The following is a 144,179-nucleotide window of genomic DNA, read 5'->3' as shown; positions in this document are numbered from 1 at the left end:
TGTTTGCAAAAATATTTGTTACCAAACTTGCATGATTGCTAACAGTTTGAAAAACTGCTTTGCAGATTGGCTTTACCCCACTCATGTCAACCTTGCATGACCTTTTGGTCACAGTCTGTGGTCAAAGTGTGGGTCACTCATCAGGCTAGTGAGTCTCCATTTGCCAGTCTAATGAGATGTATGAAGTGATGGTTCCAGTGATGGTTTGTCTGAGCTGTGAGCTTTTGGGACAGAAAATAACCTGCTCTGGGCACAGTCTGTGGGGCAGCAGAGAAAGGCTATAGCAAGGGAAGGGAGTAGGGACAAAGAGAAGGGGGAAAATACAGCAAAGTGGAGCAAGACAAAAAGCAGAGGGATATCTGGGGGAAACCACAGAAGGAGAAGGGCAGAAAGAGAAAATAGTTTGGAGGAAGCCACAGAGAGGAGACAGAGGTAGATATGAGATTTGTGCAAGGCAATTAACCAAGGACAATACTGTTAAATCTGAGTCTTCAGCGCCTTCAGTACTTCTGTGTGCTGGGCATCACTGCTGGACTCTGGGGATGATACTGGTGTTGTTTTATTGTCCCAGAGGTCATTTTACTTTCTGACTTTCTCTCTTCTCCCTCCAGATTTTTAATAGGCCATTATCACTGTTGATAAATGGGCAGGATGAAAGGTGGAGGACCTTTATAGGTTATTACCCTTAACAAGAGCAATAAATAAGTGTTAAGCTCATGCATGTTCTTTTGCAGAACAGAGAGCCTGAAAGCTGCCTGGTACTTCACATGTGGCAGAGATGAATTTGTGAGCAGAATCAACATGAAATAGCTCCAGCCAGCTGGGTCAGGAGTAAATCTGCTCACTGCAACCTCCCTTACAGCCTCACTAGCCTGAGCACTGACTGGCTGGAGGAGGAAAAATGAACCAGAGACGCTGCTAGTTACATAAGGGGAAATTGCCCCTGGTTGGTTAAAACTCTTTGCTAAAAATGCCACCCATTTGCAATTCATACAGACATCCTAGTCTGAGGTATATTATTAGCAACATCCATATCCTATTCCACGTTACTGCAAGGGCTCCTTGCTCAATGAGGGTCGAACAGTCATAGGGGTTGGCATCATTTTAATAATGTACAAAGTCGCTCTGTTTCTATTTGTTTGCATGGATTAACAGGTTTTGAAGGTCTTGCATTTGTGGCAAGTATTGGAATGTGTCATTAGTATGTAAATAAAACCCTGACAAAATCAGACCTTTTACTACATATGTGTTTCTAGGAGCCCTGCTGGATTCTTTGGCATATATAAGGGTAGTTTTTGCTTTTGTATTTACACAGTTCTTACTGCCATCAAAGAAATTACTTTTTTCTCCTATTGAAGACATAATCTAATTAACTCTGTAGGAAGCAGGAAAACATGAATATTCCCAAATTTTAACTAGGAATTTGACATGGGAAGAATCAGCAATAGTGTGGCTGGACATTAGAGCTCTTTCTCTACAAGGCACTGTTTGGTGTTGCAGCAGGTTTGTAAACCCTGACCATATAAACAACAGGGCAACCCAGGCCTTGCCAGGGAAGGGTTGTGGTCGTGCATCATATTTCTCCCTTAAGGTCCAGGGTGCATCCTGTGCCTGCACCCCAGACATCCCAGTCCCAGTGCCTTTCTCAAACCACTGAGCCCCCTTTCCAACTTCCAGACTTAAAGGGTCGGGTCTAAAGCCTGACCTCTCCCTCACAGGTACAGGTACATAGTCATTGATCTTCTCTGAAGGGCTGTGCTTCTGCAAGGAAATTTTGGATTAATTTCCAGGGTTATGTGAGATAATGAGCAGTATAATCCATGGCAGATCTGCAGATGGAGCGCTTTCTACTATATGGAGTTAAATAACCTTAATCTAAGTAATTAAATAAATAGCTTATAGCCCCTTGTGAACTTTCTTTCCAATTCACATTGTGACACTTGGAAAGCATGACATGCTTCCTATGCAGAGGTCTTCTTAAAACTGGTGAGAAATCAGAGCAGTTGTGAAAATGGCACAAAGAAAATCATCCCTGTTATACACTTGTTCATTTGGTCCCCTTGAGAGACTGTGTAATGTGGCAGACATGTCCCAGGCACAGGTTGTTCTGACCTCCCTTGTAAATCTTGTAGCCTCTGTTCTCTTCAAGGTGCTTGCACGAGCCGGATGTGCCATGTTCTGTCAGTACAGGAGCTGCTTTCCTGCACCATGGCCATCTGTTTCCTATTGATTATGTCCAGCCTGGGTTAGTCTGCTCTCTCATGACACAAAGTCTGCATGCTTCCCAAAGATCGTTTCTTGGCTCTTGTAGGTGATGGCCAGCCCCATGGAATCCAGGCTAGCTGCCTGCTGGGAGACCTTGAGAGCTGGGTTTGGAACACCTTTTACACACTGTGCTGCAGGGACCTGCACTACTTGTGTTAAGAGAGAAAAAATTGCTTTTTTCTCTGTTCTTTCTCAGTCTGCAGATCCAGACCTTACAGTGCTCTGAAACAAGACACTCCATTACTTCTGAGTTTAGGGGAAAAATTACATCTAGGTGCCAAATTTGCTTTTACTTTGAAGTCCTTATTTGCCATGCTTTTTACCACCTGTTAACAAATCATGATGGGCTGGAGACATACACTGTCAGTCCCCTGCTCAGGTGATGCCCTCTCCCCATGGGATAGATAGCATGGCTAAGAGTCAGACTTTATCCTCATGTTTTCTGGTGTGATTGCCTTTAAAACCACCCATTTTACAAGCAGAGAGAGAAGCAGCTTGTCCTCTCCCTGTGACCTGCATGGCACCAGGTGAGCAAGGTGAGCAGGGACTGCAGAGTCATGTGTTTAATTAAGATGATTTGCTTTCAATTAAAATCTCACCAAACTGGAGTGCATAAATTAGGGCAAGTTCTTTTAAGCTCCAGATATAGTTTGCGTTTGGGTAAATCTAGCGTAAGAAAAAAATGAAGGTGAACTGGCCAATCCTTGGGCAGAACCAGGTCAACATGTGCAGGTAAAGAGCAAAATAATCTTCTTTTGTTTTCTTCTTCTTCCAACCTGCAGATGAACTGCTCAGCACAGGCTCTTTCCATGGTTCAGTGAGGAGATATGGCCATTTTTGGCATGTGGTTTGTCAGATCAGTGTGGATATTTGTCCTGGGAGAGGATGAATCAGCCTCCACCTATGTGCCTGTGAAAGCACCTTTGGGTGACCAGCTCAGATGTGCACATCCCCATGGCACTGAAGGAAACCTACCCACTGTGCACCAGGCCTGTCTGGAACAGACAATTTCTGGAACTGCCTGAACTCCTAGGTTTGTTTATAATTTCATGGTAAGCTCTGTTCCTTTGACAACTATGCAAAAATGTTTGGTTTGGGGTTTTTTTACTGTTTTTTCATTATTATTTTTTAATTATCTTCATTCTCTCATAATCTGCTTGGTGAAGTGCTGAATTCAGATATTGCAAAGCCTCATGTAACTGTCTCCTTAATTGTACTCTTAACTTATGATGCTTTATTTTTCCAGATATCTTATTTTTGACACTGCAAATGCTTAAACATCTTTTTTTAGCAGAAGAAAAAATACTTTTGACATTTAGGGTTTTTATCCCCCCACCAATCCATTCTCTTCATGCTCTAAGAGTTTAAGCCTCTAAGTAAATGAAACAAACACATTATTTTATTTATTGGACTTGGTTCTTGCATTTTTGGGATCTAAAATGCCTGCTTCAGAAGTATAGTGCAATTCAAAGAAGAAGAGAAGAAAAGAAACACAGGAGCAATTCACCCTGCACTTCCTGATTGCCCTGGCATTTCAGCTACCTACCCCTGTGGATGTTGAACGCCCCTTTGCTAACTCCCATTTGCACATTTAATAAAACACTTAGGATTGCTCCAAAGAAGGCTGAGCAGAATTTGGTGTGCAGAGAGTTTTCCAAGCATGATAATCCAATCTCATTCACATCTGTGTTTTCCAATGGAGAGACCTTTTGGGCCCTACATGATGCTGCTTGCTAGGAGTGCTATTTCTTCTGGACATTTTTGCTCCTGATTTAAGGTCGTCCTTATATTACTTGTTGAGCTTTAGTCCATTCCCCCCGTTGAAAAAGAAATACAGCAGAGCATCCGAGGCAACTTTTAAGAGAGCTTTTGCTACATCTAGTGGCAGAGCCTTTGAAGTGCCAGAAAAAAGGCAGCTTAGAAAAAAAAGCCAATCTCCATTTACAACCCTTATTATTTTGTTCATCACAGAATATTCTGAGTTGGAAGGGACCCACAAGGATCATCGAGTCCCACTGTTAAGTGAATGGCCCATTGTAATGGAGCCTGATGTGCTTTCATATTGTGTTCTGTTTACCTTTGTCTTTTATAGCAAAGCTCTTATATTACTGCCTGGCATGGCTTTTCTCAGTTCTGGCTGCTGTCTGAGACAGAGCTGGTCTGCACTTTGCTGTGATTTTGTGAATTATTGTGAGTTATTGTGAATTATTATGGAATAAAAAAGATAGATTGGGAGGTGTGTGTGTGTGTGTGTGTGTGTGTGTGTGTGTGTGTGTGTGTGTAATCCCAGACCCCTGCAGCTGTCATACTCCCCAGTGCAGTGCTTGTATCACCCAGGAGCACTGTGAGTTAACCCCAATGAAGGAAGTTTTTCACCAACCCTGCCCAGCACTTGGGCCATTGCCTCCAGACCACCATGGACAGTGGTGTGTCCCTCAAGGAGAATGGGGGAAGAACAGAAGCATGTCTGCCTGCTTACATCAAGGATGCTCAGACATAAATACCTGGATTGCTGTTGTTTCAAACCTTTGTGTAAGGTGAGGTGAAGAACCCACACAAGGAGACTGAGAACCACCTGGGATTTGCTGGAGAAATGAAAATGTAGAGTCAAACCCCACAAGGCTGGGCTGTGGATAGGTCCTTGCCAAATGCTTGCAGAAGAGGAGCTCCTGCAGTAGTAACAGCAGCTATTCTTACCAACTCCAGAGTAGTCTATTTTCTGAGGGACTGTCTAACCTGCTTTGCATAATTCCAGTGGGAACTGGATGGATCCTAGGCAGAACAAGACAGCAAACCAGCTGGGAGCAGGTTAGGTTGCTATTGCCCAAGTAGCAATAAGAACTACAGACAAGGAGGTTGGGATCATGATTGTGATATTGACAAATAATTGCAAACCAGAGCTGATTGCAAACATACTAAAAAAATCAGCACTGATGTTTTAAAAGTGGCTGATCCAGGTTTAAAAATTTGGATGAAAGTCACACATGTTTTGAAGAGAAATGGTTGTGTAAAAAAAGTATTATCAAACCTTATCAACCTGCTTTATCCAGACAAGGAGTGGTGCCTTACACTGGGAACTGGGTTTTTCTGGTGGGAAAGTGAGGAGGACCTGCTTACCCAGCTTTATTCCAGAGCTTTGGCAGGACAGGGTGGGCTGGCAGCCTGGCTGCTTTTACTCTGGTATGTAGTTTGCTTCTCCTGCCTAGAACTTGCTTTGTGTGGCCTCATTAAGGTTCCTTTGCAGCATCCTCCTTTGGCTTTGCAAGCTGCAGGACCTCACCCTCCTCAGGGGAATAGCCAGGGGAGACAGATAGACTTGGAGCAAATTAGGGAGGGTGGGATTCTCATGAAAATGAGGAAGAGGCAGCATCAAACATGGAGCTGGGTTGTGCAGGTAGGTTTCCCCAGGTGTCTTGGTGGTGGGTGATCCCCATGTGCAGCAGAGCAGTGATTTCTTGGTACTGGAAAGAGGCTCCCTCCATAGTTACAGAAAGAAAGTGGCACTTTCAGAGCACAGCATCCAGCAGAAGGACAAAAAAAGGGCACCCCCTCTGAAGGAAGTTCGGAGTGACAACTTAGCCACTGTCAGAGGCTGAAGACCAGCAAGACAGCTTTCACCCCAACAGCATTGCAGTAAGGGGGAGCTCCTGTTCTGCCAGCAGCATCCAGCTTCACAAGCAAAATTACCTCATGGGCCAGTTTTAGACACATGGAGGTGAACCTGGTGGCAGAGGCTGCAATATCAGTCTGAAAGGTGTACACAGAATGAGGGAGGAAAAATCTAAGACCTTGGAGGACAGTTTAGACTAAAATATTAACAGTAAGAACTTCTACAGGAGCATATGCAAGAAATTTAGAAGGAAAATGAGTTGTGCATTATCACAGAATCACAGAATCAGAATGCTTTGAGTTGAAAGGGACCTTAAGGTCATCTAGTTCCAGCTCCCCTGCCATGGGCAGGGACACCTTTCATCCAAAGGTTCATTAGCATCCCAGCATGAGCTGGGGAATGGTACAGATGGGGAGACATTTCCATCTCAAGGTGTTACTTGCTCTCCTGAAATAACAGGAAAATGAAAAACAATTTCAATTTCAACAGTTTATTCTTGAACTTGTTCCAGTTGAAAAAAAATCCTTGATGGAAGGAATATCCATCTCTGTTATTTACCACTGTTATGAAACCACAGGAGCAGGAAAAGATCTGTAGCTTTCTTGAGCTACAGGTGATGATTTGAGAAGATAAGGTTTCTAGTATCAGGAATTATTTGTTTGTGGCAAGCTTGATCTGTTTCCATAATATATGGTGGGAATCACTCCATCACTCTTGGAGCTGTTCAATCAGCCCCACGCTGGGCAGCCTCTCTGATGCCTGGAGTTCAGTCCAATGCAGAGATTGGCCAGAGATAACATGCTGACAGAGTAATCTGAGCAGCATCACAATTTTATTTTTTTAGAAGCAGACATGAAAGAGTTCAATAGCTCTCACAAGCAAAAAGGAAAACAAACAAAACAGGGAATTAAAAAACATGAGGGTTTTTTTCCCCTCTATTTTGATTCAGCTTCTTTCAAGTACATGAAAATTGGCAGAAGCTGCATTTTTTTTAATGATAGTTTGTGTTTTATTTCTATACATGAAAGACAGGGAGCAGACAGGTCTCCTCTGGAAACAAGACCTACTTTGACTTGTCAAATACCAATCACTATTTAAAAAATGTCACTCTATTTCCTGCCTCTGCCCTGGGCTATGGCAGATGGCCACAGGTGAGAAAAGATAACTAGTTTCTGAAGCCTCCTGTTAAGTGCAGCAGAATGAATACATCTGGCTTACAAAGGGTTTCCAGCTCCTTCCCTGAGCAGCAGCAGCAGCAGCAGCAGCAGCAGCAGCAGTTTCCCCACTGCCTTGCAATTGCCACTCTCTGTGCACAGCTGCTGCCCAGGCAGGAGCTCCAGTGGAGCAGCAGGCAGCACTTCTCACCTCCGTGGGCTCCAAACCTCAAAACAAGCCTGGGCAACGAGGCTCCAAAAACACAGCTGGCTGAGCAGGAAGAAAGGAGGCATTTCATGGCAAAGATAAACCCTTTTGTTCATGCCTTCCTAAGCTCAGAATCTGCAAATTCTTGGCTGGCTGGGCACTAGGACTTCTCTGTGCTAGAGAAGGAGTTTACCAGGTATTCAAGTGGTGATTTAGAAAACACTTGTTTTTACTTAAAACTTCGTTCACTTGCTTCAGTGGCCATTTGAATGTGATAAAAAACTTTATCAGGCATCATCATAGGAAAAATAAAAATAATAGCAGCTCGTGGGGTGGCAAGAGGTGAAGTTATTCTGATTTACTTCCTAAAAGTTAGGAAGCTACAAATAGAAAATAAGAGAACACGAGGTTACATACTTGGAATACAGAGTGCATGTACTTTTCAGTTACTTTGAGTCCTGTAAAAAGCCAAACATCACTTTTTTAAGATGCAGTAGAGGGACGATGTCCGTCCATTGCATCTCTTCAGTGATTTTTTTTCATCTATTATTTAAGACATAATATAGAATATGAAGATGATGCATTTTAAGATTAAAATATACACTTTGATAATTCTTAAATTCCCTTTGGCCTTTAAAATGCCTTAAAACTCTGAAACACAAAAGGACCATATCAGACCCAGTCCTTCATACAGAGGATTACTTTTGGTCCAGAGGTGCCATCCTAGGGGCAGACTGACATCTTTTCATCAGTCCGACTTCTGGCATTTCCCAACTTCTGGGCACTTGAACATTTCAACCTTAACTGTCCTTCTGCCATAAATGTTCTTACACATAAAATGCCATAACTTTTTATGAATATGGTGACTCTCCAAAGACATCTATAAGACTTAACCACCATGTAGGCACAGAGGAGACCACAGGAACTAACTTGGCAGAAGTCCAGGGGGAGGTTGGCTCATGCTCAAGCTAAGGACAAGCATTTTCCTGTCCCTTAACACATTCAGTCACATGTGTTCTTCATGTGCTCTAGGCAATAAAACAAAACAAAGTAACCTGAAGTTACATGAGGGGAGGTTTAGATTGGGTATTAGAAAAGATTTCTGCCCTGAAAGGGTTGTCAAGTATTGGAACAGGCTGTCCAGGAAAGTTATGAAAGTCACCATCCTTGGAGGTATTTAAAAGCTGTGTATCTGTGGCACTTTTTTGGGGGGACGTGGTTTAGTGGTGTGTCGCAGACATCTTTTGTGAAAATCCTTTTCTTTAGGAATTTTTCCCTTCTGAGAAGCTGAGGCCTCAGAAACAAAATGTAAACAATGGTTATCTGCTGCTGTGGAATGCATCAGGTGTGTCTGTGATTGGGCCATCTTGAATGTTTACAATTAATGGCCAACCACAGTCCAGATGGTCCAAGCCACAGATCTTTGTTATTCATTCCTTTCTATTCTTAGCCAGCCTTCTGAGGAAACATTTCCTTCTATTTCTTTTTAGTATAGTTACAATGTAATATATATATCATAAAATAATAAATCAAGCCTTCTGAACATGGAGTCAACATTCTCGTCTCTTCCCTCATCCAAGAACCCCTGTGAACACTGTCACAATGGTGGACTTGGCAGTGCTGGGTTATTGGTTGGACTTAATGATCTTAGAGGTTTTTTCCAGCCTAAATGTCTCTCTGGTTCTATGATTCATGCCCACAAGGCAGACCATCACCTCATGTCCCAGGCAGCTGGCACTTTTCCTGTTAGTTTGCATGTAGCACTGGAGACACGTGGCCTGGTCCAGCCGTCCTCTGGGCAGTGTCATCATCTGGAGACTCTTTTCTTGAGGCTGACTGTGAATGAAGATGAATGCTGCAAGGAAATCAGAAGAAACTGGTCTCCCTAGGGAACAGGCTAAGAAAGAAATTTGCATAACTCATGTGGTTTATCTGTCTTTTTCAATATGAAGGGATTTTTTTTTAATTATGTCTGCTGATGTTTTTGCCTTATTAACAATGTTACTTAACTCAGAGCTCGGGTTATTATTAGTGATTTTATATTCTGCAGTTGGCAGCTTTCTTGACTGCTATTATTAGTATTTTAATTTCAAAATCCTTTGAGATAATCTGAGATGCAGGGAAAGGCATCTGGAATTTTCTTATATCCCTTGAGGAAGGTTCTGGATTGTTCATTTATGTTTTAATTGCTATTTTAGAGCTGTATATTTCTAGATGTCTTCTTACAGGCCTATTCCCATGTCATGAAGTCATTCTTACAGACAATCCAGACACAGTGATCCAGCACAAACCAGGTCTGCTCAAGTACTCAGTACTGTGATTAAGAGATGGAGAAATAGCACAGGCATTTATACATATGCAAAACCTTAATATCTAAACAGGCTTTTCCAGGAGCAGTGACACTAAGAAGGGCTGGTTTCCCTGGAGGAAGCTCCTTCACAGTCAATTCAGTGGAGTGACTCCTAGATGAATGACATGAATTTCCACCCAGCTCTTCCTACATGTACCTGATTGCATGTCTGGGAACACAAGGAATTGGTTTGCATGAAGAAATGTCTTACAGCATTAGTGCTTGGATCATAAAACGGGCCAGATGAATGGGATAAATATCTGACATACCAGTTTGTTACTAATTATTTCTCAAGGTATCATTTTGAATCACCACCAAAGGTTTTCAGATGGTATTTCATGCATTTTAGATCCATCTATTCCCAGTGCTCCAGGAATTTTTTCTGTCGATTAAGCCTCCATTTTTTTCATACAATTACAGATTTTTTTCCCTCTGAGGTACACCCTCTTCCTTCCCAGCTGTCTTTCTGACAGTGAAGCAAATACCAGAAGAAATACTGATGTTTTTCCCTCAATGTCCAGACCATTGAAAACAGGTCAAACACTCTCTATTAATTCAATTTCTCAATTTAATTAATTTTCACCCCTGCTCCTTAGATGATCTGTGTTGGTTCTGCTGGCTGCAAAGAATCAGTGAGAAGGGAAGCCACGTGGCAGCCCCAGTGTACTTCAGTGAAACTGTGAAATGGCTTCAGGACTGAAATAGCAGCAGCTGTTTTAGATCAGGAGCTTTATTAGCTGAGGAAGTCAAGGGATTTATTTTGTACATTCACAGCAGCTCCAGCAAGTTTGGTTTTCCAGTCTAAGACTTTTCAGAGTTGATGGAACAACTAAACCCCAACTCTGCAACATCTTTATCCAACAGCAAAGTGTCCAGACTGTGATCATGTAGAAACACTTCTTAGGCTGCTAGAAACACTGTCAGGAGAAAAATATGTCTGAGAGGTGTATTTGGCATCAATGAACTGAGCTTGATTGTTTTGATACCCAAAAGTGAAGCATTGTCCAGAAAGGTGATAGTACCTTTATTTGTCAGCTAGATATAAAAGCCCAAAGATGTGCCATTTTGTATGTATGGATATTTGTATGTATGAATGGTGGGGATGCTGAACAGGATTATTGCTTTTTGAATGACAAAGTGGAAGGTTAAATTATTGGAGTTTTTAAAAAAGAAGGCAAAAAGATTTATGAGGAAATGAATCTTTTGTAAAATAATAGCAAATGCTAGAAAAAAATTAAAGCTTAATATATCAACCACAGTAGTTTAGAATGCTTGGAAATGAGTATAAAATGGGCAGGGAACAGGACCTAAAAGATGTGATGGGATCTAAGAGCAATTTGTTGAACCTGTCCCCTAGGTGATGTTCTTGGGTGCTCTGCCAGCTGCTTCCTGCCAGGCACCTGCAAGATGACAGAACTGCTCTGGATTGAGTACCCAGAAGGATCCATCCCTTGGTCCTTGTGTAGCTGCCCCTGCAGGGAAAACAGCATGAGAGGAGATGTCTGAGGGTACATGGTAGCACTATCCTTTTGCTTCCAGAGGCTTCCAAGGCAGAGGTTTGGGACTGGCAGACACAGGACAGGACTTAGAGGGACCTCTGCTCTTGGGGAAGGGTGGCTGCAGGGCTGGTGGGCCTGCACATGCCAGCTGAGCCCTGGAGACACCCCAGACTGTCATAGGAGCTCAGAGAACAGCTCAGCTGGAGATGCTTGCCTACATGCTGAACCACCTAGCACCTGACTCCCTGTGCTGGGCTTGGCTGAAAAACAGATAATTTCCTCCACAGCAGCCCAGACAGTGCTGAGTTTTGGATTTGTGACCAGGACAGTGCTGATAACACACCAGTGTTTTGGCTGTTGCTGAGCAGCACTTGTGCAACATTGCATTTTCATTTTCCCCACTCTGCCCCACCAGCAAGTAGGCTGGATGTTGGCAAGAAGCTGGGAGGGAGCACAGCTGGGGCAACTGAGCCAGGCTGGCCAAAGGGTTATTCCCTGCCTTACAGCAACACGTGCTGCACTAACAGCTCAGGGGAAGGAGGACAAAGGGGTGGCACCGGTGGTTATGGCATGTGTCTCCTCAACTAACATGTGATGAAGCATGTGATGAAGCTTTGGTTTCCAGGAGGTGGAAAAACATCAGTTGCTGAAGGGATAAAGTGAACAAATTCCTCTTTTTGCTTTTCTTGAGTGTGCAGTTTTTGCTTAACCAACCGGACTGCCTTTATCTGGGTGCCTTTCTCCCATCTTCTTCCCATCCTGCAGCAGAGGGGAGACCCAGCAGATGTGTAGGTGTTTGGCTGCTGGTTAAGGTCAACCCACCATAACCCCACTCCCTGGCCTTGGGGACAATTTGAGTGAGGATGGTTGGGAACTGAGTCTCTTAAAAGCAAAATTTGGGCAATAGGTAATTGCTGCTTTATTTCACCAGAACTAGCAACTTTTTCTTGGAAGTTCTCCTCAAGGGAAACACAGATGATGCTGAAGTTGAACTGCTACATGATTCTGTTATTTTTTTCTTCTTTTCTTTCTAGTTGCATTTTCAGAATAAAAGATAATTGACCACCAGAACTCTTCTTGCCTTCTAAGATGGCTATTCCCAACTGCTCCAGTGCTGTAGGATGCAGGGCACTGTTGAAGGCACCTGAGGTCCACATGCTGCAGCATGGTCTGGAGACAAGATTTGTACACACCACACCATAATCTCATTTCCCAGTCATCATGCCAGCAATGTGTGAACCTGTTTGGTATGAGAACTATCTGCATGTTGTGTTCATGCCTAATGTTCAGCTCAAGAAAGGTGCTGAATAATCTGTGTATTCAAAGAAAATGCCACAAGAAGTAAGTGATCACAGCAATAAAACCCAAACAGTTATTGCCTTAGGCATGGTGGAATAGGTTAGATAGAAAACAAAAGAAGGTGGTCTGACATCCAAACAGGTATTTAAATTCTGTCCAGTGAATGATACCCCAGAGTGCCTATTTCTTGCCTTTAGTTATAAAAGTGTCAGACAAGTCCCTCAAAAACAAATGCCATGTTGCAATCCCATAAATTCAGATGAGATGTCTGACCACTGATATGAAGACTGTCACTCAAGGGGGTCCAGGAAGGTCATCAGTATCTGGAAGACTTCTTAATCTGTGTTCACCCTATGTTAGGTCACATTTTCTGAGCAGCTAGGTGTCCTCCTGAGCTCAATGGTCTGGAAAAGAATGGGCTGTTCCAGTCATTTTAACACATTCAATTACTTACGAACTTTGCTGTCAGAGGAAACATGGAAACCTAGAAGGATACAGAAAAAAAGGAGCTCATCTAAAGTTACAGAAAAGAGGCAATTTAAAGTGGAAGAAAAAAGGGAAAAAGGTAGAAAATAATAAAAGATAAATACCCTAAAATGAAACGGGGAGGGAAAAAAGATGGTTAGAAAGTTTAATTAATTCTGGTTCAAAAGTGAAGAAGAAATGAAAAATGAAACAAAGAGCAGAACTGGCACTTGAGAGAGAGAGAGAGAGAGAAGAAAGATGCTGGGGAGAAAGAAGCTCAGTAAATTAACCAATATATGCTGCAGAGAAATCCTTTCAACAGGCTCAGAGAATCTGTCTCCATTAAAGTTTCATAGTGAAGGCTCAGAGGGATTTTCAATATTTAAAAAGTGTTTTTGAAGGTAGCCAAGGGGAGATGCACTGGTAACTCTTGAAAGGCTAATGCATTAAATTTTATTGTGTCTTCAAATAGCATGGGACAGTGTCTATCTCTTGGTTACTTTAAAAGAGCACTCATGTCTCGCTCTGTTCCCACCTCTCATTAAAATGTCCCTGTTTGGGGTGTTTTGCATTCTCTGCTTTTCTCTCTGGTGATTGCAGCTGAAGATGAGACAGGTGCCAGGAGGGTTGAAGGCAGAAGCTGGGAATTGTGGGGCTGCAAAGAGGCAGCAGTGGAAGGACAAGGTCAAGACAAAGGGTTTCATCATGAGGGCCCTGACTCAAAGGAGGAACACTGGTTTGGTTTGGGCAGATAGGATTGATAGCTTGCCATCCTGGGGACTGGGAGGTGGCAGCTTCCACTGCCCTGGTAAGGGACATGAAGTCCGCAGGCAGGGGCGGTTTGTCCTTCCTTGAACTCCCGTCTAATGAAGGGGAGTAAAAGCCCAAAGGGAAAATAATTCATCGATACAGAAGCCCAGCGGGTGGCAGCACCAAACCGCGGCCAGGCGCAGCTCCCGGCAGCGCTGGATGCTGCAGGAGGTGATCCCTTCCCTGCCCTGGGCTTCCCTTGATAACGCTTGCACTTCCTTTGTGCCACCCTGAACAGCAGTACCTAAACAGCCTTCTAGAAATAACCCTGCGTGTGTCTGAACAGTGCATCTCTCTCCTGCTGCCTCACATCAGGGACTGCTGCTTTGCAAAGCATTCACTAGCAGCAGCAGGCTCCAGAAGTTTTTTTATGTTGACTATCACTTGCATGAATTATATCCTTTTTTTTTGCATGAAAGAATTTGGTCCAAGGTCAAGACAGACATGTTCGGGCATCCATTTGCACACTGAGCATGCAGCACACAAGAGATCTTGTCAGTGCAGCCTGCTGTGCTCAGGGATTCCTTGGACTGGCCAGGCAGCTTTGTGGTTGGCAGCACTGCTCCCCTGACCACAGCACTGCCTCTAAGGGGAGCCTAGAGACTTACAGCAGAGAGGCAGGCTGATAAATTTAGGGAGCTTCATTGAAAATTGAACTGCTCCTCCCATGTAGCTCCTTTGGGACAAAGTTATCTCATCCTCTCACATCCAGGAGGGCAGGGATGTAACAAAGGACATTCCCACCAAGCTGGCATCAAACCAAAAGTGGGCATTACTCAGCCACTTTCTCAATAAATTTAGGTAGTAAATGGTAATTTGTATTCAGCGCTGAACTCCACCTGTCTCCTGCTCTAGCAGACATTGTTAGTCGTAGATGAAGGGGAAAGACTAAGGACAGACAAGTGTCTGCAGTACCTTCTCAGAAAATATGATCCAGTGCTTGCCCAAATGTTTTGAAATTAAAAAAAAATCAGACAAAACTTCAACTGAGATAACAAAGTACAGTGAATGTGTTTCAAAACTTTTTTCATCATAAGCCTTCGGTGGAGTCACAGTGATCAAACCTGAAACCTGTTCTCCTCTGCACGACTTTTTTGATGTGCAATTCTTTCCTTTTGATACATGTGAAAGCAGTTTTGGGGTATTTTAGATCCCTTCCCCTACCAAAGAAAGAAGCAGTGGCAGGCACTCTTCCAAACCAAGCAACACATAGGAAGGTTCTACTGAGGGGAGACTGTCTTCCTCCGTGTTTCCTAATCCATGTGTGGATGCCAGGGATACAGACACGGAATGAAATGACCCAAGAAATTGGTCATTATGAGGGAAGGACAGACTGCCATGCTTTCTTCCAGTTCCTCTTCTTATCCAGGGCTAGTCCACCCTCTGCTGTCCCCATTGGGTTGTGGCACATTTGGCTCATAGATGGCGAAAGCAATGGGGCATTTGGGCTCTTTCCTGCAAAGCTCAGCAGAGACACAAAAAAACCTCAGCCAAAGTCTGAGAGCATCAGTTCCTAAATAACTAATGCTGTTTCAAAGTAGAAGCCAAGAAAGGACAACACAAAATTATTTATTGTCTGCCCCAACAGCAGGGCAGGGCTATCTTTTCTCTCTGATAAACTGAATGATTTTGACCCACATTGTAACCTCTGGTTTGAATTTAGAGATAAACGTCGTCATATCAGCCTTGTGCCAAGGTTCAGAAGCACCTAGCAGTGTTTCACAGGGCTGCATGGGCCAGAGGAGGCTGCAGGATCTGGGCAGTGTGGTATCAGATAGATACTCCCCTCCCTTCCATGTTTGGAGGGTCCCTGCAGCAGGGGACAGTATAAATTCTAATGAAGCTGCATTGCCAGTGGCAGAAATAGAGCTAATTCCAGGTACTCTGGAGTTTACAGCTCAAGAGTGGATATAATTATCACTTTACTGGCTTTAAGTGACCTGTAAGACTAATCTAAATTTAACAGGGTCGGCAGTTGCTTTACAAGCTTCCTCAACAGGCAAGTGTCAAATTAGGGCTATACCAATAGATAAAGGGAGAAAACTAAAGCCATTGATGGCCATAGATTTCCCAGCTGATATCTTTATACTCTGCTATAAAGGCCTATCACCCTTCATTTAAAGAAAGTGAAAATTGTTGACATCTCTTTCAAATGCTAAGCGTTAGGAAGCAACTTGAACTAAATATAACTAGAACCAAATCATGTGCATCTTTTATTGAAGAGTAGCAACACACAGTATCTTCTGCTATTTCTGTTTCCAGATAATCTGTGCCATTAGTTTGGGATCAAATGTTGGAGCCCCTCCAGCTGCTGCACCACTGTGACACTGAGCATTGACAGTGCCATTTGGCAGACCCAGGGATGCATCTGGGAGCTTGTTTAATAGCAGGTTTTGAAAAACACTATGTTTGGCTTGGGCACAAATGCTCCACCTGGAGCTAGGACAGCCCAGGCCTTGCTCTTGGGTGCAGCGGAGCCGCCCGGCTGCGGCGGCAGAACTTTGTGTGCCATAAAGGAGTGAACTTTGGCAAAACTCTGCCCTTGGACTCCTAAGCACCTGCACCTGCTGACCTGCCTAAGAGAGCTTTTCAGGTCATGGTGCCCTGGAACAAGCCAGGCATGGTGCCCTGCTGAAGGGTTTCCCCAGGCTTTGGGGGACAGCTCTGAGCAGTGAGAGGCCACCCACAGCTTGGAAAAACCCTTCTCCTGCCCTGCTGACCTGCCCCCACATGATGGCCCTTCCCACCCTGCCCAAGGGAACAGAAATCAGGGCCTCTCTTTGTGACCAAATCCCTGACAGGCAGCAGGAAGTAGTGAGCTGCCCATACCAAACCCGGGACTCGTGCACAGTCATCCTTGTATTTTGCTCACACAGGTTTCTCTTTTCTGATTAATTTCTTCGATGGACAGGACTCACTCTATGTTACCCATAGGGTCCATCAGAATCATTGAGGCCAACTCCTGGCTATATACAGGACACCCCAAGAGTCACAGCATGTGCCTGAGAGCATTGTCTAAATGGCTCTTGAGCTCTGTCAGGCTGGTGCTTGTGACAACTTCCCTGGGGAGCCTGTGCCAGTGCCCAACCATCCCCTGGGTGAAGAACCTTTTCCTAATATCCAATCTAAACCTCCCCATACTCAACTTTGGGCAGTTTTCTCAAGTCCTGTCACTGCTCATGAGAGTAAAAAAATTGGTCCCTGCCCCTTCTCTTGCCCTCAGGAGGAAGCTGCAGACTGCAATGAGATCTCCCCTCAGACTCCCCTTCTCAGGCTGAACACACCAAATGACCTCAGCAGCTCCTCATGCAGCTTCCCCTCCAGACCCTCCACCACCCTCATTGCCCTCCTTTGGACACCCTCTTCTTATATTGTGGTGTCCAGAGCTGCACACAGGACTCAAGGTGATGCTGCACCAGTTCTTTTATATAAAGCTACTGAGCTATAAAAGACTAGCTATGAGCTAGTCTTTTATAAGGCTAGCTCAACCTTAACACATATCATACCAAAAACTATCTATGATTTTATTCCCACCACTCCTTTATCCCATAGCATTGTACCCTCCTCACCTCCTTTTGCAGAACTTAGGGGTCACCCCTAAACCACCATGGCTGTTTATCTACAGGGCTGATAGAGAAGAGTGTGGTTTGCCCTAGATCTTTGCAGAGGGGCAAGCCTTGGCCACCTCAAGGGTTTGAAAGAGCTGAGATGGAATTTTTTCCTCCCAGTTATCTGAGAGCTGAAAAGGTAAGCACAGCCCAGGCTGGAGAAACAGTCTCTGGGTGAATTCCATGCTCTCTGTCTATTTGCATTACTGAGAAGTACTTCTTATCTTTTGGACTTTCAAACCAAAGAGTTTAAAGAAATACTGGAGTGAAATTATAGCTGCTGATGATTAAAGCACTATATTTAGGCTTAACTGTAACTTAAATGCCAGATTATGAACTCTGAAATATTTTTTACATAAACTCTCCCCCTCATAAACAGTGAGCTAAAGTAGTCAATTTGTTCCATTGACTTTAGCTAAGTACAGCACGATTCTGGTTTTACATTAGGCCTAAGGGACAGCCTTAAACCTTGAGTTAACCAGGAAAATACAGACAGTCAGAGAAAGCAGCCTGCTGAGACCCTAACAGCATTCAGATTGTTGGAGAGTTGCTGTTTGGTTTTTTTTTTTTCCCCAGGAGGATTCCACAAGGTTTCAGTCATGTGAAATCCACCACCTAAAGTGAAGTGCCCAAGTAGAAATCTGGCTTTGAAAGGATTTAATCCTGGGTTGCAGGTAGATATCCTGGGTAAAACAATATGGATAAAGCCCTGCTGAGCCAGCTGACCTTGGGGAAAACAGACAGTGTGGTTATCTGAACTTCACTTATCTAAAGTCTCCTCCTGTTTGAGGTGGGATTATTTTGTCCACCTCATACCAAGAGAGGGGATTCTGTGCGCCCTGATCAACTCAAGGTGCGTGACCCAGCATCCACAGTTACACCTTGGGAAGGCAAGTGTCCTTCCCCTGGAAAGAAAAGTACTTTGGAAATTAAAAGGCCATATTATTCAGGCTGTACAGCTCATATGCAATCATAAAGAGGAGATGGACACAGAGAAAAGAAAGATGGAATCATTTTGTGGAGATGTTGAGGTACAGCAGTGGGCAGAATAGACACTGTGAGAAGCAGAGGTGCCTTGGGCAGAGGTGCCTTAGTTCTGGCAGAACAAGAAGGGGGTGAGTGACATCCCCAGCAGCCACTGCACCAGGGAGGGATGTGCAAAGCCTACTGCAGGCTGAACAGCTCCAGTTACTACACTGGAATGGCTTACATGGTCTTGTTATCCTTCAGGCTCCCCATACAGGCTGTTCACCTCCTCCCCAAGCCCAGCCCTCACTAGGAAAGCAGAAGCAGAAAAAAGTCAATCTTCCCTGTCTAATAAATTGAGGGAAAATAAAACCTAATGATTTATGGTGGAGTTCCCAGGGTTTCCAAAACAGCAGTGTACCTCATTTGTAGGCCTGATGATCTTTTGTGTTGTTACAAAGACTTGCATAAAAAAAGGGCTGAAACAAAACTCTAAAGAACACTGAGGAATTATTTCTAATCTCTTTTGCTTGACAAAAAACAAAATCCTCTAAACCCCCAAAACTAATAAAGCCACTTTACAAATTCCATATAATGTACTATAATAATAATGCTATTTCACAAACCACAGAAACTATATCGTGTATCTACAATTAATTTTCAGCTTATGAAATCACCTCATGAATGAATTATGTGTCTAAGCTGTATGAGAGCCAAGAAGGGAGAAAAGATAATACTAGTGAAGAGAGCAGATTTTTATAGTGTTTGCTGGTTGCCTTTCATTCTCTGAACAGCAGGAGGAGATTAATGATATTGTCACAACAGCATTAATGATGCTGTAAAATCATAAGGACAGAGAGAGCCAGGATTTGATAAAAGTGAGATTTACAGCTGCATCAGTCAATTTTATTATCTTTTACTAGGCTTAAACTAAGCAGTAAGACTAATCTCCATTTAACATGTTTTACAGGGTCTGCAGGCGCTTTACAATCCTCCTCCATTCAAAAGTGTCAAATTATGGCAATATTGATAAAAGAGTGATGTGAATGGTTGTCTAGTCAATCCCCAAACCAGTTAATATCTTTCTTTACTGCATTGTAAAAGCCAATTACTCTGAAGTTTTGGAGTGAAATTTGTGAAGGGCAATCTGAGTTGATAATGTTTAGAAAACAAATTGGAAGAAGATAAAGATCCGTGTCCACCTGCCCGTGCTCGCTATAAAAGTCGGTGCTGCTGCCTCTGTGGTGGCTCTGCTGCCTGTCATCCTGCCCTGCTGGCAGTGATCAACATTGTCTAGAGATGAGTTGTGAGCAACATCAAATGTTTCAAACAAGATTTTCTTCTTCTTTGTAATTTTCTCAGCTCTTTTCTTAGTCACCAGCAGCTGCTCTTCCACGTTCTGTTATTTGGTGGTGTATTACTAGACCTGTAGTATAACATAGTATTTGTTCTTATCAAGTCCAGCAAAAACATGACAGATTTTATATATATTCGTTTTCCATGAATGGTTTATTTTTAAAAAAAAGTCCTTCAGGTACTTCAGGTCCCTAGGCTTGATTTTTGCTCTCCATATCTTTGTGGAGTTACTTATACTTTCACAAATAGTGGAGTAAACACAGCCATTCCCACTTGACAGGCTACCTCATGGTCAATTAGCTCTACCTTTTAAATAAGTATCTTCCTTTGAGTTCTAGAGAAGCAAGCTTCTGGCATCAGGGACAGAAGCAAAATGCTTAAACTTGCACTTTTTTTAGACTTCGTTTTCAGTGAGACTGAAGAAAATGTAGCACTCAAACCAGACAGCAGCTCCCAGCAAATTGCACGTTTCAAGCCTGGGAGAATCCCCAGTTTAGCCAACTGTTGTCAGACACAGCAGAATGAGAACATCTAAATCTTTCCTAGTGAGTTCAGATAGTGTTTCCCTGCTCTCCAGATAGAGGAACACCAGTCTGTCTCAGGCAGGGTGTGTCTGGCAGTGAAGAATCCCATTTAAGGCAGCCTCTGGCTCTGAGCAGTTGGTGATCAGAATTTCAATCCCACGTCACCTCTCTTTATTTGGTACTCTTGCCTGTATTTAAGTGCTGTGGGCAAGTAAATTCTATGACCCATCTCTTCTGCTGGTCAATGTGGCTCTGAAGGCAATTTCTGTGATACTTTAGTCTCACTAAGCCCTGTTATTGAACATTTTTAGAGTCAGTAGTCAGGCTTCCTGGAAAACAAACGTCATGGCACAGGCATGCCCTGTGTCATTCAAAGACAGTTGAGTTGTTCTGCTCCTGCATTTAAAAAAAATCAACAAACACAGAATGACTGAGCCCAGTGTTTCCACAGTATCTTATTTTTAGCTGTCTCAAAAAGTTTTTCGACTAATAATGAAATAATCTCCTGACAAGAAACTAAAAATATTTCTCTTCCCAGGCTTGGAAAAGAGACATACATTTTTTTGACAATTGCCTAGAATGTTTACAACAAAAAAATAGTAACAGCAGTCAACTCTTAGGACCTGCAGTTCTGTTTGAAACACACTGCAGTCCTGCCTTCTCACCCCCTTTATTTAGCTTGCTAGCACCTCTGACACCCTAAATCTGGGAGGTGTAATGTGCTTCTGACCATGCTGAGTAGCCCTCTCACCTTGCAGCCTTTAGGTTCTGGGGCCACAGTGCCCAGCTGGGCTGACAGTGCTCCTGGTGCAGGAGGTGCTGGCAGACATGCCTAGGAGAGACATCTTTTGTAGGACAAGCACTACTTCAACCCCTGGCTAAGATCAACCCCAGGACCTTCCCAGGGGTTTGGCTGTTGTAAAGTCAGATGTGCTAAACTCAAATGCATGAAATTCAGATGTTTTGTGTGTGACAGGCTTGGCTGGCCTCTGTCATGCAGCCCATGCTCCCAGTTGCTGCATCCACTGGTCTCAGCTGGTGGTCAGCAGATCCCATCCTGGAGGACTGCAGATGGAAGTGAGATAGAGCCCTGCCACATGTGGCAGGAGGCCTTGTGCACCAGAGCTTTCAAACAATTGGGAAATTGGCAATGCATGGTGGTTCCCATCAACCTTTCTCCATCAAGACCAATGATCCCTTTAAGGTCCCCCTATCCAGGGACTCTTGCAAGAAGGGTTTTCAGTCAAAAACCACTTTGTGGTGAGACAAGGATCTCAAACTTTACTGCTCATTTCTTGGAATTTCACTAAGCCTAGGGGAAGGGGTGTAGAAATTGGCAGGAATTTTGTCTGAACAAGGTCTTCAGCATTGAGCCTCTGTCAATAAATCCTGCAACGTGTTTGTTCATGCAGGAAATAGGAAAAAAGACAGTTCAGGATTCTTATCCATCTGATCTTATCAGGGTGGTAAATCTGGTCTTTGATCCTTTGTCAATAACTTACAAAGTTGGAGGCAGCTGCCACCACCCAGCTTAGCCATGCAGTCATCAGGGTCTCATAAAACATTTATGAAACCTGTCATAAACCAGCCTGATAAGGAACAGGACATCAGGTTTCAGGAGTCAGCAGCTTCTTGGGGAAGACCTTCCCTCTAACTCCAAAGCTCCTTTGTTCAAATAGCAAACACAAGCCACTGATTGCACCCTGCCATAAATGCTGGGAGCAGGGAATTTTCACCAGCCCTGCTGCCTGCTGAATTTTAGTGGCAGATATTGGCCTTCATCATCTGCCTTTCCCACTTGTCAATCCTAGGGGAGGGGGGAGAATATGGGAGGAGGAGAAGGACTGAATAAAATTATAAGTGAGGAAGGAAAAAATAGAAGAACATTTTAACTGAAATAATGAAACCCACATTCTGTTCCCACCTTCCCCAGTTACTGCAACTATGACTCATGTCACAGTCTCTGCCTCTTCCTTACTTCCTTTATAAGAAAATCAAATTGATCTGCCTTGTATCTTCTCTGGGCTCCTTGACATTTTTTCCCAGAAGACTAAATCCCTAACAAAAAATAGAAAATGACGCACCTCCAATGTCCTCCTGAGACACCCAAACCTCAAGAACAGGGCCATGCTCCAGGGCTGTGCAGTGATTTCTGCTTCCTTCAGCAGCATGGAGCACCTCTCAGCAGCACGGTGTCCACAGCTCCATGATCTTCCTGAGCTACAAGTTAAGGAGCTGTGCCACTCTATGGACCATTCCACCACTCATTGGGGTAATTCCTGTTCTTTGGAACAATTTTGGCCTTGGGGGGTGCAGTTGGAAAAGGAAACTGCAGCCAGGAGCAGGTATTGCAGTCTTGTTACACAGAGGATTCAAATCCTTGATTTTCTGAAAGCACAGGAAGGTCTATGTCAAAATACAGCCTATTTTTGCAACTCAAAGACCTGGTTAACAGCAAGATCAAATCCTTCTGCCATAAAGCCACAATTTTCATGCAAATTCTGCCATCTTTGATTGTAGTATTTTGTAAAGACACAAAACAGAACATGAAATACTACTTAGAACTTAGTATCACAAAATAATATCTCATAAATTACCTGTCTTATATTTTCCTTTTACTTGCTTGTGGTTTTTTGTGATGATGTATTCACAATGTTTAGATACAGACCACTGTTTTTTTCTGGTGCCTGACTTCTTAGAAAGCTTAATTATTTCTTAAAAGTATTTTAAATCATGCAAACTATACTGTAGCATAACAAGATATATTTACAGCTATATATTTATTTTATAATCTCCATGAGATAAGCAGCTGTTATGTTTAATTGGTATTACTGTATTATTTACTAATCAAACTACTTAGGAGTTTAGTGGTGCAATCACAACTTGTCTAGCTGTTAATTTAGTCCTGTTTCAGTCACTAATAATAATAATTGTTCAGTAATGACAAGAACTTGGTGTCGGAACAGTTCCAAATAGAGATAGATACAAAGATACCTTAATTGGGTAGGTGTTATCAGTTGCTTATAGTAATAAAGCACTAATTCAACACTGGTGTATAACCACAAAGCAGCCATAATAAATTTCAGATTTGGCAATAAAATACTACTATACAGCTTGATTAGGTGATAAAATAGCAGTTACATTTTAGAAATATATCAAAAATCTAAAATGCTTGTTATCCTGAGCATTTCTTTGCAGGCAGCCTCACAGCTGAAGGTTCCAGGGCTACCAGGGGGCACTTTGTATTTTCCCATCATCAGCGAGGGTGACTGAGTGAAGCAACTGATTGCCTTGGGTAGCCTGTTCCCCAGGCCATTTGGGCAACCCAGTTCTCTTTCTCGCTTCATTGCAAGCAAACACAGGACAGAGGAATCTCTCCTTGCTGCAGTCAGATGCAATTAGTCAGTTGATTGATCAACTACCCTCACGTTGTGGTACCTCTGGATTGTGTGAACTTGCTCTGCTCCTGTTTCAGGTTGTGTTATTCTACAGAAATACAAAGGTGCTTTAAGTGTTGGCATTTCATGTAGCACCACTCAGAGGAATATGGGCACTCACTCTGTTGTGTGGCAGCTCATGGAAAATGCAGCAGCTCGGGTGTCACTTTGTGCACACTACTGCCCAAACCCTGCGTGGGTGGCCTTTCAGTGAGCCTCGGCACTGAAGGTGACTGTAGGTCATGAAACTGCTGTTCCAGGGCTTGCTCTTTGAAAGGATTTGAATCAGTTAAAGTAATGAGAAGGACCAGAGCCTCCTGCTCCCAATTACACTGCTCCAACCAGGGACCTCCACGGGGGAGATAATTAGGATGTGGGAAGACAACATCATATTAAACTACCTGCATGAAAAATTCTGTGTACCTGAGTGACAACACATGCACAAAGATCTGCACACAGAGCAAGAGGTTTGGAAAACTTAATTTAAATAGGTACAAATCCTGGACTGGACACACCTGCAGTTTGTCTTCTGACCACAAGACAAAGGGTGGTGCTGACAGTGCCGGGCCTGCAGAGCTCTCCAGAGGGCTGCACCCTAGAGCAGGCACACGAGGCATCCTGCATGAGCCTGTGCAGCCACAGCATGAGTGTCTGCTGCACCATGGCTTGGGACTTCTGGAAAACCAAAGTGCTGTGTGACTGAGGGTTTATATGGGCCCTATAAATCAGACAACTGGAGACTGCTGACTGTTCTTCACTTCTCTGTTCTTTTCAGCTCTTCTCTCCATCCCAATTCTAAGAAAACTGCTACCAAAGTTAACCCTTATCCTTTCCTGTTTCTTTTACTCTCTTCCTAACTCTTCCACTTCTATACTTTTCATCTGTATTCTTCTGCACTATGCCCTCTGCTAACAAATGTCATCAGTTGCATCATTGCCTTCTCACAGATCTGTATCAAGGGAAGAGCAAACCTACTTCACCTATACCCCCAGATGTCCAGCACAGTGTAAATCATCTTCTAGCCTTCAGGAACAGCCCAAAAACACAACACAGAGAGTGTATGGCAGTCAACACCTTTGGGCACACTAACAGCCTCATCCCACTCATCAAGAAACTCTTTCTTCAAGATCTAAAGACAGCTCCAGGGACAGCTTGGGGGAAGGTTTTGTAACCTTTGTGTCCCCACTGGACACAGGCTGCTTTTTCTTAGGCACCAGAGAAGCCACAGAGCAGAGAGCTGCTGGAAGCAAGCTTTGTTCTTGCATTCATAAAACAACTCCTAATTGGCCTAAACTGTTCTTTCCTGGGCACTGCCTTTATACCTTATTGACTGCACAAAAATAGCCCTTTGCTGAACTATATATATATATATATATATATATATATATATAAAATACCTTAAAGATTACTGCCTATGATGTAGTTGGTAAAATGGAGTAGAACTACAAGTTAATTATGATCTTTATCCCTAATGAGTAAAATTTGCTCATTGCAAACTCCTGAGTAAGGCTGAAGAAGACAACAGATACATGCATCCAAAGTAATTCAGTCCCCAAAATTTCAAAGGATTTTGGGATTATACACCCAGTGAGCTGGCTGTAAGTAATGAAAAGACTTTTGTCAATAGTATGCAGCCTTCCTTGTCCCATTAGTGTCGAGTTCCAGAACTGTCATTTCTGCAAAGTGCAGGGATTTGAACTAGCAAGCCAACAGAGGAGGCTCAAAATTGTACTGGTCTTCCACACGTGCCAAAAAGAAAAATCAATACATCCCTTTCCTGCTCCTATGAAAGTCACACCTTTCCATGTTCTGAAGAAAGAAGGATTCCATCCTGATTGCAGCACACTTTTCTGCAAGGGCTTAGCCTCCTGAACCAGAGAAACTCCATTGATCTGTCTCCCACATAATGTGGCTGGTGCCATTCCTTAGAATTGCAGGAGATTTTAATGAGTTTCTGGTACTGAAAAGAAGGAACCATTTCCTTCATTTATGCCCTCTTACTTCCCTGAGTGACTGCATGATCATGCACTTACTGTAGAGTCACAGACCCATAGGATGGTTTGGTTTGGAGAGGATCTTTGAAGAGTATCTATTGTATTTTCAGTGGCAAGGTTACTGGGTTTACATTCCTAATGCCATTTCTTTATGGATTTTTTTAATGTGACACTTTCATGAGATTGGAAGCAGACACATACCCTGAGATTCACCATCAAGAAATGACATACAGGATTCAGCAGAATACTGGCTAATCAAAATGTTTGACAAAATGGTTCTGACTCCTCTTTGTTTTAAATTATCTACAATTTAGGAGAGCATGAATAGAACAACACTTGAATTCTTGAATAAATTCAAGCTTGAATGAAGTTCTTGCTGAAGTTCAAGGCTTCAGCAAGTCATAAAAACTGAGGAAGAGCTTCCAAAGACCTGAAAAAAAAATTAATTACTTAAAGACCTGTGGGAGAAATCTGTTCTGTGTGCATGAATCTTGTAAGATTTGGGGCTGTGGAGACTTCTTGTGTTTGGCACAGTTCACTCAAGGCAGGGCCTCTCCTTGCACCATCCCCAGTGACCTGACTGCTTTTCAGTCCTGAATCCACGTTCTTGCAGATACCACATCCACATGGCCTCATTATCACCCAAGGGAAATTCACCTGGCTGCTTCCTGCTCACCTGTGTCCCTGGAACTGCCCACTCCCCCTTGGCCGATGGAAGCAGGAGCTGCTCCCTTTTCCCAAGGAGTACAAATGCGCGGCCGTGCAAGGCTCTGTATCGCGGGCTCTGAACCGGGGCCAGCTGGCTGCCTGTCAGCACCCAATCCAAACACTGGCCAAGGCTGTGCTGCCTACAATAAACCCCTCCAGGGCTGCAAAACAGGTCAGAGATCTCAAAGAGTACGGCTCTGCTTGGATAATGATTAACAGCAGGGTGGCAAAAGTCCCTGAGGCTTTGGCTGGCTCTGTGTGTGTGCAGGCACACACGAGCCTGCGTCAATGGGTTTATCTGTCCTGAGCCCAGAAAACTCATTGCAGGGGCAAAGCCTCTCTCCTAGTGGGCTGTTCATCAGTCCTTACTATGGCCCAGTATTCCTGATTGTCTCTTGTGTTTTCCTCTCTGCACTGGCAGAGAATTCCCTGCTGCAGCATTTTAAACAAAGAGTGGAAATAATTACAAGGGACAGGTTTAGTCTTCCTATAACTTCTGTAACGAAAATTTTCAGACCTCCTGAGAGAAAAATCTGCAAAACTGACCTGAAGAGACAGAATATAATCAGGAATGTTTTGTTCTGTGCCAGTAAATGTCCTTCAACTCAGCAGTGCTGTTAAATTGCTACATTCCAAAGCAAAATATCTTTAAAATTATCTGTGTATCCTGTGCAAATTTTGCCCTTCTTCTTAATTTCTACTTGTTATTTTTTAGAATTATAGATTGTAGGATTTTTTTTCCCCATGGTTTACAAAGCACCTTATAATAATTTTTTGAAAAACAGCTGTTTAAAAAAAAATTCCAACTGTACTATGTAAGCAGGTCACTCCTGGTGTATAATCTGGAGTGTGTCTGCATGTATCTATATACTCATGTAATGGATCTATAGTGGTGTATAAATGTGTTTTACTGTTAGATGGACAACTGTTTGAACGAAGAAAAACACTGGTCATGCTTTGGTTGAGGGGACCAAGAGGACCCAGCAAGGACAATGCTGTCATTCATGATGAACTCTCTTCTGAAACTTTTTGCAGTAGAAATTTTCCAAGCATGGTGATGACAGCCAGTCTGCAAGTTACAGCGGACACCTGCTGCCAGCCTGAAGCACCTGGAGCAGCCAGCTAAAGGGCAGCAAGCCCTGCCAAGGGACAGGGAGCTCCATGAGGAATGCCAGGTCAGGTCCCTTGTAATCAAGGGCCCTTTCCTTCCTTTGTCAGGATCTTGACAGGCAATCTGATTTTAGCTTGAGTTTCCTCTATCCCAAGCCAGTGTCAATAGAAAAGCAAATGGATCAAATGTGAATGGAGACTACAAAGCTCACAGGTAATAGCAGATAACACTCCTTGACCTTCCCACTCATAAAGTTGCATTACTTCCTCCTCCACAATGAAGATTATTTTTTTATGTAGTATTTACATTAGTTTATATGGCTACATCCTCAAAACCTTTATTCAGCTATGTAAGGTGCTGCCAGAGGCCAGGTGTGGGTTTGCAGAAGCAGTGGGAGATGTGGCCCGCAGTTAACACAGCCAGCTCTGGTTTGTGCTCTTGCTCATGAGCTCAGGAGAGAGACTGGAAGGCTGCAAGGAAAATAAATGCCCAGGTCTTAGACAATGATTGGGGACTTGGGTGAATTCAGCTCTGGGAGAGACCACTTCATTTAGCTTAAGCACGGCGAGTGGGGGGAGCAGGAAAGCAGCTGAACCCAATTTCAGCATCAGAATATTTTATGCACATTGTTAAAGTCTTCTTTTTTGTGCATATGAAAGAGGAAGATCAGAGCTGAAGGAGCAATCACTGGAATTAGGACTCCAGCTTTCCAGGTGCTTTCACCAGCTGATGAAAAACAATGCTTCTGAAATCAAGGGCTGATGTGGGTGTAACACTGGAGGGAAAAACATGCTTTCCAAATGACTTTCCTTTTATTCTGTGCTCATCTGTTGCAGGAATATCAGAAAATTTCTTTATTCTGGAGAAATAAATTAAATAGTGTAAACATTTCCCCTTTTAGATAACCATTCTACTAGGGATCTGATTTGTTTTTTAAATTCTGCTGACTGGTTTATCTCTGAGGAAATAAATGGTTTAACATGCTTTATGCTGTTACTTAGATTAATTAGCTAGTGTTTACATGGCTCACTAAAATATGTAGAGCTCTATAAATGTTCCTACTCTTCAAATAAAAATGGCTCTGGGATCTTCCTGGAAGCCAGGTTTTATACCTTGCAGTATCTGATGAGCTATGAGTAACAGCCTCTTCCTTCCTTCCACAGCACTGCTTGTGTTTTCCTCTGCTGCCTGTATTTCACACTTTTCAGCCTCTTCTTAGCAACACATTTTCAAGGCAACAGAGCCTTCACTTTTGTCACTAAGCCTCGATATTCATCACATAGAGACACAACCACACAGTTGTGGGTTTAGCTGATCTGTGTTGTGGTGCTCCTCCTGCAGATGCATGAAGGGAAGCAGTCTCACCTGCAGTACAGCTGGGCTCTGCCTAGTGCAGATGTCTGCAACAGGTCAGAAAAGTCACTCCTATGATGCCAGAAGATTTTTATTTTCTATGTATTTTTCACATATTTGTAGCTCTGTAGACTATTATTTATATAGTTAACTATATAATTATATATAGTTAACTAATTATATAGTTAACTATATTATTTATATAGTTAACTATATAACTATGTATTAGTTATATAGTTTACATTCCTGGAATCCTATTCTAATCTTGCTTCTTCTGTGAACCAAGGCCATGTCACTTTTCTATGTGTTTAGACATAAACAGTGTGGGGCTAGAAGCAAGGTGGAAGGCTTCAGCAGGGGGCTAAACCAAGAGGGGAATGAATTCATTAAGTACTTCTAACTGGGGATTGTTGTCAATTATGATAAATTGCCAAAGCCCTTTGTCATGGGGGCACTCTGCTATAAGTGCACCTGAAGGACCTTCAATAAACGGTAACTGCTTTTTTATAATTTTAATCTTTTTTGGCTTGAGATTTTAGGGCAGAAAAGGCATCACCTAAAGAAGACTCTTTCCCCTCTAAAATGCTCAGGTGACCTAGAACTGTATTTTTCATTCTTCTCCCTTCTTATGTACACTGACTACCTGCACAGCAGGCAACACAGACCTCTTCTGGCAAGATGCAGATGTGGATTGAAACTTGTTGAGGCAGGGACTGAACTCATTTCTCCATCCTCAAGGTGTGTGCTAGCCACAGAGCTGGGCAGGAAAATTCAGGGAAATTATTAGAGGACTTTGTCTGTAGTTCATTAATTCTGGAGTCACCAGCACAAGGGGTATGCAAAACCAGCCTGAGCAGCAGATGTCCCCTCTAGCTTTAGGAAGGAAAAAAAGGGGCTATGATTTGTGTCAGTTTTCATAGCTATATGTTTCAGTGATGGATATTAAAGAAGAAGGTCACTATTCCAAGGACTGTGCTAAGAATTTAGGGGGACCTGATGTTAGGATCCAGGCTGCCACATTAAATGAACACCGGACCCCACATATCTGGAGACTTTCCCATGTAAGGACTCACCCAGTCCCTCTGTGAATTTAAGACAAACACTTAAATGTTGCATTGTCCTGTGCCTGCCAGCCCAGACTCTTTGCATTTCACTGCACACAGCTGGATACTGCAGAGTGGCTTAAGTCTTTGACTCAGGCTGTGTCCATTGCTTGGTTCAAGGGAGACCCAGAAGTGTGGTTTGTTACTCTAAGGATATGTCCAGCCTTTCCAACATTTCAGGCATCTCCCTCCCAAGGATTCAGCAGGCAGTGTCCTGTGTTCAGTACACAGAAATTTGCATTTGTTATCAGCTGTTTGAGAACGTTGTGTTTCTGTAGGTATGAGAATTTGCTCAGTCTCTGGTGCTGCAGATTTTCCACCTGCCACACTCTGGTCCCCACTTGTGTCTGTTTGCTCTGAATCCACCTCAGTGGGATACAAACACCTCCAAAGATTTCCCTTGAGCTTAATGATTGGCACATGTTGGCCTTACTTAGCATTTACACAGTGCTATTGACAGGTGACAAGGCACATTACTTTATGGCTGGAAAGATATGGAGAAAGCTGACAAAGGTGAACAAAAGTACAGAAAGTCTTCTGTGTATGGGGAAAAAAAAAACAGAGAGAACTCTTTAGCTCCCCAAAAGACAGGAAATTATTCTGGCAGGTTATAAATTACAAACAACAGGAAGAAGGTGAAGAAACCACCCATCAGCCTTTTCTAACATGGGAGCAACTCACACAAAACCAGCAGGCTGCAATTTCAAGGAAAACAAAATGAGATTAATTTTTATGCAGTGCAGAATTTATGGAGTTGCACAGTGTTTAGATCTGTGATGTTCCCTGTGAGGGGACTTCATGGATGTAAGGTAAATGTGCATGGGTTCACATATGGTTTGGACATCCTCAAGGAGATGAAATCCACTGAGGTGTCTTAGGTCCCTGAGCCATAGATCACTGTGCAATAGAACAGATATTTTTGAAATGTCTCAATATACTTGCTTGGTTCTTCTATTTTCCCTTGAACCACTTCTGTTGTTTTTTTCCACCAGCGATGGGCATCAACACAACTTCAACAAGACTAAAATAACCATCTCTCTTCAGCCACTTGCTGGGGACAGGGTGCTGGGCTGGCCTGGTAAGGCTGCTCCTATGACCTCACCATCATCCTTGTGCCATCCTAGTTTAGTGACTAGCTCTTCCCAATACTTTGAGAACTGCTCCAGAGCTGGATCAGGTAACTCCCATCATACTCCAGCTGCTGGATTTACACACAGCTAATTGCAAATAATCACACAGTTGAACAGGGGACTGAGATGCACTCTTGGAGCTGCTCTGCTGCCAAGGGTCTGGCAGTGCTCCTTGAACTCAGGGATGCTGAGGATTAGGAGGAGGAATGCAACCCCTTCAACCTGCCCTTCCACTTCTTCACCTCAGGAAAACAAAGGGTGAGTTTCTTACTATGCCATTTCATCTTTGCCACTTGACCACCTGTTTTTCCCTTTCCTTCTTTCCCATTTTCCCTGAAAGCAAGCAAGTCCTTACAACAGCACCAAAACGTCGGCAACACAGTAGCATTTTACCCTCTGAGCTCCAAACTCCTAACCATTAAAGCCTCTTGAGCCTGGCCCCTGGTCCTGGCTCCACAGTCCCACTGTTCAATGCTGACCACCCAGCAGCACTCATGTCCAGCAGAGCCAGCAGCAGCATTGCCTTGCTACAGGGTTTCTACAAGTACACTTGCTGCTTTCTGTTCCTCTGGACCAGTGTGCTGTGTTTCACCCTGTCTGAGCTGGGGTAAACCCAGCAGAGGAGGCAAAGTGGTTGTGGGACAGATTTGGAGCTGCTGTGCTCAGCCCTGTGCCTCCCACAGCCTGCTTGCCTACAGACTTGCCTTGTGACTGACTCCAGCATCAATGGCAATAAGCCTGGCTCCAGCTCTGCTTTTGTCTGGAGGGTTCACAAGAGCTCTCACTTGTGCTGGTTCCTCAGTGTCTGACAAGCCATAAGCTCAGATACAGCTTTTGCTCAGAAAAGTTGCTGAGAAGGGTCCTTGTCTCTGTCTGGCTATATGCACTTTCATGACATTTATACAGACACGATTTTCTTTGAAAGCTCTGTCCCTCTGCCAGGTCAGACTGAACTCAGCCAACATTTTACACTCAGCATGGAGGGGACATTGCCAGCTCAACCTCTCTGTGTGCTCAGACCAAAGAAGGAAATAAGTAGTTACCAACAATAAACTTCCCATCTTGGAGGGCAAGTGAAGAAAAGCCAATATGGGTCTGCTCCAATTAGATATCATCCATGGGGTCATTTATAGGACGATGGGTAACAGTTTTAAACTAAAAGAGGGAGATTCAGGCCAGATACAAGGAAGAAATTATTAACTGTGAGAGTGGTGAGGCACTGGCACAAGTGACAGGGATGGAGATGTCACAAACTCCTGTGGTTCCTGTGCAGAGGGCCCAGGCCTCACTGCTCACACCCAGCCTGGTGCACAGCGAGGCTTTGCTGCAGAGCAATTTACTTTTGAAAATAAGACACTTTCCCCAGCACAGTGATGACTGCAGGGCAATTGTAGAATCCATATGTATGTCAACTGCAGGCCATTGAAAAACAGGGGAGAGAAAGTTCTGTCAGAAGGCAGGCAAGCCATTCTGTCCAAGCAAATTACACTAATTAATCTATTTCAGCCTATTATTCTTGATCTCTGATTGATAAAAAGCAAAAATCTTCTCTTTTTTTTTTTTTTTTCCATAAAGGGACATAAAAATATCTGATGCCACCTCTTTCTATTTGACTTTGACTTCAGGAAATCATGATCATGCTGGGAACTTCTCTAGTAATTCTCTTAGTGCTTGGAAACCAAATACCCTGAGGCCTTAAAAATGCCATCATTGGGCAGGCTAAATAGGTAAACATGTATTCATGAACCAGAGAGCTGGCAGGATGCATTGGGTAGAAAACTCTTTAAGGGAGAATCTCCTTAATAAAAGACAATTATAACAATATGTGACCATAGCAACAGCAAAGCTGCATGCAGAATGGAAGAGGCAAATATTCCCTTTAGCAGATGGATGTCTCTCCTGCCTCCCATTGAAATTATGTGCTGAAAGACTAACATCAAAGATTTGTTCAGAAAATTGTTATCTTAGAATGCTCTGTGCATACACCACTCCCCTGAGCCTCGGAAAAACCTTTTTTTTTCATTTTACAGTGCAAATGCTGTTTCATGGGATGGATTTGGATTAGTTTTTAGAGAGCAAACCTGGGAAATCTACAGGACAGCAACGTTCTCTCCTGCTGGATCTCCTTTGGAAGTAATGTTGGATCTCCCCACCATCCCTGAGCTGATCCCTGCAGTTCACTCCTTCAAGTAGTTTAGCACTTCTAAGCTGGTGTAAAAAGAGGAAGGTTATGAAAACAGGGAGACAGAATTCTTTGAGAAATAAATAAACAGCTGCCTGTGTTTCTCCATGCTGCATTTGTTCTTCTTGGAGTGACAGGGGGCACAGGAGTTTCCCTTCCCTCTAAAAAGCAGAGCCACCAAGCAGAAAAAAACCCCATCCCACTGGCAAAAGGAGGTCCTGACAGCCTTTGGTTTTAGTATTTACTCTTCCCTTTCAATTCCCTGCATGAAGAATTTCCAGGTGACCCTGTGTGAGTCAATAAATAATATATCATCCCCAGGTGAAAAAAACCTGGCTATGTCACAGGCGCCTCTCAGTCTGAGGCTGGCTGTGGTTTATCTCTTACCTTCAACGGGCAGTTCAGAAACATGACGACAATCAGATAACCAGAAATGAATAAGCACTTCGATGGCTCAGTATCTCGCTCCACAAGTGACAATAAAAAGCTCATAACTTTTCCAGTGGCACATTTGTGTGTGCAGCAGGCAGGGGAGGCAGAGTGGCAGGGGCTGCTGAGGCCAGAGGTGTGGCACGCACTGCTCACCCGCAGGTCACACATCTGCTGCTTAAAGAGGAACCCACAAGCACAGGTCTCCACAAAATATTTAGGCCTCCCTGTAGAGCTGCAGACCAGGCCTCTACACAGCCTAAAGCTGTTTTTCTTCATTAGATTGCAGACAAAAAGGGCTCCCGTGCTCTTACCCTTTTGCAGGCAGAAAAAATGGGGGTGATGTAAAGGTGTGGCAGGGACAAGGTTAGAATCCACAATTTGTGAGCCCTTCCCCATGTCCTGAGCTTGTCCCTCCATTTGATCGGCCTGACTTCTAATGGGGTGTACAGCAGAAGTTTTAAAGTTTTACACAACCTCAGGGGAAATGAGGCATGTCTGTTCTACTGGAAATGGGAGGTGGTGAGGTGCAATAGGCACTGGTGTGAACAGTGGAGCAGATCTGCAGCAGCTCTGCCGGTGGGGACTTTAATTTGCCTCTGAGTGCAAATGTGCTGCATACTGACAGCAAGATGGGAAGCAGAGGGGATAGAAATCTTACGACTCTCCAAGAAGTCTTCTCCAGGACTGTGCAGGATGTGACTTCAGTCAATTTTTCTGTGGTGTGAACTTCGTTAACACCTTTTGGGTGCATTATTGCTATTTCCGTGCTAATCCTCCACCGAAGGAATCATTGTGCATGTTCTGCAAGCAAGCACAGACATTGCTTTCCAAGGTTTTTCAGGATTTCCAACCCTTTTCAGGCTTGAGGGAGTAGGAGAGGTTAATGACTGCTTGGGCAGCAATGGGGACCGGATTTTGCACATCCAGGGAGGATTGAGGAAGCAGCTGTGCAGGGCTTGGTTGCCCACCGGGGTTAATGCACGGCACCCGCAAAGCGTGTCCGGGCGGGGCTCAGCCGTGCTCCGCTGACCGGGAGGAGCCGAGGGCACCGGGAGGTGACACCGGGCAGCAGCAGCAGCAGCAGCAGGAGCCGCCCTGTCCCATCAGGTGGCGCTGCGACACCGAGCGAAACCTGCCCGGGCCAGGCGGACACCGCGCTCCCATCAAAGGTGCGGCAGCTCCCGCATCGCCTTCATCTATGGATAAACCTGCTACGGAGGGCGTACGGGACTTCTTGCTGTTGTTTGCCCAGCTGGGTGGTGGGTGGTGGGGATGGGAGTTGACTGTGGCCATGGCATGCTTGAAGGACAGCCAGAGCAGCCAAGGCGCTGGGGAAGGGCTGGGATGTCCGGGACATCATGGTTACAATTTGCCCAAAGGGAGAAGAGTGAGGAAGACAGGGAAAAAAAGGAATTAGGAAAATATGGTCATAAGGGGGGGGCATAAAATGTTTCCTGAAATCATGGGGTGGGGCGAAGGCTGGGTGGGCGTGGGAAAGATGCAGGAAGGCCAAGAGCTGGAATTATTGAAGAGGGATTTCCTAAGGCATGGGGGCGAAGCGAGTGGCTGTTGTTGGTAGTTTATCCCTCCTCTTCCACCCAAAAACTTTATGCTCTGTGGTACTTCTTAGGCAAAACAAAGTGCCAGGGCATTGGTATGGTCTGTAAGTGTTGAGATACTCTTCTCCTCCCCAGGACACAGGTCCCCATGCACCCATCTAGGCTGCACCAGCACAGAATTAGACCAACACAACTGCAAGTGGGAGTGATTGAGAGCACCCGTTTTTTAATTCTCAGGGACTGTGTGTCCTTTCCTTTAAAATTGTAAAACCTTGTTGAAGAGAAGGCACATAGATGTTATAATCTGTCTTTCTGCCAGTGCTGAATTATTCTTAGTGAACATTCTTATAGCTTTATTTAGTTACATTTTATATGGCAAATAAATTCACTAATCCATCTTCCAGAAAGCTCAGCAGATATAGACCTCTCAAATGCATTTCTTGTTTTCTTTAAGATGATTTGGGCTAAAGTTTAAGCAAAACAAGAACAAAAAGTAGTAGGCTCATAGGTCTCAGTCAGTGTGGACTTTCAATATTGGCAATAGACTGCTGCTGTTTGAGTTCAGTCTGATGCAATAACTCCAGCTGACATACAGCAATATCTCTAAAAACATTCAGTGTTACAAATGCAGCCAATAGGAGAATGACCAATCAAAGAAATACTCTGACTGTCAGGTTTGTACTTCTTTGGGGAGTTGCCTATTAGCATAGAGATTGCCCTTTCTGTCGTACATGATGTACTTTGAAAACTTTGAAAAGCCTGAGAGTAAGTGGACTTAAAATTGATACACTGAGGAATCAGAATCTGAAGAGTGATGTGAGAAGTGAGAGCCTGGGACAGAGCCTTCCTGGACGAGCAGACCCAAGCTGATGATTTGAATGACTTACAGAAAGGGTGAGGAGCTTGGCAGCTGCAGCAGGAGGGGATGTGCTGTAGGACTCTGCTCCTGGACCCACTCAGATTTGCCAGTTAAAGCATGGGGTTACTCAAATGAGGAATGAAACAAGAAAGGGTTGTTCCTTCTCTCTGAGGAATGGAGAGGAGGTTGCATGTGTGGTGGCATTTCCCAGGTGCTCTCAGTGTTCTCAGCAATGTCTACTTTGTCATAGGTCTTGTAACACAATGGTGTGTACAGCCTGCTCCTTCCTCTCTCCCTTCTTTCCCTTTCCAGAGCATCTATGAGCAGTAATTCCCCTCTGCTGAAGCCCAGGAGACTCACACAAGCTTTCCTGAGGCTGACTGTGAGGATCTGTGGCCAACAAGCTGCTGCAGGACCCACAGGGACACCCCTGTGCCAGTGTCCATGTATCCTGACTGCTGGCTGAGGGCAGAGATGTTGCTGGTTGCCCAGGAATGTGGAGAACTGCCAGTGCTGGCTCCTGTTCCAGGTTTCAGGAAAGGGGTGTGCTGTGCTGGTTACAGGCTGTTCTCCATCAGCCTATCCCCTCTAAGGTAGCGTGACCCTTTCTGCCCCTGCTGTCTCCAGTCTGTCTGTCTCCTCAGGCCCTGCTCCTCCTCCCCCCATACCTCTAATCCTTGAATGAACTTATTTCTGTTTGGCATTCGAGCAAAGATACTTCCTTTCCCTCCTTGCCTCTCTGTGCCAGTGGGAGAAGTATCAAAAGCAGAGGGCTGAGAGGCTTTCTGGCCTCTGGTCCATGGCACCCAGGAGCTGAAATAAATTATTGCTGAGAAAGCCCTGCTCTGGCATTGCCCTGTGGAGGAAGCAATGGGTCAGTGTCCCCTGGAGATGGCCAATGTGGAGGGCAGGCAGTGCACAGGGAACAGCAGGCCCAGAGCTGGTGTAAAGCATCTGCAGAGAGGCTGGATCTGCAGAAGTCTCTGGGGAGCACATGAGATCTGAGAAAGCAGAGGCTGATACATTTCAAAAGCATTCATGTCATGTGGTGGTGTTTTGAGACCAGAACCTCTGCTGTTATGTCCTGCAATGTATAAAACAGTGATCTGCAAAACATTTCCACCTAATTTAGTTCTCAGAAACAGCAGACACATCACAGTTCTGTTACTAACAGGAGCTCAAGGCAGGCTACCTGCATGGCAACACTCCATTCAATCATACCCACTTGGCAAAATTTTAAAGCCACCAAAATCACAGGGATGGCATAAATGAAAGCCTAACATACACGTGACACCACATGGAGCATGTTTTGAAGTGGCAGCTACAAGTCTGCTAGATAAGCTTGTACCATCACATTCCAGTTCCTTGATATCCACTAGCAACGAATCAGTTCTAGCAATTGTTTAAATCGAAAAAACCTAACAAATAAAGGATGTTTTATTAAGTAATCAAAAAAGCACATTTTCCTAAGTTGAGTCACTCCAGCATGACTCTGACTAACAAGGTTCTCAGGCCACAGCATCCCTGCCACAGCATCCCTGCTCCACTGATCTTTCTGCTGCCTTGCTCATCACTGCTTTGTCCCCTGCCAGCTTTCATGTGTAGTGATGACTGAAGCAAGGCCGAGGGATGGATGTGCCTGCATTGAACACCAAACGTGGTGTGCTTTGTGGAGGCTCTTACCAGTCAGAGGAGCTGCATTTTCTGGGTGTGACTGAGAAAGAAACAACAGAAAGAAAATAAACCTAGTGCAAGCCTGTGTCTGGATTCTTCTGCAAATGCAGCACAGCCAAGGAGACAGGGCAGAGTGGCATTGCTCCATCTGCATCAGTGCAGTTTACATATCTCCTACCTGTTCACTTATGGAGAGATGCTCCCCAGCTCAGGATAGTCCAAGGCTTAGGGACTTTCCCTACTGTGTAGACATTTGCTGCAACTGAGGAGTTTATTTTTTGTCTAAATTTATCAGCTTTAACTCTGTGTTGACTTTTCCAGGGTAGGTATGAGATTCAGGTGGACTTGGAACAGACTGAGCCAAAATCACTCTGCTCCACTTGCAAGCATGAAATAAGGAGAACTACAACAGTTTTGAGCATTAGTGGCTTCAGAGGACGTGCCTCTGGAGAAATGCCTGTATTCCCCAAGGCTGCTGGCTGATATTTGGAGTTCTCATGATGCTTTTGAACCCCATGAAGCTTTGCCCAGCTTCTAGGCCTTAGTTTGCTGTTGCCCCCACCTCCTCCTTCTAACCCAAACCATTCTGTGACTTCATGTGATTCCATGAAAGTGGCTCAGTGAGCACTTCTTCCAGCTTCCTCAATATCTGAGATGGGCAGTGACTATGGCAGTGCATGGTGGCTGGGGAATAGTGAAAAGGATTGAGAGGCACAGGAGGAACAGGGGTTTCCAAGAGCTGTTGGTATAGACGGCCCTCAGGACGATGGCTGCTGATCTTGTCAGGAACCTGAATGTCCTTTACCTTGAGTGGATTTGGTACATGTTGTTTTTGAGTAACAGTTTTTCCCAAATGACCTCTCAGGGTGTTTTCTTTCAGGCCTGAGTGTGGTGGGCTGAGTTCTCTTTAACAGGGCCAGCTTTTCAAGGGACAAGATGTACTTTCAACTAATTGCCTCTGTGCTCAGGTTCTCTCTTCATTTCCCAACTCCCTGAGCAGTGCCCTTATCAGGAGGGCAGAGGTACTTGTGAGAGCTTTCAAGGAAATGATACAGAGAACAGACTGACAGTTACCATCCACAGAGAACAATCTGTTTAAAGCAACATCACGAAAGGCCCAGGTTACTAATTACACTTTATTAGCTGCCTGATATGAGTTTTCTGAAGAAGCAGCTTATGTAAAGCCACTGTTTATACCAAATCCACAGTGTGAAGCATTACTACAAATACAGTGCTAGCAGATGCTACAGACTAAATGTAAAGGCTGTCAGTGGCTACTGAAAATGTGGCCTTTTCTGAAGACAGATAAACCTTATTATTTTTCACCATCTTTTTCCCCACGCAGTGGAAACATCAGTAACAGTTAAAGATGCAGGCACTGGGGACAGCCTGAACTGCTGGAAAACCTTGACTGGTGAAAAGGAGATGGCTGGTTACTGAGTGTGCTAAATAAGCCCAGCATCTCATAAATAAATCTCTTTCCTTGTATGAATTAGAAGTATTTTCCATATGAGTGAGAAGTGTACATCTTCCAATAGACTGTCATGCAATCCCAGGGACTCGTCTTTGTCTGCCTAAGGTCTGGGACTTAGGGAAAGTCTGCATGTAACACCCTTCTCAGGTCTGACTACCTGTGGAGAATCTTTGTATCTGTTTACCTGTAGGGGCTCCATTCCCTGACTCCTTGTGCATCCCTTACCTTCTCCACGGGGGCTGAGGGAGGCAGCAGCATGGCCATGAGGGTGGCTCTGACTCCCAGGACCTGTGAGACCCTAATGGGAGGTGTTCCCTTCCCCAAGGAGATGATGTAGAAGAAGGTTTGGGGTGAAAAGCCCAACCAACACCCCCTAAAAAGCCCAGCCCTTGCCCCCTGAAGGCTATTCTCCATCCTCAACCCCCTCCAATATGTGCCCCCACATGTCCCCCACACTGCCCCCTCCCTGCTGCCTGAAACAGAAATGGATTTATTTGCCTGCACAGTTTTGAGCCAGCCCTTGGATTTCCAGAGCTACTGAGAAACCATTTCTTACTGAATAGATGTGCTTATGAAAATAAAACCATCACCTGAATCCCCAAGAGTTGAGACACATGCACAGTTTGAAGTCCACTGGCTTGTGTGTGATGTGCTCTGCACCTCCACAGAATGTGACTCTGAGCTTATTTCTGAACCCAGGAAGCTCAAGGGAGTATTTTCCATGGCATCATATTCTTGCAACAGCTACATGCACTCCCATCCTGGGCTTAGCTAATTCTCTTTCATTCTGCTGGTGAAAATGATTACTTAAAACACAGTTAAAAAAACCCTCTAAACAGATGAATGGAAGAAAAAGCTACCCATGACATCAGCAAAACAGATACTAATAGACAGATATCAAAGGGCTACTGCCTTCAGCTATACACTTGAAATACTCCTGACGTCAGTCTGGGGCACATTTTAGCCTCCTATGCTTTGCATTTAGGAAGCTGAAGTACATTATATATAATTGGTTCCACCTACATAGGATTTGTTGAGGATAAAAGCAACAAGATTGCAGGTTCTCACCACGTCTGTAGGCACAAGACATATTCCTGACACCCCAGCAGCCATCCTGCACCCACGGGGGGAGTACAGGCAGGAGCTGCCACAGCTCCCAGCCACCACCTCCTGGTCCTTCCCCACCTGAGCTGCAGGCAGGGACAGATTTTGGGGAGTGCACAAGAAGGACCACAGCCCCGTACCCACATACCACACACAGCAGATGGCGACGGCAACGTAATGCTTTACAACAGCCTGCAGTGACAGGACAAGGGGATTGGTTTTAAACTGAAAGAGGAGAGGTTTAAATTGGATGTTAAGAAGAAATTCTGTACTGTGAGGGTGGTGAAGCACTGGTTCAGCTTGCCCAGAGATGCTGTGGATGCCCCATCCCTGGAAGTGTTCATGGCCAGGCTGGATATGGCTTTAATTAACTTGGTCTAGTGGGAGGTGTAGCCTGTCCTGGACTAAGTGAGCTTTCAACCAATCCATTCTATGATCCTATCTACTGTCACTCCATTTTCAGCCCAGGAGCTGAGTGGGTGCTATCCTGAACACTACAGATTGCAAAAGAAGACAGTGATACTACTGCAAAGAGCTTTACTTCATAGCTGTCCCAGAGCTGATGGCACTGACATGCTGACTCAGCTGCGTGGCAGGAAGCGTCTGCAGTGGACACAGGACCTGGGAAGGAGCAAGCCCAGGCATCTGAGCACTTGGATCCCAGGTTCCTGTGGGACCTCAGCTGGCAGCATTAGCCCCTGAAAAAAATATGTTGAGCCACTTTCTGTGTGTGACTGCTGGCTGGATTGCTCTGATTCAGAAAACAGGTTAATTGAAATAAATAGCAGTGCTATTGTATTTATGGCTGAACTAATGCAATCCCAACAGGCAGGTCAGGACCCCACAGGAGTTGGTGGGAAGAAAGACCCTGAGATCAGCTCAGTTGTTGGGAGCATGGTGTTAATAATGCCAAGGTTGCAAGTTTGATCTTCATATGGGCCATGCACTTTTACATTTAGACTCAATGATCCTCAGGGGTGCCCTCCAACTCAGAATATTCTGTGATTCTGTGAAAGGGAGCCAGACAGGAGCATGTTGCTAGTCAGGTGGACAGGAGAAGCACAGCTGCTTGGCAAAAGTCTTGCAGCAAAAAAGCTTTGTCTGTCCACGAGTCTCGGGGCTTTAGCTGGTCAGAGTGACCCCGAGAAACATCAGAGAGTCTCTTTTCCCAGCCCAGTGGTTGAAGAAGGAGTCAGAGCTCTTCATTTCTCGGTCTCAACGTTGTTTATTGTTTCTTATCTATAAAATTCTTTCTCCTGGCCTGCCGAGGTCTGCTGAGCAAGACAGTCCAGGCACTCTGCCTGCCCCCGGGGCAGTGTTATGTCTTTCTACTAAAAACTATGTATACAATGTTTACAATTGTTTTCCTATCACCTATGTTAGACAGTGAGCTTCTATTCTAAACCAATCCAAAAGTGCCAGCATCACAGCAGAAGATGGAGGCCAAGAAGAAGAAGAAGGAGAAAGGCTGGACACACCCAGATCCCGCCATCTTGCCCCTCAAACCCCCATTCTAAAAACCCCCCAAAAAATCTATTTTTTACCCCATGACAAACTAATTATTATTCTACTTATAATTTCATGGCTTGCAGATCCTCATATAAGGTTGGTAATTTGCTCCAGGGGTCATAATCAAAATCACAGGTGTCTTGGTCTCTGTGCCAGGGTCTCTGAACCCCCTGGCAGGGGTTCTGGCAATCCAGGACAGCCACAGGGATGTCCTAAATTCTCACACATGAGCTGTGTCTGGCTTGCCAGAGCCCCCACCCTCCTAGGCCAGAGCATGGATGTTTTTGCACCCCTCTGGCACCCTGTAAAATCTCCAACCCTGATCCAGCAGCAAATTTGTGTAGCAAGAATTATTGTCCCATTCTTGCTGTGCTGTCCATACTCCCCTTGTGGACAACATCAACAAAACCCTTCGTGTTTATCTCTTGACTTGGAGAAGCAAACACTCGGTTCTGAGTCAGGGCTGCTGAAGTCACTCCCCTAGAGAGGCAGGGGGTGCTGAAGGGCTCTGTAGAGAGCTAGCAAGAAGACCTCCTGTCTTCCTGCTGCTCTGCTGCTCCTCTGGATGTAGAAGGATATTCCACCTGTGAGGTCACGTTTTAATGCCCCTCTTCTCTCTTTCCTCTTGCCAGTTGCAGTTTTTTCCCAAGAAGAGCCTCTCCAATCTCCCAACAGCCTTTCATGGAAAAGACACAAGAGAGGTGATTAAGGGAGCCCAGCAAGCACGTGTACTGAGCAGACAGGCCCTAGTGCTCACATGCTGTTTCTCCAAGTTATTCTGCAATCCCCACCAGAAATAACCCCAAAGGCCCACGGCTGCCTCTCACAGCACCCACACCAGCAGAGCCAGCTGCTCCTTCCCTTCCCACTCCCATTCCAAGCAGCCGCACATGGATGAGCACTCCTACACCTTTCATACCCTTTAGTGCAGCACCACAGGCAGAGGAGGAGAACAAAGGACAGCCCTGAACCAATCACTGAACTGGATGAACCTTTGCTTCTGTGTGGATCTCACATCACAGCTGATTCCAGGCCCTTGCAGACCTGCAGGGAAAAGGCTGTGTGTGCAATGTGCTGGCACTCTGGTTCTTCACACACCCAGGAGCTCCTGAACTTTGCTGGAGGCAGCAGGTGGCACAGCTAGGTTGGGCCCTTGGAAATCAGATCTTTTACCATTAGACTGTATCTAAAAGGAAGTTGGCCTATATCCGAGGACAGCAGGCAGAGGAGGGACAGACAAAATTACATTTTTGCTCAACCTGACCTACTAAATCAAATGAAATTACATTTGTGCTCAACCTGACCTACTAAATCAAACAGCCCAGTGCGAGTGTTGCAATGTAACATCTTTGCTTCCTATAGACTTGGATTTAAAAAAATAAAAAGCCTTTCAGAAACCTTCCTGTAGGTCTTACTGAATCTTTTACTTGTCTTAAAATAAATGTGCTGTTTCAGGACCCAGGCTGGGTCTGGCTGTGTCTTTGGGGAAATTCTGGTTGACCTCCCAGAAGGGCACGTTAGCACTGCCCTGTCTGCTGGGGGCATGAACATCCTTGTCCAGATGAGAGCTTGGCTACTGAATCCTGGGTAGCTGGGGCTCTGCAGGGGGAAGATGCCAAAGAGATCCACCCATGGCTGTCCCCAGCTGCCCAGCATTGAGCTCCTCAGGGCTTCTGTGGCTGCAGGCAGCACCTCCTGCCCCCCCACAGGGGCTCACGGCTGCACTGCCAGGCCTCTCATTCTTTAATTACATACCTGAAATAAGAATGTTTCATGTGAGGTGAGAGGAATTCACTGAAAGGTCTGCTAAGTGACTGAGGCACTTGCAATGCAGACTTGCAGCATCTCTCCCTTTCTATCTCTAATCCTCCACTGGAATAAAATACTCCACATGGTAGCATAGACAGAGCAGGCAAACAACTTAAAAACCAGAGTCTTGCCATCTGAGAGAGAGCTGCATTGAGCAAGTCAGCAGAAAATGCTGCAGAGAGCAAGGGACTTGGAGATGGAGGCCTTCTTCATATCCAAACCCAGGGACTTTTAATCTCATTCCAGATCAAGCTGATCTCTGTTCAAGTTTCAGTATCACTGTTAGGACTGCTTGCAAGCAGGTTTTAGCATTTTCAGAGCAACCTGATTCTCAGAGAGGCTCTAACTAACGTGGGAAAACACGGCTGGCAGCTGCTGTGCTACCCATACACCCCCTGCTCATTGCAGCTCCATGTACACCCACTGCTCATCACAGCCCAGAGGCCTCTTCCCACCTTCCCTCTAGTATTACTACCTTGAATAATAGAATCATCTTTAGGATCTACCAGTCTCAAAAACATCCATTAATTATCCAAGAGACTGGTTAACCACATGGACCTGAGCCATCATGATGCCAGTGTGCCTCTCTGCTAGGGACGCTCTCACCTTGCTGCCCAGAGATTTTCTAGAAGCACTTGCCAGAAGAAGAGGTTATAATTTCCAGGGTTAAAGAAGAGAGGGATGGAGTGTTTTCCTGACAGCAAGCAGCATGCAACCCTCAGCTGCCTGGGGAGAGGGGAAGAGCCCCAGTCCCCACACTCTGCTCACCAGGTGCCCTCCTTGCTGCTGATAACAGCAAGATGACAGACTTGTCTTCCCTGCCTTGTCAGACACACTGGAGGGCTGACACCAGCTCTGTCCCCAACATGGCTGCAGCAGACCTTGCTGGGAGAGATCCTCAGAAACTGAGAGTGAGGATTTGTGACTGAAACTCCAAGTCGCTGCCTACTCCAGACAAGCAAACCGTGACAGAGTGGGTGAATAATTCTTATTAAGTGGAAGGATATTCACAACACAACCACAAAACCTTTTCCATGGGTGTATCATCAGCTCTAAAAATAAGCCGCTGCCTACTCAAGTTCTTTCTTGCCTTTGATGACAGCTGAAATATTTGCGGGACTTCAGTACCTGTGTCTAGCCTCAAAGCAGCAAGGGCTATTTAAGGGCTTAGACGAGCACCTACAGAAATGCAAACGCTGCCGAGGATTCGGAGGATTCGGCTGAGCCGGCTCTGGCTTTGTGCGGAGCTGGAGCAGGGCAGCACAGCCCCGGGGCGGGCAGGATGCTCCCTGCACAGCTCTCTTTAAATTTCAAGGACAGCGGCCACAGCAGAGGCACTGGCAAACTCCTGGGGTATTTTTGCTTATACCAAAAATATGCCCTAGTTTAGGATGTTTCTTAAGAGAGTTACATGCCAGGTAAGCGCTGCAAAGCACATTGACCAGAACTAAGGCACTGATACTGGGGTTAATACTTTCCTGTCATCCGTGGAATTAAAACATTCTGCCATGACTTAACCCTGCCCCACCCCTGGCCAGCCTCCTTGTGCCAAGCTTCCCTAAAGGAAACTTCAAATGTAGTGAAGGACTATAAATAGTTCGGAAAAATGAGTCCTGGTGTGTGTTTTGATAGAGATATTGGAAGAAGAATAATTTTAAAAATACAAACTAAGATGGAAAAAAAATGAGATTCAGCCTACAAAAATACATGGTCCCCTTGGTACAGGAGCAGTGCTGTTATAAAAACCTGAACTCTGAGAAGCTTGGGAGGGCAATGGTGTGAAGGAGACGCCCCTGGGATTTGGGTAAAGTCACTGACACTTGGCAGGGAGCTTATTTTTTTCCTCTTCAGCTCTCAGAGATGGTTTTCACTCCTCAAGAATGAAAATACCTCAAGAAAACCTGTTATGAAAAGTTTAAAAGAGACAACTAGTGGAAATAATTATTTGGGTCTCCTCCTTTACCCATCCAGCATCATGCATGAAGCTTGGAGAAACTTGATGATGAGAAGAATAGTGGATTTGTCTTTACAAACAAGCTGTGGGTCTGCTGGTAGATAAAACTAGCACTGGGAGGTAAAAGAAACAATGGGAAGGATTCCACTGATTGATGAATGGAAAAAGATATTTGCCTTTGCAAATAAACTTTAAGTTTGCTGATAAATTAAATTAGACATTGAAAGATGAAAGAAACAATGGGGAAGAAAAACCCCTAAATTCCATATCAATTAAAAATTAGAAGGGAGGGTTATACATTAGAGGGAAATCTTCAGTATCAGGTGTATCAGGAACCTCTCAAGTACCTCAGCCAATGGGGAAAGAGAGAAGGGAAATGCAGCTGGGAAATTGGGATAAAAAGGGAGGCTGCGTCCTCCAAAAAATTGAGAGACCCCAGGGGAATGCCCCATGGCCTCTCCCTTTATTTGAATAAAGTTAAAGGACTCCTCTGTCTCCTTTTTGGACATTATGCTCTGGTGTTTGTGCATTAACCTAACAATGACCTTTGAGACTCCTGAGTCAGGCATGGGTTTGGTTCAGAAGTTGCTGGAGAAAGAGCACAGGGGGAAGGCTGTGGGTAAGGCACAAAACTGGGGGAAGGCTTTTCCACAGCATGGGCTCTCAGATGAGGAAATCTGCCTTGCATCAAGGAGTCACTGGGTGTGGAGGATGAGGAGAGGATCCTGTGGGACCCCCTGGGGCAGCAGCTGGAGCCCAGCACATCTCTGGGGGCTGAGAGCACAAACCCACTCCTCTCTGAAGCTAAAGTGACCCATCAGCTTGTCTCACCAGACTCCAGGTTCAGCACCTCCTGCCAGCTGTATGCCACTGCTGGATTTCATTGTCACTTCTATGGAAATGTCAGGTGAAGAAGTAAACAACTTCACCTCCAGTTTCCCAGCCTTCAAAGCTTTGGGAAATGTCCTTCTGCCCCAGGGCATTGTTGGCAGCAGAAGCCACAAGGGGAGAGGGTCCTGAGCCCCTGGCAGTGCACAGGGGAACCACGAGCAAGGATGATGAACAGCCACACTCCCTTGGATGTCCCAGCTAATGCAACCTGTTACTAGGAACAGGAATGCCAACTATCAGGGTTTTTATACTAAATTCTATTTAGGGATTTTCGAAAGACAAGGGAGCGATCTAGAAAAGTGAGGATTTTCTAAAGAAAAGCAGTCACTTTCTCTTCCTGCAAGATCTGAGCAATAAATACAGCCTGCAGCCTTTGCAACATGGCCTGCCTAAAGGAGTTTACAGCGCTCACCCCTGAGATGGAAGACAGGGATGAGGAGCAGAGTGAAGCCCTCAGATTCCAAAGGGAAATGTTTAGTTATCCTCACCTGCTACACCATTTAGACACAAGTCTATGGGGCTGGAGAGGATTCATCCAAGAGTACCAAGAGACCTGGCTCAAGTGTTCATCAAGCCACTTTCCATCAGAGAATAGGTTTAAATTAAATATTAGGAAGGAATTCTTTACTGTGAGAGCGATAAGGTGTAGGGGGATAGAATATAAGAAAATAAAGATAGTGTAGAAAGTAATCTTACCCCTAAGGAGTTGCAGCTGGGCCAATTATCAAAGATTAGGAACAGGCCTGACTTTACCAGGCCACAGCTGTAACCAATGAGAAGATGCTATAAAAGAATGGGGTGGCTGGTTGAGAAGGGAACTGGAGTCAGTTGGCTGCTTTGTGAAGGAGAAAGAGTCAGTGCTCTGTGGAGCTGCCCATGAGAAACACCAAGAAGGTATGGAACTTTTGTGATAAGGAGTCAACAGTATGGAACCCCTGCAATAAGATGGCAACAATAAGGCTCTGGAACAGGTTGCCCCAGAAAAACTGTGGATGCTCCACCCTCAAAAGTGTTCAAGACCAGGCTGGATGAAGTTTGGAGGAATCTAGTGTAGTGGAAGATGTCCCTACCCATGGCGGGGAGGTTAAAACTAGTTGATGTTTATGGTGCTTTCCAACCCAATCCATTCTACAGTTCTATGGTTTACTAGCAGTCCTAGCTCAGTGGGGATGTTCCAGTTGACTGAAGGTCAGAAAATGTGATGCCCATCTCTAAGAAGGGCAGGAAGAAGGATTCAGGGAACTACAGGCCTGTCAGCCTGTCCTTGGTGCCAGAAAAGGTCACGGAGCAGGTTGGTGACACCATGCAGCACGTGCAGGACAATGAGGGGACCACACCCAGCCAGCATGGGTTTGCAAAAGGCAGGTTGTGCTCAATCAACCTCATCTTCTTCTGTGACAAGCTTAGTAGATGAGGGAGAGGCTGTGGATGTTGTCTGTCTGGACCTCAGAAAGGCATTCTCCTGGAGAAGCTGGAATGATCATGGCTTGGATGTGTGCACGAGAGGCTGTTAAAGACAGGACCAATGTCCAACATCTTCATTCCACCTACAAATTAGAAAGTGCAGTTTGCTTGTCTCTGCTTGAATTAATACAAAGTAATTAGCACATCCCCTCAGTAGCACTGCTCAGGCACCAGCTGGAGGGACAAATTACAGCTCAGGAGCTGATTTCCCAAACAAGCCATGGCAGGCTCAGGCTGGGGCTGGATTCCAGCCAAGCGAGGAAGCAGCACTACTGCCATCGGCTGTGGGGAAATAACAAGTGCAATTTTCTCTAACTGTTTATAAAAAAGATAGCAATATATTTTTGTGTCTCAATAATTGGAATGAGCCCTCTTGACTTTGCCAGAGACTGTTGGATGTGCAACAGCTTAAAGGGAAAAGGTTTTGCCATAACTTTTTGTGATTATAACTGAATGTCACTTTAGTTATTCATCGGGGGGAATTGGAAGGGGAGGAATACCACGTTTTGAATTACCACTGGAGATAGAGGTGCTGACAACTGTGCTCAGATTTTTAGTGCCTAATTAGCAGCAATGCTGGAACTGCACCTTCTCTCATTACTCCTGATTACAGACTCACTACATTTTGTAAAAAAATAGTGCGATGTTTATAAAACACTTCCCCCAGAGTTTGTGTCTGAGGGCTTTGGTGCTGCTGCCAAGCTGCTCACCTCCCCTGGGGGCACAAGAGCTCATACACTGACAAGGAAAAGGGAAGGGGGTGCTGGGGAGCCATACCCCCCCGGGGGTTGGTGTAGCTGTGCTGGGGGAGCCACTGGAGCAGCAGCTGGGGAAGAAGCTGCCACCAAAGGCAGGAGCAGCAGCATCCTCTGCTCAGCAAGGGGCTGGGTAAACTCCATTTCTCTTCATTGAAAACCAGTGTATCAAACTGGGCTGTTGTTTGGATGGATGGTTGACAACTTGCTCCCCATCACTTCTCAGGAGTCTGTCCTGCAGCCACTCATTACTTGTGGACAGAAAACCAGAAATTCTCAGGGCTGCCACGTGCTCTTGGCTAGGCAGAAATCATCCCTGCAAGCTTGGTTTGTCATTGCAGAACTGAGGAGTTCTGGGCTTGCTGTTAGATCCAGGAGAAGGAAGACAGCTGAGGGCAGGAAAGCTGCTGTAACACAGTTTTATCTCAGCGTTTCCTTCTTGCCTTACCTGGCAGCTGCTGGGTTTCAAGGTGAACCAGTTTGGGCAAGCTGCCCTGTCCTGAGGCTGGGGGTCACAGCAGGGCAGCTGGAGCACTGCACCCCACTGCTGCCTCCCTGGGACCCCCTCATGGCCCCAGCTCCACCACTGTGGCTTAACCACAGCAGCAGGAAAGCCCAAGGTGTCTGCTGTGCAGGACAGGAAATTAAAATGGCAATGCATTACATGCAGCTGAGAATCAGGAACCCTGTGTAATTAATGTCTCCTGCCACAGATAATTATTGCTGTGGTTTACCTTCTCCGGCATGTAGGGACCCAGCCCCACTGAACTGAGGCTGTATGAACTGGTGGAAATAGCCTGACCCTCCTACAGTTTCAGGATAACACAGCAACTCACTGGGAGATATAAATGGATACAAGCAGTGCAAATTCAAAAGTAGAAAATGAGAATAAATAGGATATTTATTAGCAGCAGACACAGTACTTCAGATAATTTACAGGTATTCCAAGGATAATTTTTCTTAAGAAGAAGATCATGAAGTGAAGTCATCTTTCCAATGCTTTTAGCTTACAAATTACTGAATCTTAAGCAGAGCCCCCATGTTACTCATAAATGGAGAGGAAGAAAAAGTTATTGTGACTTTGCTAGGAAAATGAAGCTGGCATGGCTGCCCAAGCCAAAGTGCAGATAGAGATGAGGAGCAGACCTCTGACAGGCAGGAGATCTCAAAACTGCAATGTGTAGCTTTGTATGGTACAACAGAAGCACTGCACAGGGGTTTCCAGGCTGAAAACACAGTAAGTGGTAATGTCCCCTCTGGCAAGCAGCATGGCCTGGTCCCTGGTGAAGGTTACCTCATGTGACATGGAGTGCCTGCAGCCTGTGAATCTGCAGCTCTCAAAGGCAGAACTCATGAGTCACAAATTAAATTCTGGGGTTGGGGGTTAGCTTTGAATGTGCAGCAGAAACATCCTGCTGCTGAGCCCAGGAATGCAAAGGAGCCAAATCTCAGATCTACCCCAGAGGAGGGGGAAGAGAGTAAGAGGAGAGCAGGGCTGGAGCTGGTGGGATGAGCTAGGCTGGGAGTTGAGGCTGAGGAAGACAGAGGAGGAACAGAAAGCAGAATCGTGGGTGCAGACATCAGCTCTGAGAGGCAGCATCCACAGGTGGGGAGCAGGTCCTGTGGAACGTGAGACTTACACACAAACAAAGAGACTTGGACAGTCAGGGAGAGTGAGGTGAGGGCAAACACAGGGAAGAAGAGATGAGTCATGGCAGGGGGAGGAAATCACTGGTTCAAGCCAACCATATACAAGGTCACACAAAAATTCTGAAGGCAGATGAACAGAAGGGTACTGAGCTGCCCCAAGTAGCCTTGTAAGAAAGCCAGCAAGAGGCGCCTTAAATGAGGAGACATTTACCACTTAGAGGGTCCCCCAGGAGCAGCAGGATGGAATTTACAGCTCTGTGATACACAAGGGGTCACATTAAATAACAATAGGTCTTTGATTTTAAAACACAGAAGATGAAAACCAGGCTATTCTCTGTGATACACAGTGGGAGGATGATTGATCATTGTCATAAATTGAAGAGGGAGAAGTTCAGACTTGCAAGGAGAAACTTTCACAGCGAGCACAGTCAAGCAGTGACACAGGATGCTCAGAGAGGCTGTACCATCTCTGCCTTGGGCATTTTCAAGACCAAAATGGACAAAGCCCTGAACAACCTGGCATGACCAGAGACGCTGTTTGAACACAGATTTGGGGAGGGAATAGCTCCTGCTCTTTCTCTAACCAATTTTAATTCATTACAGTGAGAAGCAAACAAGGGGGTGGCATTGAAAGATAATTCCAAAAACTTGCCATGGGCAGACATGAAAAAAGAGGGTTAAGTGGGAAACAATCCCCTTCAGCCTGGGGAGTCAAAAGATCACTCCAAGGTCACCTATTTTCTTCAAAAGTCTCTGTGAAACTCCCTTGCTATCTCATATTTTTTTTAATACCAAAGTCTTCTGAAGCTAACCACCCTATTTCTTGCTCTATGAGCTCAAATGAGTTTCCTGTACATATCCAAAGTTTTCAGTTCTTCTAGATAGTGATAAATTATCAGCACAATAAACCACCTGTGCTTCTCCCTGTTGTCTTTCAGTGAAATCCAGCCAAGCATGCAAAGGTAGCAAAGGGAGGAAGGCAGTCTCGATCCAGCCTCTTAGTGTGTGCATGTTATCAGGCTTATCAAATGTTTCATCTGAAGTCACTGTATCTTGTGGAGAACTTAAACAATCACAGCAGACTCAAGTACTTATGTTGTCTGAAACCCTCATGACTACCCTGTAGTGCTCCTGAAATCTGGACTCCCCATAAGCCCATCCAATGAGTTGGCAGGCAAGTGAATGGATCACTGTCTTCACTCTGCAGCTGTTTCACCAAAAACTGGTGAATCATGTTCCCACAAAACACTTCAATTTCCACAAATCATCAATTTCTAGCAAAGTTTTCTTTGCTGGGAAATTCCTACCCAGTCATAGCTCTGAAGACACAAGTGCACAAATAGAACAGGAGCGGACCCTCTTTGGAAAAGGCCACACGCCACTAATGGATTTTACCCTGGCCCTTGGTGGTTTGGTGATCTCCAATCCACCAAGACTCAGGGAGAGATGGATGGGCTCTGAGGAAGTTGAGACACGTTCTGTTGGTGCTCTGAAGAGCAGGAAGAGCACAGTGGATCTGAGCCAGTGTCCTGCTGGAAGCTAGCACAGGGCTCAGTGTGCTGGGTGCTGTGTTTGCTGTGACAAGCGTGGCTTGGGAGGTGGCCACTGCACGCTCAACAAGCTGGAACTCCTCCTATGCTCCCTCTCCAGTCCCATTGTTTGCCCAAGCAAATTGCTGGGTTTTATTTTGATGTGGAAAGAGAAACATGTTTCAACAGAACCAGATTCCCTTTTCTCAGAAAGCTGCTCTTGCAGCCCTGCTTTTAAAAGCGTGTATTAATGACATGAATGCAATTGCATTTCCTCACAACAGCACTCTAAAGCAAAAAAATCCCTGATACACTGTTAGTCATCAGCAAAATTCCTGATGACATCGAGTATTTAGTCCTTGGCAGGACTGGTTTAATGTGTATGAATTCTGCAGCAGAGTGCAATGTTTGTCCTTCCACAAAACAGCCAGAGCCAGTCCTGGAGCCCAGGTCCCAGGGTATCCTGGTGGGACCACTGCTCTTCTCAGCCACAACCACAGCGTTTCAGTCTGCCTTGCTCTTCAGCAATATGAGGCAACAGTAATGGCTGTTTCTATTATCCACAGTGGCCACTATTCCTCATGGTTTATCAGTTCTAATCCAGCAACAGGGAAATCAGTTTTAGGTTTTCATCTCAGGGCACAGCAGAGGCATAGGGATGGGCACATGTATACATCCAGCAACCAAAGGATGACTTACAAAACAAAAAATCCAAACCCTCCAGTCAGCTGGCCATTCTTTAGCTTGGAATTGCACTTTATTAGTCAACATTATCATCATCAAGGTTTATTCCAGTACTTTATGAAAGCTATACAAACTGTTTCACAGAATGGCATATATATATATTAAATAACTTTGTCGATTAGTTTATAACATATTCTATCAGGAGGCTGTTCTTCTCAAAACAAAAAACCTTCAGGTCAACAGTATAAGAAAACAGACTAAGCACAATTTTCCAAGGCTTATTAATTGAGTATTGAAGATTTAAAATTCTATATGGGATAAGTAAGCTATTACTGACATGTGAATGAAATAATTAAAACTATGTTTGCCTGCATACTTCACTCAGTTTTAGGCTGAAACTTATTCACTTGAATTTATAAAAGCATCCAAATTTACTGTAAATGTTTTTTCCAAGCCCCAAATGGTATCTGAACGAGAAAGAATAGTTCAATTAACTGAGCACAGTAAAGTTATGAGCAAAGACTGCTTTCAAAAGCCTCTTTAAAATTGAACTGCTTTTTCACACATAACATGTGAAAGCTTCACTGCTGATGCTAGTCTTTTGTATGAATAGTATTAATCATCCATAAACACAAACCCTTGCTCACACAGGTTTAAATATGCCACACTTAGGACACCCCTAATGCTTTGACCATTGCTATTTCTAGCTCCAGTGATTTTAAGAAAACAAGGATTTTTTAATGCAATTTTTTTTTCATTACCAGGCACAAAAGGAGTTCATTACCTTATGTAAAACTACGGAAAATTTCTATTAATAAGTCAGGCCAAAATTGCCAACTCTGTATAAAAAGTTAAGCTTCCAACTCCATATTAGGCACCCACATTGTAATGACCTTTTCAAAGACACTGGGATTATGCAGCTCCTTTTCATTTCAGGGGACTTTTACTGTTGACACTGAAAAAATATTCAGAAGACAAGCAGGATTTTAAATCATATTGCAATGATTAGTTTCAGGCACTTACATTTCATCAGTTTTTGTTTTTAAATACGTAGCCTGATTCCCCATTCAAAAGCAGCAGTTTGAAAACAGCCACGTTTAGATACCACACTTTAAGCATTTGCACCTCTACATTCAGCCTACATTTGCATGAATATGTCAAAACGTTTTTTTAATTCCCCTTCACACTTTAGGAGAAACATTCAAGAACTGACAGATTTGTGGAAAAAACCCCTCAAGTTGGCCATTAGCAAGAAGTCAGTGATTTACATATAATTATCTAGACATCCACAACAGAGCAATCAGCCAAATAAATGGTACATTAATGTGACAGCTGAATTCTGATCTTCACATCTTCCTTAATATAATTTAAAAAATAACAGCAACAATGGGGAAACCAGCCTTGATACAAGGTGACTTAGAACCTTAATTCACCAAATTTAATCATCTGTAAGAAGGATTCCAGTAAATCATTAATCACAAAACATCAAAATGATTTTTAATGAAAAACACCTCAACCCCCCAAAATTACTGTAGACCTTGCCTGCAGAATAGGAAAAATACTTCATCGCTTTTCATTTCACCAGAAAAGGTAAGATCTGCACTGAATCAGCATATCATATAATGCTCAGAGAGAAATGTTGTTTTTTGAGGGTCCAGATACTCTTAGGGAGCACTTGAAAAGGTTTGTTCTCTCAGATATTCAAGGCCACAAACTTTTATCACTCCTTGCTTCCACATGAAGCATGCCTTTTTTTAAAACATGATCTGTTTTCCTCATCAACAAAAATTTTTAAAATGTGTAACTCCTATTAAAATTAGTGATTAACTGGATTTTTGTAACCTTCCTGCATGTTGACCCCTACAATCTTACCCAAACCTTGAGGGAACCAAACAAAAAAACCCCACATTTCTGCTCTTAGTACTTAGGTAAACAGGCACAGAACATCAGGAAATGTTTGATATGCATGCCCAGCCAGAAATGGAAATTGGATTCAGATCATGGTTCAACGAGATAATTTCCACAAGCAGATGCTAAAATGCCCCTCAGTTAAAACCACCAAACTGAGCAAGTTAGAACAAGCTATGAAAACCACTGAGCATGTGCTAAGCCCTTGAAGCTGCTATGCCTGTTGCACACAAGAGGAAGAGCAGGCAACCAGTTTGGGCAGCTTTCTGTCCAGGCTTACCACTAATTTTGCAAGGAGTGTTTTATAAGATGGAATTTTTATCGCCCTTCACGTAGGTGGCTGCAAGACTAGAACATAGCAGGACAAGTGCCAGGCAGGCCAGACCTCCTGAGATGTGTGGCAGCTGTTTGAAGCACATTTTCTTGATGGAAAACACTGAAGTGGGACTGGAGTACTTAGGACTCAGCATCCCCATATAAATCCGAGATTTATCTTTTTGTGAAGGGGACACTTGGCAGCTGCGGTCTCACGTTCCTCCTTCTCTGTTTCCAAAATGGAAGCTGGCATTTGTGCACTTGGAGACTAACATTGCTGTGCTGCCACTACTACTCCCTATGGAAGTTTCCAGCTGAACACACAGCTGTGTCTCCTGATGTGTGCAGATGTACCTGACGTACAGCAAAACCACCAGGAGATGCCAGTTTTGGACACACAGATTCACAATGCAGGCTGATAGCTGGTGTAATACAGACTGCCCCATCAGCCAGCCTGTCACTGGCTTTAGAGATTTCAAGGCTCTGGGGCTTTTTTCCTCTCACTGCAATCCTTATTAACAAGCTTTTGGTATTATTTTTTATTATTTTTTAAATTTTATTATTATTTTTTACTATTATTTTTTAAATTTACCATATTTGTCCAAAAGCAGCACTTCACTGCTTCATAGTCTCAAAAAAATTTCTTTACTCAATGAAACACAAAATTATCATGCATTTACTTTTTTTAAATGGACAAGTTATTTTTCAATTTTTTTTTTACCCCCACAAATATATATTGACTTGTACACAATCCAATAATGAATAAAGACAAAAGACAACTTAGGACCTGTAGTAATTTTTGTCTCTTTTCTCCTTTGGTGAATGATGAATAATTCTACATGCAAAATACAGGAAAAAAAAAAGGCTAATTGGTGTTGTGATATATTTGTGGAACACACCTGCTGATCTCAACTTGTAGTATCTCCCTTTAATACTCTCCAATAAAGGAAAAGTTATCAGAATGAAAAATAAACAAACAACACGCCCGCCAAAAAAAACAACCCAAAAAAGAGCGAATACACAGCCTATAAATATTGAAATTGTACATTTAAAATGGTTTGTCTTTCTTTTAGGAAAAAAAAAAACAATGGAAGAGAGTCTCAGAGTATTGCATATGCAGCAAGTACAGTCCTGATTAATGCAGTTTTTCTCCCAATATTCACTGAAGTTTCTTGGTGGCTGTTCTGCAAAATTTGGGTCATGTTAGACTGGGACTAGCAATTACAGTGACATCTCTTTGGCATCTAGCTCCTAACAGGTCTTCATACCCTGCTTCTGATGACCCCTGTGTAACATTGCCTTGCCATGCAACCCCAAAAAAAGCTCAAAAACAACTTAAAAGGCATCTTCTGTAAAACAAATATTTCATTTTTCAAATATGTTTTTTTGATTATGTAGCAATCTTAGGGAGAAACACTGCATGCCTTCCATAGTCTCCTTAAAAAGAGGAGGAAAGGGGTACACCAAGGTTGCATTTGTTCAATCCCATGATTCCAATTTTCTTTTTTATATTGAGGAGTACTTTCACCCCAGAGACATGACAATTTAGAAAACAGAAAGCACCAGATATTGTCAGTGCAAATACTTTATATCTCATCTCTGACATACAACTCAGTGATTTACCAAACATTGTCTGAGGCTGTGTATTGGCAATCTTCCTTGACATGGAAGATGCAGAGAAGATGGATGTGACACAGCATTGGGATAACAAGCCTCCAGAAAGCCAAATAAACGTGCAAGCTTGGAAATAGGCAACTCCAGCTGAATGCTGTTAGCACATCTTGTAAGAGCTGATCAAGGCAGTCACTGCAACAAAGCAACACTCAGTGAAACTGAGTTGAAGCACATAACAATCACACCTCAAAGCAGCTGATGCACATCACATTGTGCTATGACCCAATGACACTCAAATTCAGCTGATGAACTCAAGAGCAGAGGCATCCCTATATATTGAATCACTTAATAATACAACTAATGAAATATTCTGAGACCTTCACTATTTTTTTCCTAAAATCAGTTACAGAAAATACACAAATGGGTCCTAATGAAGAGTCAGAAAATCTTTGTAGATCAGACCACTAAAATATTACACTCCATATATGCATAAATTGTTTCTGGAGGAGCACTCATTAATACAATCATATCAACCTTAAATATCTGTGTTCAGACAGAAATTTCAAACAGCAAATTAAACACACACACAAAGGCATGAAAAAGTCAAGAACAGCAGGATGTTTTGAGCATCCCCTAAATTCTCCAAACACCAGAAATCTGCACTAAATACAATATTTTGTCTTTTGGGGGAATGCTGCTTTCATATCTGTTGTGTCAGTAAATAATTGTAAAGCTATGTCTCTCTACTTCCAGATGGATTCCTGCTGTGCATTCTCTCTCCTGGATTATATAACCTACAGAATGCAGATCAAGGACATGACTGATGGTCCTTCTGTAATTAGAGTTCCCTAATGATGCCAACATGGATTCTATAACAATGACCCGAGTACAAAGTACCTTACCCTCTTCTGAGCCCTTACAATCTCTTATGCAGGCAGCAATCACAAGCCACTAGAGAGACAGAAAGAATAGAATTCATTTGTACTTTTATTAAGAAAGCCAAAGATATTACTCTGTTAATTTCAAAACTGGTGATATCTAAAATTTTCCCTATACATCCAACACATTCTTATAGAAGTAGAGAAGTTCCCCAAAGAATATATTTTAACAAATACCAAAGAAAGTTCATTACTGCCTCACCACACTCTATCATTAAAACAGGAAACAATGGATTTCAGGGATCTCTGTATTTATGAAGCTTGTGTTTGTTTGCATGGTAGTTGAATTGCACAGTTCATTTATAGCAATCAATCAGTGGCAAAGCTGCTGCAAAGTGAACCACCCTTGAATACAGATTATGCAGAATATTAATTCAGTAATAATTGAGTTCTTGGAGGCTCACAGGTAAAGAAATTAATGTATTATACATCTCACATTATGCTGTGAGAGGTTAGAGGACTTTGAAGCCTTGTAAGACCAAAACCATTAATAGCGCATATTGCATTGTCAAGAGGGGAAAAAAACCCTGAATTTCCAAGACACAAAAACTTAAGATCAACTCAGATGAATGTGGGGGAAAACTGGAAACCTTACGAAGTACAGCTACTCTTTGGAAGCAAACAATCAATATCTGCACTGTTTAAACTTTTAGAAAAATCATAAAGGTACTGTCAGTGTAATACTGCAGCCCACAGGTAATTAACATGCACTGAAACGTTTTCTTATTTTAAAGACAAAGGTATCCAAAGAGGTGGTTTCATCTATGAATACAATTTCAAGAAACTGCTCTCAGACAACTTTTAAAAACCCCAAACCAACGACAAAATGAAAACAAAAAACCAAACCCACAGATGCAAACCACCCAACCACCATCCTTTTCCACAGGGAACAAGTTAGGATGTCCTACCCAGCTTCAGTCCAGAGGGATTCAAATCTGTAGATCCTACATTAATCTGTCAGCCCTATGCAGCTGGCACAGAGTGTGCTGCGGGGATCTGAAGTGGCCCCAAATCCCTATGTGCTACCAGAACCTGAATCCCACCTGAATTCTGAAAACACACCTCAGTTTAACCATTCATACATGTACCCCAACACCTAAAAGTCACCATTTCTGGGCAATGGAAGGCTACAGATACAGTCATCACAACTACAAATATGGCAGGGTCTGAGCTGTTTGTGAAACCTCATGTTTATTTACTTGCATTACAGAAGAAGAGTGGATTCCAAGTGAAGAAAGATCCCAGATGATCCATGGATACTGTAACCACCTACAGCTTGTATTTGTCAGCTGGACTCCTCTCCTTTGTCAGTCTCTCACATGTCAATGATGTAAATTCTCCAGTTTTTATTTCCTTCTGTTTTCCCTCCCACAAGGTGGCGACCCAAGAAATCCCTTGAGTAACTCGGACACATATTTTGTGGCAAGGTACAAATTTGCTTTTAAGGGAGAAGAAGTCCAGGAAGAAAAGTATTTAAAACTCCCTTCTCTTCTGGCTCAGAGAGCAGGGACTTACCAAAAACTACTGCTAGAGAAGCACACCACCCCAAACACAGCTGCCACCCTATGACTTCCCTAACAACAAACTAAGATACTTAATGCAGTATTTAAACACACCTCTCTGCCCAGGGCTCAGGGCAGTTGGCCTCATACAGCAAGTTCCACATAGATTTTTTGTTTGAAAACATTATAAAGTACAAAAGGCAGCTGACTGACCATCTGGGCTCCACAAAGGATACAGTATGTATCTTTAGAGAACATAACTTTATTTAATAGAAGTTTTTTGCTCCAATATACAAAATAAGGGACTGCAATCCCAATTGACATTTACATAGGTACACAGCAAATAAATTCCACCATTTACAACAACTGACAACTTTCCCACACTCCTCACTGTATTACAGTCAAGAAAAAATCCTATAATGTTTTACATACCAATCAGTTATATTTCGTATTTCTGTCTCTTTTAATTCTGTTTTAAGTTGCAGTTTCTGACATTAGTTTAATGAAGAACTTATAATTATTTCAGCTGCGCTAAAGGAAAAATGAAATATATAATTTGGAATACTATCTCAAAACCCCTATACAAAATAAAAGTCAGTATCTTATAAAAATACATAGCAGGAGTAAAACCAGTGAAACAACAAAAATGTTTTTAATTTTGTTAAAGTATAAAACATTTATCAACTAGCCTCAGCTTTCAACTACTTTAAAACAAAAGAAAAAAAAACAAAAAAAAAAGGAAAAAAAATGAAAAAAAACCCCAAACAAATTAGCAAAAGGTAATATGACAGTTCTTTTGCAATACTGTACCTTTAGTATGCAAAGGACTTCATCCTTCTAACATGCACCATTATTCAACTGATTTACCCCTTAAACCTTTTTCTATTGAAAGCCAAAAATAGATGTTAACATTATTTGAATCCTTTCAGAAAAATCCAATCATATTTTTCTGCACCTCCCAGAATATTTAGCCTTTACTTTAAAATGCTGGTAGTTTAATCATGATACATAATCTTCTATAAAAGAATTCTAGCCAAACCAAGGCGTTAGAAACTCTGCATCTTACAAAAGCGATTTGTTATAGTATGACAGTTGCTAAATAGCCCAATTTATTTAGTGACCCTGTTAAAGATTTGTTCAACTGAGTGAATAGGTGAAGTCATTTCCTGAGCTAAAAGATACAGGTAAGTAAATAGTCAGTTATAGCAGCAGACAGGAGACATTCTTTTTAAAAGTTGTAACAGTATCAATAAAATAACCTTAGAAAATTACAGTAATGTAAAAATCACTAGCTGACAAGGGAGTGACAAGGGCATCCAAGACCTGATTGCCATAATCTGGAATGCACATCCAATGACCTTCCAGAAATTACATTCAGCTACTGTCAGAAAATGTACTCCTAAGTGAAGAATGTCAAATAGTTCACATTTCTTACAGATCAGGTGTTTTGCCAAGATTTAATTCTTAACGCTGTTTCATAAGCCTAAAGCAAAGTAAACTACTTAGTTTCAAAAATTTCCAGTATACAGGACTTAAATATTATTACTTTCAGAAGAATGTGGTACCTTCAGTCTCATGAAATTCCAAACCTATTTCTTCTTATTACTCAGACTTAATTTAATGTTTAACAGACTTAATTTAATGTTTAACAGATCTGGTTTTAGGAGAGGAAATAATATTCTTAAAATTATTTACTTCAATCCAAATCATTCTAATTTGCCTGGAGTATGAACCATCAACAAATCATCAAAAAACTACAAAGACTGGTATACCACCACTGCACCAATGTTTTCTTAGGATTTAAGTCTTCTACATCACTTTTTTCACCTGTTAATGGGAAGAGTCTATTTTGATTTTATTAAATAAAGTACCTGAGTTAGATACCAGTTCCTCCAGAAGGAAATCTTTCTTCTGCGTTAAAAATTTTTCAGATATTGTAGGCATCGCTTTTGTAATTTTTATTGTCTCTCCTTTAATATTTAAACATAATTAGTTTAAATTCAAATGAATATATAAAATTTCCAATACTTGTTAGAATAAAGGACAATACACAAGATCCTAAGTTACAATAATTTATAAATAAAAAATAAACTATTACAAACCAAATCTTTCCCCGTACGGAGATGAAAAGCCATAACCTTGACTGATTGTTCCCGATCACACGTTATAAATAATGTAAGCTTCTCCAGAGAAGCAAAGCATCCTTGCCTCCCTGACACCACTTTACACCATCAGTTAAACCACTTCCATCAAGAAGGCAATTGAGTTGGGCCCAGACATAACCTCTTGCTTACATGTTAACCTTCCAAACCTCATTCTTTCAAACCTAAGCACAGGAAACTAACTTCACAGGGAATCCTTTACCTTTTCTACACAAAGTCTGTATAAAATACAGATTTCTAATGTTCCTAACTGCACCAAACCTGATTCAAAGGTCACTGAAGTCCATGGAAGGCTTCAATGGGCTTTGAACTAGGGCCACAGAGATGGCATTCCCCAAAGGAAAGCTCCTGCAAGAGTGGCTGGTATCTCTCTTTTTGCTTTTATGGGATGCAGTGGAGATGTGTAGTCAGCATGATACCTGAGCAAATAAAATGAAAATGATATAAACATTTTAAGAACCCCAAACTCTTTTCTTAGTTGTGTGCAAACTGTGCTATTGCCCCTAGAGCTCCCTGCTTTCCTTCTCTTCAGTGCTTGCTCCACTCCAGGACAGAGAAGATGTGAGACACAAGAATCTCTCTTCACCACAGCTCCCCCTCAGTCCCGGGACTGATAGAAGAGGATGTAACCAGACTCAGAGTTCTTTGAGATGTCTGATGTCAACCCGTAGAATTCTTCAATAGCTTGTGCATCAATTTTCTGGATGTAAAAACACAAAAAAATTGAAGTAGGAATGTCTTGCATAATATACACATAAAATTAGGTTCCACTCTAAAAGTTATTGTAAAACCAAATTAACTTTCACATAATTACATAACACAATAAAATCCAAATAATTCTTCAACTTGTTATGTTTCAGCTTTTCCTCAGCCATCAACTGCACAGAGGGTAGCAGCTATGTATGTTTTATATATAAATTCTTAAGTGTTGCTGTAAGTATTGCATTAAGTTCCTATGTATTGTAAACTAAAACCCAATTTATCTATATCATTATTTGTCTTGCCACAGAACAGTTCATTAAACAATGGTGAAAGACAGTGGTCATGAACAAAAGAGTTTCTTTTTAAAAACCTAAATGGAATTCAAAGCATTGTACAGTCAAATTGTAAGGCACAGCTCTGCACACACAATTATTGCCCATTTGGACTGGGGTTGAGGCCTCTTTTCATCAGCACACCAGTCATTCTACTTTAAATAATCAGATCCACAAGAGAGGTGCATGTGCTCTGGTTAGGCTTACCTCAACAATATCATCATCAAAAAGCAACCAAAAATCATGACTCTTCACTATTGCAATATAATGTCCTCTGTTAGGGCCACTGTAAAATAAAATGGGGAAAGAACATAAACCATAACTTACATATATGTGGAGATGCATTCCCTTTAATTATTTTTCTTGTAGAAAAGCAGCACTTAACAATAATTAAAATGGCTACCACTACAATTTCTGTTTGGATGTGTCTTGTCTTTTTTTTTTTTTTACTCTCTACTTACATCATCCTCACAATACAGTCTTACTTATTATGCTAAAAAAAGTATTACAATTTCAAATAAGAAATGAGCAGCACAGGCACTGACAATATAAATGAAATCTTAAACAGAGACAGAGAAGTGAAATCAATAAAGCATTCTGATATTTCATAGAGACAGAACAGATCCCAAACTATTTCTGATCTTCAGAAAGAAAAAGCCTGTAGAGCTGCTACTCATCTCCAGTCTCTTTATCTGGTCCACTGTAAACAGAAACTGAATTAAATGGGCAGTTTAGGAGTCTCAAGAAGCTCAGCAATGAGAAGGGCTCCAAATTAAAACTGTCACAATGCTTAGCCTCTTTAGTTTTGGCAGACAAGAAATTTCTCCACGACTATGCCAGAAAAAACAACCCACCAGAACTTTAGGAGTGCCTTATTTGTCATCAGGTTTCAAGTAAGGAAACAGCACAATTTCTGAAACAGCTGAACCTTACAACTGAAAGTGCACAGCCGAGTTGAAGCAGCTCTGGAACTGCCACAGCTGGCCAGCAGCACTCCCATGGCTTTTGTGCCCAGGTCAGGGAGGGAAGGTGCCATCCCTGAGGGAGATATCTGTGCACCAGACCGCCATGAAAACAGCATGGGCATCTCCTTCCTGCCCATGGCCCCGAGAATGGCAAAGTCCCCAAGAAAGCAGAAATGGTCAGAATGGCCAGAAAGACTTTCCCCCATAATCCAGAACAAGACTGTCCCAGAAAACTACGGCACAAAGGCTTTTTTTCCAAAATCGTCCAATTTGAGATCTATTTATCTTAAGTCTACTCTTTAGTCATTGTGAGAAGACTGAGTAAGTGGAGCAAATTGTCCAAATAGAAAGCGAAATTAGGATTCCTAGCTATGAAACTGTGACCAGTACAACCTAATCTAATGTCAAAGTTACCCTGCTTTGAGTTTTAGTATTTGACCTTACAATATAAATTATTCTGTGATTCTAGATGTCAAATCTTAATTTTCAAGTTTTCAACTTAAGGCTTTTATCCACTCAATAAGCAGTTTGTAGAACAAGCTGGTTTTAAGCCTTGAAGCCACAAGAACATTTGTTGAATATAGCAAAATCAAATACAAATCTAACAGTCCTATTTTGAAAGCAGTGAAACAAAGTAATCAACAAAACTCATAATATATGGATATATTTCAGAAAATGTTGCTCAAGCCTTAAGGAAAAAACCACACCCTAAAGGAAATGCTTTATAAATTAATCTTTCTATAATGCTTTCCTTCCTAAGAAAGCTGTTTTCCTTAGAAACTGTTTTTAAATATTATTATATGATAATGTGTGGTTTGTGTTGTTTTTTTTAAAACACAGTTAAGTTCATATAAAGATCTGTAATGTGAAATACAGTCACCATGTTTCACAAGATCTCTCAAAGCAACAAGGCCATAATTTCTGTCAGGACTGATAGCTTTTCCCCGCAACACTTTTTTTCCTAAAAAAGTTTCTTTTTAAGAGGTCTTTATTTGATTTATATGACACTGGGGGCTTTGTGTTGTTCTTTTAAGCACAGTTATGTTTATAAAAAAATCCCTTGTTTATAGCAGAGTAATTACCTTCCACAATGAACTACCACAGCAACAAGGTCATACATTCTGTCAGGATTGGTGGCATCTCCTGAGGTGTTAAATAAACGAAGCTCTAAAGGAAAAACTACTCTATAAGAGAGTTTTGTGTACCGATGCAGCTGATCCATGTACTTAAATCTCTTCAAATGGAGAGCTAAAATCATAGGCAGCTTTTTTACTTTCATCCTGAAAAAAAGAACAAACCCAAAAAAACCCTGCAGTATTTCCAATATTCAACCTAAACATTCAGTAGGCATCAACAACCAAGAAATTTGTTTTAATGAAGTCTTTAAAAACCTTTGCAAGCATTAAAAGAAACCAAAACAATCAGCTGTTTAAAAGTATATTGTGTTGCTAAACTAAAGGAAGATTTTTAACTGAAAGAGAGAGAACTGAAAATGTATTTGAAACAGTAAGATGTACTACATAAAAACAGCTGTGATGAGCTCACATAATAATTTACACATAAAGATCACATAGCACAGAATTAAATTTTTAAGTTTATCAATTTTTAAGTTTAAGTTTACCCATAGCTTTCCAAAAGCAAAAGCCAGATCCCACTTGATGTACAGGGCAGGTATTGCAACAGAGCTAGTTCAGAGGTCCTGTTCTAGCTGAATTTCCTAGTAAACCAGCCAAGTCAAACATGCTCTTTAAAATAAGTTTTGTTACACCACTTTGTCACATAAGTATTACTCCCAAGTTTTCCTAGCCATTCATTTCCAAGCCATTCATTTTAAAATTTCCAAGGGACACAAATAGCCCACTGTTATGCACCTACCTCCTGCTATCCAAACAAGATAAGGCTGAGCTCTGGCACAGAAATTTGGTACAAATGTTGCAGCAATGTTTTACAGCAGTCAAAGCCAGAAAGTGACCTAGTTCTACTGAGGGCTCAATAGCCCCTTTCCCTAGCATGAGGTACTGATGTCTCACATCAGTGCCTACAAATCCTCCTCAGCCAACCATAGCTGGCCTGGCAGCATCACAGATTTCCAAATCTTTGGGCAATGAATCTGCCCATGCTAATAGAACCACCAAACCAGAGCTCTCTGCTTCTTGGCACAGCCAAGTGCCTTAGACCAGCACAGTGCTGCCTTTTCAAACTTTCAGCCCCAAAAGACAGCTCAAAAGTCTCTGCAATACAGCCCAGGTTTCAGACGTGTCTATTAAGGCCACACTTTCAGAATGTCAGGAAATTTGTAAAAGACAGCCCATTTTCAAAAGATAGGGGACTGTGGACAAATTCCTTGATAACTCACCTGCCCACAAGGGAACCAGGAAATGAAAACAGCTGGAGCAGGGCAGAAAGATGACAGGAGCAACTATTTTTTAGGGTGAGTTACATTTTTATTATATTATGGCTACAATTTCTGCTCTCTTTTCAAAACTAAGTCCTCTCCTTACAATGTAACTGTGTTTAGTAATTGGAGCTCTTTCAGTGGTGAAGAAATTTGGTACACCTTCTTTGCGAGCTGAGTAGTCCCCATCACAGATATAAACTGTTGTATAGAGATGGAAGAAAAGTATGACTGCAGTGAAACTGAGCCTACACCCCACGTGAAACCCAAAACATAAGCAATCAAAGCTGTGTTTTGCCATGGAAGTGCCTACAGTACAGGTTTATGCCAACCCAATTTATATTGGTCATGGCTCACATTACCTCCCACACAGAAAAAGAGCTCAGGCAACAGAAAACAGGCCAGGCCTGGATTCACAACCTCTACCAGACACCAATTAGTAAGCTGAGGCAATGTGTGAAGGCAGACTTGGCAGATGAGATATGCAAAAGCTGTGTGTGCAATCCATGGTAAACCAAATAACCAGCAGCAGTGGCATAACCAGTAAAGCATGTCAGAGCTCCCACTCCTTCAGCCAAATACTTTATCAGATAATAAATAACCACACAGTACACAAATTGACAGGTTTTTCAAAGGTGTAAACAAGACTAGAATTATTAGGCAGACAAGAATTGGTCTTAAACAAACATCATGGTTTTCAGGCTTCCACAGAGCTTCTGATGATTTTCAGGAGCTCTGTCGAGCAGTTTAGCACAACTAATCAAACGCATTCAAGAAATCAGAAACTCAGTCAACAACAATAGTTACAAAAAGTGCTATCAAACTGAATGTTTCAGCAACTGGAGAAATTATTTCATTTTCAAAACAAAACTGATTTTAAGAAGTCACATGCAATCAATGACTTCATCATTGCCAATTATTTTTTATTAGTCCCCGAGAGCTTGTTTTGACTTGGCTTTTTAACTTTTCTTTGGTCTTAAGACTATTCATTTTCTCATTTGTAAAATAAATAATGATCAAAGGAGTCCTTTACATGGATTCTCTCTACTCATGGAAAGAGACACATTGAATTCTAGCAAGAGCAATGAAGGCAAGTTACTTTTAAGTGGAAGAACAGTAGAAAAACTAAGGGGAAAAGGGTGTTCCCTCCTTTACACACACACACACACAAAAGCAGTACCAGAGTATTTTCACTGATTATTTGTCTCCTTCCCCAACTGTGCTGTACCTTTTATGTGCTTCTTGCTTACTGCGACACTCTTCACAGTAATACTTGTATTCACTGCACAGAGTTTCTGTGTTGCTGAAACCCCTGAGTAAAAAAGACAAAGCTGTAAACACTGATTTTTTAATATGAAATATCCTTATAATGTACAATATCAACAAAACTTAATACACTTCAATCTACATAAGATAGAACTGGCAGCTTATTTCCTGCTTTCTGGGTAACAGGTAAAGGCAAATCACAAAAATTTGGATTTTTGTGCCTACCTTAAACAGTGAGTGATTGAAGTATTCTGCTCCACGTCAACTGAAAGGTCTAGGAAGTCTTCATCCTTGCTGCTTACCTGCATGAAAAGAAGACCCAATAGAACATAGTTAAGACAAATAATACTAATTTACCTCTGTTTTTCAGTACCACTTTCTATTGACAGAATGCATCTTTTACCCTATAATATCCTTTTAAAAAAATTGGCAAGCGGCCTTTCTATTTCAGAGATTTGCTGTATTTTCTCTTTTTTTTTCAGGAAAGGTGAAGTGTGTGTGAGTCTCTGGGTGTATGTAATGCCAGCTGTCACTATGCTGTGATTTCAGATGAATTATATTAATGCCAAGTTTCTTCTACACCTCAGATTTTTCACAATAACAGAATCACTGTGACTTTTCTGCTTAGAGCTCTCACTTCTGTTCTTCTCTGACTCCCTTGAACTGAAAGTTATGTATTTGCATGTCACAGTGTACCCAATAAACAGCATGATTATTTTGAAGCCTCTTCCAGACTAGACTCATACTCTTAAAGGAGCAGCAGACAGTAAATTTGGCAAATGAGAGCTTGGAGCTTGGTCTGACAGAGGCAGAATAGCAGCCAATTCTCACAAAAATGTAAGAGCAACAAGAAAGTAAAACAGAACATTCTAGAAGCAGAAAATAAATTCCACCACAAACCCTGACAAATGATGAAAAAATCCACAGCTGCCCTGAAAACCAACTATGCTATTGAAGTTTTAAAAACCAGTTATGTGCAACCTTAACTTTTGCCTGCTAGTGTGTCCTCTCTGTATCTAAATATTCTCAATGTCACTCATGACAATGGTCTCTGCCTAGATACAGAAGTAAATGCTTTTAGAAAAGATACCTGGCTGCAGTTTCTTGACTGAATGCAGGAAAAGTGAAATAGGTACAGGGAAATAATGTAAGCTGAGTCTTTTAAACATATGACATTTATGTTCCCTTTTCAGCTCAGAAGGGGAAAAAAAAAAGAAGAAGTGGAAATTTGTTTTCTAATAATCAAGCGATGAGAAACACACAGCTCCTAAGGGCAGCGTACATGGATAAAAAAAGAAAAAGGCAGATGGTCAAGACAACCATATTTGAGCATTAAAAACACAAGGCAAATCCAAACACCCAGGAAATTAAGTTGAAAGCTTCTGTTAATACCTGTGAGAAAACTGGGCTCCCACTGTTCTGTCCCTAGTCTTTCCAAGAGTAAGTGTGCATGTCAAAAAACACCACTAAGTCAGTACACATAATTTCTACTGCAATATTCAGATGCTCAAGTATAATGTTTGTACTTTTAGAGAGATCACAGAACACATATGGAAAACTTCCAGAATGTTTAGAGTGGGGGAAAAAAAAGTCACCTGCGCTTTCAGTGTGCTGCACATTCCCTGTATTCAGGGATGTATTAAGGTTTAGTTGTGTGGTCAGTTCTTCAAAATATCCCCTTGCAAATCACTCTTGGAATTATCAGACCTGCATTTATAATACTAAGAACTCTGGTGGAAATCACTGTAACTGGGGATTAGGAATGGCTCAGGAAAAAAAAAAATCAGTTCTAGAAAATACTCTGCTGCTGCAGTCTTCAGCTAGGACAGCTGGAATTAGGGAGTCATGTGATCAGTGTTATTCAGACATGCAATTAGATAATTCTTCCTCTTTTGGTCTAATCAAAGAAAATTACATGAAACAATACAGATTTCACAGGCAGCTTTATCCCACACAAAAGCTGTAAGGGCAATGGAGAGGAGGGAAGGGATGTGCTCTACTTTGTTAAAAAGAGATTGGTACTGAAAACAGAAGTTTGCAAAAGGACAATTTCCATTCTCTGTGATAATATGGGCTTAAAACACCTCACTCAGGTTAGACAGTCCACTGTGCACTTAGGACCATGAGGAACCACTAAAGGTTTCATTGCAAGAATAGCCAAGTGGAATTTTTTCCATTTATGTTGGTGATTTATAAATTGCTATTCTTAATTTTTAAGATTCTTTGAGCCTTAGTATTTGAACAGATTTTTCTAACATGAACTCATACAGTTTTAATTAAAAAAAAATTAAAAGCCACTCTGGAGTCTTACAAGTCTCCCCCCCACACTTTTTGTAAAGGTTCTGTTTCAAATACGCATCACTACAATTCTCAGATTACAATCAATATTTCAATCATCTATAGAATGAAAAAAATGATGGGTATGATCAGAAAACCTCAGCACTTGCAGGATCGAGCCCTGAGGTGTTCAAAAAGCTGTCTGAGTGTCCCTAACAGGAACATCTGAGTAATAGTGAGGACTCTGGATGTTCCAGAGCTCTGGCTGAAGAGGATGGTGTGCTGTTCCCACGTCAAGGACATCATCTGCACCCACACAGCTCAGCTGTACTCTCTGATGACCAAAGCTGCACAGAACACAAAGCTCAGAAGGCTGAAACTCACAGAATCCATTATTTCTTACACTTGGGGATTTCACTGGCAATGTGAATCTGCTCACTGGCAAAAGAGCTCTTGCAGCTATAGATTGCCACGTGTGCTAAAACAGAAAGCAGTTTTAAAAGAAGCTGAAAGAAAGTGTGTGACTTATCTTGGTTAAAAAAAAAAAAAGAGAAATGAAAATCGAGCAGAGCTAAAGGCTCTGTAGGACTCATATAAGAGAGAACACTGGGATTTTACTTATTGCCTTCTCTCAGTCCAAAGCAGAACTGAACCAAAGAATTTTATGCCTTGTAGAATCATTTGAACCCAAAAGCAAGACCATCATCTGGAGACTGATGTGGTGGTTTTGACAATTTCCTATATTTCTCTGTAGAAGTACTGGCCACATTTAGTTCTTTGAAATGTAATCTTAATGGAGCCAATTATAATACTTTTTGGTTTACTGCTATCCATCCTTGAACTATGAGAGAAATCCATAAAACCAATTAACTTCTAGATAGTTGCTATAAATTAGCCCTAAAATTTACATTGACTTCATGATTCTGCCTCTATCAAGGAAGGGCAAAAGCATTATACAGAGAAACCACATTAAAAACATGTAAAAACAACTTACAATCCTTTTGTAACATATTCATTTAATAAATTGGCTTGATTCACAACACAAATCTTTATTAAAGAATCATATCTACGTTCCTTATACTCCACTGTCCATACTTAAACTGAGGATGCATCTTCAGATAGTTCAGTTTTTATCTTTAAGATGGGCTAATGAAACAGTGCATCTGGCAGGATGCTCTTTTCCACAACCAGGACAACCAAAATCAGAATAAAATTTTGCTCATTTTAGGAACATTGAGGAGGTTTGTCCCATTAGAAGATAATGACTGTCACTTTCAGCAAAGATATATATGTTTTGCTTTATATTTAAATATGCAATAAATTTCCAATTTAAATTAAAAATGTACTAGGGCTATTGTCTTGTCATTAAGAAGCAGAAATTCATCCACTACTGCTTGTAATCTTGTACATGAGCTATTTCCAAGTCCTCCTAACATTTTAGCTTATATTTCTAAACACAGAAAGAATCTAAATGCCAACAGCTCCTAATAAGCATCAAAACAATCATATATACTCAGTATTTTTAAAATAAGACACTATTCACAGTAATATTGCCCATTTAATGTGTCCAAATGTGCTTCTAAGTGCTCATTTCCAGGTCACTGTGTTTTAGACACAAGCTGACATACAAAAATGACAGAAACTGATAAAATAGTTTCCAGATTACTTTGATTATTATATTGTTCAGCAATAGCTGAATATTTCTATTAGCTACAGCTAATAGAAAAAAACAACTAAGCAGTGTTAGTAGAATTCTCAAAATTGTGACAGACCTGATAACTAATAAAATATGCTGGCAAAGAGCATATCAGTGTTTTAAAATTGCATTAAGGATGATGCCTAGATCAAAATCCTGACAGCAGTAATTCATAATGCCACAGTGAGGAAAGGTAATGATGCCAGTTGTGTCAAAAGACTCAGGCTAAACTCATGTTTCAAGGAAAAAAAAAAAAAAAGAACAGCTCAAGAAGTAGAAGAGAAACAATTGACAGTTGCCAAGAAATACTTATTAGGGAGAGGAAATCTGCTAGAAAAAATATGGTAACGTGGAAGAAGCACCTAAATTACTCATAGTCTGCAGTTACATTATACATGACATTATGAAGCTCTTTTCTTGGAAATAAAAGAGATGGGTATTTCCAGAAGACTGAGAAAATTACATGAGAAATATACAGATTTGATTAATTCTTGCCTTCCAACGTCATGCTGACATATCTGCATTATTTAATTAAGTTAAAGAAAATTGGCGTTAAGTTATACAAAAACCACAGCCATTTAACTTTTTACAATCTCTAAGGAATAGACCATGACAGAATTACTGTAATTTTAAAATTGTGCTGCTTTTACTCTTTCTCAAGCTGGTAAAATCCAATTTTAAGTTTTTATGAAATACATTCTTTCTCTTATTGTAGAACTTCTCAAAAATATTTTAGTATAGCATACTCAGAGAAAGAGTTTATTTCTCAGGGTGTAGTATTAGAAGAATTCCTGTGGACAGATACTTAGGGAAGGATTACTTTTCATGAACATGAAGGTATGTTTTTTGAGAATCCCACTCTACTACCAAAGTGCCAAAAGCCAACCATTAGTATCTTGATTTCAACGGCTTTAAATTTAAAAACTAGGAATCCATGGAAACTGATTCATAATACTTAATTATGAGATGTATCAGTAAGCACAACACTAACTTATTTAGACATTACATTTGAGAAGAACCTCATACCCTTAAATCACAGAGTTTACTCCGTTTAAGAATACACTACTTTAGAATTTTCTGATCTAAATTTTGAAGGTGATTATGATCACACTGGCAAAAAATCCAACTGGGCATTTTCCTAATATTGATCAAATGTCTCTTCCTACAATTCATGCACCGGCTGCTGGAATGTTCTTACTAACAAAGAAAAGACCCAACTATAAAGATCACTGAAGAAAGAAATTAATATCCTGGTCTGCTGGGAGAAATGAACCGTGAAGCTTGCAGCTCTGAACGTGGCAGCGTTGGTGTTTCCAAAGCCCATGAGAACTTACAGTTTCACAGGTCAGACACCTGGTTTCATTAGTTAACGTTCCCTGGAAGATCTCGTGCACCCAGGTGGGGTCTGGGGGGCTGTTGCTCTCACTGTCCACGTTGCCATTGGGCAGGCGCCCGTTCTGCTTCTCCTGCTTCCTCTCCTCTTGCAAGATGTCCGCGATGGTGTTCAAAAGGTAGTTCAGGAACTCGTGTGCATCCTGCTGCATGTAGTTATCAAACAGTTCTGTGAGATAAAACACAAGGCTTACTAACTGATCAGTTAGTGCTGTGCTACAGAAGGGTTTTTAAGAGAGTCAGATTTCAAAACCAGTCCTTTCTTTCCCATCTTGAATCATTCACGGCAATACAACACCAACCCAAAATGCCTACTTGATAAACTAAGCCAAAAAAATAGGGGGTGGGAAGAGGGGACAGCAAGTCAGCTTGCACTGACAGAAATCACTCAGCTGATTGGAATTACCTGAAAACTGAACCATACTGCAAGAAAACCAGGGCACAATTCAATGGCCTAAACACAGGTGAATGTGGGGTGCTGCCAGAACTGGTACAGGTCATTCTGCCCAGCCTCCAGATGCCACTGGATCTCCTAGAAGGGGCTATGCTATCACTGCCAAGCTTAGGTCAATGTCTTGGATAACACAGATTCAGTAATAGTCACTTCTTTTCTCTCTGACCATGAATTGCTAAGAGGAAATTTACCTGCCTATTTAAAAAGCATTCTATATCCCCAGCTTGTCTCATGCAAATCTTTTAATGTTCAATTATTTCACTTTGCTGGCAGTCCAAGAATGTTCTAAGAGACAGGCCTTCAGTGTACAGGAGTGGATAGATGAATGAAAAAGATACTCAGTGAAATTCAGATTTTGAAATGCTAACAGGCACTGTAGGGAAGCTTTACAGTCATTCACCTGATGGCATCCAGGAATAAACTTCAAATAGAAAAAAAAGGTCTAAGGTTATTAGCTAAGTAGGGAAACCTTGAGGCTAATCTAGGTCATTTGGAGAGGTTAAGTAGTGCAATAGGCCAGGCAAGAGTAGGAACCATGTAGTTTATTTAATGAACTACTACACTATTTTTGAGACAAGTGAGTTCAATCTAGCCAATTGCAAGGTCTTTACTTAATCAAGTAAATCAAGGCAGGGCAAGAGCTGCAAGTCTCTTGAGGTAAAAGACTTCAGAGGTTCTTCACAGTGTAATACCACAGGTCAGGGCTTTGTGCCCAGTCAGTAATAAGCATTAACTAGAGCAAAGTGAAAGCTACAGATTGCTCATTTTACAATTAGAATAACTTTATGCAAATGTAACAGTACACCTCCAGCTGTCTTCAAGCCAGCAGCTGCTTCCCAAGCAAATAAACTTTAAGGTCATTAATAGAGAAACATAGAATTGCTTGGGTTAGAAGGGATCTTAAAGATTATTGAGTTCCAGCTCCCCTGCTCTGGACAAGCATACCTTCCAACAAGACCAGGTTGCTCAGAGCCCCATCCAACCTGGCCGTGAACACTTCCAGGGATGGGGCACCCACAGCTTCTCTGGGCAACCTACTCCAATGCCTCACCATTATCAGTGTTGATAATTTCTTCCTAATCTCTCATCTAAACCTGGCCTCTTGCAGTTTAAAGCCATTCCCCCTTGTCCTGTCACTACACGCCCTAGTGAAAAGCTCCTCTCCAGTTCAGAGATGTACAAAATATCCATGCTGTATTCAGACATTGCAAATAAAGATGGAGCAGCAGCTTTGGAGTCTGGAATACATTAAGACTGTCTCCTCAGTTATCACCCTGATATAGCTGGATACTGACTGAAGAAACTCTAGACTGGTGTTGCACACCTACCTGGTTCCTAAACTAACTCTTCTTTAAGGCTCAAAATTATAAACCCTTACAATAAGCACTTAATAGCATATATGATACCCATGAAATTGCAGCCTGAATGTATCTATTTATTTGTACAAAAGGTGAGAGTATCATCATTAAAAGAGGCCCAAAAATACAAGGGTTGAACTTCTACATCTGATCTCTCTACTGTAGGTTTTCCAATTGCCTTGCTCTGTGTAGAATTTTAGTGGCATGACATAATTACACACTACAAAGAACACTTTCTGTAATGAACTCAATGGCTCCTGTGGTTTGCTTTCTGCTTTCCATTGGAATGATTCTCTGCATTTGTTATAATGAACTGTTTCTGTAAATGTATCAAACACAAGCACACTCACCCGAGGATACGTGCCAAAGAAGGGAATGAGTTTTCTGCTCTGCACAGGCAAGTTATTGTACAGTACCCAAGAGCTTTTTTTTAACAACATCATTACAGCTCATGGAGTGCATTTGCTGGAAGAACCATGTCAAACTAGGAATGTCATCATAATATTTTATCTCTTGTTTTTACTACAGAGATAGTCATCATTTACATGTTTTTTCAATCTGTATTCATGGTCTTGGAATAGACTGCAACAGTATGAACACATCTATTGCAGCAGCATTAAGTATGGTATCTCATACTGTTTATTTAAATATAGTAATTACTCCTTAAGGAAAAAATGTTGCATTTTTACAAAAATGTGTCCAAATTGAGTAGTAGATTACAAGGCTTCATTTATATTTTAACATCAAATAATTTTCTAGAACTTTCTGACATAATTAGCCCTGCAGATAAGAAACAAGAAATGTGAAAAATCCCTAGAAATTTCTTGATATTTAGGATAATGATGACGTTCAAAAAACAATTTGCCAAAACTACTTAGTGGTTTTAAAAGAAGGTCAAGTTACTTATTGTATAAATTCTAGGTCAATTTAAAAAGGTGGGGGGCTTTAATCTAGATTCTTATGGGCAAATCTTTCTATAGACTCAATTTGGGAGACTGATTCATCCATTCAAATTTTTTTTTTTTAAAACAAAGAACAAAGGTTTAACAGTGAATTTTGATTACAAATATTAAACTTCCAGAGAAACAAAACTAGCAAGCAATTTCATAAGCAGATAGTGACAATATGACAATAGACTTTAGCTCTAGTTGAAGAGACAGAAACAATGATTCCCTCTCAAAACTGCTCCAGGGTTACACCCTTACCCTGGGGCCACCTCTTGTTTATACTACAGCACCAAGAGCACTTTCTATATAGGCACTCTACAGAGCACAAATACATAGGCATTTAGCTGGCATACACTGTCCCAGCTTCAGAATCAAATCATAATTGCTATAATTGTTACACAAGATAAAGAAAAAAAAAGTTACCATTTTCTTTTCGTAATCTTGTTATAAATTTCTTGGGAGGTATTACTCCAACTTTTTTCTTCTGGGTGGCTATACTGTGGAAGAGATCAGCTAAGCATGTAAGCAGATTCTCTTTTTTTCTTGGCTGACTCTTGTAGGCTAAGACTTTGTCTCGAAATGGTCGACAAAAATAAAGTGCCTGGAGAACTGAATTGCAGTAGCACGTGTTCCCAAACTACAAAATAAGAGAGAGATCTGTGAGTTTGCATTGCATTGCATTACTGTAGAGAGACAAAAATAATTCCAAGCTGTAAGAGAGTGCATAAGCAGAGGTCACCTTTCTGCAAGTCATTTCTTCCTGACTTTAAGGTAGAAAACATACTGATGTTGCACAAAGGATTACCAAGTACACTGTATGTAAGTGCATGAAACACCTAGGCTAATTTGAACAATACTATTTAATTTTGTCTCACCTAAAATTTAACTTATTGGTAATATTTTCTATGTATTTGGGTCAAAATGTTCAAAAAATACCCCCAATGTCACAACTCCCAAAATAAGCTCAGGTAAAAATATCTGTCTGCCACACATCAGTCACAACAGCAATGAACATGCACAGCATGACCTTGTACTGCAAAGAAATTCAGCTGAAAATGGAGAGTGCCTCACACACTTCAGGAATTAGATTCTCCAAATCTTAATAGCTGCCATCGAAGTCCAAAATAACTACTTTAACCAGCTCCTACATTTTCAGTTCTTGTTCCAGGGTGACAAGATTTGTTTAAGGAAACTCCTGAATGCCAATGTGACATAGATGGCCTGCTTAGGATTCCGAGCTATGGCAGTTGGTAGCTTGAAATCAAGATTGCAGGGAAAAGAGAACACAACTGGGATGTGCATACTTTGAAGGAGACAGGCCACTGGACTGAAAGAGGAAAGCAGGATCAGCAAGAAAAGTGTCCATAACCCACTTTGTACCAGGTCACCCCAGGTGGGACACTCCAGATGTTCCCTTCCTCAGACTCCTTTAGGCACCTGAGGTCACTGACACTGTCTGCAGCTCACCCCAGCACTGCAAACATCCCCACCACTCCTCTGAAGGCATGGTGAGCCATCAGTGGATAAAGCCATCCTAATTTTAAGCTGCCCTCCTCCAGTGGAACCTATTATCCAACACTGAAAGTGTGGGAAAAATCTTTACAAGGCCCTCAGCAAGTAATCCAACCCTTCAGCTGCAGTCACACAACCTGCAAATTGAAGCATGCACCTATTGCACACATTCTGCAAAATGTGGAAATAACATTCAGATTTATGTTATACAGAGACAGCAGCACATCTAGGTAGCAAATTCTGAGAGTTTATCGTTGTGATGGGGAGAATTATATAGCAAAGACTTTTTAGAGCATGTTCCTTCAATAGAGAAAAAGAACTAAAAGCTTCCACATCTTAGGAATAACAGGGAAGTAACTACTTTTTGCTCTCTCACAGTTAAGACAAACAAGAGGACCATGCAATTTAATTACAAAACCTAAAAATTAATTACTTTCCTCTATTTTAAAGAAATGAAATACAAAGAACTACTTTCTAAACAACCAAGACAAGGAATAAGTAAGAAGCATATTTAAAAAAATATTAAGATGCCATTAAGGTATCCATATTAAAAAGTGATGAATTTAACATCCATTATTTTTCTTGATTTAAGCTAGGAAAATGCTTTTATTAGCTTCTTTGTGGTCCAAATCTGCAAATAAGTCAATGAACTTAAGAGACAAACTGGGTCTTTTTACCTTAAAGGAAGCTGATGAAATCACACAGTAGCTTCAGTCAAAACATTTAATATTGTAAGCTGTTTAGGAGTTTATAATTAGAAACAGCCAGAAAAAGAGAGCTACATTAAAGTCATTAAAGTGTTAAGAAAGTTCTTAAAATTTAATCAAACTGGAAAACTGCTAAAATTTCTACAGCAAGTGTTAAAAGATGAAAAGCAAGCAATTTAGAATTTTCATAAGATTCCAGTTTTAAAAAGGAGCAGTCTGATGATAAATTAATTAGAATGGCAACCATGTGGTGAGAGACAGACAAAATATGAAGACCTCAGAACACAGAACAAAATTCAGATTAATTTAATATGAATGTATGTTACCCTACATGCCTGTATGAAATGAAAGCAACCAGATTAAGTTCATAAAAGGCCTTCTCCAACCAGATTCAGAAACACAGCAGGCAACAGGAGAATGTTTGAAAGCAAACCCTGAAGAAAATTTAATTAGTTCACATTTGTTTTATCTCTAAAGCATCAGTCTTTATCACTTCAAAACTCAAAATATTTTTAAAATAAATGCTTCCAATCATGAAAAAAAATTCAAAGGCTGTACCGGTACTGAGCAACAAGTGAAAAATGGTTGGGAGGTTTCTAGACTACACAACTACTCAATTTGCTAAATGAACAAATGCTGCTCCTACCACCAGTGTTACTTCAGTTCCCATCTTTAGAGAAACACCCAACACCTGGGTCTAGCCTCCCCATGCTCCCACCACCCACTCACACTCTGCTTTCTAATCCTGGACCCTCAGCACTGGGCTGGGCTGCCAAGAGACACCTTCCTCCTCCTCTTCCTCACCCCAGCCAGCACTGCCCCAGAGCCACAACACCTGGGAGTGCAAGCACTGCACTGTGGGACTCCATGCTCGTCCAGCCTGCCTCAGAACAGCAGTAGAAAATGCAAAAAAGACCTTGTTGCGACCATCTCATGCTGTGCATGACTAAGAGATGTAAAAAAACCCACATTTTTCCTTTGTATCAGTTCATTCTGCTCTTCTTGTTTCCTTTCTCTAAAATACTGCATTCACTATGTTTCACACACATACCCCTTTTCTTGTTCTCATTTAAATTCTGAAAGCAGAGTTACAACACCCCAACCTACATGGAAAAACGAGACAGTAGGCAAAACAAAAACACTGTGCAACAAAACCACTGTACACCCATGAACACTTACAGTCTTAGAGCTTACTCTTCTGATGCACGTACAACTGGGAAGAAATGTGGCTGTTGAACTCCATTTAACAAAGAGATTTAGAAGAACTTAGATCTGTTTGGAACACTGAGCAGCTCTGGGGTTCCTCCCAGCTCTGATTCACTGGCAGCTCTAACAACTTTTTATTCTTGCAGTGATCCATTCCAGTGAACAGGATTTCTCCAAAACACATGGATCCACTGCAAGAGACTGAATAACCAAACCTTCTGCTCTAGGAATCTGGTAAACTGCTGAAGAGTTTCCAGAGCAGCTCTCTGAGATTAAAAATCTTATTTCATCCTCACTGGATGAAATGATTGATATAATTTGTGAAGCACATAGATTTGAACAGTCTGCATTACTGCACTGAAGAGGGAAAGAAGAGTGATAAGCAGCCTTGATGCTCCTGGTTATCCAGATGCATGGGACATCACACTCCTAATGCTTTCATCTTACTACACATCTTAGATATTTCCTGCTGATTTAGCGAATGATAATGTCCCTTCAAGTATAAGCTGAATTTTCTATTCCCATAAACCATCTGGTCTTCCATATGTTTCCCATAATTGCCCTTTCTTAAGTCTTTTACCTCTCAAACTGCTCTTTCAGCACATCCTCTGAACAATCCTTAGACTCTACCACAAAGCTGGAACAGAGGTAAGACAGTGCTTTTGCCTCCTCCTCTTTTATGTTACCACTGGATAAATTGACAGATCTCTATTTCAGGATTGTCATCTTTATCTAAAATGCTTTTCTGTATTCCAGACAGCTCAAATGGCCACCTGTCACATAATTAGAAGAAACCTACTGACTTCCACATAATTTCCCTTTTACCCATTACCCTGGAGAAAGTTAGGACAAACAAAATCAATAAACAAATTAGAAAAACTTAGCAGTAAATGTTAATAAGCCTCTAGGAGATTCACTTCCTGTAATTGCTACAAATAAATTAGGGAAATCAATGAAGGCAAAAACTGTGATTTCTATCACTTCTCAATCTAATAGTACTAATTTATTATCTAATTATCTAGTATTTCTTTCATTATCTCTGTCATTCTTTCTAGTCATTGGCCATAGGTAGTTAATTTCACTTTTCCTGGCAGATTTACATGCTGCAAGTTTATTACACATGTATAGTGTGTATGTGCTGTGCTAGTAAACACAACCTGCAGAACAGACCTGAAAACCATTCAGGCATCAACATCACTGAATTTCCTTTGCCAACCACTGTACCTGAAAACCAGCACCAGCATGCCATAAATGTAATGAGATCCCATTTTATTATTTGTTACAATTCAAAGAATTTTAGCCCATAAAATTTTATTGTTTGAAGCTAAAATAAGCAACATTCCTGTAGTAGAAAATTAAAAGCACTCTGATATATTGTAGCTGCCTGCCTCCTAAATGAGTGCAATGACAGATACCCACTCAAATTTCTACTCCCCCCTGAGTACAAAAAGCCAGAATTTGTTGATCTTCATGACATATTAGAAAGGTTGTCCTTTACTGAACCTTCTCCTAAGGGTACAAACTATGTAAAACTTTAAGATTAGGTGTACAATACAATTTCACTGTTAAGTCTTAAATCCTCTCTGGACTTAGACAAGAAATTAGGAAAACAGTTTATCTGTCAACAGCGTAATAGATTTGAGAAATCCTGTCACTGGAAAAATGGAAAGGCTCAGCTCAGCTGCAGAACTGACAGGCATTAACAGGGAAACTGCTGCATTTCCTCTTTGAGAGAAGTAATGTGGCATTTGGAGGGGGTTTCAGCTTTCATGAGAAAGGAAAGAAATCACTTGAATTTAAGAGATGGTGTTTTGAGATGCATGGAAGTCAGCTTGTCAGTGTTTACTGACTCCACAGTGCATGCTCAGACTGCAGACTCTCAAACCAGGTCAGTGCTAAGCACCTGGAGGTAGAGACATGTTACAGTACCAGGACAACATTTAAATAATCAGTTCCATTGAGAAAAGCAAGACAATAGCTCTGGTTAAATCAAGCTGTTTTAACTATGCCGTTTTTGAAGCCCAGTTAATTTAATATTTCACATCAGTGTAATTCAATTTCTAACAAGATACACTTTTCATCAGTAATATCAGAAACTGAAGTTTAAATCATTCCTTAAAAATAATTATTGATTCAAGCAATCCAATATATTTTTTCTGCTTTCCTCTTTGGGCTGTGTTTTTTTTAATCTTAATATAAATAGCAGATATAAATACTTCATAGCATCATAGTCTTTCACAAGATTTTTTTTTCTTTTAATGTATTTATTTTACTTTATTTGCATATTATGAACAATAAGCTACATATTTTAAATAGTCTTCTTTAAGACTTACACATTTTAATAACATGAAAGTGATGTAAAAATTACCCAACAACTAATAAAACAAAAGTATTCAATAGAGAGCCCATTTCAACAATTCAGTAGCATATTTCAACAAATACACAAAATACTGAAACACATTTCAATAGTATGAATATTCGATGATTATATCTTTCAGAATTTTAAGTATTGACTCATCCCAGTCTTGTTTAACCAACCCATCCCTGTCCTTCCAAAGCAGTAAGTTCTAGTCTGAGACTCACATTAACCAAACCAAAGTAGTGCTCATTGACTGGAAATTGTTCCGGACCAATCTCTTTCTCCAAAGCTGAGGCATTGGCGCCCTAGGAAAAAACCAAAAGCAGCAAAATATTAGTGTGGCAACAGTGAAAGCAGATGAAGAAAAAAGTTTTTCAGCGAGGATAAACAAAACCAACTAACCATCCATTAAAAAGCTCTGCGAAAACACCTGATTACAACTAAAAATTACCTTAGAGATGTTTCCAAATATGTGCTATTCTAAAGCACCTCAAAGTTATACACTTTTTATGTATTTTCATGCAATTACACTGTTTCAACATTCTTTACTTATTATTTCCAGAGTCAAATTACTTTAGTAACACTTGCACTAATACAGGATACAAAGCAGGTCATACAAGGCCAACTGGTCAGCTCCTTCTAACAAGCATCATTTCATAATTTTCATACTATAAAGCACATTCCAGAAAAAGTTAAGAGATGCAGATTGTTCACAGGAAGCAAAGAGACTGGTCTGCTTCACTTACACTGGAATTATAAGTTGTGCAAAGTGCTTTGCTAAATGCCTTGAACTTTGTAAAGCTAAAAGAAAATGCAGTATAGCTAGTGCTGGTGTGCATTACAAATGCTGCAGCCTTTGCCCAAAAAACCTGTTTGGTCTGATCCTCAAAAAGAAGTCAGAGAATGTGACTTTGGTTACTCTGTGCCTGTTGACTGAACTGGTGCAGTAAACACTGTGTTTCAAAGAAAAGCATTGTTTTATTTTTTTATTTAGAGACAGAAAAACTTGTATGCTGGAAAATTCAGAGAAAAAACCCGTAGCTTTGGATAAGCTCTTACACTGATTGCTTTTAGAGAAATGGAAATGTATACAACTTTTTGCACTCAACAAGAATGGTATCTATATATTTATATCTGTTTATATATGTCCCCAGTGAGACTAATACATGAGCATGAATATTCCAGCAGGTCTAAGTGCAGCTAAAACAGAGCATAATACACAGCAAAGAACCTTAAAACCGGGTGCAACTCCATCCCAACTAGTTCATTTTTTACACCAAAGATATAGCAAATAGCCATTACATGGCATATTACAACAACTAAATGACATCAAAATCATGGACTGCACCAAAAACAGCACACAGGATTGCACAGATTAATTACAGACAGGGAGAAGTGAAACAGAATGAATATTAGAACTGTGTTAAAATGTATACCATTAAAATGGAATTATGATGTGGCATGGTACTGCAAAACTTTACACAAACTACCTTAGCAGTTCTGAAACTGGAAGCATGTGCTCAAAGGCCCATGAGGAGTAACAGCTTTAACCAGAATATGGCAAAAGCCAGGAAAATTCCACGCTTGACACAACACAGTTCTGCTCCATTCATAGCACAGCCCTAGCTGCTGTCATCAGTCACATCCCCTCCAATTACCCAGTTTGATAAAGCCTCTCCTTTCCTGAGGATTTAGCTGCAGGGCTTATTACTTGAGAAGGTGTTTTCAAATGGAGATTATAGTGGTGCGGAAAAGGGGTATAAACCTTCATTTAAGATTAAAGCACTTTGAGACTCCGAATATTAAGTTTTGCAGCCTTATTTAAAAGCACCCACAAGCTCCAGCAAGGTGAGTATTAAAAATAAACTATGAAAAGGAAGGAACTGTGGGGGACTTTTACACTATTGTTAAAATCTCTACCTCTTTAAAACTAAATATAAGAGCAGGTTTAAGGAAATTTTCTCTTTTCAAAGCTAGGGTGGAGTAGCTACTTAACTCCATCTTTGAAAGGTAAATATTATGCTATAGACATTGATGTTTGTGTTTGTGCAACAACACAAACACTGACCTGAACACTGTATTTAGTTTTGCAGCACAATAAAGATCCGACTTGGCAATAAGAAAGACATGCTGAGATAGCACCAGACTGTCACGGTTTTCTGATTACTCAAAGAAGCTTCATTCAAGGCTCAGACTTTCACATGACTTCAAAGCATGGCATCATCTATGTTTAAATGCAGTTGTTTATGAATGTTATTACAAACCAGCACGGATGTTTTACAACAGTGTAAAACTCCCCGAGCTACTCAGATTACCCTTTACAGCTCCCTTTTTGTCTGTCATAAAGGATGCTATCTCTCCCTCCAAAGTAATCATTGATACTGTGCACAGTGTACTGGTTGCAAAGAGCAGAAACACAGCAAGAGTACACTAAAATGTGTGTTCACAACTGACCCATAAAAGCTATTTTAAAACCTAATCATCCCTTGCTTCAAAGTGTTTCCCAGTCATGATTACAGTCCACACTATCAGTCCCAGCTGACTATTCCATTATGCAAAAACAGATGCAGGGGGGGGAGCACTGCAGCAGCACCAACTATTATGGTACTGTATCATTTCTTGGACATGAGGAGGTTTAGGGCAGAAGTTGGGGTGCCTCTCTTTTTGTCAGCCAAGTTGGAGTTACTGGACTTGGGAACCAGACTTGGGAAATTTCAGGCTGTGCTGTATGCTGTGGAGTAGAGAATTTATTCCTCTGCCACCTAACTGGGATCCCCAGGGAAAATCCCCCAATAAAACTCTTTTTTGAGGGGCTCACTTAACAACAGATACAACAGGTGTTCACTCTCCACACTGCAACCTGGCTTTGGTATTACACAGGGGACAGAAAGGAACATCATCAAGTTTGGACAGCACATCCACCTCCAATTTCCCTTGCTCTTCTGAGGGGAAGCACACATGGTCATTATCTAGAAATGAGAAGCAAGAAGTTCAGAAGTTCAAGATGATGACAATATTGCTGCAGTTCTGGGATTTACCACTTTTTGCATAGCATCAGTGTAAAAGCTGTATAGCTGCACAACCAAGCACTGCCTTACATTGACCCCCTTCCAGCACAGACACAATACTACAGGCAGAGAAAACACTCATTTCTTATGGTAGATGAAAAACAGCTTTAAATGTGGAAAGTTCTGCAACTAAGTTGTGTTTACAAGAACAAAATATGAACTCAAGATTTGCTTTTTATTTGTTACTTAAAATTATCAATAGTTACACAAAAACCTTCACAAACCTAATGAAAGTTAGGTGTAAAACTGAACTACTACAGATTTCATCCTTCAAAATGACAAGTAATGTAACCTTTATTTAATCATGTTCAAATCAGTTGAACATAAATTGCTTTATCTCCTCCATCAAAGGAAAGAAAAAAGCTGTACTATTGGATTTATAACATTTGCTTTAAATGCTAATTTCTTAATGAAGGGATAAGAATCTGTGTTTGCCACAGAAGTCCCTTAATTAAGGTTCTGAACTTTTTTTTTTTCAAGACCTTGAGTTTTGTATAAATCAACATATTTAACACTAACTAGATGAGGGTTTTATTTCAGTTTAGTGGAATCAAAGCCCAGGAAAAACAGTGGAATAGGAATGTGTATTATCTTTGAAATGTGTATGGTTGTATTTTCCTGATTTTCATGTTTTACAAATATACATCATCCCAAATTTCTAAAATAAATTAAAAAGCTCACTGATGCCATACATTTCATGGAAAAGGGCAGAAAAACAAAAAGCACAGACAAATGCAGATGCGTTGTTTTATTTGTTTAGTTTTTCACTTGCTGAAACAGTATAATTAAATGCCATTTATGACTGCCATTTCTCACAGCCTCAGAGGCCACACTGTTGTGGTGTTTCATGTTGAACTAGTCCTTCTGAGACACACCAACAGCTGACACAGGGATAAGATAACTGGAGCCAATCTGTAAAACAAATCAGTTGGTGCTTAGGATCTGACATACACACCTTGGGCTTCAGAGCATTCTTGCCAGATTAGTTACAGGCTGGTTTTGTGACTGAACACCAGCTGCAGCTGATCTGTGTTGTCTGATGTAGTTTCCTCCAAAAGTCATCTAATTTGTGAACTCTAAGACTGCTCCCAAAATGCAAACCAAAGTGTGGTAAATTGGGATGCCACCCTACATTAAAAATACTGTCTCAAAACATGTCAGCAAGCAGGCAAACAATTGCAGTTTTCAAGTGTCCTACCTGGTCATTAGCATCCAACCGAGCAGGCAGAATTTCCCTTACAAAGCCTTGATTCATAACCAGCCTAAGGTGCTTGGAAGCTTACATACCTTATTGGCCTTGGATAGGGGGGTCTGATCCATCCCTTTCTAGAATAAAGATCACTTGATAGCTTGGTGGGTCACCTTTTCAGATGTTTAACACCTTTACCCTCTACTTTAACTAAGCTGTACATTTTCTGAGTAAAATCAGAATTTCACCTTTAAAACAATTTTCTTTTCTGAAAACTTACATTTGTCACCAGCACCCTGAAGATCCATTTCTCCCTTCACACGTGCACCATGCTAGATCCTTCCCTGCAATGCTCTCCACCCCACTCAAGAAGCAAGAACAACACTGATTAAAGGTGACTCAAATAAATAAACCATGTTGCACAGGTATATCTAAGATAAATTTTTTAAACATGACCTTGGCTATAGGTGAATGAACCATACCGCCACAGAACACAGAACTATCACTCTTTCTAGTGACAAAAGGGCATTACAAGTAAAAGGAAAACCCAGTAATCAGGAATTGCAATGTTCCTGAACAAATGTAAAATTAATGGAATTATTTATAATTTGCAAAAATAAATCTCACTACAGAAGCACTCATTAGTGCTTTCACTTTTTTTTTCTGATTAGAAAGATTCTTCCTTGTCTATGCAACAAGTGAAGATATACAGAATTTCACAGCCCAATGCACTGTGACAGGAATTCTCTGCTAAAGAAGAAATGCAGAATTCTACTCTTCCAGTTACATTTAATCAGAATATGTGAATGCATACATTTCTGTGTATTCACATGAATCAGGACTAAGAGCAAAGAGAACAGCTATCTTAAATCAGCTTATATTTGTTGCTTCACTGGCAACCAAAACTGAAACACAATTCTTTTGATACTGTTTCTAGTCAAGAAGTAGCAGTGAAATATGAATGGGATTCAATAATCCTTGTTGTTCATTTCTTTGCAAAAGAATATGCATTATTAATACATTAAATATTTGGACAGTTTCAGTTAATGTTTTTTAAATACTTCCAAATAGTGTTATTTTATTAATCAGTCTAAGACATAGTCCTATATACTCTTATCATGTGCAGCTAAGACAAAAGATTTTCTGAGTATGAAGTAAAAACACTTCTGCCTGGGTAAGGAAAATTATACTAAAGCACAAAATTAATTTCTCTTCACATTTGGTATGTCTACTAAACCCATCTATTGGAGCCCCACTGAACATTCACAATGTATTTTCCTTCAGGCAACTACATATAGCAGCATTTGGTTGTACATGAGAAGCGTATGATGGTGTATCCTTTTGAGTACTGAAGTCAAAGACAAGTTAATATTTCAGAAAAATTAGATTCACCTAACTACCCAAATGCAGGGTGAGTGGGGAAAACACATTTGCTCAATAGTTGTTTTTGATAAACTGCATCCTGTGGTGTGTTTCACATGCTTTTATTACTTACATAATTCCACTTTCAGAAAACAAATATATTGCTTTTATAACTTCCCATTTTCATGGAATCATAAAAAGAATTTGAGTTTATAAAAGATGGTAAAAAATGTTTTCCTATTCTGGTCTACTTACGTTAATACAACCTTCTGATTTTACACTACAGAAAATAACTAGATTCTTTTTTTCCCTCAACTGAAAGATCAGATAGATCTTACTGAAACAAACCATTTGTTAAAAGCATTTTACTTTGACAATATTCCTAAGCCATGAAAACAAAAGTTAGCCCTTACACAGGGCTTTTATACACCTCTTCCCCTCAAGAAATTTGAATAGAAAAGCCCCTTTTGCCACATTTTTACAGAATCATTCCCAGAAGTTTTAATGCAAATTAGTTGCATTAGGAATGTAAAAAGTAAATACAAAGACTACATAACTGACCGATCTAAATATTCAAGCCTTGTCTAGTAACAGGATCAGTTGTTCCCATTGACACAGCTAAAAATTCTGCTGCCAAGACCAGAGTCCAAATTCATATTTCATTTTTCCTTGTGCTTAGAACATGCAAGATGAATATACACACGTGTGTAAGTAAAAAGAAAATGGAACACTTGCATAAATCACCCAAGTAAGTAATATGTCAACTAAATAATTCCCTGTGCTGGTCTAAATACTGCTTTACAACTGGGTAACTGAGAATTTTTTCTTTGCGTTTCATATTTGACAATTGTTTTATATTAGAGTCAAATTCCTATTTTGATGAAAATTGAAAACAAATTTGTCTAAATTAATTATTATACTAAACAGTGCCACAAACCCAGTATTAAAAAGACCAAATATAAATATTCATCTTTTATTGTAGCATGTTACAGCTAGAAAAATGATGATGACAAATGCTTGAACTTTAGTGTCATGTTTATCATCCAAGTGTCTCCTGATAAGAACTCCAACAGACGAGTGGATTTCCTCACTGCGGTGCAAGCTCCTACCCCAACTGCCTTACAAATACTTCTCCAAAAACTCCTGGGCTTGCAGCAGAGCCACCACAGCAGACACGTGTCTGAACACTCCGGTGCCCAGAGCACAGCAGATCCAGGTCATGGTGCCAGAGTGAAATGCAGTGGCTGAGACACAGCACATGTTCCTTCTTGCCAACTGTGCTACACGAGCAAGCCAGCCAGCTGGATAAAGAAACACCACAATACTGTGGTTTCCTCTGTGTTACTTTAGTCCTTTCCTTCTCTGCTGTTTCTTTTTTTTTTTTTCCCATCACCTCCCATTTTGAAGCTGTTTTCCCATAACTTTTCTTTCTTTGCTGTAATTCAATTCTCCTTTCTTCCAGCATGGGCCCTCTGTATACTTTCCCGTGGAATCTGTTAACTGATCATCAATTAATGTTTAAGTATTATAATCTGTGCTCTAGAGGAGACAGTGCAATTAGAGGGACAGGACTGAGTACATCATAGCCATTGCTGGCTGGCTGCAGACTCTGGCAAACATCAATTTACATTACGTGCAGATTTCACAATCAGGTTTGAAACCCTACTGTAAACAAACAATTCCTGAAGCAGTAAGAAAGCCCATAAATGCACACCTCTCTCACAGTTAGCTAGAAAATGTTCCTGCATCTGGGAGTTTTTATAAAGCCTCTCTGCTATGACACTCAAGGTAGGTGAACTTCAGCCTTCCCTCAGCTGGAAACTTCCAGGGTCTGTTTCCTCTAAAGATGCTTTTCTCACACATGCTTGTTTCAACTCTAGTACCTCTGAAACATCTTCACCCTTGTGAAATGTGACTGAAATGGACATAAGTGTGCTGGTGACAGTGCCCCTCGAGGGGAGGCAGGCAGGAAAAGGACAATAGCCAGCCATTCAGGAGTGACTCCACAGGTCTTAGTCCTCTCAAAAACAGAACAAAAATTTGCATTGTAAGATAAGCAGAGGTTCTCCCGCAGAACACAGTGTTACATCACACAATCAACACCTAACCACCAACTATGTTATTTGATGTCAGTGCTGGGGGGCTGAAACAATCACTGAAGACATTCAGTGACAGACCCTGCATGCAAGATGCTGAGATGGCAGACAGAGAAGGGAATACAGAGACTACAGAGACAAACACCCAAAACATGAAGAAGATTTTGATGTCTAATGTTACAGCTTCTAGATTAGCATAGTTTTAAAATATTATCACACTTTTTCAGGTTGTGCCAACATCATCAACCACTTTGTAGAAGAAACACTGAAAACAAGCACTACTGCCATTTCAAGTTCCTTGTGGATGTCTGAAACTGGCATCTTAGAGGCTTTTCATAGCTTGTCAGCTACAAATGTAATTTCTATCTTCTCTCTGCTTCAGCTACTCAAAGACTTGATGCCTTTTAACTGCTAGCAAGCGTTTCCTGGATTCTAGACAACAGAAGCAGAAGTACTAGATGCAATCTGTGAGTATAGCATGGGGCACATCTTCATTGCAGTTAGCCTAGGTTACTTTATCCCTCCTCAGCCATGCATAAAAATCCCATACAGTTCAGTCAAGTAAGGCTTTGACTGCAGTTTTACTCATGGATGAGGGTAAAGACCAAGTTCTACTTTTACTGCAAAGACTTTAAAAATAATTTAAAAAAGCAGACCCCACAATTTTAACCTCATCCATTTTGCAACAAGAACAGTGGCTAAAGCACTCAAGGGCAAAGGTGTTTTCAGAGCTTTTCCAGAATCTCCAGCCTTGTAATTAAGACTTACTACAGCACAAGGAAGCATGTGAATGGTGATATACAGCAAAGAATTTTAAGGAAGCTGAAAGGCAATACAACACTAGGACACATTACTGTAGAAAGAGCTCTGTTAACATTGGAAGGAACACTGAGGTGTTTGATCAATGAACTAATGCATCATATACAAAGGTAGCAAACAACACAGACAGGATGTCCTCTTGGAAGATCATCCCCAAAAGGTACCACAGATAAACTAAACACACTGGTTATCACTCTTCACACAACCTGCCCATACTATAAAACATAATATACTACTTTATAATATACGGGGCTTGAACAACAGTGGTAAGACACATAAAATGCAAATGAGTCAGCAGAAGCTAAACTTGAATTTGGATTAAAAAAAAAGAAGTCATGAAAAGCAGAACTGCAATGGACGAGTTTCTTCAATACAGTTCTAGACTGCTCTGTTACAGACTGTAAGTGTATATGCATGCTAGGTATGTGTAGGCACAAACTGTCTCTTGACAAAAATTGCCTGTTACTGGTTTTGTACTAACAAGAACTTTTTTCTTCACAAGAAGACACAGAACAGTCTGAGAGTTCTTGTAACAGGCATGGGAAAAGGCAAGAAAAACTTGTAAGAATTCTTAGGTACTTGTCTGGCACTTTATCAAAGTGCATTTACACAAAGAAGCATTGCCAGAAAAAAAATAGTATTACTCAGCAATTATAATCCTCTTCAATTTTGTAAAACATATGCTTAAACGTAAGTATTTGACTCTTGTTAGAGTCAAAAAGATCTGTCTCCCCTCAACCACATGGTTCTGAACAACACCACAGTAAATACCACGTGCTCCTTCACACTAACTTTACGGATATACTTTTAAGCACTGTCTTATATTAACTGCTGAAAAGTTTTTACAGATGGTATCCTATGCTAGGTGTCCCATATCACAGTATTATTAAAGCTTATGGATCAAAAAGGCCCAGCAAAAATCTTATGCCTGGAGTTTATCCACCTCAGTGCACATGACAGTGATTGGACAGATAGTATTTAATTGCCATCAGAATTTCAGCTTTATGGATACAGACACTTCAGTCAGTAATAAGAAGATCTTTGGTTGAAAATTTTCTTTCAGGATTGACCTAAATCTGAGTGACATAACATAATTTCTAATAAACATACACACAGAATAACCTTAAACTATCTGCCTGTCCAGAGCTATGGTTTGTATGCAGTCCAGAAGCAGAGCAGTGAGGTCTCACACTTGACCCAAATCAAGAGGCCAGCACTGAATTTATGCTGACACAAAGGCCAGCAGCCAGCTCTGGGTGAAAAGATGTCAGCTAGAATTGCAATAAAAGATCTCCCCAGCTCAGGGAACAATCACTGATTCCTCAACAACCTAAAACCTGCCTTCAGAGAATGGAAACTCCTGAAGCACATAGTACATGTCCTACCAATCTGGCCACATCAAGACGTCAGTATGACACCTGATAAATATACAGCTGATAAATTCAAGAAGTCAGACTCTTCCAATTCCAAACTAAAATATGTCAATCTCCCATGTCAAAAAACCCCCATTATTCCAGTGACTAAACACTACCTGAGCAATCCCATCCTATGGGCCTACAGATATTCACTCAAAAGTCTCACAGGCCACCTCTAAAATATCCGTTTGAGACATTCAAGCCTCTTTGCAGCACGATTTATGAAAACCATAAATCAGTTTCCAATAATATGAAACGTAAGCATTTCCCACTGTTTGATGAGACATAATAATGGGAGCAAATTAACAGAGTAGATGACAGAGCATGTTCTTCCCCTTATTCATCTTTTCCCTTCCCCCGTGGAAACATATTTGGTAACAAGAACTTTCACATGGCCATGGAATAGGTAGAAGAGAGCACAAATGTAAGAACTTCTGCTATGAACCATCAGCACATCTCTTCCATTACAAGCACTAACTTCTACTGACTAAGGGATATTTCCTTCCTTAAATTCATCACTCCTCCATCAGCAAATGTACTGAGCTCCCAACCCCTCTTTAAAACTACCCGAGAGAGCTTTATCACATCTGTGCTTCTGCTTATGGCTCTAATTCACCACGAGAGAGAGAGTAATGAGAAAGCAATCCCAGGGAGAAGCCTCCTATCGGGACCTGGGTCGATGCGCAGATCACACGGCCGGGCTGGGATGCCCGCACGTGTCCGGGTAGCCCGGGGAGCACCGCCCGCGGATGGGCGATTCCAGCCCCAGCTCAGGAGCGCAGCACTCGGAGGGAGAGCAGGGACGCTACGGAGTGTGCCGGGAAAAGGAGGGCGCTTCCAGAAGCCCGACTGTAACCCCCACACGCCTGCAATGGGCAGCCCCGGAGCGGCGGCGGTGCCCCGGGGCGCTGCCCCCGCTCTCGGGACACTTTGGGAAGGCTGCGCTCGGTCTCCCCGCGCTCCAGCCCCGTCCGCAGCCGGGACCCGGCTTCGACCCGCTCGGCGCCCGCATCCAGGCTGAGTCTCCCAAAGCCGATTAACCCCGCTCCGCTCCCGGCCGCCTCCCACGGCAGCGCTCCCGCCCCGCGCCTCCGCCCGGCCTCCTCCGCAGCCCGGCCCGGCACCCCCAGCCCGGGCAGCCGGCACAGCCCCGGCCCCGCGCTCACCATGGTACAGATGGAGGCGATTTTGGAGACTGTCATTAGGATTTCCATCCGCCCAGCGCCATCTTCCGCCCAATCACAGCGCCGAGCCGAGCGGAGCCGGGCCGGGCGGGAGCAGGAGGGGAAGGGAAGGAAGGGAGGAAGGGAGGCAGTGAAGGCAGGCAGGCAGGCAGGCAGGCAGGCAGGCAGGCAGGCAGGCAGGCAGGCAGGCGGCGGGGGCAGCCCCCCGCCCCCGCCGGCGCGGGGCCCCCGCGGCCGGGCGCGCCGCTCCCTCCGCCGCCGCGCAGCCCCGCTCCCTCCCGCCGCCTCCCCGCGCCCGCCGGCTCCCAGCGATCCCGCCCGGCGCGGCCCCGCCTCCCGCCGGGTCAGCGCCCGGCTCCCGCCCGCCCCTCCGCCCCTCCTCCGCCCCGCCCCGCCCCGCCAGGGCCGGTCGGGCTCGGCCGCCGCGGGAGGCACGGACGGAGCCGGCAGATCCGTCAGCGGCACCAGAGTTTGTACGGAGACATTGAATCGTCAAGGTTGGAAGAGATCCCTCAGATGTTCAGTCCAACCGCCCACCCAGCACTGTGACCCCTAAACCACATCGCCCAACGCCCGGTCGAGAGGCTCTTAAAACACATCCAGGGATAGCGACTCCAGCGCCTCCCTGGGCAACCTATTCCAATATCTGACCACAGAATAGGGTCTGGCTAGAAGGGACCACAGTGTGCCAGCCTCAGACATGTGGGAAAATAAAGCTGATGTGCAGAGTAGTCATACCAGGTAACTGAGGGACCTACTTGAGAAAGAGCTTAACCATGTTGTTTGTCTGCAGATTTTAAGAAGAAATCTGGATGACTTGTTCAAGATGTTGATACCTGCACTAAAGAAGCACAAAGCTAGCCAAGATATCTGCCACCCTGTCTTTTTTCATACATAGGAAAAATCTAGTAGATCAAGATGCATTAAGAGCAATGTCAATGCACACAAAGTCTTGATCATAAATACATTTATTCACTGTAAAGTGTTTTAATATCTATAACATTAAATCATTACAATTTCTACGATCTTCAGAAGTAATTGCTCTTTAGCAACTAAGTTAATGGAATAGTAAATTTTCCTTCAGCTGAAACATAAAGAATATGACTTTAGAAAGTATTATAAATGAACTCTACTGCAACCTGAAATATCCTGAAAATGGTTTTATATCACATAAAACCATTTTATGAGATACCTGTCATCTCGAATTGTATATTTCAAAAGTATAGTAGCTGAGAAAATGAACACCTCTTGGATGAATACATTCTGAAACTGTTGCCACAGAAACCATGGGGGAGGACAGCATCCGGGGAATGAGAAAGAATAGAAACAAAAGTAGTGGATTGGCCATTTTTGAGGGAAAAAAGCAAGAATGGGTATTTAGAGGATAGACGTGTCAAACCTTCAGATATCCAACAGTTCATCTACTGAAATACATTTGCTGCCAGAAACATCTCCAAAACAATCCCTTACAGTATTAATCAGACCCACCACAACAGATACTCCTCTATCATCCACAGCAGACCAAATTTCAGAACATGACATGAAAAAAATAAGGCAGCGTGCTGTCTCCCTGAAGCAGAAAAGCACAAAAAGCAATTGCACTGTTGCAGAGGCTGATACCGTTATCTGGGAGATAATTCAGTTTGGAACCAATTATGTGGCATCAAGTGGAACCGTTCAGGCCAGAGAATACTGCAGGAAATTTTGAAAGGCACTCAACTGGAAAATCAGAGATTGCCTAGAAGTTTCTTCCTGCCCATAAATTAGAGAAAGGAGGTAAAATATACTTGTTGTGAAGTGTTCTTTCTGTCTCTAGTTCCAAGGCAAAAATTCAGTTATTTTGGAATTATTTCAGTTATTGTTGGATTACTTTTCAAAAAGCATGGAGAATGTATGGCTGTGCTGGCCTCTATCTGGCAGGTAAGGATAATTGTGGTCAGAGACTAAGAGCAGCTGGGAAGATGCTAAATTAATAATATACAGAGAGACTGATTTTGTTCTGTGTAAACTGAGTTGCTGTGTTATAAGCAAACTGAACTCACACCACACAGAATGAGGGGAAATACAGAAACACTTTCTGTATGATCAACCATTAAACTAGAGTAAAATATGAGGAAGTGAGGAATAGAATTGAAAATCATCCCGTAATTGTCATCACCAAGCCCTTTGGGGCTAATGGAATTATTCAAAAATGAAGTATACTTGGTGAACCAAGGAAAAACAGGGTAGGTAGACCAGGACTGTGGATGTGTTTGTGTATGCTTGAGGCTACAGTGTTTTGAAAACAGAATGACTGTAATTCGTATAGTTCAGCACAGTAACCGACCTGGCCTAAGAAAAGATACCAGCCATGTCTTGTATGGCTGCCTGACAAAGGGCAACCAGAGCATCTTTGCCAACTGGCCACCAATCTGCTGAGGAGAACTGTAATAAGAAAGAAGGAAGTTTCTTGATCACAAATCATGGGTTTGGGGATAATTTTAGCCTGTCTGATATCTGCTGCAAGTATAATACATTAGGATGCAAGCAATCAAGGAGATTTCTGGAAGGCATCAAGGATAACTTCTTAATTGTGGCTGAGCCACCCAGAAGTGTTTGGCAGCTGGATCTGCTCTTCACTACCAAGGAGAATCTAGGGATGTAGTAATCAATCCCTTGGTTATCAAAGCCTGGGTTGTAGTGACTGAGGAGTGGAGTACATGATCCTGTGCAGGCTGAGGAAGGAGTGGAAGAGATTATCAATCCTGGATTTGGAGGATCAGGCAAGTTTATTCAGGAAACTGGTAGATGGGATGCCATGAACAGCAGCACTGAAGGGTAAAGTTACTCAGGAAGCCTGGCAGGAGAGTACTGGGCTCCTAACAGCAGGAAAAACAAATAGAGGCATTAGTATTTTCAGCACTGAGAAAGCAAAATTAATATGCTGTCAAGATAGAAAGAGTAGCTAAATGAGAAATTAAATTTATTCTGGGATCATCGTAGGATCTGCATTGTTTGGTAAATTCATCCCATTCAGATACATTATATTTCAATATATTCTCAAGTAGAGTCACTTAAAAATACAGTGAGCAGGTCACATCTGCAGGAGATGGGGGGCTTTGGTGTGCACAGCAGTGACTGAAAAGAAATTTAGAGTGGCCAGGGGCCAGTCTAATGCTATGGTATAAGCAAATAAGTGAATTCTTGCCTATATAACAAGGGAGCCAGGGATGTGGCAATCAGGAAGAGACATTATTTTCCCGTCAGATATGGCATTGAACAGATTTTTGTGGTAATACTGCACTAGCCTCTGGTGTCTTTGTTGTCAAAAGAGTGCTGAGAAATTATTTGAGGCAGGAGAAAATTCTTTATATCGAGAGACTTAAAGAGCACAAACTGCTTGACTTTTCAAAAAGACTGGAAGGTGTCTACAGTGATCTTTAATCTTGCAGAGTGAGAGGCATAATATGAAAAATACCTATAAGCTGAAATGAAACAAGTTTTAATTATAAATGGCACACATTTTTTAACAGTGGGAGACATTAATGGTTGGAATATGCTGCCAAGAGAAATGGCACCTACACTACCTCCTAAGGGCTTCACTAAAGACTGGATTCTTTTTTTACAGAGGTACATCAGTTGAACAGATAGAATTATTTCCCTGCCCTGAAAATCTCTCAGAGCATGAAGTTGTGGTTATTGCGTAGCATTTGTACTGCCACAACATCTAAGAATACAAGTCAGAGGCCACAGCACTTGGCCTTCTCAGTCAATATGTGAGACACTAAGAGAAAACCCCATTCTATCTTCTGAAGAACTTACATTGCAAGTGTACAGAGATACAGGGGAGCAAAGAGAAAACATAACAAGGGTAAACTGCTGCTGCTTAACCTGTGCCTCTCCTTGTTTCATAATCTTGTGGTTTGGCAAGCACCCAGCTCACTCTAGGGTGTGTGGGTAGGTTGGCTTCAGAAACTGAAGAGTAGGCATGGTACAGGTGTGTTTGTGCCTGTATCACCCATCTGGGACTATAGATGGTTCTGCTGAATTTGGGGCATGTCAGGTATTCATTAATGTTGCTTGACAACAGAATTGGTCCCACAAGTCTATTTACCCTTCCACTAGCCAGTCAAACCACCAGCTGGTCTGGGTATTGATGCATTACCTGCATGCAGACATAGCACACCTGTTGTTGGACTTGTGTACAGAGTGACTGCAAGAGCATACTGTAATAGGATAATTCAGGTTGGACAGGGCCTCTGGGGGTCTTCAGTCCAGCCTCCTGCTCCTAGCACAGTCAGATCTGAGGCCAGAACAGGTTGTGTGTATATGGCAGTTAGGGACAGGGGCTAGTGTGGACTTGGCAATGCTGGGTAAATGCCTGGATTTGATTTTAAGGGTCTTTTTCCAACCTAAATGGCTCTATGATTCTGTAGATTCTCCACTTGTTCTGGAAACTCTTAAATTTGGATCCAGACGTAATAGTGGGGGTGGAGGAGAGGCAGTTTTGTCCTTGCAAAAACGCCATCTGAATTCACCATCTATATTTTTATTGACACATATTCCAGTGAAGGTCATCCACCATTCTCAGGACAGATTAACCAGCCTTGCTATGGAAATGCACCTCACTTTGTGGACAATGGGTGTTCCAGGATTTGTGCTGTGAGGCAGTAGAGAGTAAGACACAAAGGAAATTTTCCCCAACCCATATCTCATAATTCCAAGAAAACCTGCTGCTGCATAAATTATACAGAACTGGAATCTTAACACATTATGAAAACTGAAATTGGATCCCTCTGGGGAACTGAAGAGACAACAGGAAATATATTTAGAAAATAATGTTATCAAACCATCTTGTACTGACTGACAGTGAAACGTCTGGATTAGTAAATTTTTTTATAAATTACATTGAAGGTACATTTTCAGAAAATACAACTATTTCCATAACAGTTGTACATGCTCTCTGGCAGCCATGACAGGGGTGGTGGTAAACTCCCTGGTTATAGGAGGATCTGAGCAAGTAGTTAGGCAAATTATGCATTTTATTCATAGTGTCAAAAGCATGACCTGTCTTAGTTGTAATCATTAGGAAGATATAAACAAACTGTTATCATAGGAAAGTATATAAAATGTACAAATTATGATGTATAATTATAAAATACATAAATATTTTTTATTTATTAGCATCTTTTATCATAATATTTTACATAATATTTTACAAAGAGGTGTGAGAAATAATCCTTATTAGACCAAATCTTTTAAGGAAATAGATGAGGCAAGAGTTCTCTGACAGGGTAAAATTTGCTCATGATAACTTTTCCCCTTACATTCATTTTAGAAGATCAAAGATTTCCTCAGTAAAGGTGTTGAGTTCTCTTGGTTTTTTGTTGGTTTTTGGTTTGGTGGGTTTGGTTTGTTTTATTTTTTTCTTTTTAAGCAGAGGTTAATATTTGTTTCTTGCTGAGTTCACACACAGAGATATTTTCATACTTTGATTTTCACAGCTCAGCTGATACTGGGCATCTTGCCATATATGTATAGCTGGCAAACAATTAATCTGCTATACAAAGGATAACCAGCATCTGAGAAGCTAAGGGAAAGTAAAAAATGTTATGCTACTAAACTGAATAAAAATTTCTACAAATATAAACTATACGTCAGTTAAGAGAGATTTCCAATGGACTGTAAAATGTAAGAATATAGTTGTGTTGAAAATAACAGTAGATTTCTAAACTCTGGTTAGAAATCTAAAGACACTGTTGAGTCTTCAGACTTCTAAAAAAAGGTGGCATTCTAACTGGAAATAAAGTTATAATTTGTGGAAAAAGAGTCCATTTATAAAATGGTAACTCTTTTGAATGATGTTATTGTATTCTGCAAGAGAAGTGTGCATAGCTTGGGTCTCGGTGATCTTGATATAAAAGGATGTGGGCTAGGCACAAAAATAATAACTGCGTGCTTTTTTACACTGTTCTGAACATAATCTTTTGAATAAATAGGGCTACAAGTATGTTTAAAAAAGGGGGGGGTTAATATTGTAATGAAATGCTTTCAAAATGGAAACTTTTTAAAAATTAATGGCTTTGATCCTTGATCCAGGCACTTGAGATGCCACTGTTTCAGTAACTCCAGTTTCTCCTTAATCTGAAACTTCTTGAGTCAGTGACAGTGTCTAACGCTAACTTGGAAAATCCATTGTTAGAGGTAAGAGGTACAAGATGCTTCCTCAGTCTCTGTGTTCCCTACCAGAATACCAAGCAACGCTTCCCGTTGCAGTCAGCAAGGTTTTATTTTTGTGATCTGCGCAGCAGTTTCCCAAAAGCAAGATTAGCTGTCACGGAATAACAACAGTGACGCACCATCTGACAACAGGCAGCCTCCAGGTGAAGACTTTGTATCCTTACCATCTCCCCCACTCATCAGCTCTCTGCAGTACCAAGATACAAGGGAGGCTAAGGAGGAATATGTAAACCAGCATGGAGATAGATATGCAGTAGGAAATAATATCCAATAAGAGGTAGAAAAAAAATACTGGAAACTGCTTTGTGGAGATAATAAATTTGTTAAAGAGCATTTACTGTTAATGGCCCGTGTCTTTCATGACACTAACGGATGGTGAATTACTTTTGTTTTAATGAAACATATGTCACAGCAATATTTTGTGCTTCCGTTGATCTAAAGCTATTGTTCAAGTCCTTGTTGCAATCAGTTCTCAAACAATGCTCTCTTTGTCAGCAGTACAGAAGTAGAATAATTTTGATTTCTTCTCTTGCAAGATTGATACCCTGGAGAACCCACAGTTCCCCTCTGTACTTGCAGATGGTCAGTTAAATACTCCCATCTGGTTATATTTGTTTTTTTCTGGTTATACTTAGTTTTTTCTAAAAACAAAGCTAAATAAAACCCCACAAACAATCAGAAAAGGAAAAAAAAAAAAAACAAACAAAGAAAAAATCCAAACCCACCAATCAACTGCAAGTTATTGCAAGAGCAGCAGAACTAATAAAGCTTCATTTCCTGCAGTTTGTGCCCTGTGTCTTTATACTGCAGTAATCCAAGCATCACCTCTTTGTCCCATATGGTCTCATTTCCTCCTTCCATTTGCCCTGCAATTTCATTTCCTTCTCTCTCCCTGCAGCACTTATTGCCATTCGCCCTCTGGGAATTTTTCCTTGTTATGTCCCTTCATGCGACTCTTTCCCTTGAATAAGTTGCAGCTACCTTGGAGCAGCCCATATGCTGATTATCTCACATTTTGCATATTCCATGAAGGACTCCACAGCATTTCCCAAATACCAATTAATTGATCCTTAACAATAACCCTGCTCCATATATATGTCCTACTATTCCTGTTACAAAGACGGGAAAGTTGGTCTAGTTTATCCTCGGTTGGTCAAAGTTTGGTCAAGTTTATCCTTTGCTAATTCTCTGTTTCACTTCTCCTTGACTGACCATTAATTTGTTCTTTTCTGGCTGCAGTTTTTGTTCAGAGCAGCTATTGTTGTCTCACTGACAGGGGTTGTCAGAGTGTAGCCAACTCTCATTATTTTATTGCAAGCCTTGTGATATTTGATAGCTCCCTTGCAACCACAGTTCCTGGGATCAGGTGATGAGGATTACTTGAGAAATTCATCTTATTATAACAAGTTTATGGCTCAATCAGCTAGAAAGCTGGAAAATGATGGCAGGACTGAAAATGTTCAAAAGAGGGTGAAAATAAATGCACATGTACTTTTTAAAAATACAACTGTTTTAAGGCATTTATACCTTGTGATGTCAAGGACTCTTGTCTCAGGTTCATCATTTAAGATACTGGCATGTGTAAGACTGCAGAAGCTACAGACCATTTCCCACTTCGGAAAGGAGGCAGAAAGGAAATCCCTCAGTGAAGGCCAACATTTTCTGACCACAGATCCAAACTCTGCTAAAGCACCTAGGAAAGAACACTTAAGTGGAATTATAAACACATGTGAAGCACTCTAATGCAGATAACAGTGGGCTTCTTACTCCTGTAGATTCTGGATGTGATCCTTCCTTCTTTTTCTTTCAAGAAGATACTATGGAAGCAGGATAGGAGTTTCTTTTGGCATCCAAATATTTAAATCTAGAGTCAAGACAATAATGTTTACTGAAAGATTGTTACAATGAGTTTGCAATAACTCTGGTTACTTCATGCATTATTAAAAACAGCATTTTGTAGCACTATTAAAATCATAAAAAGCCTACTTTGTCTTTAGGCATTCATACAGAAAAGCAAATTTAACCTGGCATAGCTGGAAGAGAAATTTAAATTTGTGCTTACTTGAGTTCAGCTAACACTAAGTAGACAACATTTCTTTACCTGAAATGAAACTAGCAATATTTTATATAGCCCTTCATTCCAGCAAGGTTCTTTGCCATTTCATAAGTAATTAAAAACAATTATGCTAATAGCTGTAATCAGAACAATTAATGAGAAATGCAAATGGCTACTTCAGATGCCAATTTGCTAATAGAATGCCATAGAGTATTTATAGACGAGACAATTATTCCACCCACATTTTTACTTTGTGCTGTTACATCCATCAGACCTTTTTAAACTACAGCACCTTTGTTTTGTTGATGATTGTGATCATCCTCAGTACACAGCAGAAAGTATCTCAGAAGTAATGGGTTCACAGTAAGCAAGTTAACTGGGACTGTTGTGTATAAATTGGATCACTGATAATCAAGAGAGGTGTGTGGGAATGGGAGAAAATGCACAGAGCCTGCTAAGTATGTGGAGGCTTCAGGAGAATGGAGAATTTACTTTGGTAAAATTAAAGTGTACAGGAGATATTCTGTGCAAATAATTACAGAAAAAGGGCAAGCATTGTTCTTCCAGCTTGAAGTACGCATAAGATCAGACATAAAGGAAGAGAAAATAGCACCCTAATCATTAAGCCAGTTCTTCAACTGTATGTAGTAACTCCCAAGAGGGCTAGAAAATGGCTAAAGGTTGGATTGTGAAAGATCGGATTTTTAAAAATATATTTGAATATTAATTGTATATTTATATCCCGTACATTACCAAAAGAAAATCCCCACAAAAATCCCCACCTTATGCAGATTTGCTGCTGGCAGCAGCTGAGTTCCTCCATGACAAAGGAGTGGAATTTTCTGTAATTATCAGCTGTATCAGTGTAGGAGTGGCTAATCACCTTTAGCCAAACAAGTAAATCTACAGTGAAGCTGATGGTGACAGTATAAGGAGTTGCTTGTTCCTGGGTGACTGGTTTGGACCCAGGAGAGGTTACAGAGAGACAAAAATGTGGAAACACAAGAAGTTTGAGAAAACACTGAATGATGATACCAGTTGAATAACTGAGTAATGGATACATCGAATAATAAAACTAGTTGATTGAGAAGTTGCTCTGTTAGTAAGGAAAGAAAGGACGTTAATTGCTTATGAAATGAAGTCTGATAAATGTCTTATATTAATTGATACCTGTAAGAAGATGTTCCCAGTTACAAAACTGCTTCCTTGTAAGTTCCTGATGATTTCTGTATGGGTAGAATGCCATACTAATCAAATAAGCAGTGGAATGACGGAACTTGTTCAGTATTTCAGATTTCATGCTGCAGTGTAGATAATGATGGAATAAAGGCCATTTGTTTCACTCTGGTGTCAATCCTCCTGCATCGAGGAACACTTTGAATTTGCAACAAATTTGTAAGTATCATAAGTGTAATGAAAACTTCCACCCATGTGTGACATGCTGAGCCCCATCACAATTCTTGGTCTATAGAGTTTTTGCCTTTTTATTTCTCTCAAAGGCTGTAATTTTTCCCATTCCTTTCCCCACAATATGCCTCACTGGCAATGCAGCTAAGTATATCCACCTATACTGGCACTTCTGCAATTCCACAGTGAGTCCTTTGAAGAAGTTTGTCTGCACTGTCATTTTTGGAAGGAGGTTGGTTGATTAGACACTAATTTGATTGATTTTAACTCCCATGGAACTAGGCTCAAGCTTGCATTTACAGAAGGGGATTTGTGGATAAAGGATGAACTAACTACAGAAATAAAAAGGTTGGTTGTTAGGGCTAGAATCATGGGGGAGCTGAAGAGACCATAAAAGGGGACAGAAGCATGACTCTGAGATGCCATATAACACGATCCTTTTGGAAAGAGTGAACAATGAAATAACTGGGTCAGCTGAGGAGGTGGCAGATTACTTTGGTCAGTAACTTTTCAATCAAAAGCACAGAGTAGGTGCTGCACTTCTGTGGATGGGGTAACCAATTAAATTCACAATCTTGATTTTCAATTTAGGATCTTGGTTTTGCAACATTATCACAAAAGGAACTGCAGATTTTGATCCTCTTTAACACTTATTCTCAGTTATTTCTGTTAAAATTTTACTCCAGTCCTAATCAGCTATCTTTTTTTTCTTTTCATGTAATGAATGCATTTTGTGAGACACAGGAAACCTACACCTTAGTGAAGGGGAATATTTTTCATTTGTCACCTCAAAGCCCTTTACAAACCCTCATTAATTTAAATTCCTTCCACACACCTGCTGAATAACCCAACACAAACGGAATGTCACACTCAGGATCTCTGTGTGTATCACTTGGTCCACTAAGCATAGGAGCAAGCCAGATCCCACTGTGCATTAAAATTTCAGTGAAGGATTCCTGGCAACCCCATGTGCAGAATCATCACAGTACATTTTTTCTTTACAGAGAGCCATCATCCACACAGATGCTTCAGAGAAATGTCAGAAGAGAATAGGGCTCTCCCAGAGAAGACACCAGAATCCTGACTGTGGGAACTTGGGGACTGAAAGCGGTTGGGGCTTGGCATGGTACTTTCCACTCTGAAAAAAACAAAGTGATGTTTATGTACTCTCCACTCCTCTGGCTTCTAATGAGCCCTCCCTTTCAAGCTCCCTTCTCCAGCAACTTTTGAATTGGCTCCCACTGAAGCTGTTTTCCCTGTCTTGCTCTACCTCCACACCAGGCAAAGTGGGAAGGAAACAGTTTACCATGGTGCAGAAAGATTTTCGAAGTACGTCAATGGGTGGAGCACCAGTCTGGGACCTTCACGGTGTTTTGGATCTTTGTGTTAAGCTGTGGATTGCTGCTACTTGTGTTCACCATCTTGAGTACCTGGTGTTTCTGGAGCAGAACCAGATGTGGTGCTTGCCTACAGCCTAGGAGAAATTGGAGTCTACATCCTACAACTTGCGGTTTGATCAGGGAAAAGCAGTTTAGGCTGGGCTTATGAGAGGGCAGGGCAGGGCAGGAAGGGGAGCACATGCAGTCTGGAATGCAGAGCTGCAGGTCTCCCCCACATCTGCTTGGCTCCTAGCTCCAGCTTCCAGACCAGACCTCACCCCACAAATTGTGCACCTTTATCTGCTGCAGACGGCCATTATTAAGAAATCTTTTTATGAGCAATATGCAAAGGCTTTGCAGTCTTTAATTGCTCATCAGGTCTCAGTTTTGGGAAACCATGTATCAAACGCTGGTAGATAAGATGGATTTCTGGATCAGACTCAGCATGCCTAGGGAATGATTCAATGGAGACAAACTGTGAAACATGACTGTTTCTTTGAAACATGGAGCTAAAGAAGGATCCTGGGAATGTGCTAATACAGGTAAATTTATGAATAAAAAACATTACAGAAATTTGAATCAACCTCTCATGTGATTTATTCAGGAAAAAATATGTAGCAAATTCTCAATGTGTTACTTGGCCACAAACAGAGCAGAGTTCAAGTAAGTTCCCAGTTACCACTCCCTTATGAATGACACTTTCCATACGTGTTTCCATACGTGTTCTGTTTGTGGACATGGGTTTGAACACGTGGTGTTTCTTCCCTGTTCCTTCCAGGTGGATGTGGAGATATGTCCTCCATGTAAATCACTGGTAAGATTAAGGCATTCAGCTCACTCACTGCAAATGCCTAGCTTCCTTTACCCAATAATGCCTTTTAGGATTTGGCTTCCCGTCTTTACTTTGCTTGATATCCTCTCTGAAATCTGTTGTCAATGCACTTTCTCACCAAAGAGCTGTTCAGGCTTGTAATGATCCTCATGCTTGGAAAAGTTTCATGGTATGTAGGCTGAATGCATATTAAATTATATAGATTTTTCTCTGCATAGATATCAGGTGCTGTAAATTCTAGATTTTTCATGGTGAAGGGATGGAGTACAGACACATTTTTCTAAATATAACACTTTACTCCAAGAGGTTTCATGTGGAGACAGGGCCTGTCTGTTAGAACACGTCCTGCCAGGCAGCTCTGCAAGCAGAACATGATAGTGAATTTAATCCTCTATATTTATTCTTGTGATCCATAAACTTGCTTCAAAGTGATGATTGAAAAGGCTTGAGTTTTGCAAGACAATATCAGTAGAACCGTGAGGTTAGTCAGAGGATCAAGAAGGATTTTATACCCCACTATAAGTAATCATTCCTCCCCTAAATTAAATAAGTGCTTCGTTCATTCAAAACAAGAATTTTGCAGTAGGGCAACTCCTCAACAGAGACAAGTTTTGAACCGTCCCTGCATGTTTAGCCTGGGGGAAGGAGGCCCTCTCTTGACTCACTGCAACCAGTGATTCCCAAGGTGATTCCCGTCTCCTCCGATACCGGAGATGCACAAACAGAGCGAGTCACTGCCGGCTCGGGAACCTGCTCACCACTCCCTTCCTTCTCGCAGCCCATGCAACCTGTGGCACTGGAAGGGCTCTTCGTGGAGAGTCCGGGCTTTATTTATCTGGTGGAAATCTCTGCCATACAAACTGAAGATTATGGCATCATACTACGAAAAACCTCATTACAATACTAAGAAAACCCAAACCTGCGCAGCCTCTTCGCATCTGGTTGTTAGCATGCTTCTCCCAGCCCGCTTCCCTGCCCCGGAATGCGGGATCTCCGGTCGGGCAGCCGTGACTGACACACAGCAGCGCCGGCCAATTTAAATGCTGGCGCACTACTTTCATGTCGTAAAACACCCTGCTGGCTGCTTATGTTCTACATTTCCAAACTTGTTTCCTCAAGGATGGCGGGCCAGCTGCTCACCGCAGGACTCGCTCCTCGGGATCCCTGACAGACATCTCGCTCGTCTTGCCTGCTCCCGACACCCGCGCTGCCAGACCTCTCCCACCCCCATCTCAAAGAGTCACAGGGTGCCTCAGGCTGGAAGGGGCATCTGGTCCAGACTGCCCCAGCACACGGCGCAGGATTGCGTCCGGACAGTTCTTTAATATCTCCAGTGAGGGAGGCTCCACAACCTCTCTGGGCGTTCTGTTCCAGTGCGCGGTCACCGCACAGGAAACAAGCTCTTCCTCACGTTCAGCTGGAACTTCCTGTGCATCGCTTTCTGCCCGTTGCCATGAAAACACATGCACAGCCCTAAAACCCGCGGCGTTACTCCCTGCTTTAGCCGCAGGATCAGCCATGTGCCGCTGCCGTTTTTCGGGATCACCATCTCGGGGCTCGCTGCCCCTCAGGCCGTCCCCTTCCCGTCAGGCGCGGCACGGGCAGCCCCGCCGAGGCCCCGCTGTTAAGGGCGGGCGCGGCACCGCCCCCTTCCTTTGGAGCCGGGGCGCCATTTTGTGCGCACGCACGGTGAGCGCCCGCGCTCCTCCGCCGCTCCGCGGGACGCGCTGGGGATGCGGGCTGGCGGGGACACGGAGCGGGGACGCGGCCGGAGGGCTCCTGCTGCCGGCGGGGGCGGGCGGGGGACCGCCGGCTCTGATGGGAGCACCACGGCCTTCCTAGGGCGGGGAGTGGGGGAGCGAGGAGGCCGCGGGTTGCGGTGCCGGGCGGATTGCGGGGGGCGGGCGGGAGGGGGGTGCTGAGGGTGCTGAGGGTGGGAGGAATGGGGCTGCTGATGGAGGCAGGGGCCGCCGAGGCCCGCGGCGGGTGCTGGTGCGGAGCAGCAGCGCTGCAGCACGTGGCGGCGGGCCCGGCCACCCCGGCGGGATGTCGGGGCAGGGAAGGCGGCACAGGGGCGGCTCCTCGGGGCCGACAATGCCGGGATGGCCGCGTAGGCCTGCGGAGCATGTGAGCCTTCCTGTGAATGTTGTGGTGGGGATCCTGCCTTATGGGTGCCTTGTAAGGAGGGGCTTAGGGAACGGGACAGGGTCAGGTGTCATCGAGGGACATCTCACAGCGAGCGGATGTATCCTGGTGCCTGGCAAGGGCCTGTGGAAGCATGGAATAACCAGCTGAAGCTGGAGAAGCTCAGACTGGATATAAGGGGAATAATGTTAATGGTAATAGCCAGGCCTCCAAATATGCTCCCTAGGAAGGCTATGCAGTAAGGTCTTGGGGGAAAGTAATACAAGGAGCAGCTGCTCCTCATTGCTACTGCATGAGTGGAAGTGGAGGGGCAGTCACTGGTCCTTGTGGTGACCAGAGATGGGACCCGAGGAAGTGGCATGAAGATGTGTCAGGGAAGGTTTTAAGTTGGGTATCAGGGTTTGGTTTTTCACCCCAAGGGTGGTTGGGCACTGGAACGGGCTCCCTGGGGAAGCTGGTCACAGCACCAGCCCTAGAGAGTTCAATAATCTTCTGAACAATGCTCTCAGTTACATTCTGTGACTCTTCAGGTGTTCTCGACAGAGTTGGTCTTTGCGGGTATCTTCTAATGCTGTATATTCTTTGATCCTACTCAAGAACTTTCTCCAGTCAAGTTTCAAGACCTGAGTGTAAAAAGTTCTTGAGTAGCTTGGCTTGACCTCAGTAGACCTTGCTGTAAGCAGGAGTTAAACTGAGTACCTTGCTGGCATCCATTCTAACCTGAGTTAAGTTGTGGTCCTATAAGCTCTGATTTCTTTGGATGCCTAATTGCTTGAACTGAAGCAGTGTCATTCTGAATAGGCTTAAAGAGTCCATTAATCTGAAATACTTGAGAATTCCGTCAGCTTTGTGGTGAGTGAACTGATAGTTGTGAATAATTTGCCTTAATTTTTTACAGTAACCAGCCAAAATGACGAACACAAAGGGAAAGAGGAGGGGAACGCGTTACATGTTCTCCAGGCCCTTCCGTAAGCATGGTGAGTGTCCCTGGCAGTACCAGCGCTGCATCCACTGACTGCCCTGATGGACAGCTGCACTCCCTGGGGATGGGCTGTGAAACAAGGGCTTGTGCCAAGGGATTTCTGACAACTTGGGCTAAAAACTGTAGAACCATACACAGAGCTCTGAGCTCTTACTACAAATGCTTTGGTATTCTGGTTGTTTCACAGTAGCCACAGTGCTAAATCTGTCAGTGCTTGAAAATTAATTTGAAGGTGAGGAAAGTATTTCAGCAGTTAATTAAAACATAGAGGGGTTTTTCCTCTGATCAATAAGCAGTTGCATTTATATTGATATATTAAATAGTTTAATGTCTCTTCAATCTTGGCATTAGGAAAACAAATCTGATTTTTCTTTAGCTGGGCATTTTAAAAATTTGAAGTGTGTGAAGTGTGTAATTACCGCTTTAAAAAAAGCGTGGTTTGATTTTTGAGGTATTTAGGAAAACTGTATCATATGCATGATCTGTGTCCCTCATCCTTTTAATGTGTGTGAAATTCCAGGCTTCCTAAGTATCCAAATTTGTATCTCTTAACAGGAGTGGTCCCTCTGGCTACCTATATGCGGATCTACAAGAAGGGTGACATAGTTGATATCAAGGTACTTTCTGCAGTGCTGTGTGACTAAAAGCTGAAGCAGTGTGGTCCTGAACAGTCTCCAGCTCCTTGGGGTGGGCTCTTGTTGTTTGGGTCACATGTGCCAACACAAGTGCCTGCTGCTCACTTAGGGAGCAGTATTGGAATGACAGTGCTACTGAGCCAGTGTCACATGCTGGTGTATGTGGGGTTTTGTAGATACATATAATATGGGTGTGCTTTGTTTTGGTGTGTTCAGCTGCAAAAGGGAAGTATGCCATAGCCAATATTTGAGCTGGCTACTGGCACAGCTTTCCTAGGAGCCTCAGCTGCCACTTAGTTGATACTCTGTTATGAGCCATGATTTGTGGTGGGGTGGTTCATAAGTGATTGCAAAGCTATACTAAAACTAAAAATCAAGAAATAAATGGGAGGATACATCATATATATTAATAAAGGGGGGGAAAGTGAAGCAGCATTTCCCATCACTTGGCATATATTATGACTTTTTTTAAGTCAACTGTACTTTCATAACTGGGTTGCAGTGAATGTGAAAGCCTTTCATCAAGGATTCCTATTTGGTTGAATCCTTTGGTTTCATTTGGAATGCCATGTTCTTGTAGCAGTCACACGGAAGGTGGAGTTTAATTTTGCTGGTTTGTTGTTTAACTTGGAGAATGTATTGTTCAGAATTGACACTTCCTCACGCGCTGGAGCTTGATGATGAATGTCTCTTGTGATTGCTTGCTTGTCTTGGAAGCAAAGTGATCTGTCATTTCACCGACACTGAAAGCTACCAGAACTGATGTAGCAAAATTTGGTAGTCTTCAGATGCAAAATGCATGGCAATAAATTCCAGCTTTGGGGTAAAATGGGAATATTTTGTAATAAATCTCAAATAATTTGAAATGTATACTTTAAGTTACTTCTTAAAGAAAAACCCTTTTTTCCCTCCCACTCCTTTTTTTTTTTCCCCTTTTCTTTTTGTTTCTTAACAGGGCATGGGTACTGTTCAAAAAGGCATGCCCCACAAGTGTTACCATGGCAAGACTGGAAGGGTGTATAATGTTACTCAGCACGCTGTGGGCATTATTGTTAACAAGCAGGTTAAGTAAGTAATGAAATTCTATGTATTGAAACTTGGTATTTGAGAAAGTTGAACTGTGATTGCACCCTCCTTTCACTTTACCAGTTAGACAGTTCTTGTCTTGATTGGTCATTCAAGGTGGGTAAAGTGTATTTCCTTTTTATAACCCAAGCAAATGATGCTCATTTGACTTGGATCCTGTCAGAGGAAACATTTTTTGTTTCTCTTAACACCTAAAGTCACATTACCTAGCAGGGCTTCACACAGCCAGTGTGCTGGCATCAAAGCCCTTTTTAAATACTAGTATGTAGGTGTATCCAGCTGAATTATGTACAATTGAGTCAAAAAAAGACAAGTTGGGGGTTTTTTTTTTGGTTCCAGGAGCCTGGTTGCTGTGCATTTGTTATAAAATTACTTGTTTGTATGCTAAGAGGCTAAAACTATGTATTCTCCACAATTTTAATCTGAAATTGTCAGCACATTGTTATATATGACCTTGTTATATAATAATAAGCTTTTAGTTATACGTAAGTTATATCTGATGCATCTGCAGCTGTGTTTTGACGTATTGCCCAAAAATGATCTGTAATTGAACTTATGGAGTTAGTTCTGTAAGGTCTGTAAGTCTTGATTTAATGTGACGTTTTTTCAAGTGAAGATTAAAAACTGCTTGCCTTTCTTAGGGGCAAGATTCTGGCCAAGAGAATTAATGTGCGTATAGAGCATATTAAACATTCCAAGAGCAGAGACAGCTTTCTGCAGCGTGTGAAGGAAAATGAAAGGAAGAAAAAGGAAGCAAAAGAAAAAGGCATTTGGGTTCAACTGAAACGTCAGGTAATGTTTCTGTTGAGGTCACAGTCCTTGAGCAGGAGATGACTGCATTCTTGAAGTAGTGGCCTCATGCAGTGCATGGGCATTTGGGCTGTCTGGGATGTTTGGTGCCTGAGCACTGTTCTGTGCCAGATGAAAATTGTAGTTGTAGCTCTGAACAAAGGCTTGGCTACTTCCTCTGTTGTTGCTTGTCTGCAGCAGCAGCTCTGGATGGTTTTAGGGTCAGTAGAGTCTTTGGTTTTGGTGAATTTTCAGTTGCAACAGGTTCTAATGTGAGCCTTGAAGGAAAGAATTAATAACCAGACTTCAGAGAAGAGGTAATGGCTATTGCTTCTGGAGCTGCAGGGATGCATCACTCTGTGTTCATTGGGTTGGTGAGCTGCAGAGAGAGTAAAGCACCTTTAGCAGCAAGAGCAACATTTTCTGGCAGATCATTTTCTTACTGCTACTCTTTGAATGAAATTTATGAGACTAGGAATGGTAAAATCACTGTAATGTTTACATAATAAGGCACTAAATGGTTGACAAATTGTTATTTTCTGAAAAAATGCTTTTGAGCTGTAATGTCATGAGTTTTCATTTTTTATTTTTCTGTTTACAGCCTGCTCCACCAAGAGAAGCACACTTCGTGAGAACTAATGGCAAGGATCCAGAGCTGCTGGAGCCAATTCCTTATGAATTCATGGCATAATGTATGTTTAAAAAATAAACTAAAGATATGGTTTTGGACAAGTGTATGTGATTGTGGCTGATTCATTTAGTTGGGTTTGGGGCTTTTGTGTTTGAACAGATGCTTTAGAAACCTTCTTTTATTGAAGTTTATTTATTTAGCTTGCATTTACCATGATGCTTAGTCATTTCAATCATCTGCAGCTTTTGCTGACGAATTTCATCATTTCTATAGATGATAAATGCTAGGAACACTGAAACTTGCTAGTGCTTAGTAATGATCATGAGCTATTATGAGAGGCCATGGACTGTTTCACCAGCAGACTAAGAACTTGAATCAAGAATCACCCAGTGCCACTTAAAGGCTTGGGTTTTTTGTTTTTCTTTGGTAGGAAAAGAGATAAGGTGTTTCAGATTTCATTCATGCAAGGTTTTGGCTAAGGGGCCTCATGAATACTGAGGAATTGTTGAAACCATTTTTGAAAACAACTTCTAGGGAAATGTCTAGGCAAATTTTGTTCTTCCACCAGTGTAACTTGCAAAATAATGTTTACAGCATCCCCATGCCAATAAGCCTTCTTACAAAATAGTGGTAGTTTAGAAACAAGGTTTTCATTCCAGAACTGCCAGCCTTTGTATTTTGATTTTTAACATTTTAATTGGCTGGTATAGCTACTAAACACTTTCATTTTATATGTTTATTGCATGCCTGTTGAATGTTGCAGTGAATTCCTCTCATCCCAGATTTACTCATGTCTCACAAAAGCCCACTGCCACCTGTGCAGTTCTTAAATGGAAGAAGATCTTCAGCTGACTGTTTACTAACCAGTGCTGGTTTAGTGAGCTTTGCTTGAAGCAGTGTGTAACCTTCTAGAGACTGCTGAAGGGAACCTGCTTGGTTAGCCTTGAAAACGCACAGTCTCAGGCTTGTTTTGTAGTTACAGGTAAATAAATAATAGTTTACCTTGAAATGTCATGTCAGGCATTGCTCAGCTACCTTCAGTAAGTGATGTAAAACCAATGTCTACGTGTAGACAGAAGTACTAGAGCAGCAAGTGATCTCAAGCTGTTTGTAGGTGTTCACTGCTGAGCATTGCTGAACAGTGAATTGCAGGGCAGCTTGTAAGCGTGGGAGTAGGGAACACAGAGATGAGGTTTGCTTTTACCTAACTCTCAATGGTGGGTGTTCCCATTCCCATGGAATGTAGGTTTCAGACCTTGAATTCAGAGTCTGGCTTGGGCTGGTATCTAAGGGTGAAGGGCTTTAGGTTGGATGGGCTGGAGTTTCCAAGTTCCAGTGAGCAGATTGCTATGTTTGAAGTCCTCTTAAGCTCCCATCTCAGAAGATGCAGCAGGCTGTACATGTGGAATGACTTTGGAAGTGACTTGGAGGAGCATGCCCCTTAGCAGGCTGCTCCGTGACAGTAGAGCTGTGCACCATATGCACTTGGCTTTTATGGTCAAGGGGCTTTTCTTGGAGCAGCAAGATTTGTGTGCTTTATCAAGTTCTTTAGCTTGTCAGTTTCCACAGCCATTTAAAAGTGGTATTTGCCCTACAAGATAAGCATCATTTTCCACTAGGCTTTGTAGGAATTAAGTGGGAGGCTATTGGATACAGACTGGTGATGGCATTTTAAATTTGCTTCTCATGCATGCATGTCTAGGCTATTTTGGTTCTATGTTCGGTTAGTACTCACTTGTCAAAATCACGGCGGATTAGCTGTAGCAGCATGATGAAATTATTAACATCATAAGTGGGGCACAGTTCTAAACTTTTTGAACTTACTTTAAACAAATTGGAATACTAAGACTGGGCAGCATTACAGTGGTCTTGTTTAAGAACTGTGCTCCCAGAGACACTGCATTGCAACACTATTCAATTCATTTAGAAAAAGTGTTTTTAAGGTCACTATGCCAATGGTAGTTGGTTGTAAATGCATATTTGGAAGCCCTCTGGGCTGGGAAGTGAGGCTGGGAAGGTTTTCTTGGTCAGGATTCCCAGAAATGACTGAAAATGAATCTGGGTTTGTACAGGAAGAAAATAACCTTTTTTGTTTGTTTGTTTTTAATGTTTGGAAAGAGGACAAATAAACGAAGGTGTAGCCTGTTTGTTGCACTTAGTGAAGTGGGGGTTTTCCACACTCATCTGAAGTTTCACAGCCCAGACACTTAACAGATCTCAGTACCTGATCTCAGCTGCTGAAGTTTGCTTCCTGTGTGTTTGGCTGCCCTGTTTTTGCACAATCCTGACGAAAGAGGGAGATCTGTGAATTGGGAAAAGCTGAAGAACTGCCTGTAGAGACATCTCCAGTCCTGAGCTGAAACAGGAAGCATGTTCCTTACAGGGTTTGGAGTCACCAATTTTGACTTGCTCTGGAAGGGTTTTACACACTAAACCCATGAGCTGTAACCAGTTCTCTGCAGTCCTGTTCTGAGGCTCCTTTACAGCCACAAACCTTTACCCCTGGCAAAATCTCCTGTTATCTCCGAGAGAAGCGGCAAGGAAACTGCCTTCTGAGCTGTCAGCTTCATCTTTTTTAGCCTATTGGCAACAGCAGGATTTGAGGTTTCCTGAGCACTGTGTAGGCAGTATCAGGCAGGGAGGGTCAGTGAAAAGGCAGGACTGGGAAGTGGGAGGAGGAGCCGTACAGAGGCTGCATGGGGTAGGAACATTGCTCCCACCAGCAGCACCCATACAGCTTAGGAACTCAGAAAAATAATAAAAAAAGAAGCTCCAGATGTTCTCAGGATGTTCTCCATGCCACCATCACAGGAACAAGCCACCTACTCTCCCCCCAAAAGTACTGCTGTTGAGTGTTGCCAGGGGGATGTGTCAGGCAGCAGTATGGCATACCTGGCACTGTAGGGAAAGGGGATCGTGATGGGCCATAGGGATAGTGGGATTGGCCATCTACAGAGGAGGTTAAAAAAGTACAGCCTGGCACTTCCAAGTCGGGCCTGCAGATCAGAGAAAGGCCCCTTGGAATAGCCTGGAGCCTCACACATGCCAGGGGTGCTTAGTCTGCAGCATGGGGACAGCTAATCTGGGCCCCAAATGCTTCAATTTACTGAGCTGCTCCTGTTGTACCTGGGTAGGTGTTGATAGAGACACAGTCCATCACACCCTGCACATTAATTCCTTCACAGGGTGTCCTGCCTGGGCTTGGGCAACATTATCTCTGTGCTTGACCACCCCCACTTTCTCTTTGGGGGTGCTCCCAGCAGCAGGCAAGGCAGCTCGAGTTGTACAGGAGAAAGAGGCAGCTCCTTCAAGGTTTGAGGACAGTTGTTCAATGCTGCTTTCACAGCTCAGCACCTGGGAATCTTCTGCTTGGAACGGACTTGTTTCAGTAGCATTCTTTCAGGGGCACACTGAATGTACTCTGATAGCTCTTTTGTAAAGAAGTGTATAAAAATAGCTGCTGCTGGCTCTGTGAGTGAGGCCAAAGACAAGCGATGCCCCGACACTAGGGGGAGGTGACCATAGCGGGAACCTCTGGAAACCAAAAGCTTTTAGTGATACAAGAGAAGTCTTCTTTCCCAAAAGAAAAGATCTTGCTGGCCTGAATGGGAGTAAAGTAGAAACTTCAGGGGCAATAGTTTTTGGAAGTGAAAAGAAACCCATAAGGGTTCTTGGGCACTAAAGTAGCACAAATAATCAACAGTGCTTCTTCCACTATGCTTTTCTGCAGGTACTACTTTAACTGATGTAATTAGGATTGTCTTAACTCAGCTGCCTGTGTGTGAACATCCAGGGTCTGTTGGGCTGTCCAAGCCATCTGCAGCTCTCACGGGACTCCATCCCTCTGTGCCATGAGATCAGTCCATTTGAGTACCATCCACTGTCCTTTTCCATGTTGTATCCTGCTGGCATGTGCTATCTCCCTGATAAAAATGAAAGCAGCCTCTGAATGGATTATTTATTTTTTAAGTACTCACACAGTTGCAGGGCAGCACAGAGCAGAAGCAGGAGCCAGGGCAATGGTTTGTGGAGACTGAAACATCTGCACAGCTGCTTGCAGGTCTGAGGCTGTCCTTAAATAGGACTGGCCTGATTGGGAGTACCATTCTTCTCCAAAACTTTTCTACTTCAAAAGCCCAAAGGGCCCAATCAAGACCACTTAGGTTTCAGGGCTGGCTGTTGTTTGATCCACAAGCTGAGTTTTCAACATTGGCTGTAGAAGGATATGTTCGGGTATAGAAACAAAATAGTATGAGGTAAAATAATCATTTCCTTTCTTTCAAGACTGGAGTCCCTCACTGCTGAGAGGGTGGTGCATTTGCCTGTCTTCCTCGGGCGGGGGGGATGCCCGGCAGGATGCTCGCCCCTGCCGTGGGACGCAGGTTGCACAGCCTGCCGAGGCTGTCCGCCAGACCCCTGGGCTGTGCCTGCCCGGACCACTCCGCGCCCTGGCAGTGGGGAGGGTGGGAGAAAGAGGGAGAGGTAGGAGCCGGGTGGGTAAATCGAGCGGAGAGGGCGGTACGGCGGGGGGCGGTGCAGCGGCAGCGGGGCGGCCCCAGGGCGGAGCCGCCGCCGGGGCCTTTAAAATCCGCTCGGCTCCACCGAACCGAGCGGAGCCGTGCGAGCCCTCCGGCCGCCGAGCCGCCTGTCCCATGCGCCTGCCGAGCATGTCCCAGCCCTTCCTGCTGGCGCCCATCGCCGAGTGCCCTCCGGGGCCGCCTGGCGCCCAGGTCCGCCTGGCCGTGCTGGGTGCCCGCGGCGTCGGCAAGAGCGGTGAGTGCGGGGATGCCCGTCCTCTTCCCCTGCCCGTCCTCTTCCCCCGTCCGTCCGTCCCATCTAACGCGGCGCTCTGTGTTTCAGCCATGATCGTGCGGTTCCTGACCAAGCGCTTCATCGGCGACTACGAGCCCAACACAGGTGAGGCGGGCGGGGCGCGGCGGGGCCGGGCGCGGCGGGGCCCCGCATCCGTCCGGGCTCACGGCTCTCTGCTCCACAGGCAACCTCTACTCCCGGCTCGTACATCTGGACGGGGACCACGTTGCCGTGCAGATCCAAGACACGCCGGGATGCATTCAGGTACGGAGATGTTTTGGATCAATCGGTTCTCCTCTGCTACCCAAAGGCTCAGCTTTTGAGCCCAAATTTCCTGCATGCCGAGACTTGATCACCTGAGACAGAGCTCAGGCTTCCCTTTGGACCCGTTTGATGGTGCTGTGCTTGGTCTTCATACTCTCATGACCCAATGCCGAATCTGTGCTCTCTGTTGTACTGCAGGTGCAGGAGGACTGTGTGCAGGTGCTGGACTCCCTGTCCCGGTGTGTGAAGTGGGCAGAGGGCTTCCTGCTGGTCTACTCCATCACAGACTACAGCAGCTACCAGTCTGTCCAGCCTCTCTACCAGCACATTCGCAAGGTGCACCCCGATGCCAGGACTCCCATCATTATTGTGGGGAACAAAGCAGACCTCCTCCACGCCAGGCAAGTACAGGCAAAGGAGGGACTACAGCTGGCAGATGAACTGGGCAGCCTGTTCTTGGAAATCTCCACCAGTGAGGACTCCCAAGGTGTCTGTGATGTCTTCCAGTACCTTTGCAAGGAGGTCAGCAAGCTACAGCATGCCAGCAGCACGGACAGGAGGCGGTCATCCATCATCCCTCGGCCCAAATCTCCCAACATGCAAGATCTAAAGAGACGTTTCAAACAGGCTTTATCTTCCAAAGTCAAGTAAACCTCCCATTGACATCCTCTGGGACTCAATAGAATTTATTTTTGTAAACTAGTTAATAAAAATCTTTATTTTTGTACTAATGCCAGCAGTGTAGAAGTAAGTATGTTAAATCTTGCAATATCCTTGCTGTTCTCTCATTTGACTGCTTGGGTTATTTCTAAAGGAAAAAAAAAAAGGAAAAAAAAGCTGCACAGCAACTAAATAAAGGTAGTTGGAAAGGGGACTTTTGCCAGGAGGCTTTGATTCCATTTCTTTTTTGGGGGGACTTGGATTTTCTGTATTTAGCTATTCATATGATTTTCTCTGGAGGCTTCAATTTCCTGTTTGTAAAATGGGAGTGTTAATGATGTAAATCATTACCCGCCTTTATACAATGCTTGGAAAGCCCTTGGTGGAAAACTTTGTAGGAGATAAAAGAAAGATCCCTTCATTAAACATGAAAGTACAAAAGTGTCTGTAAGAATTCTGGTTATAACAGAACTGTTTTCTCCCTCAAAGCTGCTGTTTTGCTTGCACCTGTAATAGCCTGAATGCTGATAGGCTGTTAGGAATGAGCTCAAATTTCTCATGCACCTTAGAGATCTGTTCTACAGAATTAAAAATTTGAGCCCCAAGCATTTAACAGGAGGGTTGAGTTTCTCCTACAGATTGCTGTGGAACAAAGTGCTGAGCAATCCACAGCAGAGGAGTGTGTGGGTTGGCTGTTGCTTTCTCTGGAGATGTATGATAGGAAGGACTGATGCGTAGGCCTTTTTCCTTGGATAGAAAATAGCTACATCTAAAAGGAATCACACCTTTATCTTCCCTGGAGTAATTTTGTAGCTATTGGAAACAGGTCAGGCTTTACTCTTACTTCACATAAACTCTAAACCATACTAGAATGGGTTTTATTAACTATTTGCTGGATGTCTGAGCATGGAATGTAGGTTTTGCCTTTTCAGTATGCTTCTGAATTATGTATGTGAGCAATAAAACTACTCCATGCTGAGTAGAAAGTGTGGAAGTAGATTAATCTGTACAGGGGAAACTCGCTGTCCTTACTCAAGTGCAAGTCCAGTAAGGTTTATTTTATAAAATAAAATAGGTAAGTCAAAAGACCACTTCCTTCTTTCCTTGTGTTAGGAAAGGCAGGTAGGTGCTGTGCCTTGCACTTAGTGGGCAGTCCCTGTTGTTTCTGATCCCTGGGCCTTGAAGCTTCCTGGGCCACCTTCACTCTTTATTTGCATCTGAGTCTTCCTGATGGTGTTAATTGAGGGAAGGGGGACTGAGCATGTTCAAGATGATGCTCTGTGCAGAGGCACCAGAGGGTCTGGGCAGGGGCGTGCGGTGCCAGCAGCACTGTTCCCCACCCAGGGCTATGTGCACCTCTTCAGCCCAGGCATGTCACCTGTATGTCTCCTCCCTGGAGGCCCTGTGCTGCCCAGCCAAAGGGCACAGGAGAGCTGATTCCCAGAACTGCAGGGACAGACTGAAACTGGGACTGCAAGCTGGGGCCAAAACTCTTGGAGCTAATTCATGTCAAAAGCACAGTGACAGCCTGGACAAACCAAATACTGCTTAAACATGTTAATACAATACTTAACACATGTTAAATATTTCTTCACTGTGGGAGTTGCTCTGCCAGGCCCAGGATTCTGGGCTTGAGGAGAGCAGGATGATGGGGTTGGTGAGAATGATCATGTCCCTGGCAGACTTGAACTCACCACATGGACCATGTGTCCATGGGGAAATTTGAAGAGGAATTGAAAAGTCACAAGTGGGACATTTGTGGAACATGTCACCATCTTGAAACCAGGATAACAAATTGTTTCCAAGAGAAAATACCACTCTGGTAGAGTTTCAGTTGTTTTTTTTAACCTGCAGCTTTTGGAAATTATTTCCTACTCATGTATCCAGTACAGAGTTTCACCAAGCAAGTTGCTAAAGATGTATACACATGGTACAAAATATGCTAAAGGGTCAGGTAATGTGATTGGACAAGTCTGCATCTTACCATAGTCTTCAATGGCCAGGTGAAAAATCACACTGGGCACTGACTTAGGTGCCTCCCACTGCCCCTGGCAAAGCAGGAGCTTGGGTCCTCACTCAGGTACAGGAATTTGTGTGAGAACCAGTGGGCACTCAAGGGTAGGGATGGGCAGGAGCAGGATGATAAATTTTCCTCATCTCTCTCTCATGGGAAAAAGCTAGAGGTGGCTCTTGCTACATAGGCACCCATACTCAGGTCAAAGGTGCAAAATCTCCTGTCTCCATCCCATGATTCTCATGCTGCTGGGCTGCTTCAGCCACATGTGTGGAGTAGGATGATCCCCTCCTCAGGGATATATGGGGAATCTGGATGATTAGGGTGTGTCTGTGGCAGGAAGGGATGGCTGCTCTGATATGCCTCCAACTTAAGGCAGCAGCTGCTTTGGCCCACGCTGGGTAACACTTTTGGGTAGAGGTACATAAATTAGGCATTTATGCTGTTTGTCTGAACTTCCCCTGGCTGGCACAGATCTACTCTAACCCAGAAGTTTTCAAGCCTGAGCTGGCAAGTAAAGCACAGGAAGAACCTGCTGGCTCCCAGCACATTTTAGCCCAGCATTTTCTTCAGTCCTGTAAAGCTGGAGCAAAGTCCTGAGCAAAGAGGGCCCACCAGGGCAGGGAGGGCAAAGCATCTCACAAGTACTAGCAGAGCAGCTCCAAAGCCTTCTTTCTCTGGGGCCATGTCCACTTATGCCTTTCCTACTGAATACTTGCCATCCCCAGTTTTTAAGCCCTTCACAGAGGGGGCAGGGTGGCTTCAGGAGGGTAAGTGGTGTATAGCCTGGCCTTTTCTCCTTGATCAGAGGAAAATATGCATCTGTCTCTTTCCTCCCACCACCTCCGCTATGAAACAGAATCACAGCAATTTTCCCTGACAAGATGGATGAGTGGGTTTTCAGAAGCAGGGATGTGTGCAGCATCACACACTATTATGGCTGCTACTACATCAGCATCTCCCCCCTGTTGGACTATTTTGTCTACTTATCTCCAAGCTCTGAAATCATCCAGTAATGCTTTAAGGCTTCATGAATTTTAAAATAGCAGCTGCCATCAACCTGTTCTGTGCACTTCAACTCAGCAGCTGCACATCCCTAGACAGAGATAGGGGTGTTTTCTTCAAAAAGCTTTATGGATGTCCCCTTTATTTTCTGCCCCACTCGAGCACCTCGACCCAGGATGCTTCCTCACTGTCTCTTGATGGGGGCTTGCCTCTCAGCACTTGAAATGGTCAATGCTGCAGGTTCATGCTGTTTTCTGTGGTTTGTTTGTAGGAAGGATTGTGAACAAGGCAGACTGTGAACAAGGACTGTGTTCACACCGTGGGCAAGAGTTGGGTTCAAGCTTCAGTCAGGGAGCAAAAGTGAAAAAGTGATAGAGATATGGATGGATGGATGGATGGATGGATGGATGGATGACTGGAAACAAATCTGCATGCCACGCATGGATCTCCTGTAAAATGATTTTATTCCTGTGGGACTTCATTAGCTTTTGCTGAATGGAAGGTCTGAATAGATTCTGAATGAAGTCCTTTAGGCAGAGGTGACCTTTTATGGCAGTTGCACTTGGCACATGAGCACTGGTGATTCACATCAGGAGGGCAGCAGGATCTCTTCAGTTTCTCCTGAAGTGAGGATCTGAAGTCTGTTGTCTTTCTAGGAGTAATATCTTTGAGGATGATGCCGTTGTTGGGTCACTGCACTAAACTGTAGGCAACACTCCAAAAAGTTGTGTCCCTGAGGTACCTTCAGTGACATCCCTGAAAACCTTGTTATGAGTAGAACTCACAAAACAGCAGGTCAGATTGCATCTGGGGTAATTAATGACAATTCAGATTTCCCTATTGATTCTCAGGCTTGCTCTTCCACCACTCCTCATTTTGCCTATCTAAGAAGAGGGAGAAAGCAAAGACTTTTTATTGAAAATGGTTTTGAGGGAATTGGTTCATGAAATTTTCTTACTACATTCAATGCTTGATGCTTTTGACTGAAAGAATAATAAATGTATATTGTGACTTGTTATGCCAGTGTATACTGTGGAGCATAATCAGCTATATACTATCTTCCCACACTACCAAAAGAAAAATTGAGATATAGAGATTGAGCTTTCATTTCAATGCCCTGTGATACTTGATTTACAACTGAAAAGCTACATAGTGAATTTTGCATAATGATTACAGAGCTTCATAGATATCATAGCTGCTATTTTGAAAAATGTGCTTGGTTGTTTGTTAATCATGTTTTTCCTTTGTGACAGAAAACAACAAGCCCTTGGAGCAATCCTCATGAGGGACCCTCATGGTGTGAGCTGCTGTGTAGAGGTGGCTTCAGCCCCATGCTCTGCCCTTTGGGCTTTGCTGGGCAAGTGTTTGGGCAGAGGCACCCATGTACCCAAGCTTGTGGGGTCATGGTTCAGCAACTCTATTTTGCTCTTGACCTGTGCACAATATTTCCATTAAAATGTGTCTGTCCGGGAAATTGCGCAAGCTTATTTGTCAGCCTGCCTTACTGGGAAGCAGTAATTAATTCTTAAAGCTGGAATATTTCTCTTCTAAGGTATTTGGCTCTTTCTGCATTACTAAAAACATCCTCTTCTCAGGTTTCAAATGGCCCTTGTAAACATTTCCTAGTAATTTTATCCCTTGGGGTGGTTAAGCCAATATCAACAAATGTTGTTTCTGGGAGCAGCTCAGAGCAGAGGGGACTACACTCTCCCCTAGCCGAGGCAGTGAGGTGAATTACAGACTCCTGTCCTGCAGCTGGTACTTCCTTCCACTCCTGCAAACAAATCCCCAAGCCAGAAAAGTAATGTGCCTGTGGTTTGGGGCTCAGAGCCTGAACCTTTCCACAAGCCTTTAAGAGCTTGATGATTTGATCTGAAGCACGCTCAGCAAGCAGACCTCCCAATGCCACCATTTCTTTCTGGTATTAAAAGTCCAAACGTCTCTTTTAACCCTGGGAGACAGATCTGGCAGAAACCTGAGGAGTGCAGAGAACATGAAGAAACCATAGCGACAGCAGCGTGGTATTGGCAGCCCCTCAGGATCTGAAGCAGATAAGGAGGTGTTGCCTTCCTGTAAGAAAACAGCAGGCAATAAATATGGATGCAATTAGTCTGATTTGGTTGAAAATTCATTGGTTGCACTCAGATGCTGAGAAAGAAAAGGGCTGGCTGTCACCCCAGCGTGCCCAGGGCCAGCAAGGAGGGCAGCTGCCCCCAGCCCCCAAGAAGTTCATGCCCATGGCTGGGGAGACTGCCCTCAGCTCAACTGAGACTCCTCAGCAGCTTCTGAGTAAAGCATGCACCACAGCCCACAGAAAGGGGATATGCCTGAGATGGATCATTTTGCTCCTCCACGGGGAGAAACCACCCTGCGTCGTGGGGGCACCTTGGTCTGTGCTCCCCAGCAATGAGGAGATAAGTCCACAGTCCAGACTTTTCACTCTTCACCATCTCTGAGCCTCTGGACTGAGCTGGGAAAGATCTGGCCTGGGCTTTAGACATAAGTAGACACTCCATCAGTACAGACGGGAGGAGCATTTGAGAATTTGTATCAAAATTATGATGTTTTTTACCCTTTCTCTTATGCCTTGTGTCTCAGACAGCATGTAGAGGCTAAACCAGAGAGCTCTGCTTGGGTTTATTGCATTCAAGGTGCCCAGTATCCCACTCAAGAGGCAATGTCCCTGCAGATTAAAGATACTTAAACACAGCATTAGTTAGGAGGGAATTTTTACATCTGCCCAAGTGCTGCTCACATATGGCCAATTAAAAAGCCTCCTAATGGGCAGGTTTGTGGCTGTTGCACAACAAGGCTTTGGCTGTTAGTACAATGTGCAGATGAGCTACAGCACCTGCTCTGTGCTGGGGGCTCCCCATCCCTCAGCCACTCAGGAGGGGGAAAGATGCTGTATTATTTTAAGGAAGGCTTTGGGAAAGCACTGATGCTTCTGGAGTGAGCTCAGTCAGGTGCAGGTGGCCTCCATTTCCTTCAAACAGGTACCACTAAGTGATTTGCTATTAAAAAATGTTCATAAAATGTCATATCTGGATGCTCATGTTTTTTCAGCACATAGCAAATGAATGCAGATGGAGTGTGACTTCTGGTAACCCTTCAGTATTTAAACAGGAAGATGCAAACATAAGTGTTAGCCTGAGTCTCATGTGCCTCTCTCATGCCAATGATCCTGCTGTAGAAGAGCCTGTCTAGAATTAGGGTTTATAGGCAGGAGGCAGAGGTCTGTGCTAATTCAAGCTCTTACCTTGAAGATAAAATATGCATCTGGTTGTTGAGGTGACTCCTAATTTTAGCTCTGGTGTTGAATAATGGAATAGCATTAATAGCCTGATGTAAATCTGTCCATATTCCTTATGCAAAATTACCATCTCGCTAGTGAAACAGGCTTCTTTGATTTTGCCTGGATGATGAAGAACAGTGCACAATAAATATGCATTCAATTAGCTTAATGTGAGTGAGCAAAGATGTATTCCCTAATATAGCTGCAGTTCCAAGAACTGATACATCAAATGCAATGAATTGTTTTCCTGGGCTTTTGATTGTTTCAGGGATTTCTGATCAAGCTTGCTTAGAAGGCATTATAATCTGTTTGTCTGTCTTAATGAGACCTTCAAATATGAAGCTGGTGAAATAAAAGAAAGACATTAAGCAGAACTGAGTTATTTTAACCAAGGCAGTGAGCTGTCTTGCTGGCTGCATTGTCCTCTTGCATAGTGAAGGAAAAACACAGGAGGAAGCTGGGAATTTCAGGGGTCCACCCTCATGTGGACAGAGCAGAAGAGAGGTAAGGAGATGTCAGTTCTGCTTCCAGACACACCACCCAGGCACGTGCCTGTGTGTTGTATGATGGGAAATCTGGTAATTATAAAAGCTTCTTGCTTACCTGGAGGCAACACAATGGGCTCCTCCCACTGCTTGTGCCCTTCCTGATCTTCAGCACCCTCCCAGCAGGGAGCTGAGCTGGCAAACATGACTTACACACTGGGGAAGTTCCTCCTGGCAACTGCCTGAAAGTCTCCACGGTTGTGCCTATGCTTCCATATCAAAGAGAGCTGGAGACTGAATCCCAGTCCTGACATCCAGTGGAATTGGTCCATACCCACTCTGTTAAAGCTGATTGCCCCTAGATTAGGAAGGTCTACATGGAATAATATTCAGTCTTGGGACTCTTCTGGGCCCTCTGGGATACTCAAGTAATATTAAAAAATGATAAAAATATTTTTTAAATTATGGTTTTTTCCTTTTTTTTCTTTCCCCCTGCAGCTCAAAATTCCCCCAAATTATTTGAGAGCTGTGTTTGAGCCCATAAGAGTGGTACTTTAAGCATGCAAAACAGGCTTTGTGTTTTCTTGCATGAGGCTCACAGAGGCATTTTAGAGTGCAATGCCCAAGAGGGTTCTGTTAAAGGCTGTGTGGCAGGACCTAACACCACCCCATCCATGCAGTCTTTTGGGAGACAACCTGTGGGAATGAGCTGTTCCAAGGGCTGTGCTTGGAGGGAGCTGGCTGGGACCACCCACAGAAGAGATAGGCTGGAGTAGGTGGGCAGAATTCCACCACAGGGGTCCACTCAGTGACCCTCCTTCAGGCCCCTGAAGAGACAAACCTGTTCACCTCGGTGAAGATCAGGATTTTTTTCTATAGCTTGCCACTAATGTAGAGAATTTGCTCCCATTATCTTTGTCATTTCCCTTCATGCAGATTCTGACTGATTTTAGACCTCTCCTAAGCCACCTCTTTGCCAGACTACCCAAATTCATGTCCCTCAGCATCTCTTTGTGGCTGATGTGCTCTAGGCCACTGACCATCCTATGGAATTTCTCCAGTTCCTTAATGAACTACTGAACTGTTGTCCCCGAATGGGACAACACTTCTGGGGCAGATTTACTAGCAGTGAGTAAAAAGGGAGCAATACCTACCCTTCAATTGTGCTGAAGCCTTACAGCAAAGCCCAGGTCCTTTCCTGCATGGCTGTTGTGTAGGATGCTGTCCTACACCAAAGCAAAGGGTTTGCACTGCTCTGGTTAAACTCCATGGGATTTCTATTGTCACACATCCCAAGTTTCTCAAGGTCCCTCTGGACTGCCTCTGCCAGCTCTACCAAATGGAGATGGCTGTCATTACTTCTAATCTATTACCATCTGTATATGTGCTGAAAGTGCCCTCTGTGTCATCAGCCTGGTGACTGATGAAAATATTGAACAATATCAACTCCTGTGTCATTCCCTGGGGTCCTCTGTTCATTACTGGCTGCCAGATGGCCCATCACAACATTGATTATTATTCTTTGACCTAATGGTCCAGCTAATTTTTGGTCCAGCTAATTTTCAATCCATCAAACAATTTGTTCATCCAATTCATGTTTGCTCAGATTTTGCATGAAAATGCTGCAGGAGGATTTCCAGCTGTCAGAGCTGTTTCTGACCACTGGGAGTTTCTGATGATGGACAGCAGCCATGAGGTCACATCAGCACCCTCAGGTGAATCCCACCTGCTCACCTGAATCCCAAAACTTACAGCTTCTCAAGGCAGACCTTCATCTCTTCCCCTTCTTGTCAAATCATGCTGGATATGTAAGGTGTGGGAGTAAGCCTTGCCAATGAAATGTATGCAAAAAAAAAGTGTTAAATGCTTTAGTCTTTTTGCTTATCATCTTGTCAGTGGCTTGGCTCACACGTTTGTTGATGGACTCACAATTTCTCCACATTTGCTTTTGCTGCTAAGACACGTGTAGCATCCATCCTTCACATTTCTTCTTGTGCCAGGCAGTCTAAGATCCAGCCAAGCTTTGTCCTTTCTGGTTTCATCCCAGAGTGAATGATCAGTGCTTACTGGCTCCTTTCAGTTGCCTGCCCATGCTTCCAGTTGTTGTTATCTTTTATTTTAGCACACTGGCTCTGTGACCCCTGGAGCAATGGTGGGCTTGCACCTTATGTAGATGCTTTATCTTGTAGTGTTTCTGCTCTTTTTTTAAAGTGGTTCTCAAAATGGCAGTTGCTCCCCAGTATATCCCGATGGAAAACAAATTAGATAATGTTTTTTCTAAAGAAGTTAAACAAATATATTTAACATGTCAGTTAGTTGAGAAGACACTTGTTCAGACAAAATGCTGCACAAGGGGATAGTTTGCTCCTAAGCTGTCATTTTCGTACTCCCTGGGCCACTGTTACTCTTCTCTGATCTCCCAGGCTTTCAGCTGGATTTAGGGTGTCAGGTCACAAGCATTCCCCCTTGGCATCCCACATCCAGACCGTAATCCCCCACTTGTTTGCACTTTGGGTCCATGGCACCAGCTCAGATCTCACCTAACTTCTGAGAAGCACAGGCTTAGTGCTGAGGAGCCCTCCTGCCCCCAGGCATTTTGACAGTTCAGCTCTGTCTCCATGGGGCTTGTCTTGTCTCCTTCCTGTCAGCTGTAGAGAAGACAGCAAATAATGGATATAAGCTGCTGCACAGGGATTTAGGCCAGAAATTTGAACATAATTTTTAAGAGTCTCGGCAGTTAGGTCTGGAAAATGAGCACATCAATCCCATAAAATCTCACCTTTCAGAATTTTTAAAAAGAAAGAGGAGGGCAGTGGGGTTAGGTACTCCTGCACTGGGTCTGGAAATGCTGGATGAATTCCTAAGCCCTGCTCAGCCCCACTTTTTGGTCACATTTGGCTCTTCAATGTACCATCTTGCTTTGTTCAGCTGTGAGTCTCTGCCCATTTCATTTCCTTTCTCCACATGACCAGGCCCTCAAGGGCTCTCTCTGAGTCTCTCATTTTCTGGTCTAGAAAAATGCATTTCATTCCTTCATTAGTAGGAGCTCCATCTCTCTATGGTTTGGAAGCAGTGGAGCCATGCTAGTGGGTGCTTGTGAGCCCACGAGCTCTTTGGGGAAAGGGGCTGCTCTCCTCCCCTGGAGAACAGGGCTGAGGGCTGCCCACCTTCCTGGAGGACCCAGGGAAATGCAGGGAATGTGTAGGTAGGGCTGCTGGTCTTGAAAGGGAGCTGGAAATGTAAACCAGAACAAGTCTCCTTGCTGCATGGCTCCCTGCCACCAGCACTGGGAATACTTCTGGGTGAGATGGAACTGGAAAGATCCCTTGGTCTGTTGGGGCAGCTCCCATCTAGCAGGGAGCCCATGCTCTCAAGCATGTCCATCAGCAGTGGCTTGAACATTGCCAGGGAGCATTTTAGATTACTTAATTTAGAGAATCACTCATCAAATACTAGCAGAAATCTGCTATAATTGTCATGATTTCCACTCTCAGCAGGAACTCCCTTTTGTCCTCCCCATGTCAGAAAGCAACACAGCTGTGCCCTGTGGCCCTGTGGTCAGGGCACTTTCTCCATCTCCATCTCAGCAGCATGCCATGGAAAGGTTGGACCACTCATCAGTCACTATCTAGTGTGGAATGCACGGCTCTGTGCTCACTGGAGAGGAAAGCCCTGGTGCTCAGGGTGCAGCTTTGCTCCCCAGGCCAGGCTCCAAGGGCTCCCACCCCTGCAAGGGCAGGAGCTGTTCCTGCCTGTGCTGCCCACCCTTGTCTTGACTAAAAACTTCAGTCAAACCTGGGCTGAAGCTCCTCACTTCAGCATGTGCATTTCCAGAAAAAAAACAGTGATATCTAATCACATGCACTCTTCCCCAGCCCTCCTGCAGGTCAGGTTTACCCCACGGGAGCCACAGTTAAGGACATTCACAGACATCCCAAGTCACAAATCTCTCCTCCAGTTAGCTAAAACAAGATGCTACAAAAGCAAAACCACCACCAATCTTCTGCATTACCGAATGAAATCAGCCTATTCCTTGATGCGCCTAGTGCAATGTGCAGTTTGAGAGCTCTCCAAAAGTGGTTTATAAAAATTTTAACCCATGGATGTTCACTGCTCTGTTTTAGTTCCCAGTGAACACTCAGAATTTGCTGCAAAACTGCAAGCAAGGTGGGATGTAGTTCTGGGATGGTGTTTTGCACACTGCAAAAGGTGGGAGTAAGGAAGTTGATGTCTGTTTTGGGGGGCAAGTATTGTACATATAACAGTGTGCATTCAAGCAGCACAGCACAACTGCTGTAATAGTTTATATTATTTGAACAACATTTAAAATGGGGAAGCCTCAGAAAGCCTCTTGAAGATTGTCAACACCAATTTTAGTTCTAAGATGCACTCTGTGGTATCAAAGGCCATAATGAAAGATTTCCCAAAGCAAATGGAAGCTTGGAAGACTTTTATAGCTTATATTTTTTTCTATTTCTTACGTTCCTTTTCTTCTCCTGAAAAACTCTATATAATCTATCCACAAGCAGGTAGTCTGAGAGAAGATTTTATTACTAACAACTACAGACAGCTTCTCCTGTCTGAAAAATAAAGATGGATTCATTCTTTGCTGCTACTCCCAAGAAAATGTCACTTTCCTCACCAGAAAGCAAAGGCAGGCTAGATTTTCTTACCAATTTTTCTAAATTATTTCTAATGTTATAAATTTTTGCTTTTACAGCACAAGTCCTGTGGTTTGACTTTTACTTTAAAACCCTTGTCTCCTGGAGACAAATCTCTCCTGTCATTCAATGCAAATTTCTGACCTTCACACACTAAAAGAAAAGTGATGGGCTATGATCTAATGTGACCCAAAGGTTCAGAAAATTAGAGAACATCCTGAGCTCCAATGCTTATCTTTTAAATTGTATGATTTTTAAATCAATCTACTAATGTGGAGACAGAATTAGGAAAGATAAAGTGTGGTTTGTGGTGATTTTTCTCCCTTCTCCAGCTTTTCTGTACTTTAGGAAAATGGTAATGCAATCCATTGGAGTGAGCTGAGGAAAGTTGTGTCAGCCAAAATCATTGAGTCATGGAAACCTGGGAGCTGCAGCTCTTGAGAGTTCCAGACAGGGGTTGGTGTGCTTTGGGAAAGGAAATGCTGGTTACTGTACGTCATCTGCTTGCTCTGCTGTTGCCCTCTTCCTCCAGGATTGAGGAAATTTGATTGATTTATCCCTTATACTTGTTGGAAATGTTGTTCACTGGGGACTTTGACAACTTTGTTTAATCTCCCTGGGGCTGTGCTTGAAGACTTGAGCAAGTTGCTACTATCAACAGCTCTAATTTGAACCAGGCCCTTGTTACTGTCCATCAGCGTGGGGCAGAGGGTTGTGCTCAGCTGGGAGAGCCAAAGCACACAGCTGAGGGGGGAAGAGTGCAGGAAGCAGAAGCCTCGTGCACAAGCCTTAGCTGGGGGCTGCTGCCTGGGGCAGATCCCACCAAGGAGGAGCTACTGACACAGCTTAGCCCTGACTCAGTGAAATCAGCCTCCAGAGAGGGTGGGATATGGCATTAGTTCTATTTCCTGAAATTAGCTCAACAAGTGCTTATAGGCATCAGTGATATGTGAACAACCATGGGAGGCTCTTACTCCAGGCCTGGTAGCATTCATCTCCAGCAGAAATTTATAATGCTCAGAAAAGTCTTCCTGAGTCTTATTTCCCCCTGTGCACAGGTAAACACTGAGCCCAGGAACCTCAGCGCACCTGAGCAAGAGCTTCTACTATGGCAGGGTGTGGTGGCCCAGTGTGGGGATCTTGCTGTCTATCCCCAACCTCACAGAAACCAGCATGAGGCAGCTCAAGCTGAGCACAAAAGAAAGTTACAGGGTCTTTTGTAAGTACTGTTTTTTCCTGTTTTCCAGCATATAATAAACATATAGTCTCATTTTGTTAGCATGTACTGATTTTGTGTGTACAATGTGGTGTTAAACCTCTGCTGAGTTTTGTATATGTAACATTTTCTGCTGAGCTCCTGATCAAGCAGAGGCACTGGGACAATCCCTGGTCCTCTGTGGTGGGGTGCAGAACCACACAGACTGTACTCCCTGCCCCTCCCTGTCCCCATCCCCAGCCCTGTCCCTGCACCCCTTGCTGGGGTGCTGCCTCTTCTTCCTGCTCTTGTTTTTGCCAAGAGACAGGACATCACCTCTCCAGCCCAGGCAGAGCAGGGTACCCTATCCTCCCAACATTCCCAAATATGAGCTATTGGGGTGGTGGTGGGTTTTGCTGCATAGTTGGTGTGGATGTTTTTTTCCCCTGCAGAAGGAGATGAATGGGGGAGCTGCTGGGTTAGCAACTGGATTTGTCTCTGCTGCAGTGGCATGAATGGGTGATGGATGGTCCAGCCAGGTGGAAAGGAGGTGCTGTCATCCCCTGCTACACAGACCTCTCGTGCTCTTTCAGAGGGAAGGAGTCTCACCAGGGCATCCTACAGGAGCCTTCTGGAAGACAGAAGCATTTTGTATGCATCCACAGGGACATCCTCTACACCTGCCCATCTAGGACACCAAGGCTTGGAAAGGACCAGGTTCACTCAAGCCTTTGTGCTCTTCTCCACACACTTCCCAGTACAGTCTTGAGTGCTGGCCAAGATTTATTTCTTCCTTCAGAAATCTCATTTGTGTTAGACAATCTCAAACACCAAGTTTGAAACTCCTGTGTGCTTGACCTGTTCCTCAGAGCACCTCTGATATGCCTGGGTTTCTGCAGTTTGCTCTCCAGAAATTTCTGCTGGTCAAATGAGGAGAGAATCTCATTTTCTGGTTTAACTTCTCTCAGATTACTCTGAAGACACCAGTCAAGTTGGAGCTGGATTGTGGCTTTTAAGAAAAGTGCCAGATGATTCCTGCAGTGTGGCTGGTGATGCTTGGCTGAGGCAGAGAAGATGGGAGAGAGAATGAGATAAACCAGAACAAAATGTCATGGGCTATTTTGCTTTGTTATAGAGCCAAACACTGAATACCCTCCAGCTTCATTTCCTGGCTTACCTGCTCCCCACAAACGGCCTGCAAGGACATCATGTTTGATGAGTGGCATTACAAGAAGCCTTTTCAGTTCTCAAGCTCCCCTTTTTTGTCCTCTGCTCCCAAGAGTTATGATGATGTGACCACAGATGTAAGCGTACGTCGGTTCCTGGCATTCTCCACCCCGTGTAGTCTGTTCTTACATAAGAATTGGGGAAGATGCTTGACAAAAAAATTTTCAACTTAAAGCAATGAAACAGTCTTGATGACATCAGTTACTGAGCAGCTGCAGATAAAGAGCTTGGGTTTTTCCCCCCCCCAAAATGGAGTTACACATTCTTCCTATCAGACCCAAATAAACTCAACGCCAACACTAACCTCATTACTGGGGGAAATGAGGGTGCTTGGGGCACAGAATCAGCACCAGAATGGCTGTGCCTGGTTCTGCATCCTGCCTGCTTGGCAGTGTCAGCAGTAACCCAGCTGGTGTGCTGATACACCCCCATGCTGCTGGAGGATTTGGCTTCTTTCCTTCCTCAGAAGAAGTGCTAGCAACTGGTTGAGCTTGGCTGTTGAATCTGCTTCTGTTTGCAAAGCAAAACTCTCAAACTTCCACACAACCCATAGGAAGAATACAAATACTAGGAAATATATAAATCAGAGGAATGGGCCAAGAGGTGCCTTGAAAGTGCTTTTCACAACTTTTACCTGTTGAAATCCTGATGCTCCTAAGCAGATGCTTTGACTTTCCAATATCCAGGCAGCTTTGGTATTTGAGCTGCTAAAATCAGAACCAAGAACTTTCTGAAATGGTAATGAATTGCTTTGTTTGCCCTGGATTGCTCAGTGTTCCCACTGCCTTATTGAACAGTCTGCCTGTGAGCTGTGGTGCCAAACCTTTCTGGGTGCCATGCCTTTAGCTCCAAAGACCCCGATACACTTTGCAGAGAGATGCTCTGATGGTGTTGCATCATTCCTGAAAATTGTAGTTTTTTTCTGTAGTAAGAACATAATTATATCTCAGGGTATGAAACTACTGCTTCTAAAGGGGGCTTGAGAGGTAAGGCATTATTTTACTGGTTGTGGTATCTGATTTTCCTAAAGCAGGGAAGTTGTACTGGAAGCAAGAGCCACTGTGAAGGTCTAAGTGCTGAAATGAAAGTTTTATTGCAAATATGTCTTCTGTAAAGATTTATTTTTCTATAAACATAGAAATATTTTAGTTTGTGCTTAGTGTGCTGGCTCATTTTTTTATTATTTTCAGATTATTCCTCCATACAGTTTCATAGCTATGCCTTGTCTTCTTGCAGACATTGGCTAACTGCACCATGAGCATTTCTATTGTGTAGAAGTAAACTGAAAACCAGGGTTTGACACAAGGAAAATGTCAAAGCATGGATACAGAAGTCAATTTCTTTAATTTCTTTTGTTGGGAGTAAAAACTCCCTTTATTTTTCAGGAACAGCAAAGTGGTAGTGTTTCTTTTATGACAGTACTACTAATAAAATTTCACTGATTATGTTTAAGAATGAGATTTGAGGAAAAAACCATTTCAGTAAAAACTTGTTTTTATGCTACTGTTTATTTAACAAAAGCTTGCTGAGTCACATGCTCCAAAGGGTACTTGAGGGGGAGAGGGATTACAAATTCCACACCAAGATGACAGAAAATGCTTTCAATTTTTAGCTTGGGGTTTTTGAGAACAACTAAATCTTCATTGATTTTTCTAGAGTTCAAAGCTGAACGTACGTAACTGGAAAGAACAGCCCCAGGGAGAACAGAAAAAAGAAATTCATGACACTTTGCATTGATTTAGCCATTATGTCCCACTGGAAAAAGGGATATAGCTGGAAGAGCCATTACACATCATTGTCTCCAAAGATGGCCTTGATATTTGCAAGTACTTACACACAATTACAGCTTTAAGTACAGTAACAAGTGGCCGAGCTTTGCCCTTCCCTCTTTATCTTTTAAGTCACAAAATTGCACAGAGTGGTTCTGAGTCATCCGAAGGAGCCTGAAGAGGTAGGCAAAGCATCACTATGTTCTTGTTTGTAGGTACTAAAAGAATGGAGAGGAAAAAAAAACCATAAGCAGCCATGAAGAAGGAGGAGGAAGGCTTTTCCATGCAGAAGAGATGTTCCTCTGGGTCTTACTGCCTTTTGGGAGGTGAACTTTCCAAAATCCTTTAAACTCCCAATTTCTAGGGAACACATGTTGCCTGAACATCAAGGAAGAAGACTTTGAATTAGGCTTTACCATTTCCAGTTTCACATTTTGGGCAGTGAAGCACAACCAAATCAACCAGCTGTTGAATGTCTCTGAAGGAATTGTTATATGACTATATATTAAGATCCAATCAGGGATTTTAGAGAAGTTGCCACCATCAGATTCTCATGTCACTTTTTGTTCTCAATGGAGAAGGAGTGCATTCAAGTTGCCTTTGGCTTGACAAAATCTACTCAGGGGTCAGAGATTGGAAACACTGCACATTTCTCCCCAGAGAGCAATATATTTGCTTTCAGCCGAGAGAACCTGGTTATTCCCAGTTAGGAGTTCCCTGAATCACAGCTTCTCAAACTTTTATGCAGGTAGCCTCACCTCTATTTTTACTTCTTGATTCCTGTATGGGCTTTCAACTCTATTCAATTTCCAGGATCATTAATAACTTCGTTACTTCCTTACTTCTCACTCCCATTTTTGCTGTTGAAGTCTAAGGATATGCTCATGACTTGAGGATAGATCAGCCATCCATACGCTGACCACCCAGATTCTGCACAGCTTTGTCCACACAGCTAAACACAGTGGAGACTGGATGAGTTATTCTGGAGACTAAATACTGCTGGAGACATACCCCAGCCTCCTGCTCTGAGTGTCCACAATGCTCAGGGCCAGTCCTTCTTGTACAAGATTTCTCTTGAAAAGAGATAGCTGAAGACATCCGTATTGGAGTCAGGGCATGAGCTCAGAGTGTGGACAACTGCTTGGGGGATTCAGTACTTGAGCTGTCTCTCTGGGTCTCTTCCACTCAGTAAAGCTGGTACATCATTTAAAGACTGCTTGTTCTTATACCTTTAGTCCACTTAGGTGTTTTTTACATAAACAAGTGTGGCCCCTGGCCAGCAAAGACATCTGTGTCTTAGACAAAGGTAGCAAGTTCTTACTGGACAGCCTGGTAAAGTCAAGTAAGGCTCTCTTGGACTTGAGTAAAAGTACCACTGAGGTTCAACTTCTGCCAAGATAAAAGTTAGAAGACAAGGGAAATCCCAGATTACCACCTGTCCCATCTCCTGACTGACCCAATTCAACCATGCCCTTCTCTGTAGACTGTACCTGAGAAGGAAGGGATGGATGGATAAATGCATGAATGGATGGATAGATAGAGAGACAGAAAACATATTTGCTGTGTTAATTGCCTGAACTTCTATACTCCCTGGGTTGGTTTCTGTCCTTCTTAGCTTCTCCTGAGCTAGAGCTGTTAGAAAGATGGCAGAAAATGAAGAGAGCTAAGATAATGTGAAATTATAGTCACATTGGCCACAACTGCCTTTGGAATGGATACCACCAAATATGTGGGGTAAGTACAGTAATGCCTGGATCTAGTCTCCAGGACTTTCTGTCTAGTGGGCAAGTCCCACCAAATTCCATTTGACTCAGTAAAACCAGTATTTGCAGTCCCCAGCAGCATCATACTCAACCACCTTTTGGCCAGCAGTGCTTCTGCAGGTATTTCCCAGCAACTTGCCTGCACTGTACACTTGCCTCCCTCTCTTTTCCAGACAAATGAGGACTGTATAGCTCTGCTTCGTTCTGGGGACATTTGTGGGGTGAGCGTGAGGACCCTGGTTATCAACTCACCTCTAGCCAAGGACTGTATTTAAGGTCAAGCCCTTGCCCATGGTCCCTGCTCAAGCCTGGGACAGCGAGTGCACACACTCAGGACACAAAAACCAGAGGTGCCCAGGATATTTTGACCTGTTTGCTGATGTGAAGTATTTGCAGATCTGTGGAACAAAGAGTTGTCCTATGCTTTGTCTCCCTAATGGTCCCCTTCAATTATCTGCACTGGATCCTGTGACACCTCAGCTTATGTGATGACCTGGAGGTATATATACCTGTAGGGCTGCAGTGCTACTGAGCTGCTACTCCTCTGCCACAGCCATGGAATCCTGCTTTTGTTGGACTGCTGTGTGATAAAGGCTTCATTCACTCTGTAGTACTGTTGTTCCTTTCCAAGTGGCTCTTATGTTTCCTCTCCCTGAGTGCACTGCTGCAAGACCTATATAAAAGATAATAGAGAACTAATTCATTGTTTGCTAATAACTCCCACTCGTGAGGCAGCTGAACACTTGGTCTCCAACACTCTTTCATCACTGTGGGCCTGGGTTGGCCTTCGCTGGAACCAGCAGGATTTTACCTTGATGTGAATTAAGCCTCAGATACTGTGGCTGTTATCAGTAAGTAAAAGAAGGACAAGCCTGGTGTTCAGAAGTACTGTATAGACAATTGACTGTCTATACAATATTGTCATATACAGGGTTCTGGGTTGCCCTCCCAGAAATGATGCTGTGAATTACTCTTTTCCTGCTGGGTAATGGTCTCTGCTGTAGAAGAGTCACAATGTAGTTCATGAGCAAGCAATTGCATGTGATATTTTATGAAACTGTAGTAAATTTATCATCACAATCTTCTGAAGGGAATATTGGGCAGGCAATGACAAAGGCTAAGGAATTGACTGATCTAATTCTGCAGCCTGAACTTCTTGGCACAACTTTAGCTGGAACTGAGGGTTTGGAATCAGTTCCCTCTGCCGACAGTGTGACCAGCTGTAAGGTTCCTATGGCAAGCTATCGATACCTATTTATTCAGATGGCTGGCTGATTCCTTGGGCAGAGATCTCCTGAGTTCCCAGGTTAGCTTCCCAATCTTCTAAACATCCAGAAGTTCCTGACAAATGGCCTTTGTGCATATATAGTGGATCTGCTGCTTCCCTGACATTGGAGAGCCACTATGCTAGTGGTGGTACATGGAATAATTTGAGATGGGTCCCTGGCAGTCTTGTCTGAAATGGTTTTGAATAATTTAGTAAAGTTGACCAAGATTTGGGAAGGACATCTAGGTGCTTTTTAAGGTCCCTTCCAGTCCAAACCTTTCTAAGATTCCATGAATTCCATGCAGTTTTCAACTATTTCATCAGACTTAAGTGTATATTATTGATTGCAAAGCAGGAATGTCCATTGGTTTGACTGAACTGGCCTGTTTCATAAGCAGCCTGTGGTTTTGGAAGGGCCTCTATCTTTTAAGGACCATTCTGTGTTTTATAGCTTCTCCTCCTGGGCTGCATCCTCCAGCCACTGTTACTAAACCTGTGGCAGTTCTCATGCAGCACCTGCAGAGACGACCCAGTGACTCTTGGACAAGGAACCTGCTAAGGTTTTGCTCTCAGCTTTTCTCTGCCCATGTGATTTTCTTTTTTTTTTTCCTTTTTTTTTCTGTAATTAAGTGTAATCATAATAAATACATCAGTTATAAAACAATCTCCTACCTCATAAAAAGTATCCAGTTAAATTGCCTGTGTTTGCATGGGAGTGTTTTCTTTTTCATTGGCAAAACTTCCTTTTAAGGAGTAATAATGAAGATTCTGTTAAAGAAAAATGTGTATTGAACGTTTACTATTTCACTGGTTTTCTGTAGAATCATTTACGCAAAGCTGTGAGTCACCAGCTGAAGTTCAGTCTGAAATTGCTGGCAGAGTAAATTAATTTTGTGCATGAGAGATCAGTAATCTGCATGCATTACAGTCAATTCATGATTGCTTTAAAATCACATGGCAAATGATTATAATTAGGACAGGAGCTGTTCCAATTAGGAACAAAAGAAGGCCAGAACCTAAATCTATTCATTGCTACATTTCTTCTCCTTGAAGGTCTATGAAAGATGTCCCAGCTCCTAACTGGAAAGCACAGTGGAAATCACCAGCACCCCTTCCAGCTGCTGCTGTGTTGTCAGTGAGTCTGGCAGAAATGCTTGTGAAGTGCAACATTTTACTGTTAGTACATGTCACAGAGACCTAGGCATAAAGGCCTAAAATAGGCAGGCCCTGAGAGCAGTAACTTCATTGTCCTGTCTGGATAGTTTAGCCCACCTAGAAAATTGAAATGACCTCTGTCTATGACTGTTCTGTCTGCTCCACACCCAGGCTCTGCAATATCTATCACTACAGACCTTCCTCTGAGGGGTTCTCTCTCTTTAGAAGCAAGGAAGAGTCATCTCTGTCTAAAGGGAATATCTCCAAAGGTGAAAGATGCCTCAGGAAGGTACATGTCATTCTTGAAAGGAGTAACTATCCATTAGCCCTTCAGACTGCAGGAGGACTGAGACCATCGCTAAGTGACTAGAAAAATCAGAACAGAATGACATCTTGAAAAGAGATATTCTGCTGATAGAAGCTAAAACCAACAGAGAGACACCCTACCTCCATCCCCAGGCCCCCATACTGACAGTGCAGAGACAGGGGTATGAGCTGAGCCTACACAAGCCCCAGCAGCCTGACTGGGAGCTCTTGACACAGCCCCCATCTCACTGATGGTGCAGAGGCACAGTCCCTTCCCTCAAGGTGCTCAGTGCCCCAGGACATGGTGGGAGATGGCAGATCTCCTGGCAAGGTAAGCAGCTGAGGGGGATGGGGGGACAACCTTGAACACCTGTGAGGAGGTGACGCAGCACATCAGCATCTGAAATATTATGCAGGTTTTGAAACCATCAGAGCAAAGACAAAGTTTAAGGGGAATTCACTGCAAACTGTGGCTTTTGCCTCTGGTTTTGTGTGCTTCATCCATGCACAGTGAGCCACGTGGGAGGTGGTGCCCTCACAAAAGGTGGGCTGTGGGACAGCATGGCCCCACTGCTGCCAGCAGACCAGCTCTCCCAACCCTATGGGAGGGCAAAGCTTTCTGAAGATAGCTCCATGCAGGAGGGGGATGCTGACTCCAAAATGCGTAGGCATAACTGAATCAAAGAAGTGAACTCACCCAGTTTACAGCAGCTGGTACAGATCATTATTTAACTGAATCAGAACAGAGCAAAAGCTTCCTACTCCATAAATCCAGATGAACGTGATTAATTCCTGTGAAATTTTATCATCAAGAGATTATATTTGATCTTCATTTGAAGATTTGTGTAAGGGTTTTTTTTGGCAAGGTCAGCAGTTGTACAGAGCCTGCTTTCTCACCAGTCTAGAACTCCCCAGCACTCTGTGCACCTTGACACCCACACAGGACACAGAGCTGCTTTGTTGTCAAAGTTGGTCCAAGGAGCGAGGCGATGGGCCAGGCCTGCCTGAGGAGGGGAGCACTGCCCACCCCACTGCTGGTGTACGCAGAGCTGAAAGACCCATTGCTCTGCACCCCAGAGGTGCCAAGACTCTGGCATCTCAGCATCATTTCTATTCTTAACCACAACTTCCATCAAAATCATACACCTAAGACAGAGCTATTATTTTCTCTTCACAGGTGGGAGAGAAATAATATCAGCTGGCAGTTGCTGTTGCCAAAAAAATTGAATTTTCAAGGTGGGAGGCTGCTGAATCCCTCAAGCAAGAAAGTTTTCTCTCTTCTAATGACTCCTGTATGATATAGCAAACCCTCTTACCTGATAGCCTGCAATTCTACATGAGAATTGCTGCAGGATTCCTCTAATGTGTATTTAAGATGAGAGTGATCTGAGGAAGGATCCTTGCTTCTCTTGATAAAGCTCTGACCAGAAGGACTTTCTCCAAGTGACATATCCTAGATCACACCATCCTTTTGCTCTCAGCAAGCCAAGGCAAACAATGCTCCTGCCAAGTTTTTCCTTCCTTCTTCCATGCCCTCCATAGTAAGGGAGCATGAATGGCTAATTCTTGCCTGCTCAAGACTGACACTCTTCCTAAAATTAAAACACTCCTCAGATGTCTTGGTGGAGAATTTAATAACTGTCCTGAATAGCGTAAGAAGCTCCAAGGCCCAGAGACACCATATTTAATATTAACAATCAAGCATGCTGTCATGCCCAGATTGAGCCTCCCTTTCAGCCACACAGGAACTAGAGAAATGTCAGCAGGATCAGTGCATTTTCACTGATAACAAATCCAGACAACCCAGGATCCAGACTGGTGATCTTTCAAGAGACATGTGCGAGTCGCTACAGCTGTTCCAGGATACGGAATGTTTGGAGTGATGTCCAGAGGTCAAGGTGGCTTCACTCTGATGCAGCTCGGCAGCAGTGAGGCCATGCAATGTGCACCATCTTGGCAGACACAGCTGACAGGACAGCTATGGAGACATTGCTAGTTAGGAATAAATAAATGTGTTGTCAATCACTAGTGTAAAACCAGTTGTTGTGAGCTTGCATTTGTGGCTAGCCAGCTGAGAAAGTGACAAATCCTTCATCTGCAGGAATAAGAGTTTGGCATAAAGATGTTTCTTTAGAAATGGCAAGGAAGCTGTCTGATGTGTCTCAACCGATTGGTTAAGAGCAGGGTAAGACCAGGGGAACGATGGACCTGAGATCAAAATCACTAAGTAAAAAGAAGCAGTTTAGATTTCATGTGCTTTGAATTTGTGCATTTTTAAATAATTAAGATGATCCTTTAGGGGTTGTGATAGTGTTTTTGTACATCCCCAGATAAATGTAAAAGAATCTGGCTATCAATTTAGCTTTTGCACACATGCTCTGAAAAACCTTCAAGCATCAGATTGGAAGGGGGCTATGCAAAGGCTTGAGAGAGTAAGTCCTCTGAACAGCTCCTGAGCTGAGTGCAGGGAACAGATGTGAGCAGCCAGGAACCAATTCACCCTTCTGCCATGAAGATGACCTGTGAGCTCTGAAGATAAAGTCACATGTCCTAAAGAATTGTGATTAGGGTGATTGTTTATTGCTGGGATCACACGGCTATCATTTAGGGTCCAGACCAGAAAGGGTCCTTTCATTCTTGTCGTAAAAAATTCTGGTCTGTTTCTCAAGCCTCCCTTGCAAGCCAGAGGATGCACCACATTATGTTAAAACCCATATGGTTTTTTCCCTCTTCTTTTTCCCAGGTCTAGAGCAAGATTAGTCTTTGATGAGGTGTGGTAGTTCTGGAAGGGGGAAATAGTAGTCTAGGGCAGCTTTCATCCAAAACTCACAAGCTTATATGCTCCCTGTTCATCTGCTGGAGAGACCAACAATCAGCATAACAGACATAGACAATGAGTTTCATCACACTGTCTGCAACAATTGTGCAGTCTAGCCATGTTAACAGCATGCACTGGAAACTGGACTTCTGTTTTCTTCTAGAACAGAAGAGCAATCTGCACTACAAATGAACGGGATGGGATATCTACACCCCATGTGACAGCAGCTTAGCAAATGCTCAGAGGGGCTTCTTACAGTCTCAGCTGCATCCTTCAAGTGAGTTCAGTGTGGCTCAAGCAAACTTGGGCAGGACATGCCGTTTTTCAGAGGAACATAGAGGCTGTGATGGGCTGAGGAGCAAGGAAGGTAGGAAGCTGCAAGAAATGCTGTGGAGCACTCTGCAGCAGCTGGACTTTGAAGGCTGAATCTGACTTAATTTTCTGACTTCCTTTTGATTAGAGACAAGAGAGTTACAAAAAGGAAAGCCAAGAAGCAGCCAGACTGGAGAAGCTCTAACACTGTCTATATAACCACTGGATGTCATTGTGCAGTCGGACTCTTACAGACAGAGAGGGGGTGAGACATCAAACATCGTGAAGATTTTTGTCAAGAACACATCTCATTAAAAGCTTATCCTGCAGATGTTGCTAACATCTGCCTCTTTGTATTTGGCATCTAAAAGAAGATTCCCCAAGGATATAAATTATCAACCATATAATGATATGGATACTCAAAAGGAAGTTCTCATCCAGAGCATCATCAGCTGTGGAAGAAGATGCAAGTCCAGATGTTTATTCAATAGGCACACCATTAGAAAAAGCACAGTGCTCAAATAGCCAGGTTGCTTTATGCAGCATGATAAATTATTAGTCTGAGTTATACACACTTACAGTCAGCTTCCCTGTCCCCTGCCAGTAAGCTTTCCAATCTCACATACCAACACAGTTCATGTGCAGGGTAGATTTATTGAATTTCTCTCGGCTAGAGACTGCCCAGTCTCATTCATTTTAGTTTTAGGTTTTCTTGGGTGGTAAAGGCGCAGATTTCTACATTTTTGAAGTATGCTTAAGCAATTTCCAGGAAATAGATGCATATCTGTATGTGCTCTAGTGTTACCCAAATGGTCCTTAAGAAATAGGCAGCAGATGTTTTAAGGCAGAAAATCCCAGTATTTCACAAACAGTCTCAAGTTCTGTTTATTTAAAGAACGTACTAAATAAGTCCATTGTGAACATAATCATAAATAAAGTAAAATGGATGCATTTGCCATGACACTTTTAGCTCAAACTTTTCCGGATTTTGTTTTCTTTCAAGTTCTGCAAGAGCTGAAGACTCAAAAGGTGGCCTTCATAATTCATTAATCATCACAAAACAGTTCCTTGAGGGAAAGAAATATGAAAGGTATGTGCAGTGCTGAAAGAGGGCAGCTTCATTCACAGCAGATTTGAGAGTCTGGGCTCTGAGCCAGAGGATGATTTTTCTTAAAGAAATGGCCCATCCAGCCCCCAGGTGCATGGGAGGTCCTTCCAGCCTGGTGTGCATGGTTGTTCCCCCTCTAGCTGTTCCCCCTCTGCCTGTCCCTTCTAACCTGACACCTCCTGCTGGCTCTGCAGAGGTCAGGGCTCACCTCTTTAGGCAACTCAGCTGTGTGGTGTGGTGGCTTGGCTTGTTACTCCAGCTACAGCTCAGCTCTTACACCGTCACTTCTGCCAGAGATTGTCCTTGCCTTGCTCTTCTTCTGGGCCCCCTTTTGGTCTCTGGATACACCTATGCAGACAAACTATGAAGGGACAGGACTTGGGCCTCCACCATTGGCCTGCAGCTGTGCTGGTGGAATACTTAGCACACCCCTGGCACAGTTTTTATGCCCAGCAGCCAGCCTTTGGTGCAGCAAACACCTGGGCACTGTTCAGCTCCCAAGAGACTCAGTGCACATACAAGTGCAATGGACTGTATGGATCTACACCTGAGCTGTAGGTGCAGGCAGTTATCCAAACAAATGCACACTGCCATGGATATGTTCACTGCACGTGTACAGTAGCAGTCAATGGGGTTCATCCCTCTGCACTACCCTCACACTTGGTTGCTCTACAATCTGTTCTAGGTCAACAGAAGAACCAAAAGGAGCAATCAGGCATCCCAGCAGAAAATTTCCTTGGTGTCAACAACACAAGATTTGTGAGATCTCACCTCATGAAAAAATAAGCCTGACAGACAGAAGAGTCCAGGTCTACCATCACCTTGGAGGTGAGACTTGCTGTGTATGGGTGTGTCAAGTTAATTGCTCCACCAGTGCTGGCAGTGCCAGGCCTGGGTGTCCTCATCATGAGTAGAGCTATGGCTGCTCATGCCCTCTGTAGCTGGGCAGGATGGCAGATCCATTGGCACACACCATTTTTCACCATAGGGCTGCTGGATGCCCTTCACTCTTACCCCACACATCTTCCAGCTCTCTGAGCTGTGCTCATGGCCATTTCACTGTCTGAGTATCACAGATGAGGCCTCTGGTGCATGTAGCAACTGCTCACGTGGTCCCCTGCAGCTCCAATATGCTGATACTGTTTTTCCCTCACACCACAGATGTCACATCTTCAAACTTGTTCTATTTGAAGCAGTCACCAGCATCTGTCTGCCTTACCAGTGCAGTGTGCAGCCAGACCTGGAGAGCTTCAGCTACAAGATCTGTAGGAGTGGCATTACAGACTGAGGCCCATACTTGGACATCTAAGTAAAGCAGATCTGTCTTTAAAGCCATTCAGCATTGCAGATCTCCCTGATTTTGTCAGTTGTTAGCTGAAAAGGAATGAGAATGTGATTAGCATGGTACAACTCTCCATAACTCATCTGGGATAACTCCTTGTTTCCTCAAGCAAGTCTTCTTTTAGCCAAGCTTGCTACACAAATGAAGCTCTTGCTATGCCATGGTTTAGGCAGAAAAGCATGTGCACAGGTGTTCCTCCTTATTCCTGCACTATCAAATTTTGACTGACATAAGCTAATGTGTCTCACTATTTTCACAAAAATAAATGGCTATGTACAGGAGAAAAAGAGATGCTGGGCATGTCAGCATGGGGAAGCAGGAGAAAAGGACCAATGTCTTCACAGATACCAGGGAAGTTCTATGAGACTGGTACATTAGGACCACCACAGCCACTGATAAAAGTCTTGGAGCTGGCACGAAATAATCCATCAACTCAGCAGAAATCCACCAGGAAACCACTCCACCTACATTCCCACCGTAAGTCATGTTTTCTCAAGGCAAACACATCACCAAAACCCTCTTCATCCCTCCACTTGTTCAAATGGTCTTTTTAAGCCAGACAAAAAAATAACAAGAATGTGTCTTGGCTTGGAGGAACATGAAGTTGTTCAGGAAAGATACATAAGCCCCAAATGTTCAGGGAGGAGAAACACAGGTACAAGAGCACATCCAGAGACACTGAAGTGACAGTGGGCAGCAAATCAAATACTTGCAAGAGAACATACCCTGAACTCTACTCACACACATGCATTTTGTCATGGAGAAATGGGTGAAAAGACCTTTTTTAATGGGCTTGATGTAGAACAGAACCCTCTGGTCCCACTCCAGCACAGCAGCTGAGCAAGGTTTTATTTTAAGGGCATGTGTAATCTCAGTAAAGCAAGTAGGATTTCTTGTGTTCTTAGAGTTAAGCACAGGTTGAAAATTGCTTCTCTGTCTGGGACCGGGTGTTTACCGTGTAGGTCTTCCTTGCTGCCTTCAAAGCCTCTAGGAGTGTACACTGAGAACTGAGACCACCGTCTAGGTGGGATGACAGAATCCAGAGCAAAGCCACAATTTCAGGAGAAGACCAGAGTGATCAACTTCTAAAGTAAAATCATAAAGCAGAATAAGGTTTTTCTGATGTATAACACATGTGTTTGGGCAGATGTAAAAGCAGTCTGTAAATATCTGAGGAGAGTAAACACTGCTGATAGAAAAAAATTACTCAGGCAAGCACACTGACAATGTAATTAGGGTAAATGAGAGAAAATTAAGAAAAGGAAAATTCAAATTAAATACTATGGACATATTGGTGAAAGAGTTTAGGCAGTGAAACTGCTGCCTGCAGTTTTTGCTAACTTTCACTGTTCTGCTTCTCATAAAGCCATCAGGCTGGAATTAAAAAAAAAATAACATCAATACTGTGGATTTTTAATTTGTTTTAATTTTAATTGGATTGCCTTTGCATCAGTCACTGTATCTCTATCACAATCAGGCCACTCAATGCCACCTCTACAAGAAGGAAGAGCCAAATTATGCTGAAAATATTGGTATCAGTCTTCTTAACTGGTTTTGGGCAAATGATACTAGAGCAGTGGAAATCAGATGCTGTTCCAGGCTGTTCAGATTTAGGTGATGTACTTTGGATGTCCGTGTATTTTTCTTCTAATGTTTCAGAGTAAAAGAGCTTGTTATGTATTCACATAATTCTATCATCTAAAAATAGTTGACATTTATTCACACAGCTCTTTTGCATGGTGAAGATAAAGCACACTGGGATTTTAGTATGAGCAGTCTGCCTAAATCTTGTGTGTCAGCAAAGGAGAAGCAAAGACTGGTGCCACAGCCTGCAGTGAAGGCAGGCCTGTCGTTTCCTGTGCCTTTGTGTTTCAGACAGCTCAGGGCTTCACGTTCACAGAGGATATGTTGCTGGTTGTTGCTGATCAGCTGTCTGGATCCATACCCATGGGACAGTTTGGTCCTGGTGGGAGGATTCCAAAAGCCTGTGCTGAGCTAGACAACAGTGTCCAGGTTGTGATGAAGCCACCATTGCCCCTTGGCAACATTGCATCCTGGCTTTAGGCAGGGCATGTTTTGCTTCTGCTCTTGTCCTTGTTTTTCCCTCTGCTATTGCTTCTGCACAGAAGGATGCTGTAGGATCAAGGAGAGCCCAAATAAACATAACCCAGGGTCCAAACCCATGGGCACAGGTGGCTGGCAGTGCAAGCTACCACAGCATCTGTAGAGGAATTGTTCCCACTGGCACCTGTTTGCCTACAACCCCCCCGGATCTCTTGTTGCACCAGGGTTGGATGAGGGAGACTGGTGCAAGAGTAAGCGCCCAGTCAGGTCACAAACCACTCCCTCCCTGCCTGGGGGCTGGTCTGCCAGGGAGAGTCCCCTCCAGCATTCCCAGCCTGCTGCAAAGGCAGAGGGGCAGGAAGGGCCCATTCTGCCAGCGAGGGGGGCAGAGCAGTGATCTGACCCCAGAGCCGCAGATGCTCCTCCTCCCGCCCTGGTAGGTACAATGCTAAAAGCACAACATGTGTTTTATAGCTTCATCCCTCGCTGTGAGCAACTTTTGCTGCTATTTGCCTCCTTGGGGTTGCCAGAAGAAACTTCCCTAAGAGATCTGAGGTTTTGCTTTCCTTCTGTGATGATGCTTCTCTTGGCAAAAGTGCCTTCATCTACGTGAGCAGCTGGAGACTGAGCAAATCCTTTCAGGGAAGCTCAGTTTCTGTGGAAGCCTTGCCTGTGCCCTTACTGTAAATCTCCGTAAACACTGGTGTCACTGTGGGATCGGACGGCAGCTATTGCTGTGTTTCTTGATAAACACAGATGGTGTTTATGCTTAAATATGCCAAATGTGGTAACGAGAGCAAACTTTCAAAGGATTTATTTTTATGTTGTTTCCATTCTGTCCCTCTGATAATTAAGGCTGTTGTGACCTGCCTTTTGA

General features: G+C 42.8%; 3 protein-coding genes and 2 non-coding genes across 7 annotated transcripts; 4 read left to right on the top strand and 1 right to left on the bottom strand.

The window, feature by feature from the left end:
• Positions 1 to 58,998: 58,998 nt before the first annotated feature.
• On the bottom strand, positions 58,999 to 91,940 carry USP12 (ubiquitin specific peptidase 12). 2 transcript variants are annotated; one of them, XM_054654638.2, is made up of 9 exons: positions 91,602 to 91,939; positions 80,711 to 80,791; positions 75,126 to 75,339; positions 71,886 to 72,112; positions 66,804 to 66,880; positions 66,541 to 66,624; positions 64,000 to 64,197; positions 62,160 to 62,238; positions 58,999 to 61,618 (listed from the first exon to the last, which is right to left on the bottom strand). In XM_054654638.2, the coding sequence occupies exons 1-9, from the start codon at positions 91,647 to 91,649 to the stop codon at positions 61,517 to 61,519; spliced, it is 1,110 nt and encodes a 369-aa protein (XP_054510613.1). In that variant the 5' UTR covers positions 91,650 to 91,939; the 3' UTR covers positions 58,999 to 61,516. The 2 variants fall into 2 exon arrangements, with proteins under 2 accessions (XP_054510613.1, XP_077029961.1); XM_077173846.1 differs by lacking the exon at positions 64,000 to 64,197 and having other exon boundaries at positions 91,602 to 91,940.
• Positions 91,941 to 105,069: 13,129 nt separating this feature from the next.
• Positions 105,070 to 109,886, top strand: RPL21 (ribosomal protein L21). 2 transcript variants are annotated; one of them, XM_054655140.2, is made up of 6 exons: positions 105,070 to 105,201; positions 106,556 to 106,634; positions 107,195 to 107,256; positions 108,230 to 108,342; positions 109,002 to 109,152; positions 109,751 to 109,886. In XM_054655140.2, exons 2-6 carry the CDS (start codon positions 106,568 to 106,570, stop codon positions 109,838 to 109,840), a joined length of 483 nt encoding a protein of 160 aa, XP_054511115.1. In that variant the 5' UTR covers positions 105,070 to 105,201; positions 106,556 to 106,567; the 3' UTR covers positions 109,841 to 109,886. The 2 variants fall into 2 exon arrangements, with proteins under 2 accessions (XP_054511115.1, XP_077029960.1); XM_077173845.1 differs by lacking the exon at positions 105,070 to 105,201 and adding an exon at positions 105,684 to 105,851.
• On the top strand, positions 107,946 to 108,026 carry LOC129117716 (small nucleolar RNA SNORD102). Its single transcript, XR_008533881.1, has one exon. It is a non-coding gene; the product is annotated as a small nucleolar RNA SNORD102 (small nucleolar RNA).
• LOC129117729 (small nucleolar RNA SNORA27) lies at positions 108,402 to 108,534 on the top strand. The gene has a single exon (XR_008533894.1). It is a non-coding gene; the product is annotated as a small nucleolar RNA SNORA27 (small nucleolar RNA).
• Positions 109,887 to 114,367: 4,481 nt separating the features above from the next.
• RASL11A (RAS like family 11 member A) lies at positions 114,368 to 115,970 on the top strand. The gene is made up of 4 exons (XM_054654908.2): positions 114,368 to 114,553; positions 114,641 to 114,697; positions 114,777 to 114,856; positions 115,055 to 115,970. Exons 1-4 carry the CDS (start codon positions 114,433 to 114,435, stop codon positions 115,505 to 115,507), a joined length of 711 nt encoding a protein of 236 aa, XP_054510883.2. The 5' UTR covers positions 114,368 to 114,432; the 3' UTR covers positions 115,508 to 115,970.
• Positions 115,971 to 144,179: the final 28,209 nt, after the last annotated feature.

Source organism: Agelaius phoeniceus, chromosome 2 (assembly GCF_051311805.1).
Source record: "Agelaius phoeniceus isolate bAgePho1 chromosome 2, bAgePho1.hap1, whole genome shotgun sequence".
Lineage (NCBI taxonomy): Eukaryota > Metazoa > Chordata > Aves > Passeriformes > Icteridae > Agelaius > Agelaius phoeniceus.
The sequence above is the reverse complement of the archived record's forward strand: the minus strand, read 5'-3'. Positions and strand labels throughout refer to the sequence as shown.

Coding starts and splice junctions, on each gene's coding strand:
- RPL21 (XM_054655140.2), top strand. CDS start 106,568: ATGACGAACACAAAGGGAAAGAGGAGGGGAACGCGTTACATGTTCTCC. Junction 106,635..107,194: donor CAGGCCCTTCCGTAAGCATG/GTGAGTGTCCCT, acceptor ATCTCTTAACAG/GAGTGGTCCCTCTGGCTACC. Junction 109,153..109,750: donor GGGTTCAACTGAAACGTCAG/GTAATGTTTCTG, acceptor TTCTGTTTACAG/CCTGCTCCACCAAGAGAAGC.
- USP12 (XM_054654638.2), bottom strand. CDS start 91,649: ATGGAAATCCTAATGACAGTCTCCAAAATCGCCTCCATCTGTACCATG. Junction 80,792..91,601: donor TCGCCTCCATCTGTACCATG/GTGAGCGCGGGG, acceptor GTTTTTTCCTAG/GGCGCCAATGCCTCAGCTTT. Junction 61,619..62,159: donor TTGATGATGATATTGTTGAG/GTAAGCCTAACC, acceptor TTTTACATCCAG/AAAATTGATGCACAAGCTAT.
- RASL11A (XM_054654908.2), top strand. CDS start 114,433: ATGCGCCTGCCGAGCATGTCCCAGCCCTTCCTGCTGGCGCCCATCGCC. Junction 114,698..114,776: donor CGACTACGAGCCCAACACAG/GTGAGGCGGGCG, acceptor TCTGCTCCACAG/GCAACCTCTACTCCCGGCTC. Junction 114,857..115,054: donor ACACGCCGGGATGCATTCAG/GTACGGAGATGT, acceptor GTTGTACTGCAG/GTGCAGGAGGACTGTGTGCA.